This window comes from Podarcis filfolensis (genome assembly GCF_964270895.1).
Source record: "Podarcis filfolensis genome assembly, chromosome: 15".
Lineage (NCBI taxonomy): Eukaryota > Metazoa > Chordata > Lepidosauria > Squamata > Lacertidae > Podarcis > Podarcis filfolensis.
Genome location: NC_139618.1, coordinates 16,236,510 through 16,358,405, shown reverse-complemented (window position 1 = coordinate 16,358,405; position 121,896 = coordinate 16,236,510). Strand labels below are relative to the sequence as shown.

The following is a 121,896-nucleotide window of genomic DNA, read 5'->3' as shown; positions in this document are numbered from 1 at the left end:
AGAATGTGAAGCATGCTTGCAGTGTTTCAGGAAGAAAGGGGTATTTGAGTCGGAAGTTGTATGAGGAAGGGGACTTATTTGTTTTAATAAAGTCAAGCAAATTCCCCCTTTCCCAATGCAGAAGAGGAGAGAGAGAGAGAGAGAGACAGAGAGAGAGAGAGAGAGAGAGAGAGAGAGAGAGAGAGAGAGAGAGAGAGAAGAAATAACATGGCTGGGAAATGACATTCACAGAAAGGGAGCCCGATGTTTGCAGTTAATAATATTTTCAGGTGGAGAATGGTACCTCTGGAGGGTGGGGCAGGGAGAGATTTATAGTGGCTGTGGCTTGTAACACGGCGTTAAGAAATGACACGGTGTGTCTTCTGATGTGGTCGCACAAAACAGAAGAAATACAGCACAAAGATTTCTCTGGGTTAGGTAGAATAGAAGCTAATGGAAGAGTTTTGCTCTAAGTTAAGCCCCATTCCAAGATGGTCCCCTGCCTTCCTTTAAAACTGTGGTCTACTGACTAGTTAGATCTGGAACAGGTCCTAATTTGGCCCAGGAGGCCATTTTCCACGGACCTCATCCAACTGTACTGCACCTGGTGACACTGCCGCCACTGACCTTAGTTTTCTCGTTTTACCATTCTAATGAAATTCTCTGCACTCCACCAAAGTGCATTGCAGAATTTTGGATAACTTTCATTGGGCCCTTATTGGAAGTGCACAAATCTCAGCCTTCTAGAGAGAGCAGGGTATTTAAGCCAGTGCCTGTGATGGTGATAATAATAATAATTGTATTATTTTTACCCCGTCCATCTGACTGGGTTGTCGCAAACACTCTGGGCAGCTTCCAGCATTTACAATAACATAATAAAACATTAAACATTAAAAAACTTTCCTATACAGGGCTGCCTTCAGTAATGGAGCTGGAGTGCAGTAGGCATAAGCTGCAGCTCCACTGTGGAGGCAACAGGCAGGGATGATGGGAGTTGCAGATCAACATCTGGAAGGCTGAAGGCACCCATTGCTGGCACAGAGCAAGGGTGGGCAACCGGGGACAGGGTGTGTTAGAGGGGTCATTTGCTGTCTGTGAGGGAGCTAGGCAGATCTGTCAATTTTGGTGCTCAAATTTTCTCGTTTTTCCAATCTTAAATTCAGTTTTCCACATTTCTGGAGATATTTGCATTTTTTTTAAAAAAATCATTAAAATTCATGAATTGATTTCTCCTCATAAACACATTTTTCTATTATATTTAATTTTATTGCATTATATTAATTTTGATTGATATACATTTTTGCAAACAATTTCCCCTAATATAGTGCCTTTTTGTATGTTCTTTTTACTAATACACACATTTTTATGCATATTTCCCCCTAACAGATGGATTTTTGTATATATTGTTTGCTTAGAGACTTGCATCTTAAAACTTGTACAAGTGCAACTTTTAAAGATGTTTTTCTTTTGGTGTTGGTTTATTGGCTCGAGAAATGCAAATTCAGAAGAGTTTATTTTCATTAAAATGCAAAGCAAATTTGTCCTCCGTCTCCACTCATTACTCAACAGCCTCTTGAAAAAAGGACATAATGTAATTAGGCTGAACCCAGCTAACATGCAACTTATCTGCTGCCTGTGGCCCACAAATGATAGGGCTGGCTAGGAGTGCAAGATGTTGCTGCTTCAGTTGTGTTTTAAGATTCCGGTGACCCTTCGCCAGCTACATTTGGACAGTTGGATGCAGCTCTTCGTCAACTCACATTGGAGACAATCTGTTGGCCATTTAAGTGGCCTCTGGAATGGCTGGCTTGGAAGCAAACAACTCCCACCTGCTTGTGAGTGCAGGGGCAATGTGCTGAAATGTCACCCAGGTTCCCATCTGCTTTTCCACATTGTAATCTGCCCATGATTGATGCGTCGGGAAAGAAAAGAGAAGGTGCAAATGAGACCCAGAAGAACAAAAGCAGAGAAATGGTGAGGGGGAGAAAGAGAAGCAAGCTGGAGAGGGGAGAACACAGGTGTGGCAATAAATTCTGTGTCATAAGCACACATGTGGACATTGCATATGTGCAATGGTTTTCTTTCTGCCCCATTGGCATAATATTTTACAGAAGGGGACAATCTGGCTTATTGGGGGTCAATTGCTCTGCCTGCAATCCAAACGTCTCTCCTGTTGACTTTGACCTTGTGTGATGAGACTCTGCAATACTTAGGCCACCAACAGCCTGATAACCTTACAAATTTCCATTGGTGCAATCTGCCTGAAGGGTAACGTATCTGCAACTTGGGGTTTTGTGCTAGAACAGTCATTTGTATGACCAACCCTCAGGGAGCTATAATTTCTAAAGGAGGGAAAACAGGCCTTGAAATCTTACAATGCCTTAATATCCACATAGTCAATGCCTTAATATCCACAGGCATAAATTGTCTAGCCAGTAGAAAATGAAGGTTTTTCCTCCACCCTCAAAACTTGGAAGCTTTTACTTTTCCTGGGGATATTCTTTAGAAAAGCTTAGCTGCCATCTAGTGGAATATTGATGCAATGCAACAGTGTTCAACGCATGTGTTTTTTTAATGGAGTCTTAATGGCGCTGTGGGTTAAACCACAGAGCCTAGGGGTTGCCGATCAGAAGGTCGGCGGTTCGAATCGCCACGACAGGGTGAGCTCCCGTTGCTTAGTCCCTGCTCCTGCCAACCTAGCAGTTCGAAAGCAAAAAGTTCAAGCAGATAAATAGGTACAGCTCCGGCGGGAATATAAACAGTTTCCGTGCGCTGCTCTGGTTTGTCAGAAGCGGCTTAGTCATGCTGGCCACATGACCCGGAAGCTGTACACTGGCTCCCTCGGCCAATAAAGCGAGATGAGTGCTGCAACCCCAGAGTCGTCCACGACTGGACCTAACGGTCAGGGGTCCCTTTACCTTTAATAAACCAAACTCTAACCATGCACAACTAGGCACCGATCAGAGTGGAGACTGCAAACTTTTCAAACTACAAGTGTAACTGATGTGATGGCTGTGAGTGTTTAATGGTTTTTCCTGGACTCTACCCATTGTAAAAACCTTACAGGTTGGGACCAGACTGCCTGTTTCACCAGCTACATTGACTCCAAGGAGAGAAATCCTGAAATAGTGGTAATGAATGATTTAGAGGACATATACAGCAAAATGCTAATTATGGCAATCTTTCTAATTAAAATTATCCCCAGTTGCTGAAGGTTAGATCCTGGCAAAAACCAATATAGACCTTTACCATACAGCCTGGTGAGCCAAACAGAACTCTCCTACAATTCTCCAAGGTGCAACACACCTTCCAGCTTGTCAATATCCTTCCTAAACTGTGGTGCCCAGAAATGGACACAGTACTCCAGGTGGGGTCTAAGGCAGAATAGCACAGTACTATTACTTCTCTTGTACTGAACACTAGACTTCTGTTGATGCAGCTTCAAATTGATTGAGCTTTTGCTTTTGCTTTTCTTTCTTCTTCTTCTTTTTTTTTTTTTTTTGCTTTTTCTTTTGCTGCTGCTGACTTATGTTACACTTGTGGTCTACTAAGAACCCCAAATACTACTTGTCAAGCCAGATGTCCCCCATCCTATATTGGTGCATCTGGTTCTTCCTTCCTAAGCGTTGAACCTTACCTTTGTCCCTATTGAAATTCATTTTGTTAGTTTGGCCCCAGTTTTCCAACCTGTTAAGGTCATCTTGAATTCTGTGTTCTGCGGCAATAGCTACCCCTCCTCGTTTGGTGTCATCTGCAAATTTGATGAGCATCCCCTCAATACCTTCATCCAAGTCATTTATAAAGACATTGAACAACTATGGACCAAGGACAGAAACCTGTGGCACCCCACTTGCCACTTTTTTTCCAGGATGATGAGGAACTCTTTGGGTTTGGTCAGCCAACTACTGTACATAAAAATCACCTAACAATAACATTCTGCAGCCCACATTTTACCAGCTTCTCTGCAAGAATTTAATGGGGGGCTTTTTCGACATCCTTACTGAAATCAAGAAACAGTACACCCACAGCATTCCCCGGATCCACCAACCTTGTAACTCTATATTTAAAAAGAAGAAGAAGAAGAAGAAGAAGAAGAAGAAGAAGAAGAAGAAGAAGAAGAAGAAAAAGAAGAAGAGGAAGAAGAAGAGGAAGAAGAAAAAGAAATTGGTCTAGTATGACTTGTTTTTGGGAAACCCATGCTGGCTCTTAGTAATCACAGCATCCTTTTCTAGGTGTTCATAAGATCACTGTTTAATGATCTGTTTTAGGACCTTTCCTGGTATCAACATCAAGCTGAATGGTAGGTCCTCCTTTTCCCCTTGATGAAGATGGGGACATCGGCCTGCCTCCAGGGCAGGGACCTCAGCCCCAGGCGGGCTGGTTTTAGACAACTTTGCTGGTCAGATTTTAGGCTATTTCCCTCCCACCTCCCCCCGTCCTGAAGTGTGGGAGATTGTCGAGGAAGAAGGCCCCAAACAAGATGGCGGGCGTGGGCAGTCGGCCAACCCTCATTTAGGATGTCGGCGCCGACTTCGGCATCCAGATAGCGCTACTTCCGCCCTTTCTGCTCCCCGCTTCCGGTCGCAGAGCCTCTCCGAAGATGGCGCCCACGCCTTCAGCGTCAAGATGGCGCTGCTCCGACACGCTCCTGCCCTTCCACTTCCGCCCATTGTCTCTCCGAAGAAGCCCCTCACGACTGGCACCTCATCCAGATGGCGCTGCTTCCGCCCTTACATCTCCCCTATCTGCCTTTCGCCCCGCAGAGGCTCTCCCCAAGTGGCAGCTGCGGACGAGGCGAACTCTAGCTCCTCGGGTACCGTAGAGCATGTGCAGAAGGCGCCACACACACACCGGGAAGCTCACAAGGAGCTCAGAGAAGAAGTAAAAGTCCAGCCATGCCTTGTCTTCACGCACCCCCACCCCCACTTCCCCAGGCTGCTCACATCGTGACTTTTGCAGTTTTTGGAATAAATGTACTTGTATCCAGTTCCTGTCTTGCTCTCTTCTCTGCCCCTCCGTGTTTTAAGAACATAAAAATAGCGCTAGTATATGAAGCCCAAAGCTGCCCATGTAGTCCTGTATCCTGTTCTCATAGTGGCCAACCAGATTCCCCAATGGGAAGCACACAAGCAGGACCTGAGCACAAGAGCGAAACTCTCTCCTCCTGAGGCTTCCCATAAAGAAGCATTGTTGCCTCCAAAATAGTGGCTATTAGCCATCAATAGCCCTCTCCTCTATAAATTTGTCTAATCCTCTTCTAAATCCATCTAGGCCATCATTGCCTCCTGGTGGCGTGAGTGCCATGGTTTTAACTATGCTGCGTGAAGAAGAACTTTGAGGTCCTGGGAAGATAACGGTGGTATATAATCTTTACATATTTACGTAAAGATGTGTATCTACGTAAATATAAATGTAATAAATAATAATCAGCAAAACCAAATAAGAGTATTATGTTGCCTTAAAGTCTTAAGAATCATATTTTACAATAAGTGTTTGCGGATTATAGTCCACTTCATAGAACTATAGAGTTGGAGTAAGTCCAAAAAGTCATCTAGTCTAACCCCCTGCGATGCAGGAATCACTTTGTGGGTGTGTGAAGCGCAGTTATGAGTCACAGTGGGATGGAATTGTCAAGTGAGGTCAGGTGGAAATGAAATGCAAATAATAATAATACAGACAATGAGAATTACCTTATTAACACCACTATTTTAGAAGAATGTTGACAAGATGGAATGTGTGCAGAGGAGGGAGACCAAGATGATCAGGGGTCTGGAAACCAAGCCTTTTGAGGTATGGTTGAGAGAATTGGGTATGTCTACCCTGGCAAAGAGGAGACTCAGAAGAGAGTTGATAGCCATATTCAAATATCCAAAGGGTTGTCACATGGAAGATGGATGTGAGCTGACAAATGATGGACAATTGCCTTTTTTGCAGTGATGGTACTTTCTAAGCAGCAGGAAGTGGTGCTTGCAGGAGATAAGAGGAAGGCTATAGTACCAGCCAAAGGTCTCTCACAATCAAAGAGTCCTGAAATCTACACACACAAAGTCCAAAGTAATTTGAATTTCCCCCCTCCATATGTGGAATTAAATCCAGAGGTGCTCCATCAATTCGCCCTGTCCTGACACTGAATGGTGAACAGGAAGATACTGGCCTAAAGCGGATTCCTAATTTTTCTTTTTCCTTAAGGGCAAATACCTTCCCTTTCACACAATCGTAAAGTTGGAAGTGACCCAAGGGTCATCTAGTCCAACCGCCTGCAATGCAGGGATCACTGCTAAAGAATCCCTGACAGATTATCATCCAGCCTCTTTAAAAACCTCCAACGGAGGAGAGTCCACCCACCACCACTTCGTCAGATGACGAATGTCCTTTCCACCCTGGAGGGCAAAGGAATCCCCACAGAATCTGATCTCTTCAAGAAACTGGGCAGATGCTGTCCCATTCATCTGACTCCTGGAGCACTTTCTTCTGCATATCACCACTGGCAATCTTGACTGCAAACCCCCTGGCAAAATCAAGGAAGGCCTCCAAATTGTTCTAGGGCAAAAAAGAAGGGGGTGCAAGAGAGCATGAACGTGGACCCTTTTGCTTGCAGTCAAAGTTTCTAGTCCCTGCCACTTTGGACAAATGGGGAGCCTGCTCAAGTGTCCTTGTACATCTTTTAAGCACCCCCCAAGGCCTAAATGTCAGGTGCTGCTGTGGACGGTTAACAAGACAAAGCTCTTCCCTTGCGTATCCTGCAGAGATGGCTTGTTCTTCTGAAGACACTTCTTGAGCTTCTCCTGGAAGGAGGTGGTGGTGATGGTGTAGAGGATCGGGTTCAGAGCGCTGTTGATGGGGAGGATGAAGATGACCACCCAAGAGGTCACAGTGCCTGTCCAGAAAGAGGAGTTTGTATTAATATAATCACCCACCTTGCACCCTGTGGTCCCAGGGAGACTCACAACATTACAACACAACATTAAAAACAGCTTACAAACAGAAGGTGGGTCTTAAAATGTGCGCCTCAAATGTCAAAGTCCAGGGTAAAGAGGTGTGTTTTCAGCATCCTCCAAAAGCTGTACAATGAAGGTACCAGGTGCACCTCTGGGAGGAGGGAATTGCACAGCTTAGGGGCTGCCACAAAGAAGACTCTCTCCTGGACTGCCACCTCCTGAGCCTTTAAGGGTGGAGGAGCTAGCAAGAGAGCCTCCTCTGCTGATCTCAGCACCCGAGAGGATCTGTAGGGAAGGATGTGGCCTTTCAGGTATTTGGGGCTTGAGTCGTTTAGGGCTTTGAACACTTAACTGTCCTCCAACTAAACATTAGGAAGACCTTCCAGACAGAGATGTGGAACAGACTCCATTGGAAGGTGATGGACTCTTTCATTGGAAGTTTTTAAGCAGAGGCTGGGTGGCCATCTTTCGGGGATTCTATAGCTGCAGTTCTTGCATTGCAGGTGGCTGGACTAGATGACCCATGGGGTCCCTTCCCACTTACAACTCTATGCTTCTAAGATGAGTAAGGTCAAGGCATCTACCTGGAATGTCCAGGTCCAGCAACGAAAGCAGCTTGAGGAGGAAGATGGGGATCCAGCAAAGAGCATTGGTGAAAACGATGAAGAAGAATCTCTTGGCTAGGGCCACCTCCACAGAGACAGCGCTGCGCTCGCCTGTCCTGGCTGCTGTGGTGTGGATGGAATAGAACATGCTCGCGTAGGCCAGCACAATGATGGCAAAGGCAACCAGGTTCAGACCTGTTGGGCGGAAGGGATAAGAGAAGCCTTAATAGGCTCTGAATTCTGCAGACGCCACTCAGGGCTACTAAAGTTGAAACATGTTTTAAATCTGGGAGCACGTTGACTGACATCTGACTTGTAAAAAAAAAAAACCCTTTGCTTTCATAAAGAAGTAACTGTGAAGAATATATTTACAATATTCTCGTTCTTATTCACTTTGCTCCTTATAGAGAGCTCCTACACAGGTTTTTCCCTATTAACGTTTAGGGATCTTCCTCTGTCTGTTTCACATCAGACAGATCACACCGTCCTCAGCAGTATCCAGAGAAACTTCTCTCAGCAACCATTCTCCCTCACACACGTAGAGAGAGAAGACAGTTAAAAATGAAAGTTACTTAAATAACAGTCACAACAGAATGGAATAGCTCTCTCACGTGACTCACAGCCAGCCAATTACATGCGAGCTAATGCCAAAGGAAATTTAACATAAGTAAACATCCCCATTTCAGGAAATTCAACCATTACCCTTAACAAAACTGGCATCCAACACAGCAGCATAGGCACCCCCACTCCCCTCCAAATCCGTAAAGCTCTCCAGCTGAGTGAGGGGTGCTTACCCAGGAATATCCCTGTGGAATAAACCCGAGCCCCGTGGCGCTCTGTCCCGTCGGACTGGAGCGGAAAGCACACGCCGTTCCTCCCATAATACGTCCCGAAGGACTCCTTGCACAGAAAGGGCACCAGAGTCAGGGAGAAGCCCAGGAGCCAGATGACCGCCAGGGTGGAGAGAGTCCGCTTCTTGCTGGCCCTGTGGTGGCTGAAGGGGAAGACGACGGAGAAGGATTTCTCCAGGGTCATGTAGGTCAGCTGGAACACCGAGACTTCGGAGGAGAGCATGGCCAGGCTGCCCACCAGCTGGCACGCTGTGCTCGCCATCCAGGCTTGGGCGTGCTGGTTGTACTCTCCCGAGAACCTGAGGTCAAAAGCTCCGAGGAAGAAGAGGTAGATGCCCATCAGGCAGTCGGCACCTGCGGGAGAGGCAAAGAGGAGATGGTCGGGTGCCTGTCAAACTACCCCTGCCCTGCTCTTCTTCAGCCTGATCTTAGCTCAAAGAGTTGCAGCCAGCTGGACTAGATGACACTTCCCAACTTGACTTCCCCTCTCCAGCCCTCCCAAGCTTACAGCAGAGAGATTTGATGGCCAAGGCGTGGTTGCTGTTTTCCGTGGTGATGAAGGACCTGGTAAGGATGACGAAGAGGTTCCCCAAGCAGGTGATGAAGGCGACGACCCAGACGAAGACTCGGAGGATGCCGCTGGCCAGGAGGTTCTCAAAGGAGGAGATGCCGTCGGTGTTGGGCTTGCAGCTGCGGACGTGGGGTGCAAAACTGCAATACTGGAACTTCTTGAAGTAGCTGCCGCGGAGGAGGAGATTTAGAGACGAGGGGGTGGGAGGTAGTCTTCTCACCCAATGCAAATATTATTACTGTTGGTGGTGGTGTTACTAATTGCATTTATTAATTGCAGCTAGAAGATTGAATTCACCTGGCCTCAACCATGCAAGAAAGACTTTCGTGAGAATTCCCTTGCAGATCAGCACTTAATGATGAGAAGCTGCGAATCCCTGGGGTACCTTCCAACCACGATTCTGTGAGAAAACTTCCTGGTTTCTGATGAAGTTTGGGGTAACTAACCCCTGCCTCATTCCTCCCTATACAGTGGTACCTCAGGTTAAGTACTTAATTCGTTCCGGAGGTCCGTTCTTAACCTGAAACTGTTCTTAACCTGAAGCACCGCTTTAGCTAATGGGGCCTCCTGCTGCCGCCGCGCTGCCAGAGCATGATTTCTGTTCTCATCCTGAAGCAAAGTTCTTAACCTGAAGCACTATTTCTGGGTTAGCAGAGTCTGTAACCTGAAGCATATGTAACCTGAAGCGTATGTAACCTGAGGTACCACTGTACACATTTCTTTCCTTCTCCTAATGATATGAGGGGATGGAGTAAAGTATCGCATGACTCAAGTTTCTTATATCTCTTGGTGCACAATGGAATAAGACACACACACACCCTCTCCCTAAACCCTAGGGTTAAGTTTGCATGAAAAATAAGTGGCAAAAAAACCCCTCTTGCCTAAGCTCCACCCACTAGGAATGCTTGCTGTTCCCTATGCTGCAGGTGGCATGGCCACCGTGAACTGAAGCTCTTGATAACACCTTGTGTTTCTATGCATATAGGAAGATTGTCATGGAACTTCACAGGGAATTGACATGGAGTCACTGTATGTTTTATTTTTTTAGTTTACTTGTACGTCACTGGGCCCCAAAGTTTACATTTTCACCCCTGTTAGGGACGGTGCCAGCAATAAATAACGAGCAAAATGGGGGTGATGTGGAGGGCTCCCCTACTCTGAAGTGAAGTGAAATTGGGTAAGCCCTGTGGTCTGCCCTGCCCATGCCCCACTCAGAAAATTGCAGCTACTACTAGCTTGTTTTGTAGGGAGCACCTGCCCTGTGTCAGGGGGCTGCCCCATACTGTGTTTTGAAGCTCTGAAAGGGTGACTTACATGTGATGCAGATCGGTGAGCTTCTCAAACATGCGGCTGTGAATGTTGGGGATCTCCAGTCCTTCCAAGCTCCTACAAAATGAACAGCAACAACAAAGGTGAACTGCCTCTTGCAAGGAAGGATTTAAGGAGGTTTGCATCAGCAGGAAAACCAACCAGTCAGGGTTTTGCTGCTTGGGACACTTACAGAGAGCGCAGGAGAGGGACATCGTCAAATTCATCTGGATAGATCTGGTGCAGAGGGTTATTCGAAATATTCCTGCAAGGAGGGGAAAGGCATAGATTGGTGGGTGATGCCTTTGAAAGGAATCTCAGTTATCATCTGCTTAATAAACATGATTTCTAAAAACACAAATTTCAGAAGTTGCATTTGATATTTTGAAAACTTTGACGTTTCGTTTCTGTGCACCTTTAAGTTACTTTTGCTAATGAATTTGAAGGCAGTAACATTAAGCATCTGATGCCTTACAGACAGATGGTTTTGCAAACTGCTTTGAGGTTTTATTACAGCCAATCGAGCTGTGGTTCCTACATTCCAAGGAGTTCAGCTAGATCACCCTTCCAGCTCTACTGTTCTGTGATGCTACTGCCCTGTCCGTCATCAAAACCTTTGTTTTTTTACATTGTTTTCATATAGAAGCATTGCGCTGCAGAGCTGGAAGGGACCTCAAGGGTCATCTAGTCCAACCCATTGCAATGCAGGAATCGCAGCTAAAGGATCCCTGGGAGCAGCTCCCCAACCGCTACTTAAAAATCTTCAAGATACATACAGCTGCTGCAATTCATGCAGACCCTTGAAAGACGATGGCAGGAGATCCTTCAGCCTGTTGGAGGACAAGTCACTGTTGGAAGAGAAGAAAGGAAAGTTTGAGAAGAGCTGATTCAGGGAAAGCCTGTCAGCGTACCACATTTTTTACTGCGGCACCTGATACCAATATATAGGTCAGTATGGTGTAGTGGTTAGAGAGCTGGGCTACGGCTAGGGAGACCCAAGTTCAAATCCCCACTCAGACATGAAGCTCACTGGGTGACCTGGGGCCAGTCATACTGGGGCTTCTTGGTGGTGGCTCCAGGGAAACCAATATTTTATCTCCATGGTAAGCAGCATGCATCTTGGAGGTAAGGTCTGTTGCATTCAGTACTTTATTTCCTGAGAAGTGGAAAGGCCTGGAGGTTCCAGATTTGAAAGGATGGAAACTTTGGTTGCCGTCATTTCGGTTTTGGAAAAAGCAGCTCAGCAGAGGCTGACCATTGCAGGAAGGGCAGATTCCCCACTCAGACATAAATGGTCATTGAGGGCAGCAGGGCTGGAGACAAAGGCCATGTTTACACCATCCATTTAAAGCGCTGCGATACCACTTTAAACAGTTATGGCTTCCCCCCAAAGAATTCTGGGAGCTGTAGTTTGTTAAGGGTGCTGGGAGTTGTAAAGAGTCCCACCCCATTCCCCTTCTAGAGAGGTTTAGCAAACTGATGGATGGATTGCATTTCTATCCCAGCTTTTTCTCTCCAAGGAGCTCAGGGTGGTGGCCTTGGTTGTCCTGCACATCATTTAATCTCCACAAAAACCTTGTGTAGGTCAGGTGAATATCAGCAAAAACCAGCCCACAAAGTCACACCCCATGAGCTTCATGGCCAAGCAGGCATTTGAACCCTGATCTCCCAGGACACTCTAAGCACTACACTGCCCTGCCTCTCTTCCCAGGGAACTCTGGGAACTGTAATTCTGTGATGGGACTAGGGAATCTCCTAACAACTCTCAGCCGGAAGATGTAAGTGGGCAGCAGAGAGAGGGCAATGTAGAAATGTCAAAATAAATGAATCCAGATCAACCTTTTCAGGTTAGGTAATGTGGAGCAGGTGCCAGTGGGAGGCACCAGTTGGATTTTCTCCCTCCAGCGACAAACCATCCTGGCCAGGCAGGCCTGGCCAGTTATCGTGAAGGCTTGCCAGATACACTTACAGTTCCACCAGGCTGTTGAGGTTGGAAAAAGTCCCTGCCTGGATCCACTCAATCTTATTCCTGTTCAGCACTCTGGAAGACAAAGGCAAGCAAAGATGAGGATACGTTCATCATGTGTTATTCTCCCCCCACTTTCTTTTTTTAAAAAAGTTTATATTATCCATCCATCCATCCATTCTCATTTATACAGTGGTACCTTGGGTTACATACGCTTCAGGTTACATACGCTTCAGGTTACAGACTCCGCTAACCCAGAAATAGTACCTTGGGTTAAGAACTTTGGTTCAGGATGAGAACAGAAATCGTGCTCTGGTGGCGCGGCAGCAGCGGGAGGCCCCATTAGCTAAAGTGGTGCTTCAGGTTAAGAAGAGTTTCAGGTTAAGAACGGACCTCCGGAACGAATTAAGTACTTAACCCGAGGTACCACTGTATACCACCTTTCCTTCAAGTCACTCAAAGTGTTGTTCTCTCCTTCTCCTCAGTTAACCCCCACAACAACCCTGTGAGGTAGGCTAAGGTGAGATGCAGTGGCCAAGTAGAGTTGTCCTAGCCCAACACTCTAACCACTACACCACACTGCCTCTCTCAGTCTCGCCACCCTCACAAGGACAACTGGCACACATGGTTCTTGGCCTCCTCATTTAATCCCCACAACAGCCACGTGAGGCAAAGAGTGATCTTGTGCTCAGGTCCTGCTTGTGGGGTATCCCCATTGGGTCATTTAGCTGGCCTCTGTGAGAGAAAAGGATGCTGGGCTAGATGGACCATTGACCTGATCCGTCAGGGCTCTTCTGGTGCTTGCATGGAACCTCCAGACCCAGAGGCAGTCTATCTGGATTCTTAGAATGTTAGGAGCATTTGGCCACCTTGAGAACAGGATGTTGTGTAAGTGGGGCCACTTGCCTGACCCAGCAGAGCTCTTCGAATGTGTGGCTCAGAGGTGCCTCTCACAGGGAGGAAAGCCTCTCTCTTACATCCTGGCTCCTTTGGGATTTAGCCTTCAGCAGTGAAGACAATGAGGAGATGGAGGGGGCAAGAGCTCCATCATTCCCTGGTTCACACAGAAGGTCTTCGTCTGCTTCATCTCCCCTATAAAACTGTCACTGGGGCAGGGTCAATGGCAGGGGGTGTTTATGCCTCCCATCTTCCCTGTGTTTATCTTTCTGTGATGTTGACATGAGAAGGTCTTGGGGATCACATTCCTGGGCAAAGCCACAGATGATGGAGACGTCACGCTGATGGGAAGGCTGATGGCACAGAGACTCTGGGTTCCATGAACCCAGTTATACCTTGGGGAGCTCTTGTTGAAACCCTCACCTGAGGCGGGGGGGTGGGGAGAACGGTGCTTTGTAAGAGATCTGGAGCAAGCTTGTTTTCTGCTGTTCCAGAGAGGAGGCGCCGAGCCAATGGATTCAAATGACAAGAAAGGAGAGTCTGACTAAGCCTTAGGAAGGACTCTCTGACAGTAAGAGCTGCTTGACAGTGGGACAGATTCCCTCTGAAGGTGGTGGACTCTCCTTCCTTGGAGGGTTTTTAAACAGAGGTTGAATGGCCACCCATCAGAGATTCTTCAGCCACAATTCCCACATTGCAAGGGGTTGGGCTAGATGACCCTCGGGGTGCCTTCCAACTCTACAGTTCTATGATTCTGTTAATCCAGTGGTTCTCAAAGGATGTGGTGCACCATACTGGTGTGGCAGGAGAGGATGGTAAGTGTGGCAGGAAGATTCAAGGACAATAAATATTATATTTTGGGAATGATTCATGTTCTTATGTAGCTGCATTGTTTTATACTTCCTGGATAATAATAATAATAATAATAATAATAATAATAATAATAATATATTATTTATACCCCGCCCATCTGGCTGAGCCTCCCCAGCCACTCTGGGCGGCTTCCATAGAAACCAAAAATACAGTAAAATATCACACGTTAAAAACTTCCCTGAACAAGGCTGCCTTAAGATGTCTTCTGAATGTCAGGTAGTTGTTTATCGCTTTGACATCTGCTGGAAGGGCATTCCACAGGGCGGGCACCACTACTGAGAAGGCTCTCTGCCTGGTTCCCTGTAGCTTTGCTTCTCGCAATGAGGGAACCGCCAGAAGGCCCTCGGTGCTGGACCTCAGCGTCCGGGCAGAATGATGGGGGTGGAGACGCTGCTTCAGGTATACTGGACCGAGGCCGTTTAGGGCTTTAAAGGTCAGCACCAACACTTTGAATTGTGCTCGGAAACGTACTGGGAGCCAATGTAGGTCTTTCAAGACCGGTGTTATATGGTCTCGGCGGCCGCCCCCAGTCACCAGTCTAGCTGCCGCATTCTGGATTAGTTGTAGTTTCCGAGTCACCTTCAAAGGTAGCCCCACGTAGAGTGCATTGCAGTAGTCCAAGCGGGAGATAACCAGAGCATGCACCACTCTGGTGAGACAGTCCGCAGGCAGATAGGGTCTCAGCCTACGTACCAGATGGAGCTGGTAAACAGCTGCCCTGGACACAGATTTGACCTGTGCCTCCATGGACAGCTGTGAGTCCAAAATGACTCCCAGGCTGCGCACCTGGTCCTTCAGGGGTACAGTTACCCCATTCACGATCATATTATATGTGTTCTATTTTTGTTTTCCAATGTATTTCTTGTCAATAAAGAAAATATTGGTGGGGCATGAGTAATTTTTTATTCTGAAAGTGTGGCCCATGAAACAAAAAGTTTGAGAACCACTGTATTAATCTGTCAGTTTGGGTTCTACACTCTGCAGCTGCAGAAAACAGGCTTGCTCCATCTTCCATGCGATGTTTGAAGGTGGCTCTCATGTCACCTCTCCATCAACTCTTCTCCAAGCTAAACATTTACAATTCTATCAACCATTCCTCATAAGGCTTGGTTCCCACACCCTTGATCCCCTCAATCGCCCTCCTCATCTTGCTGATATCCCACACAAAAGTGGACAGAGCTCAGATTCAGAGCCAGAAGGCCTAATCCTGTCCCTGCCTACATGGATTTCACGTTCTCTGCACGGAACAAAAAGAGACTGGTTCAAGTGTGGCCAACGACTTGCTAAGGCTGGCTGACCCTCCTTGAATATCCATAGAAGCAAGTCAAGAGCTGCGTCCCTTTTGACTCTTGAGAGCTGGACATGTGGAACTGGACATTCCAAGGCTGCCTTTGACATGTGTACAGGGATGATATACACAATGCAAGGCAAGTGGATTGAATCCTCTCCAAGGGAGGCAACAAAACTGTCACACTTCAGAAAAGTGGAATGTGGGTCAGCCCTGCACGTTCTGCAGAAGAAACTCATGGCTTCGTCATGGATGAGGAAAAACGAGCTGAGCTTGAATCCTGGCAAGATGGAGATCCTGTGGATGAGCTGTTCCCGTGTCTGAGAGACTGCTAAGTTGCCTGTCCAGTCTGAATTCAGTGGCACTCCCCCTGAAAGAGCAGGCTCGCAGTTTGGGGGTGCTTCTGTATCCAACTCTGTCACGGGAGGCTCAGGTAGCAAACCCTCCAAGTGTCCATATTTTCCAGGGACAGTCCCAGATTTACAGAAGCCGTCCCGGTTTCTGATTTGATCCCATGTTATGTACTCAGCTGAATAGGATCCAAATTGTAGCAGTCTGATTGGTCCTAGAACAATTCAGAATGCATCAGTCTGATAGGTCCTAGAACAATAGGATCCAGAATGCAGCAGTCTGATTGGTCCGCAGGAGCCACCCAATCCAACTCCAGGTGGAAGTGAATCCGCAACCTGATTGGCCTACAGGAGAATCCCATAATGAGCCAGTCACATGGGGCCCATTGTGTAAATAATGTATATAAAGCAGACATTCTGGGGGAACTTCCATTCCTCACTACTATGAGCTGAATAAAGAGCATGAAATCTACACTCGACTCCAAGTATATTTCATCCCAGAATGTCCTGCTTTTCTTTAGGATGCCTCTATTCTCATCAAAGAAATACTGGAGGGTATGACTGAGTTATGTGACCCCCTTCCAGCTCTACCATTCCTTGATTCTATTATTCTAATTGTTTGGGATCCCAACAGATTGCGATTTGTGCAGCTAAGGCTGTGTGCATGAAAAACAAAGAGAAATACAAGGGGAAGGAAGGAAGACTGTTACACTCACAGAACAGTGACTTCATTGCATCCTCGGAAGCTGGAACTTTGCAGAGTGTGAAGCTGGTTCCCCTCGAGATCCCTGGGTGGTGGAGAAAGCAAGCAGTGAATTTTTTTAATCCTGGGAACTGTAGTTTGTTAAGGGCATTAGGAGACCCCTCAGAGAGCTGCAGGTGGTTTATCCATCGCAGAATCGTAGAACTGATCTAGTCCAACCCCCTGCAATGCAGGAAACACATCGATCCCTTTCACCTTCTGGGAATTGTAGCTCCACGAGGGGAAGAGGGATCTCTTAATGACTCTCAGCAACATTAACAAACTACGCTTCCCAGGATTCTTTGAGGGAATCCATGACCGAAGCAGTATCAGAGTGCTTTAAATATATAATGTAGATGGGGCCACCACCAGAAAGCCAGCCTTGCCTTTGTAAAAGGACTTGAACAATCTCAAGGCTTTCTATTTGATGTTGCCTATCCCAGCCCTTCTCTGCACCCAGCCGGGGTGCCAAGGCCTGACCCCTCCATACACAACCAGCCAAACCCTCCACAGTCTTCAAAAAGGAGGCTGAGACAGGTGACCCTCCTCTACGTGGGTGCAGGTAGACAACAGCAGCACGTCCCTCCGCCTGCCGTCTCTCCTTAAACAGAGCCCTGCTGCCCCCTTCTCCAATCCCACCCTCTAGCCAAAGCAGCTCTCCAGAGCAGAGCTGAACGCAGAGGATGGCTGAACCTTGCCCAAGTCAGATGGGCCCCTCCTGCTCTCTCTGTTCCCCAAATTCAAAGGCAGGAGGAACTCACAGCCAGTTCAGCTTCGGCATTTCTGAACAGATTGACGTGTTGGGGAGGCCTCTCAGGAGGTTGTTGTGCAGGTCCCTGGAATGGAAGGACAAAGGGATCAATGGTGATGGACAATGTGCACCCATGAAAATGGAAAGAAGTCCATGCCAGGGATCATAAGGAGAGGAACTGAAAACAGAATTGCCAAGGCTGTAATGCAGTTAGGGTTAGGGTTGGTGATGGGGTGTTCAGCAGCGAAACAGACTCTTTCAGGAGGTGGTGAGCTCTCCTTCATTGGAGGCTTTTAAACCAAGGCAAAATTATTATTATTATTAATAATACCCCGCCCATCTGGCGGGGCTTCCCCAGCCACTCTGGGCGGCTTCCAACGGAATATTAAAATACAGTAATCTATCAAACATTAAAAGCTTCCCTAAACAGGGCTGCCTTCAGATGTCTTCTAAAAGTCTGGTAGTTGTTCTCTTTGACATCTGGTGGGAGGGCATTCCATAGGGCGGGTGCCACAACCGAGAAGGCCCTCTGCCTGGTTCCCTGTAATTTGGCTTCTCGCAGTGAGGGAACCGCCAGAAGGCCCTTGGCGCTGGACCTCAGTGTCCGGGCAGAACGATGGGGGTGGAGACGCTCCTTCAGGTATACTGGACCGAAGCCATTTAGGGCTTTAAAGGTCAGCACCAACACTTTTAATTGTGCTCGGAAACATACTGGGAGCCAGTGTAGGTCCAGATGGCCACCTGTCAGGGATTCATTGTAGGGGGGCTGGAGGAGGAAGTCCAGCCAAAGCCAAGCTTTCAGCACCACAGTTCTATTGCTCTATAGTCCGAGTGTAACTTAATATTCCTCCTGTATTTGCTTGCTGTGAATTAAAGACTGTGAGTGCCCCTGACTGAAAACACATGCAGATTTCATTTAAGCATGACATCATTCCCAGGACAGAATCTGGAGCAGAGGATGTGGAAGCAAGACTCCAGTGCCCCCTTTCCCACCCCATAAACTCCATACTTACAGAAATAGAAGCGATTTCAGCCCCTCAAAAGCAGTTGCGAGGATTTCAGTTATGTTGTTGTTCTCCAGGATTCTAGGGAGGGGCGAAATGGAGATCATGGTATGGTGAGCTTACTGATATAGCTCCATCCAGTATGAGACATTTAATCTCAGGGTCGAGGGTTTGAGCCCCACATGGGGCAAAAGATTCCTGCATGGCGGGGGGTTGGACTAGATGACTCTCGTGGTCCCTTCCAGCTCCACAGTTCTATGATTCTATGTACTTACAGCCATTTGAGACGAAGCAAGTTGTGGAAGATGCGAGGCTTCAGATGAGTAATGTTGTTGGAATTGAGATACCTGGAATGACAAGAGAAGGGTTGGGTTTGTTCTGGATAATACAGTCAAGGTTCAGGCTTCCTAATTCCTATGGGGAATAGACAATGGAGGTCTCTTTCCGGCATTCTGGTTTTACAGGTCTATGCCTGATCTGGGGGTGTGTGTCATTATTTCTACCTAGAAAGCTGGGAAACAACAGCACCTGGTACCTGGAAGGAGCCTGGTGAGAGGAGCAGGTGAGGAAAGGGGCAAGGTCCGCTGAGGTGTGGGGCTGGGCTCCCAGTGGGGTGAGGGGTAAAGAAGCAGAGCTCTGCATCCAACAAGGAAGGGGCTACACGAAGGCAAAGTTCTCTTTGCCCCAGACAAAGCATGTGTAGAGCCTCCTACGCATAGCTGTCAACTTTCAGATTTGAAAATAAAGGATCAGCAGCCTCGAAAATAAGGGATCAGCAGCCTCACCTATCCCGGGGACAGTCTACGGGATATCTAACAATCTGGGATAGCAGCAGGAAGCAGTGGGAAATGGCGCTGGAATAAGGGAATTTCCCGCAAGAAAAGGGAAGGTTGACAGCTATGCTCCTACCTCCAAGCCATCCATAGACAACACAAAGTCATAGAATCATAGAGAATCATCTCTCTCTGTGTGTCCTCCTGCACCTGCTCTTCCCTCCAATCCTGCCTCTGTCTCTTGTCTCCTGGCTGTTACTGGATCCCCCAGATCACTGATTCTGTCTTCCACATCAGTCCCCAATGCCACTTTTTCCAGCCACCACTCCTCAGTATCCAGCCAGTCCCTGACACCCTGTTAACCTATTGGAATGTGTAAAGCTGGGGTAGGCAAGGTGGTCCCCCCCCCCACAGAAGTCTTTCTTTCCTTTTTGCATGACCTGCCTGATCCCATGCAGCAAAACCAAAGCTCATCAACTCACAGCTTCTTGAGCTTCACAAGTCCAGCAAATGCAGAGGCGGATATTGACTGGATCCTGTTATCTTGTAGGAAGCTGTTTGGAAAAAAAATTATACAAAAGTGAGATATCCTCAGGATTAATATTGTATCCATGGTATTCTTGCCCCCTCCCACCAGAACCTAGGAAATCAATCATGGATTCGTAGAATTGTGGCATTGGAAGGCACCCCAAGAATATTGTAGTCCAACCCCCTGTGATGCAATGATCGCAAAGGCCAGCGTTCATTGTCGGATTAGTTGCATTTTACACCTGAGGGTTCCACATTGGCTCAGGAACATTTAATTCCAGGCTGGAGACATTTCATTGTTGTTGTTGTTTTAAAAAAGAACACTATGAAAACAGAGGGTTCTAAAATGCAGATTTTTAAAGGCTGGTATCAAATTTCCTGCATAGGCTGTGCAGCTCATACAATCGTCAGACTGCAGAGTTGGAAGGGTCCCGAGGGTCATCTAGTCCAACCCCCCCTGCAAGTTGCAGAAATGTAGGGATTGGGTATCATACTTACAGTAACTCCAGTTGCTCATAGGCAATGAACTGAAAGTCCAGCAGGGAAACGATCTCATTATTCTTCAGATCTCTAAGAAAAGTAGAACAAAAAGTGACTCCAGCAGCTGCGAAGGCGGTTTCACACATTACACAGCAACAAACCCAGGTTTGCAAATGAATGTATGTGCACCACAGAGGCACGGTCAATCCTGGCCCTCTGTATGAAACAGGTGTCTATAAACACCTGTTGGATGCATTCACACTTTAGGTGCAGACCTAGAGACAGAATAATCGGGAGATTTTGCTGAATGCCCAGAGTCGTCCCTAACAACTGAATGACCCAGAATGGTGGGGGGAAGGAATGAATCTTTGGACAAAAATCAGATGTGACTGCAAAAAAAAAATCAAATTTATATATATTTTTAATTACCTTTTAATAACACTCCCAGTTAAAGATACTGTTGAGATTAGCAAAATGACAGACAGAAACCTCAGGGCAAAATCCTGAGTGCAATGGTTAAATGGCTGCTGGTCAGATTCTTAACTGCTCTTTTGAAAAGATAGGAAGTTGGCCATGATTCCTGCATTATTGCAAGGGGTTGGACTAGATGACTCTTGTGTCCCCTTCCAACTCTACAACTCTGTAATTCTCCTACATCGCAGTATCAACCTTTCTCCCTGCAGTTTAACCCCATTGCTCTCTGCCTGAATTTAAAATCACCACCCCACTTGTGAGCCCACCTGGCAGGAGGCTCTGGCAGGTGCCAGCATCACACCTGTGTACAGAATCATAGAATCTTGGAAGGGACCCCAAGGCTGGTCTAGTGCAACCGTTTGCAATTCAGGAGTGCCATTTCCTCTACCCCACATATTTCCTTTTTTTCTTTTTCCAAGTGAATTTTCAGAGTCAAAGGGAATGTATGGTGCTATTACAGTTTGTTGGAAAAGAATATGTAAGGAAAACAATAAAAATGCCCCACATATTTCCACCTGCCTTGGGGTGCGGAGAGTGGCTTTGGTCTGCATAGCCTTAGCTCCTTGCTGTTGAATGAAGCCACCTCCACACACCCCATGGCGTTCCTCCTCCACCCCTGTGCCAGCTGCCCAAAGACTAGGTTGGCAGGGACATCTCGCCCGCCATTACTCACAGCTCTGTCACGCTGGGTGAGACCTGGGGTACGGCACGCAGGCCCTGATCCTGACAGTTCACGGCGGTCCCCGAACACCCGCATCCGACTGGGTACGGATTTAGGGCTGGAGGGAACAGAGCGGAAGGCCAGCTAAGAGTCCAGAAATGGAATAATGATGATTTTGCACAAGGAACAGGGTGGTGGGGGCGAGGGCAGATTAGGCAGGAAAAGGGATGGCAGGGTGAAGATGGCTATGGATGGAAACAATCGCAGAATCAAAGAATTGCAGGGACTCCCCCAAGGGTCATCTAGCCCAACCCGTGCTGTGGGTGGTATGAATGTGGCCGCACACAAAAATATACTCACTGCAGTTGGCCACTCTCGATCCATCACTTGTCCTGCTGCTGCTGCTGCTGCTGCCGTTGTTGCTGAGAAGTTCATTGAAAATCTTGGGCCACCCAACATCATTCACTGCAAGGAAGGATTCAGATTCTGTTATGGATGGAAGTTCAGGCACCTGAGCTTCATCCTCTCCCTCAGTACTTATCATAGTTAGTTAGTTAGTTAGTTAGTTAGTTAGTTAGTTAGTTAGTTAGTTATAGAGCCCAATTTTCCTCCAGGGAGCTCAAGGTGACCTATGTACTTTCCCTCCCCAATTTAGTCTTACAGCAACATCCCTGTGAGGTAGATTAAGCTGAGAGTCAGTGACTGGCCTCCAGGGTCATCCAGTGAGCTGCATGGCCAAGCAGGGATTTGAACCCTGGTCTCTCCCAGGTCTTCGTCTGGTGCTCTAACCACTACACCACACTGGCTCTCTTTGTCAGGGAGCCTTGGCCCATGTACCAAGACCACCAAGCTCCCTTCTTCCCATACATACACCTGCATTCCCAACTTGAGAAGTGGAAACCAAAGGTTACCCTAAAGTTTCTCCTTAACAGTTGCCACCAACTTTGGACTTCAGGAGACCTGAACTCTGGGGCCACCGAAAACCTGAATCTCACAACTGAGCTTTATCTTCGTAATGCTACAATTCTGTGATTGGGGGTTTATAAGCAGAATCTGTCAGAGATTCTGGACCTGTGATTCCTGCACTGCAGGGGGTTGAATTCGATGACTCGTGAGGATCCCGTCCAACTCTACGATCCTGTGATTCTAGGAATCTCTGAAGGCTCCCTGAGCCACCAAAGGTTAGAATGCTTTCTTTGGCCACCTCTTGAGGGGGGAAAGCCTCACAGAGTCTAAGAAGAAATTACCACAGTTCTCTTCGTCGGCTCCGTCGTCGCAGTTGATCACCCCATTGCAATGGAGAAGTTGAGGTAAGCAAACGGTCATGTTTTCGCATGGGAACATTCCGGAAGAACAGCCGCCATGATCTGGATGAGAGTCAGCCGGAAAAGCCTCTGTCAAAGGGGAATTTGAGACAAAACACCAGAAATATTATATCCCGCTTCTTCATGTTTAGACAGTAATAGTGACATGCTTTCCCTGAGCATATAAAGAGTGCCAGTCTTGCAAGTATAGGGAATGTCCCTAGGGAGGGAGTACCAGGAGTAAGGAAGACTAACTCCTGGGGGAGCAGGCTGGCCCTATTCAAAATGTTGATATCCACTAGCCATGGGGGCTTCACAGTCATTTTGCTTGTTTGTTTACGTTTATTTATGCCTTGATAACCCACCTTTCCTCCAAGGAGCTCCAGGTGCCATACATGGCTCTCCCTCCTCTCATGTTGTATTCACAACAACCCTGACTCCCAACGTTACACTCAGTGAGCTTCATGGCTGAGTGGGGGATTTGAACCCGGATCTTCCACATCCTGGTCCTATACCTTAACCACTACACCACTCTCAAGGGGCTTGTGTTCCGCCCCTCAGAAATGTCAGTTTTGATCAAGGAGGTGTCTTCACAGGCAATTAAAACCGAAGTCTATTCTGTCACAAGGGCTGTGTTGTGTAGTGGTTAGAGTGTCAAATTAGGACCTGGGATTTGCAGGTGGGACTCACCTTCCCCAGTTGGACTGTGCCATGATTCCTACATTGCAGGGCATTGGACTCTACAATTCTTTGAGTCTATGATTCACTGGATTCTTGAGCAGTGATTTCTGCATTGCGGAGGGGCTGGACTAGATGACCCCTGGGCTCCCTTCCAGCTCTACAGTTCTATGATCCTGTGATTCTAACCTAGCTTGCTCAAACGATGACCGACTGCAGTCCATTAGATGCCCCTGGGCAGACAGCAAGAAGCTAAAGGTTTGCTCTACTGGGCCAGAGTCATCCTGAGGATTCGAGACCAGGTCTACGTGCAAGAAAGATCATCACATTGGGACAGGGAGGGGGGAGAGGACCTGAAAAAATTCCCAAAGTTGACATCCCATGAGCTATTGTTCGCTTACAGGCAAGGCATTTTTTCCACATCAGCTCTGAATTATGGCCCACATTTCAACTGTCTTGTTGACTACTCTTCGCCAAAGTTAGAAATAGACGGCAAATATTTGGGAAGGCCTGAAGCTCTGCAAAAAAACCCCGTCCCTTTGAGGCACAACAGCAGCTTACCCAAATTTACTATTGTTTGTATCTGAAATGTTTGTTCTTGGGGAGGATTCGGGGACAGGGGGAGGATCCTAGATCCCAACAAAACCTGCAGGAGTTAAATCAACCTTCTGCAAACTACTTAAAAGTCCTGGGCCTGGAGCAAAAGTTTCCCTGCAGCTTTGATTAATCACTCTCCAAACATGAGAGCTGGTCCAGGAGTTGCTGGGAGTCTGGACCATAAAGAATACCAGAAGTATGAGTCCAGCTGTCAACATCTGAGCACCTTCTAAAGCGGGGGGGGGGGGTGTTTCCAATGCATGGCCCAAGTGTGACCATTTCTGGTGATCGTCAGCAACGTTTGGACTCTGTCGGAAGGTGGTGCACGTTTCATCATTGGAGCTTTTCAAACAGAGGTCGGATGGCCATCTGCCTGGGATTCTTTAGCATGCAATTCCTGCGATGCAGTAGGATGGACTAAAGGACCCTTAGGGATCCCTTTCAACTGTGCAATTCTATGATTTTAAAATGTAACTGCATTTTGCTTCCTGCAGGGCAGGGCAAAATGGGGGATCTTCCTTTTCCACCTACAGAACCTGACCAGACCGGCAGCTGAATTCTACAGCAAGCCCAGTGAGTGGTCCACACTCTTCATGGCATCTGAGGGCAGCCTCCTAGTTTAGCTGGCCACGGGATACATGTTATGTATTCATTGGTCTGTGTTTGCCTGAGCTTGAGTCTGGACTAAGGATTCTGAGCTCCTGTGTTCTGATACGATACGTGTTGTCTAATCACAGAACATTTCAGGATTTGGGCCTCTGCCATTGACCCTTGAACTCTGAGTCATGATTCGCAGTTTGGAAGTTTAGACAGCCAATCATTTTAGGAGTGGGAGTGGACCTCTGGATGCGAACGGGATCTGTTCCAGAGCCCCATTTACATCCTGAAGCGAATGTAAGACGCGACTGCGCATGCGCAGGTCGCGTTTCGTCGCTTCCACACATGCGCGAGATGCCATTTTGAGCGTCTGCGCATGCACAAGCGGCAAAACCCAGAAGTAACGCACTCCGTTACTTCCGGGTCGCCGCGGAGCGCAACCCGAAAATATTTAAGCTGAAGCATATTCATCCCGAGGTATTACTGTACAGTGGTACCTCGGGTTAAGAACTTAATTCGTTCCAGAGGTCCGTTCTTAACCAGAAACTGTTCTTAACCTGAGGTACCACTTTAGCTAATGGGGCCTCCCACTGCCACCGCGCTATGGTGGCACAATTTCTGTTCTCATCCTGAAGCAAAGTTCTTAACCTGAGGTACTATTTCTAGGTTAGCCGAGTCTGTAACCTGAAGCGTCTGTAACCTGAAGTGTATGTAACCCGAGGTACCACTGTATAAGCAGTTGCTTTGCCTCTGTTTCCCAGTTATGTAGTTCCATAAAGGTTCTTGCTGTTATTACTGTGCCTTGCCCCATGGGAACCCACCTATACTTCAGTACACACAGAAGAAATCAGCCAGGGATCTGCCACCACTGACCTCCCACTTCCCCCAGCATCTGCTACCTGAGGCAGGCAGCCCACTTTGCCCAATGCTAGGGCCAGGCCAATTTAACGGGCTAGTGCCATTTGTTTATTAGATTTCCATCCCACCTTTCCTCCATGGAGCTCACGTGAAATTCCTCCTCCCATTTCATTTTCTCCTCACAACAACCCTGTGAGGTAGGTTAGGGTAAGAGAGACTGACTGGCCCAAAGTTGCCCAATGAGCTTCGTGACTGGATGGGGATTTGAACCCTGGACTCTCCTAAGTCCTAGACCAACATTCTGACCACAATACCATACTGGCTGCCCGGTGAAATCTCAGAAGCCAGAGGGTGACTCAACAGGAAAGTTGCCTCTCCATGATTGTATGAGTGTACATCTCAACAGTTTGCACGCACAGGCAAGCGTCGTACACTCATTGAACAAAATATGTGGATGCAGTAGTGGAATATTGTAGAAGACGATCACAGCGTGGAATCGTCATTGCTGTTTCTAGACTCCTAACAACTGTAGGAGCAGAAAATCATTTAATCCATTAGCAGTGGAGCAACGTTCCCCGTAAATGTTGACGCAAGCAGACTTCGCAGGATCCGTGCTGAATGGCTGGTTCACTCAAGCATTTCCGAGCGTTGGACATCACACATAAACAGACTCGCTCATGCAAAGGAGGGACACGACATCCGCAGAGCTGAAGGAAGGGGGGGTCAGCTGCCACGAATACCAAACGGATAAAGAAATGCTCGGGGTTACATTCTTTTGGGGGTGAAGATACTTGAAGGAATGAGTTCTCTCTGGGTTCACACAATGCTTCTGGTTGAGGAGATCCTGGGAGGAAGGGAGAAAGGCAGCGCAAGCCTAGAGGGAGCCGCAGGGCATCACAACTATGACATAGTGAATTGAGCAGAACAGAAGGCAAGAGGGATGCTGAATTTTGGCCTCTCACAGGGCTCTGCTCCTGCTCTGGTCCTGCTTGTAGAGTCCCCTTTGGGGCATCTGTTTGGACACTGGGAGAAGAGGATGCTGAACTAGATGAGCCATTGGCCTAAACCAATGGTTTTCAATCAGTGGGCTGTGGCACCCTGGGGTGCCTTGAATGCTGGCCAGGGGTGCCACAAGCAACACTGGCCTCTGTCGCTCTTTCCTTTCCTCCTTCCTCTGATGCCCTTTCATGTTTTTGCCTTCCAAAGGCTTGTACAGCTGTTTGTTGCAGCAGCCCTGGCTACAGTTCCACAGGCAAATGGTGCCTCTGGGGCTGATTGCCAGGAGCTGAGGAAGCTTTGGAGTAAGCAAGCAAGCAGGCGAGAGAGCCCAGCCAACCAGTCTGCCAGCCCTTGCTGTTGGGAAGGGATGGACAAGTGGGAGGCTGGGCAGATAGGCAGACAGGCAGTGTGCTGGCCTATCTTGTCCTTGTTGTGTGCAAGGTGTACCTGGGAGCTGAGTGCCCAGTGCTGAAGGGGAGTCTTTCCAACAAGCAGGCACAGCAGTGCTCACTGCTGCCTCCCAAGGTAAGGTGCTGGTCTCACGTTCACCTTTGGCCAGTCTCTGTTGGGCTGCTAAGGCTGGGGGCATCTTCTTCCCAGGCCCCTGTGGGGCAATGCAAGGAGGCACCTCACTTTGGGGCTGGGGGTACAGCTCAGAGACCAGGGGTGGCAGAAGCGGCTTCTCAGAAGACTCCCAAGGAGAGGGGAAAGGAGGGTGAGGGAACACTCCACAAGGGAGGGTGTTCAAAAAAGGGTGAGAGGCGGGACTTCCGGTGGAGCGCGATCTGGTCGCAAGCGAGGGATTTTTCGGAGAGAAAGATCCCAGCTATTTCGGGTGAAAAGGGGGTGTTACAGGGCGCAGTAACCCCCCAAAAAGCCTCTGGAGGGTGTCCGAGGCCCCAGGTTCCCGGCAGTGCCCTAGAGCCGCCCGTCCGGCCGTCAGGTAGCCCCCAAAAAGGGTGAAGAGTACGGCGGAACGGGATAGCGGGCTATCGGGAAGCCATTGCTGCACTCGAATAGCGAAGCCCCGTGCTTGCAAGGAACAGCGCTCCGCTCTCAAAACTAAAGGAATTTGGACCTATTTGGACTAAAATTAAAAGATTTGGACCTAAAGGAAGCTCCAGATTATCAAGAATTTTTTTTTTTTTCCGAGTTCGGCTTTCTTTCTGGGATCAGCTTTGACGCAGCGATACAGCAGAGCAGGAAAGCGAAAGTAAGTTGCCTCTAGCGGCTACTGTTTCTGTTTCTCCCATAACTTTTAAAACTTTTCGAAACTCTTTGAAACAAAGTTGAAGTATCTTGCCAGCCTAAAGAAACCTAAGTTATATGTTAAAAGGGAGAACAGAAAGTATTTGGGTTCATTTCGAGATTGTCGATGGAACGGAGGAGTTAAAAGAGAAGCCTTCGGTCTCTGGAATTTTCTTTTTTTTTCTTTTTTCCTTTTTTCCTGTTTTTTTCTGAAGATAAACAGCATTTGATACTATGGATAGAGGGCAATTTGAAAGGGCCACAACCCCAACGTCTGAGATTTAATATATTTGGATTTTCCTTTTGTTTGCGTCTCTTCTATTAAATTGAACAAAAACTTAAATCTAAATGGGACTTATAAACCATATTCTCTAATTGAACTTTGGCCCCTAGTGGCAGAAATTGGTAACTACAACTTGTTTTTTTTTGAGATCTTTCTCGGCCAGTGGAAAATTTTCCGAACTGTTTCTGTATAGAAATCCCTAGTTTATGTGACTTTGATAGTTCCCAGCTCCTTTGTACTCTCTGGACGGAAAATTCCTCTTGGGATGTGGTAGAGTGAAAGAAGCCGACTTGCCAGCAGAGAACTTTGTTTATTTTTATGACTCCAACAATCAATGGAAGAGGAGATGGCTATATTTGGGCTGTGAAGAACATCTCCTTTTGGATTATAAATTTGGTCTCTAAACCAGTTTGGCGACAAGACCCACAACCCTTTCTTTCTATAAACACTATACAACTTGGATTTGTAAGAGGGACAATACATCACTTGGATTATAAATTGGACTACATTTGGATTATAATTGCAAAATTAAAAGGAAAGCCGAATCAAGGATTAGCCCGATTGGGGGCATGAAGATTGGTTTTCATCTGTGACTGAGATGTTGGACTAACTTTGGCTTATAAGTCATGTTTTTCTCTTAAATATTTAATGCATTTATTATATATTTGAATCTAAGTTTTGAAATTTGACTTTATTGTGGGGATTTGGTGAAAAGGGGACTATATTTAAAGATATTGAACTAAAATGACACACCAACAAAAGAAAGGGATGGAGGGGGGAACGCCAACTGATAGGAGAGCATCTAAACAAGAATCTGACTTTAGAGCAGAAATATTGAAAATGTTCGCAGAAATTAAACAGAGTGAAAAGAATTTGGATACTAAACTGGAACAAGTGAATAAGAAAATGGAACAAGTGGATAACAAAATTGGGAAAATGGACAAAAAAATTGATGAGACAGTGAATGAACTGAAGGGGCAAATAAAAGAGGTGTTTAAAAGAACACAATCTGTGGAAGAAGGCCTGAAAAAAACTAAATTGGAGATGAAGGAGGTGAAACGGGAGGAAGAAAGGCTGAAAGTGGAAATAACAGAAATTAACAAATCTCAGGAGGAAATTAAAGATACAATTGCCATGAATGAATTGAGACAGAGGGAGGTTAACCTGAGGCTGAGATCGGTACCGGAAATACAGAATGAAAATATTAAAGAGAAGCTGATAGTAGAAATTGCGAAGTGGCTGGAACTATCAATGGAAGATGTGGCAAAAACAGTACAAAATGCATTCAGAATGAGAGTAAGAACAACAAAGGCAAGGAAATTCCCAGGTGATTGCTTAATTACATTTAAAGATCGGGAGATGAGAAATTTGATACTACAGAGGAACAGAGAGAAAAGACTGTACATCGATGGAAATTACATAATTATTTTTAAAGACATACCGATTAGGCTGTTGAAACGAAGAGATCCATATAAGCCACTGGTACAGATACTTAAGAAAAATAAGATCGATTTTAGATGGGAATTTCCGGAAGGAGTTTCATTCTTTTACAAAACTAAAAAACGCAGGTTGACAAGCCCAGAAGAGATTGGGAAATTTACGAGAAGGTACAAGGAACTACAAGTTGAAGAAGAAGATGTGAAGGGTGCAGGAGTAGGAAGAGGATCAGGACTTAGAGACGAGTTAGAATCAGTGGATGAGGAAGAGGAGCAAGGGAAAAGATCCGAGGAAGAAGAAGAAGACGAAGAAGGAGGTGAGGAAGAGGAAGAGGAAGCAGAAAAGGAAGATAGATTATAAGTAAACAAATAAAACTATTTAATTCGACTGCAAGATGGCGTTAAAATTATGGAATTGGAATATTAATGGGATGAACGATAAAAGAAAACGAAATAAAATTGAACAATTTCTTAAGAAGAAAAATTTGGACATTATATGTTTGCAGGAAACGCACGTGGCAAGAAGACACAGGAAAATTTTGATAAATAAGAGACTAGGGAATGAATTTATATCATCAGATAAAGAGAAAAAAAGAGGTGTGGTTCTATACCTCAAAAACAAAATTGAAGCTAAACAACTCTTCAAAGACGAAGATGGGAGAATTATAGCAGTCCAGATCAAGTGGCAAGGCGAAAATTTAATAATTGTCGGGATCTATGCACCTAATGGAAATAAGACTGATTTTTATAAAATTTTGGAAGAAAAACTATTTGATTATATGGATCAGAAGATCATAATAATGGGTGACATGAATGGCGTGGTTTCTCTACAGATGGATAGATTAAGAGAAGGAAGAAACAAAGAAGGGAAACTGCCAAAGACTTTCTTCTCAATGACTAAGAATTGTAATTTGATTGATATTTGGAGGCTCAGACACCCGCTGGAAAAACAATTCACATACTATTCAGAACCGAATCAGTCAATGTCAAGAATCGATCAAATTTGGGTTTTAAATGAATTGACCCCAAGAATTCAAAAGATTGAAATTCAACCTAAAGTAATTTCAGATCATAACCCAATAGAATTGGAATTAAAAGGATTTGAGGAAAGATCTTTTAGATGGAGAATTAACGACTATTTATTAGACGATGAAAAGATCATGGATAAGGCACGAAAGAAACTAACTGAATATTTTATGGATAATCTTAATAAAGGTACAAAGATTAACATTGTTTGGGATGCAAGCAAAGCAGTGATGCGAGGTTTCTTTATTCAGCAGAACTCATTGAAGAACAAACTTAGGGAAAAAGGGAAAAAAGAAATCTTGAATCAGATTATGGAAAAGGAGCAAAAATTAATTAAAAAACCAAACAGTTTAAAGATTAAACAAGAAATTAAGATTTTACAGACGCAATTTTCAATTATTATAAATAAGGAAATAGAATGGAACATCAAAAGATTGCGACAGAGAAACTTTGAATATGCGAACAAATCAGGCAAATTGCTTGCATGGCAAATTAAAAAGAGAAAAGAACAGAATACAATCAACAAAATTATGGTGAATGGAGAAGAGAAAGTTTCCCCAAAAGAAATTAGGAAAGGATTCTTGGACTTTTATAGACAATTATATAAGGACAAAGAAAGAAATAATGTGAAAAAAATTGAAAGATTTCTAAGAAATAAAAAGGTGCAGAAGATCCCGACAGAACAAAAAGACAAGCTGAATACCCCAATTGAAGTTGATGAGATTAAAGAGGTCGTAAAGGAATTGAAGAGAGGAAAGGCCCCGGGACCAGATGGATTTACATCAGGATACTATAAGGAAATGAGCGAAGTTTTGATGACCCCATTGAAAGAAGTAATGAATAATATTTTAAAAACAAGAGAGATTCCAGAAACATGGAAAGAAGCATTTATAACATTAATTCCCAAACAAGATTCAGACTTAACACAAGTAAAAAATTATAGGCCTATTTCTTTGCTGAACACAGATTATAAAATATTTGCGGGTATTTTAGCAAAGAGAATCAAAAAGATATTAATGAGTATTATCCACAAAGACCAAGCAGGGTTCCTGCCAGGCAGACAACTGAAAGACAATGTAAGAAATATAATTAACACTTTGGAATATCTGCATGCCAGAAACGAGAAGCAAGCGATATTAATGTTTGTGGACGCTGAAAAGGCCTTCGATAATATAATATGGGAATTCATGTTGAAAAATCTTGAATATATGGAGGTAGGAGAAGAGTTCTTTAATGGTATCAAGGCAATATATACAGAGCAGCGAGCTAAATTGATAGTTAATAATGTGGTTTCTGAAGATATAAAAATATCTAAAGGAACAAGACAGGGATGTCCGCTCTCGCCACTGTTATTTATAACGGTTCTGGAGGTCTTCTTAAATGCAATAAGACAAAATAGTCGAATAAAAGGGGTAACAGTAGGTCAGAATGAATATAAAGTGAAAGCTTTTGCCGACGATCTGGTTATAACGATGGAGGAACCATTAGAAAGCGTTGGAGAGGTACTGGAGGAGATTGAACAATTTGGGATGGTGGCCGGGTTTAGATTGAATAAGAAAAAAACTAAAATAATGGCTAAAAATATGGAGCAGGATAAGATAGAAATATTGCAACAACAAACGGAGATAGAAGTAGTGAAGAAAATAAAATACTTGGGAATATGGTTAACAACTAAAAATATTGACCTGTACCAGAATAACTATGTTCAAATATGGAAAGGTATAAAAAAAGACCTGGAGGTGTGGAATAGAATGAAGTTGTCCTTTTGGGGCAGGATCTCTACAATTAAGATGAACGTGCTCCCAAGGCTGTTATTTTTGTTTCAGACAATCCCCATAATTAAGGGGAGTGGAACCTTCAATGATTGGCAAAAAGTGATATCAAGGTTTATCTGGCAGGGCAAGAAGCCAAGAATAAAATATAAATTACTTACAGATGCGAAAGAGAGAGGAGGCTTCGCCCTGCCAGATTTGAAACTATATTATGAGGCAGCATGTATTTGCTGGCTAAAAGATTGGATTAAGCTTGAAAATAAGGAATTATTAGATCTTGAAGGTTTCGACAACAGGTTCGGGTGGCACGCTTATTTATGGAGTGATAAGAAAAAGGTTCACAAAGGCTTTGGAAACCACGTCTTCAGAAATTCGTTAATAGAAGTATGGGACAGGTACAAAAGCCTTTTAGAACCAAGGGTTCCACATTGGTTATCTCCGTTGGAGGCTATGAGTATAAAGAAAGTGAACATGAGAGGCAATTGGGCTACATACGGAGATTTGGTAATGAAGGAAGGAGGAAAATGGAAACTAAAACCATATGAACAAGTTAAGGACTATGTATATGATTGGTTACACTACTTCCAGGTAAATGAAATGTTTAAGAAAGATGCAAAGGAAAAGGGGTATATAGAAAAAGACTCTAGGTTTCATATGGATATAATTAACAGTGATAATAAGATTTTGTCAAAAATGTACAAGATATTGCTGGAATGGTGCACGAAGGACGAAGAAGTTAAATCAGTAATGATACACTGGGCTAGAGATTTCGGATATAATATCCAATTTGATGATTGGGAGAAATTATGGAAAGAAAATTTAAAATTCACTGCATGCATGGGATTGAAGGAAAATGTGATGAAAATGTTCTATAGGTGGTATATCACACCTGTCAAGTTAGCTAAAATGTATAAAATGGACAATAAGTGTTGGAAATGCAAAGAAAGGGAGGGAACATTTTATCACATGTGGTGGGAATGCAAGAAAGTTAAGAACTTCTGGGAAGGGATATATAACGAACTAAAAAAAATGTTAAAATATACTTTTGTCAAGAAACCAGAAGCTTTTCTTTTAGGTATCACAGGAAAAGAGATAAGAAGGAAAGACTGTAAGCTATTCCAGTATGCAGTTACGGCAGCAAGAATCTTACTAGCCCAGAAGTGGAAACAGGAAGAAACGCCGACAATTCAAGAGTGGAGAACGAAACTAATAGACTATGCGGAGCTAGATAAACTGACTGGAAAAATAAGATACTATAAAAATCGAAAGTTCATCGAACACTGGGGGAATTTTGTAGATTATCTGAAAAATCTATGTGATTCACAAACAACGCTAGTGGGGTTTCAAGAAGCACTGTAAAGGTTAAGATGTATTGTTTGGGAAAATATATATTGGTAAAGGTGAAAGTTAAAAGACAATGCAAAAAAGGAAATGCGTTATAGTTAGGAGTATATATGGATGATTACCAGAAAAATCGAAGGAAGTCTCAAAAGTATAATTTGTGAAAATTTGGCTAGAAATATATGATTTTTGCTGTAAACTAATAAAAAGTATATTGAAAAAAAAAAAAAGGGTGAGAGGCTGCCAGCTCTGCAGACAAAGGGTGGCATAACCGGGCTCCTGAGCCCCACAGGGGTGCCACAGAAAAAAACGTAGTGGTCAAGGGAACCGTGGACTCAAAAAGGGTGGAAACCTCTGGCCTTAACCACCAGGCTCTTCTGAGGCTCTTGTGGAACCTCTGGGCCAAAAGGCAGGCTATCTAGATCTCCAAGTTGTTACATACCCTCCAACATTTTGGGAGGGCAAAGTGGGACACCCACCATCACCATCCAACCCTCCCAGTCTCTGCTGTCCTTAGCCCCTCCTCCCACCTCCTGATCTCTGCTTGCCCTCACCCACCTGCTGAATGTTATGATGCCAAAAATATGGGAAATATGTGCAAATATGCATGATGGGGGGGGGGGGAGATGTCCCGAGAGAAATTGAAACTGAGAGTCAATGACCAGTTTGCGTGAAACTGACCAGATGCTGCCATTCCCCTGCCTGATGCCCTCCAAACTCCCATCGTTTCCAGCCAGGGTAGCCATTTGATGATGCAAACTGATCTAGAGTTGTGGTCCAAAGAGGGTTGAGAACCAGTGTGGTGTAGTGGTTCGAGTGTCAGACCAGGACCTGGGCAAGACGGGGGTTCAGATCCCCACTCAGCCATGAAGCTCACTGGGTGACCCTGGGCCAGCAATCACTGCTTCTCAGTCTAACCAACCTCACAGGGTCATTGTGGGGATGAAATGAGGAAGGGGAGGAGAACCAAGCCACCTTGAGGAACCAAGCCTTTCTTGGAGGAAAAGATGGGCTAGAAAATAAATAAATAAATAAATAAATAAATAAATAAATAAATAAATAAATAATTATTCTGCCTTTTGCCAACCCATCAGCGCCAACCCATCGGGGCAACCCAGCGCTTAACATTTCCCCTCCCATGACTGATATGTTGGGTTCTGTGCAAGAGGAGAAAAGGGTGGATTATTTTTTTTTAAAAAAAAAGAAACAGCCACTTACTTGTAACCATCTGGAGGATCACCAGAAACAGCATCATGGTGAACTTGGAAATCATCACTCCAGGAAAGGAGGAATCTTTAGAGGCGCCCCCTCCCCCGTAAAGATGCTTCTGCCTCTTCTACTCTGCTAGGATCCCGCACAAGGTGACAGCTGCCTTCTGTGCAAATGTTTTGTCGCTTGCCAAACAATCCCAATGAGGTCTGTTGAACAGGAACTGCATCCTTGAGTCAAAGAATATCCCCAACCGCCAACCACTCTGGTGCCGTCAACAGCTTCTGCTGGGGAGCCCCAGATCCCCTTTCAAGGCTGTTTCGAAGGCTGACATCCACAAGCGCCTGGCTCCCCTTGTGATGTAATAAAAAGTGGAAAAGGAATAAAATACAGGCAGCTTGATGGTTACTTCTTTCAGCTTCTCCTGCTGCAGGTCATTTTGAAACGGAAAAAATAAATGCCTTTCCTTTGTGTGTGTGTCTAACTTTTTCTCTGTTGAATAGGGAGCCTGCTGGAAGGTTTCTCTTCAGACTGTCCAGATGGGGACTATAAGATATAGAGAAGAGGAGGAGAGTCCACAGTTCTTCCCCACCACCAACCCTGGTGGCTCTCTCTGTAATACTTGACAGAAGGGCCCTCTGCTGGACTAGCCACTGAATGAAAACTTGCTACATAGAATCAAAGACTTGTGCAGTCAGAAGAGACCCCCAAGAGGCATCTAGTCCAACCCCCTGCAATGTGGGAATCACAGCTCAAGAATACCTGACAGGTGGCCAGTCATCCTCTGCTTGAAAACCTCCAAGGAAGGAGAGTCCACCATCTTCAGAGGGAGTCTGAGATGCCCACTTTGGAACAACTCTGGGCTGCTGTTGTTTTCCTAACGAGGCAAAGCAGATCTTACTCTGTCTTTATTCCCAAGTTAAATACGCTCTCCAAGGCAAAGTGTCCTTTTTTCACCCTGTTTGGGTTTTTTTACTGGACCAGTCTTTTCAGCATAACTTTCCCAAAAGTCTAATGAAACCAGCTCCTGGAAGATTTTAAACAGCTTGTATTTTTAAGACATGCTGCTTATTTAAGGTTCCAAAACAGCTTGAAGGGAAATACTGCAGAACATCCAGATCGGCTGTAGTGGTTTAATTTTCAAAGGTGAAGCCAGGCTGTTTGCATGTGGGAGCCCATGAAGATGAGAGAAGGAAGCAGACTAACAGAGATGCATGATTGGCAGTGGGGAGAGATTTGAAAGCCTGGCTCATAAGTTGATCACGGGGACATCAGAAGTAAATTCCTCGAATGGCACTAAGAACATAAGAGCCTTCTGGATCAGGCAAGTGGCCCATCTACTCCAGCATCCTAGAATCCTAGAATTGGAGAACTGGAAGAGACCCTGAGGGTCATCTAATTCCAGCCCCCTACAATGTAGGAATCACAGCTAAGGAATCCCTGATGGATGGCCACCCAACCTCTCTTTGAAAACCTCCAAGAAAAGAGAATCTATCTTCTGGGTTCTCACAGTGGCTGACCAGATGCTCCAAAGGGAAACCCACAATCAGGATCCGAGTGCAGAAGCACTCTCCCCTCCTGTGGTCTCCAGAAACTGGTATTCAGAAGCATCATCAGCTTCTGAAACAACATGAGCAGCTCACATAAAGCGAGGGTTCTTAATAGGACTTCAGCAGCCAGCAAAAGTGACACGTATCATTATCAACCGAAACTCCAGGGAGGAAATTCATGCTCTGTATTCAGAGCTGATCATGTTGCTTCTGGTCCTTAGCAATTCTCAGGCAGCTGGCTATTAGGGGTGCAATAAAAGCTACCCTGACTCAGAGAGGAATTACCATAAAATCTTCTGCAAAGGATGTTCACATGGAGTGACTGAAATTGCATCCGGCAAAGCTTGCTTCCCCAGAGAGCTTATCTCAAGTGGACAGAAAAATCTCACAGGCCTTACTCTAATGCCAGCCAAATAAAAAATAAAAATATCAGTTTTAGCTTGCAGCAGGAAATGCAGCCACCACTCACCATTAAGGGTGGATAGATTGGTAACTGCTTGGAACAAATAGTTATAAGGTATCAATTCACATTAAAGCTCCTATATATCTGAAATTGGACCCCGCTGGATAAGGCCAAAAGAGGCCCATCTAGTCCAGCCTCCTCTTCTCACAGCACTGTGCATAAGAACTGAAACAGGAGAGCAGCTCCAGTCTCTATAGCCACAAACAGAGCTGGTCCCTTTGAAATAAGTGCTCTGATGTTTTCAGCACCTGGCTGTTGGAGGTGCATTTTCTTATTGAGACAGGTGCTACTTCAGAATGGTGGGCACTCTGGGGTTGCAAGCAGAGGGTACAAACAACCCTGCCCCCCCAACCCGAGAAACAGGGAGAGGGATACCAGGGGCCCATTTGAATCACAGAATCAGAGTACTGTAGAGTGGAAGGACCCCAGGGGTCATCTAGTCCAACCCTCTGCAATGCAGGATTCACAACTCATTCCATGGAGTCTTTGAAGACCATAGATCTCTTCCTGAAGGAGAGTCTCCACCCCCATCATTCTGCCCGGACACTGAGGTCCAGCGCCAAGGGCCTTCTGGCGGTTCCCTCATTGCGAGAAGCAAAGCTACAGGGAACCAGGCAGAGGGCCTTCTCGGTAGTGGCACCCGCCCTGTGGAATGCCCTCCCATCAGATGTCAAAGAGATAAACAACTACCTGACATTTAGAAGACATCTGAAGGCAGCCCTGTTCAGGGAAGTTTTTAATGTGTGTCATTTTAATGTATTTTTCATCTTTGTTGGAAGCTGCCCAGAGTGGCTGGGGAAACCCAGCCAGATGGGTGGGGTACAAATAATAAATTGTTGTTGTTGTTGTTCCTGCAGGATGTTTTCTGCCTGCAAGCATCTAACTGGCTTAGTCAAACACTGTTTAAGTGCTTAGCTGCACTTCTGGGACTTGAGGAACAAATCTGAGCTATTTAAAGAGGAGGTGGAGGGTCTTCTCTGCAATAGGACAAGATGCCCCAAACATTTTAACAACTCAGAGGGAATTTGTTAGGCATTTGATAAACAGCGCAAAGTACTTCTTGATTCAGTCATAATAAAACAAAGTGAAAGCTTTATTGCCCTTTACACAATCGGTGTCTGTTGTAAAACTATTTTCTAGAATCCATGTCTGGAAGAGCATCTGTACTCTTGCCGAAGTTAATTTTTTTCCTACTGGCCTTAATAAAAGTGTTGTTCCTTGTGATCCTGGGGCAAATAAAGCAGGAAGCAAGCAGATGTGCAGCCTTCCCTCCAACGTCTGGAACCATTGAACTGTAGAGCTGGAAGGGACCCTCAAGGTCACGCAGTAAGGTTAAAAGGTAAAGGACCCCTGGACGGTTAAGTCCAGTCAAAGGCAACTATGGGGTATGGCGCCGTTTACCTTCCCACCCCAGTGGTACCTATTCATCTACTTGTGCTGGTATGCTTTCAAACTGCTAGGTTGGCAAGAGCTGGGACAGAGCAATGGGAGCTCACCCCGTCACGGGGATTCGAACCACTGACCTTCTTTTATCTGTTTCTCTGCCCCTGCAACTGACTCTAATGTTCACTTTTCATAGAATCCTATAATTGTAGACTGGGCATCTTCCTCCATCTCAAGCCCATCCCCCCCCCATCCCAACTTGCTCCTTTGCAGGAAGAACAGCCAATGACTTACATTACTCAAGGGATGAGATCCCATGTCCTGCTAATGGTTCCTAATTCAAATTATAAGGAGGATTCTTTGTTGAGACAAATGCATTGCACACACACACACACACACACAGGGGAGGGGGGAAATGCTGATTATCTGCTGAGGGTATTTTTCCACAGCACAAAGCATTTTTCTTCTTATTTCTCAGAAGAAACTAAGCTATTCCGCTCCTAAACTGGAGAGAAGCGTTCCACAGAAAACTGAAAATTCTCCCAGGTGAAGTACAGGCACTTGAACCCTTGGTTTTGTCCAGAATCAAACTGCCATTGAGATAAAATTATAGAATAGTAGAGTTGGAAGGGACCCGAAGCGTCATCTAGTCCAACCCTCTGCAATACAGGAATCCCAGCTGATCCTGGGTTCTTACCAGTGGAAGAGTGTTGCAAGCTACAAATCAAACCGAAACATAAACATTCCTGTTAATTTCTAGCCTTTAGTCCATGTCAGGTTTCCAAGCTCCACTTCCTCCCTCCCGCAATTTTTACTGCTGTGCTCGAGACATTAATGCAAGAGGTTCTGATAAACTTGCCAAGGTCACCTACAGCAAATAGCTGGATGCCCTTTATTGCAGCTGGCAGGGAGCAATAAATGGGTCTGAGGGAGTTGGCCTAAATAATCCAGATACTAGCGCTTTGTTGCAAAGAGGTGAAGGGAACCCTTTCATTTATTTTTTTTAAGTACCTAATATCTTACTATATAGAATGTGCTGCTGTGTGTGCCCAGGAACACCCCTGGGGTCCCTTCCAACTCTCCAACCCTGCAAGTCTATTTTCCCCCAGCTAGTGTGTTGTAGTGGTTAGAGTGTCAGACTAGGGACCTTCAAGAGACTAAGGTTTATTTTTATTTTATTTTTAATAAAATAAATTAATTTTTTATTATTAAAATAATTCAACATTAATACATACATGTTATGAATATACAAACATACATACATTTCAAACAATCCTTAAAAATATTCATACATACCCACACTCGATCCCACAAATACTTCATTTTCCCACCACCTCACCCCTCACCCCACCCTTGTGATAAACTTCCAATCTACTCAGTTGCAGTTTCTTTCCACTTCTATTACTTTCTTTCACATACTTTTAAACCAATTTTCTGCTTCTTTTTCTGTTACACATTGTTATCCATCTTATTTAGTATTTCAGTATTTATAACGGAACTTGTTTATTCTAATAGGAGTTCTGATTTTTCAATATAATTTTGCAAGTATCCTTTAAACACCTTCCAGTCCTTGTCTATCTTCTCTTTTGAGATCCTTCCAATTTCTCCCATTGTTTTGGATATATTGTAATACTCCAGTAATTTGGAAAGCCATTCTGTTTTTGTCGGTATAATACCACTTTTCCAATTTTTCGCAATCAGTAACTTTGCGGCTACTGTTGCGTATAAATATAATGTCTTCTTCCTTTAGACTTCCTGGTACTATTCCCAATAGAGAGTCCAGGGTTTATATATCCCCCCAACTGGGCCATGAAGCTCACTAGGTGACCTGTGGGGCCTCTCAGCCTGAGCTACCTCACAGGTTTGTTGTGGGGCTTCAATGAGGGAGAGGACCCCAAGAGTCATCTAGTCCAACCCCCTGCAATGCAGAAATCACAGCTGGGTGTAATACTAGACTTCCTTCAGCCATTAGGTACACCTTTTATGGGTCTGTTTGGTACAAGGGAAGTAGCTTTCAATGTAAATATTTGCTCATCACTCTCCTCTTTGGATAACTGTAGAAACAGAGATCTTATCAGTTGCTTTATGATCGAGAGCCTATGGTAGTGGGCAGGTGGTATCACTTAAGGGAGAACCCCCTGAATCAGCCTTATTATGCCATCCCAGCAGCCATCTGGTACAAAGTTCTCTCTGTCCGTCTCCAGGAAAGGGGTAGAAAATAAAACTCTGCTAGTCTGGTAATCCCCTGTTGCAAATGGAGGAGGCCACCCATGGAATAATGTATTGCTGAGTGGTCATCTGGCAGGGATTATTTATCTGTGATTCCTGCAACGGCTAGATGACTCTTGGGTTCCCTTCCAATTCTACAGTTCTAGGATTCAATCTCCAAGAGTTGGGAAACTCCAGGGGCATACCCTCCAACATTTCTCCAATGAAAATAGGGACATCCTGTTTCATCATCAACATCATCATTTAACTGGGTTTCCCCAGCATTCTGTGCAGCTTCCAACATATATAAGAACATAATAAAACATTAAACAACGTCCCTATAAATTGGCAACCATCACGGTCTCCTGCAGGCATGAGTTCCATTGTTCGGCACCTTGCTGCTCAAATAAGTCCTTTGTTTTATCTATCTGCCAACATTCAACTCCATTGGATGTCTATAAGTTATGAGAGAGGGAGATAAACATTTCTCCGTCTGCTTTCTCCATGCCATGCATAGCTTTATAGGCCTTTATCATATCTCCTCTTACTCAACTATTTGCTAAACTAAAAAGTCCCAGATGCTGCAAACAGGGGTGTTGCCCTTCTCCAGGGGACCCCAAGAGTCATTTAGCCTAACCTCCTGAAATGCAGCAATCACTGCTATGCTATTCTCTCTGAGGTCAGGTGAACAGAACTATACAGAATATACCATACAGTGGTACCTCTGGTTACGTACTTACCGTATTTATCGCTCTATAAGACGCACCAGGCCACAAGACGCACCTAGTTTTTGGAGGAGGAAAACAAGGAAAAAAATATTCTGAATCTCAGAAGCCAGAACAGCAAGAGGGATCGCTGCGCAGTGAAAGCAGCAATCCCTCTTGCTGTTCTGGCTTCTGGGATAGCTGCGCAGCCTGCATTCGCTCCATAAGACGCACACACATTTCCCCTTACTTTTTAGGAGGGAAAAAGTGAGTCTTATAGAGCAAAAAATACGGTAATTCGTTCCGGAGGTCCGTTCTTAACCTGAAACTGTTCTTAGCCTGAGGTACCACTTTAGCTAATGGGGCCTCCCACTGTTGTTGCGCTGCCACCACGGGATTTCTGTTCTCACCCTGAAGCAAAGTTCTTAACCCGAGGTACTATTTCTGGGTTAGTGGAGTCTGTAACCTGAAGCATATGTTAACCCGAAGTACCACTGTATGCAACTGCACCATAAATTTGTATAATGGCATTATATTGCCTTTTTTATCACTTTATTGAGGCTGTGAATTTGCATTTTATACTTTGCATTTTGCCTTATTGTGCACTTCAACTCCTGACACAGGTACAGCGGTGCCTTGATAGTCGAACGACTTGGCTCCCAAACAAATTGGCTCCTGAACGCCACAAACGCAGAAGCGATCCAGTTTGCGAATGTTTTTCGGAAGCTGAACATCTGACACGCCTTCCGCAACTTCTGATTGAGTGCGGGATGCTCCTGCAGCCAATCAGAAGCAGCGCCTTGGTTTTCGAACCATTTTGGGGGTCGAATGGACTCCCGGAAAGGATTAAAATTGAGAACTAAGGTACCACTGTATTCTGCCGTAAGTGGGAAAATGGGCCCACATCTCCCCAATGGCTGCTTGATGAACAGCCATCGTCACATTTCTGGCAGCACCACATAATGTAATAAGAACAAGATTGTGACTTCTAATAATATTAGAAAGGCAAAACTGTATTGTATTGTTTGATCTTCAGGAAGCTGAAGAATTTTCAAGGAGCAAATTCAATTTCATTGCATCATATATACACCTACACTCAGTTATTTCCAAGTCAGGGTTTGTAAATTGGCATATGATCATTTCCAGTTGGAATTATATGATCTGTAAACTGGTATAGGACGACTTATTTTGGATGGTTGAGAAATTTGATTCCATTCAGTTGCAGGCCAACCTCCCTGATTTGCAATTCCCAGAACTGAAAAGCAGCACCCATCCTTTTATTATTATAGTAGTTATTTTTAAATTTATTATTTATTACATTTCTCTAGCGCCCTTCATCAGAGGATCACAGGGCAGCTTACAATATAAACACTCAAAAATACATAACATCCATAAACAAAAACAATAACCCCCCCCAAGAGTTTATTGTGCTTTATTGGGCAAAATTGCATGCAAAAATGTGTATATTAGTGTAGCCTTATGAGGCTTTGCCCTCGGGTGGGAAAAATATTGCGCCTGGGGAAGGGAAGTGGGAGTCAACAGACACTCAAGGAATAGTTTCGGAGAAAAGGCTTTTATTTCTACCATCCATGAACTGGTAGAAGGAGCAAGTGTGATAGTTCACAAAAAGCATGCACGGGTTCACAGTCATGTGCACAGAGTTTATATACCCATTCCAGTTCCCTCCCCCTTTCTCCTCCCTCAGGAGTCCTGCCCCATGAGTTCCTCTGAGCATTAACAGAAAGCTGTCTTGGGACTGTTGCAACAAGAATGAGAATGGGACTATTGGACTCTTCCCAGGAAAGGGGAATGAGAACAGTTCAGCATGTCCAAGAAGTTGCAACTAGAATGAGATACTCAGGCCTGAGTATTCTTGGCAACGACAGAGCCTATTCATTAGCCTTTAAAAGTAACATTTTCTTGTGAGAAAAGGAGAGACAAGCAAAGAAAAGCTGTTTTGGATTTTTAGAAGACAAAAGGAGTTTTCGATAGTTTTGAGGCCTGGGGCGATTATTGAAGCCTGGGGTAATTTCAGACAGGATTTGGGTATCCTGCCCCTACATTAGAAGACATTTGCAGTAGAATACTGATTAATTTTCATTATACTGTATATTTTTTGGAAATGTGGAGAACTGAAATGAAACTTGGAAAGATGAAACTTGAGAGAAACCAAAACAGAGAGATTTGCCCAAATCAGCGGTGCAAGATACAGAAACTGACTCAAATCAGGGTCCATTTATTCCAAAATGAGGTGGAAAATCGTGAAAAGTGCCGCATTAGGATTCAGTGGCTGAAATGCCGAAAGAGGAATGAATCAATGAGTAAGTCAAGCAGATGCACCTAACGAGATGCCCTCCAGATGTTGGTGGGGCTGAACTCCCATATAGGCAGCGGCGCTTAAGGAGGGCGGAGTTACAGCCCGCCCGCAACATCTTGATACGCCCTCTCTGAAATACGGACTAGATGCAGCTCAGAAACGCAACCCGCCCCCCCCCCCACCGCTGCTGCACAATGGTCTCCTCCTCCCTCTTCGCCCGCCTGCCGAATGACGAGCCGAGCGATTTTCGCGGGCTGCCGCGGTGCTTGCTGGGAGCCGTACTCCTCCCTTGGTTTCCCGCCTTGCAAGGAAAGCCGGGGACGGGCTTCCCGCCGCGCACGAAATGGAGTCCTCGGCTCCTCCCAGAAGCCGCCGCCCTCCACCTCCCCCAAGATTCCGAGATGGTACGTTCGAGCCAATCAGCCGCCAGTTCCTTTTTGCCGCCCCCTCCCGCCCGTCTACATGGTACGTCCCGAGCGCTTAAAGGGAGCCGCACGTGGTTTGTTCGTTCTTTCGCTCGCGCCGCTGCTCGTCTTGCGTTTGGTCTACGGAGGGGAGGAAGGAGACGATGAGGCCTTGCAGGCGCCGAGGTTTGTCCGCGGGGCGGGGAGTGAGGCCGAGCCTCGGGGTTCCTTCAGCACTGGGCCTTTTTCTTGGGAGGGGGCCTTCCCTCTCCGCGGGATGATGATGCCGTGATAGGAAGTGCCGTCAGATGCGAGAACTGACGAGAGATTCCCACCGGCTGACCTCGGAGCAGAGCCACGCGGGCCGCCTTTAACCCCCGTCCCAATAGGGGCCCGTGAAGAAGAAGCCGCCCCCCATAACCCCCGCGTGGGGATGGAGGAGGCCGTGGGTGCGTTTGAGTCCCCCCTTGAAAGCACGTGGTGATGAGATCTGGCCTTCCCTAGGGTTGGGCGCTCGTGGAGAGGCTGGATCTGCAGATCCAAACGGAGGATCTGCCCACGCGGTTAGCAGGGGGGACCATATCGGAAATTATTTTGTCTACCCCATTTGAAATAACGCTCACGGGGGGGGGGGCAATGGGTTTCCGAAGTGCAGGGTTGTTGCTTTCTAGCTTACACCATAGGCTCATAGAATAATAATGGGGTTTTTTTTGTTACCCAGCCCATTTGACTGGGTTGCCCAGTCAGTTGACATCACAGCTGGGCTCCTGCAGAACTGGATTCTTCCAACCTCTTCCTTGAGCCACTTACTTTTGAGGCGGAGGGAGCCCTTCACTTAACTGCCTCCCTGACATTCGCTCTCTTGTTGCAGGTTTGTTTCATTTGCCACGTGGGGCCAGACCTGGAGTGGCAGGAGGGAGCATGGATCCTGACCCGCCTGCTTAGAAGCTAGCTGCCCTAAAGGTAAGCCTACAAGTCTCTGATACAGAGTAGTATTCCCTAGGGAAAGCCTCGCAGTGATGAAACAAAACCTCAACTAAGCTGGAATTACCGTCAGACTTTTGCTGTTGAGAAGGTTCTTTCTGAGCAATCCACACCCCAGTGGGGAGGACGTGCAGCTGCTTCTGCTCCCTCCACAAAAAAATAGCTGTGGTTAACAGGGTTGTCCTTTTTCTCTGCAGGGAGCTGAAGCTGTTTCTTCCCAAGAGGAGCATTCCTGTAGCCCTGGCTTCAAAGGTATGATGAGGCATTTTTTATTTCAGAAATGGGAGGGGAGGTCTTTCTGTGTCCTGGCTGGTGAGAGCAAGAACATTAGTTTTGCTGCTTGAGGATAGCCCAGTTCACATCTAAAGCTAGGTTAATGCTTCCTGTGAATGAAAATGTTGCAGCCAGAAGATTGCAAGCCACCTGGGCCAAGCCAGTTTGGATTAAGGTAGCACAGTAGAGCATGAGACTCCTCATCTCAGGGTCATGGGATCGAGCCCCATATTGAATTTTTAGATGGCCCTTGTGATCCCTTCCAACTATGATTTTGTATATCATTGATGTTTAATAATGCCTCTATAATCCACCTGGATCAGGGCTCATTTGTCCAAATGGATTTAGCGCCAGGACTTGGGTTGGAGCAGCTGCAGCCTTCAGTCTGGGAACTAAACTGGCTTGGGGAACATTTTTTCCGTCCGAGAGCCACAATAGGTTGCCGGGATAGTTCTCACCCTCAGTGGCGTAGCGTGGGTTGTCAGCACCCGGGGCAAGGCAAGTAATTTGCGCCCCCTAAACCCGTGGATTTGCGCCCCCTAACCCGTGGATTTGCCCTAACCCCAGATGTTGCGCCCGGTGCGGCCGGCCCCCCCTGCACCCCCCACACTACACCACTGCTCACCCTCGTTTAGTGTTACATGTTGAGCAGTCTGCTAAGTAGCAAATGTTGAAGGGGAAATAAATTGGACCTGCAATCCTCTACTGAAAACCATTTGTACTTTCTTGTTCATAGAGGGTGAGAAGAAGCAACTGTTTGTTTTCTCCTCTGGGTGGCAGCAGGGTCAAGAACAGAGGGCAATGGATTTCCAAGAGCCTGGAAAAGCCAGATGCTTCCCAACCAAGAGGTATGTTTGTTCCCTTGCCTACACTTGGTCTCTGAGGCCTGGCACATTAGCAGGGCAAATACGTAATGACTGCCTTCAAAGCACTGCACTCTGGTTTCGTAGCATCTCCTGAATTGCTGTGACTGGGTGTAATTAAGTGTGGTACCACTTGGCCCTTAGGCAATCTCTGCTGTAGATTCCTTGTGCCTGCTTCACAGTGGAGTGGAGAGGGGTGAAGATCAAATCATAAGGGCCTATGGTAGGGCTGGGCGATACCTGGTTTTGAACATCACAATATATCACAATGTCTGAAATAAGGGTTGAACTATGTAGGAGCATCGACTGGCTTCAGGTTTTCCCCACATCGTGATTTTTGCATAGCATAGACATACGAGAAACTAATATGATATGGACTGGTTAGGGGCAATATGTTGATATATTGCCCAGCCCTAGTCTGTGGTAGGTGGTGCAGTTAACTTAAGCAATGCTGGTCATGGTATTTCTACTGAAATGAGTTTGTCAGAAGGAGTGCCAGTTACTGTATTTACATGTGAATTTTCATGATGTCTTTCAGGTTAGTGGCTGATGACCAAGACCTTCCCCACCACCTCTATCTCTTTGCATATGGCATACCTGGCAGTGTGGCTGTGACTCCCAGAAAACAAGTAGAGGCTCATTCCAATCCAACTTCATCTTTGCAAAGTTTTGGGAACAGGGCAGAAGACAGAAACCTGTTTTGAAATGTCTCTTCTGTCTGTATGTGGCCACAAATATTTATAAGCTGTGAGAGTAAATAAAACTTACTTTTGAATGCACAACTACACTGGTTTTTTGTGTGCGCCTGAGGGAAAACGTGCAAACAGGCTAGTCTGCAGGGGGTGGGTTTCAGTTATCACCCTCTGCTAGCACATACCTGTGTGCGCACAAAATAGGTTTAGACTTGGTGGTTCTCGCTATCCTGTTGGTGATAGACCAACCAGGCCCATCATATCCTATGAGCAAGCAGGAGTGACAACCTGCCCACTGCTTCTCGGGCTCTTTCAGAACTTTAAATGGCTTTTGCCTTTCCTCTGCTGTATAGCACCATGCAACATGGTAGCTGTCAGCTATAACACCCTCACAGGGCTAGTGGGAGTTAAATACCATGTGTAAGGCACCAGGCCCTGTGGTGTAGCCATTGTCTTGGGGCTTGTTTTTTTCAGGGAGTGTTGCCACATGGAGACATTTTGCCCATCAACAAAGAGTGTGGCTACAGGGATTTATTATCCTTTCCTGTGAGTTTAAGTGGGAGGGGGGCAACTTATTTAAACATTGCAGTCCTTTGTGTTGCGCCAAAGCCACTTCTATTGAGCTTATTTGCTCAGGCACCTGTAAGTGTAGCAGCTCACAGGAGAGAAACTTGAAAAATGTGCTTTTGTGTGAATTGATGCCTTGGCAGATACTTTAAAAACACTTAAGATTCCCTGATGGAAGTTCAGTTAGCCAGAGAGATTTAGCACCAGCAATTTGAGTTAATAGTGTGAGAGAGGCTCGTTCTATTTGCCGTAGAAGCCTCATGCACAAGGTATGCATAGTTTTGGCACTCAGCCCCCCCTTTTGTTTTTTTAAACTATGCTTTTTATTAGGTTTTCATTTCATATACCCCTTGTCCACTCTCAAAAGGGGCAGTGTGCTCATTCCCTGTACGGTGAATGGTGGGTAGCTGATTGTTCTGAGACGCTTGGTGAGTCTATCACAGACTTGGCCCTCCCTGAGACTGGCATGGTTAGTAATAATAGTCTTAAGCACTGCAGGCTGTGAGGCAGTAAACACTTTATCTCGCAGGCAGCAGGATGTCGCCTTCATTAATGTGCCTGCCTGCATTTCCCAAGCAGACAGGTGCATGGATGATTGCAAATTGAAGGCTGAAGCTGCACAGGAAGCGAAAATGGAAGGGATAATGTCACATCTCAGGCATGCTTGTGCCATGCAGTTTCCCTTATTGCCTCCCCCAACTGATTCCATCCAAAGGGAGAAGCCCAATAGATGGCTAAATCTTAGCTGCTGGCATGTAAGCAGTACTGTTGGGCGCTCTTTTGAAACAGCCGGGGCTTGTGGTGAGCAACAGCCAGTTGATTTGCTCATTCTGTTCACGTGCCTGGGAGTATCTGGCTCAATCCAGCATGCATAGCATTCAGCCTTTTTGTCACGGCAACACTCATTCTGAAGGTGTCGCAGATAAGCCCAGATGCACAAGGGCAAAATCTCAAACTGGAGCAGAGCTTGGACTGCTGTTTGAACACATGAAGGTGATCAGCACAAAGTCTCGCTCTTGGGCTCTCAAAATCCTGCATTCTCTCCAACCAGCTTCAGGTAGTGGGAGAAGAGCCTTGTGGCCCTGCTGCTGCCTCCTGGGCTCTTAACAGAGGCCATTGGTAATGCAGTTACACCCCCACTCTGCCACAGCACCTCCTGTCTCTCCCCCTCCTCCTGTGCTTGCCACCCTGGCTAGTAGGCAGAGGAAAGGGTACATTCTTTGGTTCAGTGTCTCCTTGCTTCAGCTGCAGCCTTTGCCTCTTAAGAGCACTATTGCAGGATTAGCTCCCAACACACGAGACAGGCTGTCGCTCAAGCTGACAGCTGACAAACCCTTCTATTTAAATAAAATACTTTTATTGTTACGCCTGCTTGACAAAGCATATAAAAACAGTTTCCGCTACATGCAAACTATGACAACATTTGGAGCCACCGATGGGGGTGGGGGGCAGGGTTAGGTTGGTCCCTCTGGAGTGTAAAAGTGGGCACTCCGGTCAACTGAAAATGTGGAGTTGCATTTGTGCCACGGGGAAAACCTCAGCTGAAATAAGCCTGGTCCCGTTCCCACCCCCCGGGTGGGGAAGAGAGGTGTTGGAAGCTGAAATAGGCTTTATGAAGATCCTGGCAGGCTTGTGCAGGGCCTCTGTTTCAAATTGGGTGTTTACCCAAATTAAAGCACTTAATGCATATGGGGTTACTGACTTAATCCTGGGTGGGTGGAGTGGGGAGTGGTGGCTTACCATGTCCACAGGCAGACTGGAAAACGACAAGAGCTAATACGCTCGCATGGAGCTGAAGTTCAGCAAGGCCTTAGCTGGCAAACGGTCCACTAGTGGAGGCCCCAGGGCTGCGTTTTGTAAACTAGTAACTCCCCTCTACGGTCTCCTCCTCTGTCACAGTGATGGGAAATCCAAAAGAACCGAAGACACCACACGGAGAGACTGTTGACACACGACAGCTATTTCACACCACAATTGCGACATGAACATCTGGAAGCATTGGCTTGATTCCCTCTGGTATTGTCACCAGAAGCCACATGTTGGTGACCCCTGAAGCAAAGCAGGCCACACTTAAGCCCCAGCAGCTTTGGAGGGGAGAGTGAAGCAAAGGGAGTTTGGCTTTTCCTGCTTTGCTGGATCAACCGACCTAGAATCTGAGGCTTAGGGCTGCAACTTTTGCACCTGCCTTCATTGCACTGAAACTCAGCATGTTAAATTGTGAGACTCAGCGGCAGGGGAGGGGAGAGGCAAAATCCACTTGTTTCTTGCATTGTTGGTGCTAGTGAACAGTGTCTGTTCCTCTGCTGCATGTGGGAAGGGGGAGAGAAAGGCAATGTCCCAGTTCTTCTGGATCAGGCTGATGATATGCACTCCTAACATTTGAAAAATCAGCATTTCCCTCAGTTCTGTGGGATAACTGGCCCCCCCTGCCTTTGATGCAAGGATGAAAATCCTTTCCTGAAGCTTCTACCACAGAAATACTTGGGAACTTTTTTTAAAAAAGCAATCAATCTGTAACCACTATGAGGAACAGAAAATGAGCAAACTTTAAAGTCCTGGTGAAGAGTTCTGCGTAACTGGGAACCTACACCGGACAAAGACTGGCTCAGTAATGGTGTTGCCTTCTCAGTCTGTCTTTCGTTCTCTGGAACTAAAGAGGCTGCAGCACTAGAGATCTCCCCTCTGTGTTTGTCACAAGATCTTGGGAGTTGAAGGGCTGAGAGCATCACTAATGTGCTGAAGGGTGCAGCCTGCCTCCCTGACACCACTTCTTTCTGTCCACTCGTTTATTATCCTCAAAAGAGGACCCTCCTCGGTATCTGTGGAGTCTGGGGCCAAGATCTTTGCTGCTGATGCTGCTGTCATCGGGGTGGGAAATGGGTGGGTGTCTGCTGAGAGCATTCTGGCCAAGTGAGAGGTGCCTGCACCTCATGTCTGAAGCAGCCCCGGGGGAGACGCCTCCTCGTCCGCCACCTGACTCTCCAGCAGTCTGACCTCAATCGCCTCGCCTGTCTGCAGCTCTCCGGGACTGGCAGTGCCCACGCTGCTGCTGCCGCCACCGCCACTCGCGTCCTCATCCACGGAAGGCAGACCCTCCTGACTCTCCAAGTCACTCACCTGGCCCTCCCCGAACTCCAGGATGGTGGGGAGGTTCCCCTGGGTGGGGCAGCGTTTCTTGAGGCTGACCAGGAAAGGCTGCGGCAGGGAAAAGATGTCGACGTTGTTGCCCAAGTCGATCCACGTCATGCTGGGGAAGTTCCTGGGGTCCTTCAGTGCCTCTGTCAGGTCCCGCAGGATAGCCTTGGTCAGCCTGTTTCCGTTGAGGGAGAGGGTGGACAGGTGGGGCAGGGCGCTGAGGACAGGCAGCAGCTGCAGGAACACCTCGTCCGTCAGGTCCGTGAAGCAGAGCTCCACGTTCTCGATGTACTCCGAGGTCTGCTGGAGGTAGGGGATGACCCGGTCCAGCTCCTTCAGGGTCAGGGGGATGCCCGACAGGTCGACGGTGTTGTCCCGGGGATTCCCCACCAGGATCATTTTCAAGCTGCAAGAGAAGAGGAAAAGGGGCTTCGTGAATTGTCTCTGGCCAGTCCCTAACCCACACTGCTGGAAGGTGGAGGCACCATGGAGAACCTCCCGTTAAGGACACAAAGAGGAGGAAACGGAAAGAAACCAGGCAGACATTTCAGGGCCAGGTGTAAGAGAGGCTCAAGCAGCCATCGGTTTTGATCGTGGCTACGAAATTCCCATGTGTGCTCAGAATTCAGCCTAGGGTTCCCCAAATGGCTAAAGCAGTCCACCTACATTTTTAGGTGAGAAAGCTGTCCTGTAAGGTCAGCAAGTGACAGAGAGGGAGAGAAAACAGGTTCATCTCAGCTTCCATATATGTTTGGACAAAAGGCACAGACAGTGCTATTTTTCTAGGGGGGGGATTAGTTAACCAAATAAAATAGTTAATCCTTGACTAGATGACCCTTGGGATCCCTGTCAACTAGGATTCAATCCTACAGAAACACGTTTTATTTTTTAAGTTGGGGGGGGGAATCCACCCCACAGGACAAAGAACCTGGGAGCCCCTCAACTCTATAATGCTCCTCAAGAGCATGGTAGGCGGCTCAGGCAGTGGCAGCATCTCCCCCTCAAACATAATCTGCCGTCCAGCAAAAGGGCTGCAGAGGTTGTGGTTGCCAGATGCTTTCGAGGTGCAAATCTGCTGCCTACGAAATCCCTTCCTCTGGCTTTTTAAGCACCGCCTTACCCCACCATGCTGCAGAGCCTGACGTTGCAGTGGAGAGTCTCTGCCAAGCTCAGAGTCGGCTGCCAGGGCCAGCTGCTCTTCCTCACCCTGCAGAGCCACCTGTGGGTGGCCACTGAGCACCCGCCTTCCCTGCTTGGGGGAAAGGGCTTGCTGACTCACACGAGGACCCTTCTGAACACAAGAGCAGGCAGGCACAGACCCGCAGGCGGAAGCTGGCCAAAAGCAAGGCATTCATCACACGGCTCGTGGCTGGAGCAGAAGGCAGCCCAGATGCACTGTTGTCGGCAGCCCACGCAGGCGCCTCAAGAAGCTTCCTTCTGGGGCCTCAGATGCAGGGGGGGAGAGCTAAAGTCAGTGGCCTCGGCAAGGATGCAGAGTCACAGCCACAGTGGCGCCTGGAGAGCATCCAGCCACGCTTTGACCACTCAAAAGCAGAAGAAGTCACGTCGCTCCCTGAATCAAGTGAGGGGGGCAGAAGCACAGGCACAGCCAGACTCCACCAGTCGCTGCTGGGCTGACTTCTCCTGCTCCAAATCCAATTGTACGACGCAGCACTGCCGAAAAGCAAGGCAGCGGGCAGCTGTACACCCTGTACACCGTCACCTTGCACCACGGGGCCCTCTGCTCTTGCTCAGAGGCACATGCGTCGCTGGTTTGCTGTTTTTTAATCCGGTGTTTCTCCCATCCAGCCCAGCCCTTCTGCTCCCGACTGAACTACTGTCCGTCTGAGATTCATGGGGGAGGGAATAAAACAGATTATCGGGCATCGTGGTGGCTTTTCTCTCTCTTAATCGAAGACCATCAAATGAAGAGTTGGCCGCACAGAGAACCAGAGAGGGTCTGTGCCAGAGCCAAGCCCTACAAGGGAGGGGTATTCCTGCCTGCTCCTGCTGCAACCCCAGCCAGTCCATGCCCCCCACTCCACCCCAACAGAGGGGCAGCTGCAGCCAGGAGAGGGTTCTCCTGCCGGGTGTGGAGCCCTTCTGGTGAACATGAGAGAAGCATCCGCTTTAAGACGTAAATAATTTGTCCCCTGTGATGCTAAGCAGCAAGGAAGGCAATTCAGATGCTTGCCTGCCTGCTCTGACCTTCCCGCTGGCTGGCCAGGAGTCAGCCTTGCCAGAAAGGGCAGCAGAGAATCTGAAGTGACAAGTGCCGTTTGTGCCGCTAAAGCGAAGGCAGCAGCTGGCTGGGAGCTGCAGCCTGGAGGGACACAGCCAAGGAAGCAGCAGGAGGTGAAGGAGTTTGCCAGGGAGGCTGGGGTGCGGTGGGGGGGGAAGGCCACCCCCTGGTGCTCGGTGGCTGAGAACACAACTTAAGGATGAGGCTCAAGATGTCCGCAGGATCTGGAGCCCCGCTCAAGACCCCAGGAACCGTTCCAGTCCAGCTGCTACCCAGAACGGTTCAAGTTTGGCAAAAAGCAGGGAAGAGGAGGGGGCTCCCTTTGAAGAGTCACCCTGTAAAACATTCGCCCACGTGGGGAGGACGGGCTTATCAAATTTCCATCCTAAAGTTGTTCCCCACCACCGAGAAACAGAGAACGGAGGCAACTCCTGCGAGAGACAAGTGCTGTCTCTGCTTTTTCCAGAGGAGCGATTCCACCCACCTGGGAGCTCGCCTGCCTCCCATCGCAGGCCCGGCCAGCCTGCGTTGCATCGAAACTGCAAATTACTGCATTTAGAGAGAGAGAGAACTGCTCCGTAAACAATCCCGTTGCACATTCCTTCCTTGCAAAATGGAATCCGCTGCCTTGCTGGCTCTACAGGCTGGCTGTAGTTATGTCCGCATGTAAAAAGAAACTGCCAGAAAACAGTGGCAGATGGGACAAGAACCCTCATTTTGGGTGGCGTGGAGACTTGCAGGTGCAGGTGTCGAAGACTTTTCAAGGGCCTGCTGAGCAGAGGGTAGATATCAAGGCGGCAGCTGCTGGGAACAGACCCTTTTCCTCTTGGGCAGTCCTTGTGGTTCGCTACCTGCAGCCTCTGTCTGGGGCATTAAAATGCATGCGTTGCTCTGGGAAGTAAATGCAAGTATTCCCTTTCTGACTTTAGCATGATACACAGACAGAGAGCCTACCAATTTGTTAGAGGCAGCTGAGGGGGAAATGTCTCCTCCTGCCAGAGTCACGCAGCCAGTAAAAAAAGTGTGTTTATTCTGTTGGAAAATGTTTTACTTTTTATCAAATAAAATATTTCTGCTTCCAATTGTTCTGAAACTATATAAAAAGTAGGGTGAGGGAACGTAAAAGCCAGTGAAAAGGAGAAGGAAGGAAGGAAGGAAGGAAGGAAGGAAGGAAGGACTCTAATGGAATGGGAGAATAAGGTAGCTGCAAGGGGCATCAGGAGCCACATGCAAAGGGGTCAAGGGCCACATGTGACCATATAACTAGACGTTAACCAACCATTAACAGCTAAGAGTAATCTATGTAGAGATGCAAGTATTTTCTTCTGAAATTTTAGCCAGAATTATCTAAAAGACAAGGGCAGAGTATTAAATTTTAACAACGCAACAAAAAGCATACATTTTTATTCTCTCTCTTTTACTGCCTTCAATAATAACCCCACAAAATAGTTCTTTCCAAGAGGGTTCATGGCTTAATCACATCATCTGCTGCTACAAAAACCCACTTCAATTCGTAGGATGAAAATCACAAAGGGGAAGCGGAGGGGATCCAGGTCACTGTGTGTCACGATGAAAAAGAGGCTCTCCGTTAAAGAAATAACTCCTAAATAAATTAACATTCTGCCTGAAGACAAGAACACAGGGAGGCAGGAGGCATCTTCTTGCCCCTCCAAGATCAGCAGGGATTTCCCCCTGGAGGGAAACTTCAAAGTGCTTCCAATTTCTCTGACAGCAGGTTGGCAGATGAAGCCAAACAGAAATTAATCTCCAATTAATCTGAACAAAGATTAGAAGGAAGGCTGGTGCCCAGCCAGGATCACTCAGGGTGAGATATTTTTTTTTCTTTTAGCGGGGGTGGGGGGTGGAGTAAGGAAGCCAGGAAAGAACCCCTACCAATCCCTGTCTTACTTTACCCAGCAACAGAGCATCTCCACCCTAGGCACATCCTACAACCTGCAAGCTCACTCTCTCCTCTGGCTCCTGAGCTCACAAGAGGCTTCAGTCCGCATTTTCCCTGTCAGAGGGAGGGGAAGCCACGCCTTTATGAGCAGTGCACAGTAGGTACAAAATAAAATAGGCAATAACAATACACTTAAATGTAATATAGCACCGTGTACTGCAAGCACTACAGCAGGAAGAAAAACCATTACGTGCACCCCCCAAGGCCCTCTGAAATTGTCAAGCACTTCTCGGGGGGCAGGGTGTGGATAGGAAACTTGCTTTATTGTATTTTTACATCATGTTTTAAGGCACCTTGATATCCTGTGTGAGTGGGCAGCATACAAATATTTTTTTTATAAATCAGCAACGTCAGCACAGAGAAGCAACAAACAGCCAAACCCAGCCACATTTTGCACGGAGAGGCTGCTCTAACTTTGCACTGCTCTTTCTGCAAGAGTGGAGATTTACGGGTCTCCAGGTGCTTATGAAGCCAACCCTGGAGGGGGTGGGGGGGAATCCCTCCACACAAGAGAGACAATAACAGCCCTACTGCGCCAGGCCTCCTCCTCCTCCTCCTTTACATGCTCCAGCTTATCTGCATGCCCAGCGAGGCCTCTGCAATGGCAGGAAGGGATTGGCGCAGCAGAGAAAGAGGGGGCTGGAAGAGATAGGAGGAAGCTCCCATGGAGCCAGGCCAGACCCTACAGAAATGGGAACATCCCTAACCAGAGCTGAGCTCATTTGCTTTGCTTTGCAAACTGTGAGCTGTGTGTGTTGTGCTTGCAGAAAAGAGAGAGCAAAGGAGGTCACTCACTTAGGTCAGCCAAATCTGCTCAGTCTCGAGAGACCGTTCTTGCTGGGAACACAGAAGGATTCCTGGTGGCAGCGAAAGGCTCCCTTCTCCTCCCAGCAAGGAAAGACAGGGGCTCAACCGCTATTCATCTTTTAATACAGTGGTACCTCAGGTAAAGTACTTAATTCGTTCTGGAGGTCCATTCTTAACCTGAAACTGTTCTTAACCTGAAGCGCCACTTTAGCTAATGGGGCCTCCTGCTGCTGCCGCGCCAGCGGAGCACGATTTCTGTTCTCATCCTGAAGCAAAGTTCTTAACCTGAGGTACTATTTCTGGGTTAGCGGAGTCTGTAACCTGAAGCGTATGTAACCTGAGGTACCACTGTAATAGTATCATCGTCCTCGTTGGCTCGTAATTACAATTGGAAAGGTGGAGGTTCTCTGTTTTTCTTGGCAGCTTTGCCCACCTGACTCAATTCCACAAAATGTGGAATGCAACATCTCTTTTGTTTTAAAACCCGGGCATTTCTAACTCTACCATTTTGTCTGTTTAACCCTTTGCCCCCCAATATTCCCCCAAATCCTGCCCCTGCCAGCCCTAGCTGCTAATTGGTGGGGTGTTGGGGGAGGAAGAGGCCCACAGTTACTTCTGGGAAAGATGAGAGACTTGGCTAGTCTTAAGAGGCAGAGATGGGAAAGTGGGGGGGGGGAATGGGAAAATGCCAGGAGCTCTGCACCCTCAGTTTCTTCCTATTTTAACAATTTTTTCCAACAGGAAGACTGGAAATGTTGGAAACGGCTGAAAAACAACAGCTCCCTATGAAATATTCTGTTTTCGAAGGATTGACAATTCTTCTAAAGACAAGGTTTTGCTCAGTGACACACTGTAATGTGAAGTTTTCTTTCAGGCCAGACAAAATCTATAGCATTAGAGGTTTTCCTTGAAGTTTCTACCCATTGGGCCTACTTGAGGCAGCTGAAAATGGGTGGTGGTGCAGGGACAGAGCCAGTCCTAAGGGATAGCATAATCAGCTGGCAACTGGCAAAATCACTTTCGGCCTGCTATCTAATCCATCTTTCGAAACTGCTAAATGGTTCACCATAGCAGTTGCCTTGCGGCACAGAGTTCCACAGGCTCAAGAAAACTGCGGGCTGCCAACGTCTGGAGGGCACGAGATGGGGAAAGGCCACCCTAAATGGAGAAGGCTTGTTCTTTTATATTTTCCTGCCACAAAGTACTTTTATCTACCGCCTGTAATGTCTTCTCCCATACCTCGGATTACATACGCTTCAGGCTACAGACGCTTCAGGTTACAGACTCCGCTAACCCAGAAATAGTGCTTCAGGTTAAGAACTTTGCTTCAGGATGAGAACAGAAATCGTGCTCCGGCGGCGCAGCGGCAGCGGGAGGCCCCATTAGCTAAAGTGGTGCTTCAGGTTAAGAACAGTTTCCGGTTAAGAACGGACCTCCGGAATGAATTAAGTTCTTAACCCGAGGTACCACTGTATCTGATAAGAAAAGCCCCACTTCTGCCAAAAGGACTCATTCGTATGCAGATCGCTTGGGGGCAAGAACTTGGCTTATATGGCTTCTGCCCAAATTAAACCCCGTGCTGGCCTGAGAAGGCTCCTCTGGCTTCAGAGCCAGCCCTACCAAGCCACAGACTCAAGAAGCAAAAATGCCACTGCTAGGAATTTATGTGGAAGGCTTCTGCCATCCCTCTCCAAAGCTCCAAGTGGGTTGCAAAGGTAGAGCTCTCCCTGGGGCCTGCTGTCCTCCACGTTCCCCCCTCCCCTGCAAAAAAAAACCCCCTCCCACCCACAATGGCCTTTGCATACACAAACTGGTCCCAGAGAGACAGCGCCGCCTGGGAGGTTTTCTCTGCCCCAGAATAGGCCTTTTGCACTCCAGCTACCGACTTGCATCTCTTGACAGGAAATAATGCAATCAAGTCTGTTAGAAGTCAGGAACACACACACTGAGCAAACTGCTAATTAAAAATGGGGCTGGTAATTAGAAACATCCAACCAAATCCTTTAATTTATGCTTCAGAGAGTTCCTCGGGTCCCTTGTCTTCCCAAAGGGTCCGCACGGCCACATCAAGAGTAACCAGGATTATATCCGACTTAAGTGGACATCAGCGCAGGGGGTGGGCTGCAGGCCATGTCCCCCCCCCCCTCCCCGCCCCCATCATCTCCAAGACAGACCAGGCTTTGCTGGGCATACAAAGAAGTAGTTGCTTATTCAGGCCATGCTTCAAAGCCACTCCAAGCCTCTTTTCTGATTTGGTGGGGGACATAAAGGGTCTGAAGGATGCCCCAACCAGCTGGTTGCAGCCCCCAGTAGAAAACTCCTAGCCTGGAGAGGGCAGGGCAGGCGGCAGCAGGAAGAGAGGCTTCTTCAGTGAGAATGGAGAAGAGAGAAAAGGACCACAGTGTGAGGGTGGCAGCCCACAGAAAGCGCTAGCTGGGCAGCTGAACTGGGCACTCCACCAGCCTCATCTGCTTTCCAAGTACCAGGCCCCGATCCAACAGCCCTCCTGACATTTTGCCATTCAAGCCACGCAGGGGACAGACAGTGCCTCCAAGCAGGGCCTGGCTCACCCCATGTGCTCCAACATCACAGAAAAGGCTAGAAGAAAGAGTTCATTAGTTCACAGAGCCCAGAGTCTTTTCACCAAATGCTGCCACCCACTGAAGGCAAGATTTCCTGTCTTTTTTTTTCTTCCTTGGCTGAACAGACAGACGTTAAATGACTGGGACAGCTCTGCTGGTAGAGCAGGAGACTTTTCATCTCAGGGTTCGAGCCCCACAATGGGCAGAAGATTCCTGCATTGCAGGGGGCGGGACTAGATGTGACCCTTAGGGTCCTTCCAACTCTATGGTCAGGAGGAGACACAAGTCATTTTGCAGTGACCTGGGATGGAGGCTCCTTTGCACTGCTGGTGGCTCCACCTCTGCCCCAAGAACGCCCCTCTGCCAGCCCGCAGTCCCACCTCACTCACCAGGCCTGCGGCTTCCTCTTCACAATGCCCTGGCGTCGCCACTGAGAGTGGGGACTCAGGTGGTAAGTCAGCTGCCTGCAGAGCTTCTCCATGGTTCCCAGAGAGTCGCCTTCCTGCAAGAGGAATTGGGAAGGGGGTCAGTTGCACAGGCACCAGTCAACATATGCTCGCAGTGATTTCATACTCTTTATTGCAGCTGGTAAAACAGTGATTGAATTTCCTCCCAAACCTCAGGCCTTTATATACATTATTTACAAAGTGAGTCCTGTCTGATTGGCTGATTCTGCTTCCCTCCTGGAGCCTGATTGGTCTTCTCCTGCAAGCCAATCAGTTGTTGCATTCTAGGATCCTACCTGCCTATTGTTCTAGGATCCAAGCTTAGTACATAACAAGGAGGAAGAGCAGGCAGAACAGCCTCTATGCCTCCGCCAGCTCCTGGGGTGGGGGGAGGCTTTGAAACTCCCACCCCCATTCAGCTTACCCAGGCCAGCTAGAAAACAAAATATCAGCAGGACATTTCTCCTTACGATGCAACATCACTGGGAGGTTCAGCTAAGCTAGGCCTGGTTGGATGGCTGCCTCTCAAGGATCCTTCAGCTGAGATTCCCATATTGGAGGGGCCTGGGTTGGTTACCCTTGGGGTCCCTTCAAAGCTTATGGTTCCATTACTCAATAAGCTCTTTGCCATCCCATCGACAGCATGAGGCATCCTAAGGCAACTTCAAATAGCGCATCTAATTAAAAAGGGCCCATGCATGCTTTTCCAGCTCAATCCCACCACTCCAAACCTTACTGGAAGACCAACCTCCCCCCCCCCCCAAGCATTTGCTGGCTTAAGCAGGCAGGGCGGTTGATGCCACCAGCTTCACATGGTCCATTTGGCATCTTCGTATGACAACGGCAGAGAAAGCCCCAAAATCAGAACCATGGCAAAGGAGGAAGAGATGGCAGGTGGAGCCCCATCTGACTCCCAGGGCCGTAAAAGTATGTTTATCTGAGTCAACTGAGGGTTCCCTGCTCAGCCTTCACCAAGCCAAACCAAGATGGATGAGCCTCGGTTCCAAAGATGATGCGGACAGGGAGCTCAGCAGATCCACCTGCCTCTGGCTGCAGGAGGCGACCCTCCTGCTGCACTGCAAACACTCGCGTTCCTAGCACAAAGGCAGCCAGAGGGAGGAGGCAAAGTCCAGGGACACACCCTGGTCAGCTTCCCTGAGAGCATCGCTCCCAACAGGACAAAGAAAACACATGGGGTGGAGTTGGGAACAGCCTGCTAAATGAGTAGAGAAGAGCCACGGCTTGGCATTTTGTGCTGGCAAAGGCAGCTCGCTGACCAGCCCAAAGCAAGCAGCCTGCTCTCACCCGTCAAATCTACAGCTTGTTGAGCACCTGTCCTGGTTCTTGTCCCCTTGTCAGCCATGTGGGGCCAAACTCCACTGCTTCACAAGGGCAAATAGAGGAGTGGAGCACGCTTGTCTCCTTCTACAGTCATTGAAAGGAGGGCAGAGAGGAGGCCAATGGGCTCTCAGCACCAACACACATACTTGGAGATTAAAAGGTGGCTTACGACATGAAAACAATAGAAACCTACGACAAAAGTGGTCATAAACAATAAAGGAAACATTTTTTTTAAATTACAAAACCAAACCGAACAATTGCCACATACAGTGGTACCTCTAGTTATGAACTTAACTCGTTCCGGAGGTCCGTTCTTAACCTGAAACTGTTCTTAACTAGAGGCGTGCTTTCGCTAATGGGGCCTCTTGCTGCTGCTGTGCCGCCGGGACACGATTTCTGTTCTCATCCTGGGGCAAAGTTCTCAACTCGAGGTAACTCTTCCAGGTTAGCGGAGTTTGTAACCTGAAGTCTTTGTAACTTGAGGCGTTTGTAACTCAAGGTACCACTGTAAATAGCAACAAAATCTAAAATAAAGATGTGAGAAACCAACGGCACCAATCCCTCCTCTCCCATAAACAACACACATCTCAGCAAGAAACAGAGAGCTGGCATTGGAAATAATCCATAGGTGGTCTTTAACCACTCGCAGACTGGCTTATGCAGCTCCTTCTTCCTTGCCGAGATGCTGGAGTGGTTGCCAAGAAACTGCTACACGTATATACATGTGTGGTGGTCCTGTGCCAAAGTACAGCTCTTCTGGAACTCACTTTTTCAATAAATAGGTAAAATTGTTGACCGTGAGATCGTTGCCTCCCTGCAGATAGCACTCCTAAATCTTTTTGAAACGGGAAATGTCCCTACACACTGCAGAGAGATGGTGTTGCATTTATTATTGGCCACCAGGGCTATTCTTGCCAGGCACTGGAAAGACTTAAATGGGGCTGCCCTCTTAGCATAGTACAACAAAGTGGGTGAAATAGCGCTGTTGGAAAAACTTACTTGCAAATTAAAAGTAGTAAGAGGGCAAAATAAAACTAATGAATTCTCTGCAATATGGCATGCTTTTATTAAGCATGTAAAGGATGGTTTTCACAATTTGAACCTGCATCCAGCATTCAGAAGTCTACGGTTGCTTTAAGAAAATATAGGCCACAACTTTCCCTCTCCCTATATGCTCATGTTACTGTTAAGAAATGTACAAATAAGCTCCTAATTGATACCGATCCCCTCCCCAACCTGACCTTTTCGTTGCTTATTGCATAATTCTGTAATATATATCTTTTAAATTAAGTGCCTTTAATATTTTGCAAACTATATTTATGACTATTTTGAAACACTGCATCTTTCTTTTTCTTTAAACAAAACAAAAAGCCACTTCCCTGTCCCCATCTTGCTCCGAGAGAATTAAGACATAGTGTCAGTCATGCATGAGTATGATCCAGGTCTCTGCCGCTGCCCGCTCCCCCCCCCCCAACTGAGCACCTTCCTCTGTGGGTGCCAGAACTAAAGACAGCTGGTGTGGTCTGGCTGGCTGCCGTTCTTGGGGGCAGAAAAGGCAAACTGCCACCCCTGTTCTGCATCCCCTGCCGCAGAGTTTGCTGGTCTCTGTAATTCGCTCTAGGCTAGGCCACAAGGGCTCCCTATTCTCACAGGTTGCAGAGGGACGAGAGCTCCCTTTGCTGGTTGGGTTGTGTGTTGCGTTTGTGGGACTCTGTGCAGAAGCAAAACTTGGATTCTCAGGGAAGGATTCTCAGGTCAGCAGGCAGGGTTGGGTGGGGGTGGAGCTCCTAGCAAGGACTGGTGACTCAGCCAGGTGCCCTGTGCCCCCCCCACCCCTCCCCACAACAGGAAAGCAACTAATTGCTCCATCCAAGCCAGCCCCCTGCTGAATTACTGCATGAATTCTTTATCAAGCCGCGTGAAATATTCATGGCGACCTATTTTACAAAGCAAGATATGGACCATGGAGGGCAGGTAGCAGCGCACTGTGGATCATTCCTCCTGCTTCGGAGGGGTTGGAGGAAGGAAGGAGAGCTTTGGGAGGCCTTGGCATGGGACGGGCAGGGCATTCCTTGAAGTGGGAATCTAACTGGTCCTATCAGTTAGGCAACCGCCCAGAGGCCATGTCACCATGTGCAAAAACAAGGCCATGTGCAGCAGCCCTGCTCCGTGGGTGGACCCAGGCTGGATGGTGACATTTGGGAAGACTGTGGGTCTTTGTAGACAGGCAAAGAGAGAGAGAGAGAAATATATTTGTGCAACAAAAGCAAAGACAGCGGATTGCTAACTGAAAGCAGGTTTTTGTTCTACCAGGAGAACAAACCTTTTATTCAAAGTCCTCCAGCATAAGGCGAAAGCACCTTTGCTCAGTTGTGTCACTCTGCGCCCTTGTGACTTCACAGCAGTGACGCTCCCAGCCCTTCCCAGAGGCCAAACATGCAGCACCTTCCCAGAGAAGACCAGAATGCCAAAGACTCCTGTCGGGGGAAGTAGCAATCTGCTCCAGACTAATTCCGGGCTTGGCAACCGGCTGCAATCCGACTCGGAGAACCTGCGGGGAGAGACTCCGTGTTCCCTTCCCTGCAACATCCTTTTGGGGACACAGAGGATGCGCTGGCCCAGTTTGTCACCAGCAGACGCCAGACCGCCATCACGTCCCACAGCAAGAGCACCGGCACGAACATCTCGCAGCCAAGGAGGCCGAAGGAGAGACGCTAAGCCAGAGAAGTGCTAACTGACAATGCAGAGCTGAGAGATGATGCAGGGTGGGTGTGGGTGTGGGTGTGTACGTACGCAGACGGGGAGGGTGTATAGCAAGCAGGTTTCTGGATTTGCTGTCCTGGAGACCAAACAGAGGGTCGCAGGAGAAGTACCAGCAGAAGGGGTGGTGTTCTAAGAAGTGCTGGAGCTGCATTGGCCACAGCCCCAGTAAAAACATGAGTGTCATTCTGTGCAACAAAAGAGAAGGAAAGAGCAACTGGAAGAATTTACAATGGCAGTGGGAACCCAGAGACTGAGACTTCCTTTTTCTTGCTCACACATCTCCAGGCTTGCTTTAACCATCATAACAGAGAGGCGCTTTGTTTAGAAAGGAAAAAAAATGGCAAATGAATAACATTCAGAAACGTGGTTGCTCCACCCGCCCCCTCCCCCCCCTCCGGCCACCACTACTGACCAGGTCCATCCCCAAACCCCAGGTGGGGGGAAAGTAGGTGCCACCTAAGATGGCCCCCTCTTTGCACACAAAGCTACACCCACACCCAGCTCCATGAATCCATTCCTTTAAAATAAAATAAAATAAAATGCCCAACTCCAGCAAGCCTCTCTTCTGTAAACCTTGCCCCGGAGACCTCTGAAACCTCACTAACTCAGCCTGCAGGTTAAGGAGCCTTGCTCAGGGCAACTGCACTCACACAGGAGCCCAAATGCTGAAATGGAAAACAGAGTGTTCCTTTTCGCTCCTAGCGACTATCCAAATGCAGCTGGAGTAAACAACGCATCATACGCCATTTTATAAAAAACAAAAATACTGTTAACTTTAAGGAATTCTCTTTGTTGTTTATTCAGTTGTCAACAAGCATGTTTTAATGACGACAGTGAGGGAGGAGCCTGTTTCAAGGAAATGAGGGTTTATTAGCGGTCAAAGCTGCACCATTTGGCTGCAGCCACCAATGTGCCCCTGCTTTCCAAACAACACGCCCTCTGCATGTATGCCTGTTCCCCCTGCAAGTCTTTCTTCCTCTGCTGCCGCCCATCTCCTTGATTAAGTCGTTCATCTCACCCACATTAAGTCTGTTCGACCCACTTGCTGCACCGCAGGGGTTTTTTTGGGTGGGGGAGAAGAAAAATATCCTGAGCCTTCACTCTGCATATCCCAGCCCCCCACTCTCAATTAAAGGGAAGATTCTCATCGCAGTTCCTCACCTGTAGAAAAACAAGATTTGCCTGAGGGGGGAAAGAATCAATACACTTCCTACCTGTTTAGTAACTCACATCCCTCAATTACATTATTAAATGAACTGAACTCAAACGGCAATTACTCTCGCAAAGCATCAATAAAACATTGCAGCACCAGTCGCTCAGAGCTGGCCCATCGCCTCTTTCTGGAGAAGCACCACTTTCCAGGGATGGGATTGCTAGTCTAGGATTCCTGCTTGGATAGGAAGCATTGGCTTGGTTTAAACCCTGAAAACATTGTTGTTGGGGTTTTTTCAAGGATCATCAGCTTATCTGGAAGGCTGTGGGTGCCTGTGTAGAGAGATGTCTTACTGGCAAGGAGCTCACCCTGGAACACACAACCAACCCTGCAAGGTTGGCTCCCAAGGGCAGCGGCTGGTTGACCAAAGATTCACCCACAACCTTCAGAGGCTGGAGTCAGAGGGATCAACCCTTGGAAAACCCAGTCCATCTGCAGCAGCTTTCCCCAACCTGGACCTCCCATCTTCCCCAGCCAGCATGGCCAATGATCAGGGATGGTGGAAGCTGGAGGCCAAGGCTGGGGAAGGCTGACCAATGGTCAGGACCAAGAACTTTTGGGGGGAAACCTGGAAATGGTATTAGCATGGGTTTTGGGTGTGTGTCGGTCCGCGCTGAGTGGCTACAGTAACAAAGGGAGGTGTGGAAGGCTGTGGCTTATGGACAGGCAAGAAATGGAGGCATGTCTCCCCCAGGAGAGGAGCCAAGCCAAGAATGAGCCCAGCCCTGAACAAGCAGGAAGAGCAAAGCCAAGGAGAAGAAAGTCGTAGACTCTTCTGAACTTCCCTCCCCCACATCAGAAGAGCAAAAAAGCATCTCCCCTCCCATCAGATGCAGCTGCAGAGAGTAACCCAGAAATCTCAAGAGACTGCCATCGTCAGCTGAAGACTTGTCTGTGAAAATCTCCCAGGAGAAATCTAATCCCATTATAGGGAGTGATAAGCAAAGGCTGCCTGGAGGGAGAGGAAGGCGAGACAAGGAGGAGGGGGCAGCCGGGAGGCAGGTGCGTCGTCACCTTGAGGAGTGCATGGGGGACACTGGGCCGAGTTCACGGAAATGAATGGACCCCACTTGGTCATGCTCCTTCATTTCAGTAGGGCTAGTCTGAGCATAACTTAGTGCAAAACCACTAATGAAGTTTATCATGGCAGAAAATTGTCGGCTTCTGCCAATCATGTTAACATGCCGCACTCTGCTGCTGAGGAGACTTGGACTTTGAGAGATGGGGAGGGGTGTAGTTGGGTGTCAGTTCCCCAGCCCCAAACAGGCTGCTTAGCTGGCAGCCTCTTCTGCATGTTTCACTCTTTTAAAGGGGAGTGTAATAAAATGTAGGAAGACTGCAAGAGAAGGAGAGGGGCCAGCAATGCCTGACTCTGGACTGGGCATGTAACCCTCCCTCCCACCCCACCCCAGCCAACATGGCCAGACTTTGGAATATCAAAGTCCAGAGCTTATGAACACACCCACAACATGCCTCCTCTTGAGAAGGAGGAAGCAGCAGCTATCGCCCCCCTGCCCCCAGCTTCTCACTCTTCCTTTCAACAGCCCAAAGCAAACCCCACCAAGCACTCACCGGTTTGGGGCAGTGGATGTACCGGGCCAGGCTGATGATCAGATCATGGGTAATTGGATCAACCAGGTTCCTGAAGCTGGCGTAGCGATACAGGACGTCATCCAGCGAAGTTGACTCCATGCCCAGGTCCTGCAAAGGAGCAAAGCCAGTCAGGTGGGAGGGCACCTTGGAGTGCCCGTGCAAACCAGGCAAACTTCAGCAACTGGGCGATGCCAGCAGCCACAGCCCTGCAATCATATCCAGAGCCTACACCCAAACATTCAGGAAGGCTGCACTACAATGCCAATACCCCAATATTTGAGGATTTTAGGGTTGGGACCCAAGAAGCTCCATAAGTCTGGACGGGCACCAGTAAGTAGGTAAGAGGTGCCAGCTGGATCAGGCCAAAGGCCTGTCTTCAGCGGCCACCCAGATGCCCCCAATGAGAAGGCTGCATTCTGCACATGAGTGTAAGACAGGGGTCAGCAACCCTTTTCAGCCATGGGCTGGTCCACTGTCCCTCAGAGCATGTGGTGGCCCAGACTATATTTTTTGGGGGGGGGAAATGAAAGAATTCCTATGCCCCACAAATAACCCAGAGATGCATTTTAAATAAAAGCACACATTCTACTTATGTAAAAACACGCTGATTCCCGGACCGTCCGCGGGCCGAATTGAGAAAGCGATTGGGCCGCATTCGACCCCCGGGCCTTAGGTTGCCTACCCCTGGTGTAAGAGCACCCCTGAAGTGGGAGAAGGAGCAGAGGTCATTTGACTTACTTCCTCACACGCCAACTGTTTGCTGAGGCACCTGATGGGTCGAGTGGACTTGTAGGGCTGTGTGGGTCAAGGAGGGAAGGGTGAGTTTTCCCTCCCACTCATCCACATTGCTCAACCAGCCAGGTGGGTCACATTGATGTCCCCATGGCCCTGGACCAACTTCTGCTCCCTCACTCCTTGGCAGCTCCCCTTGCAAGAGGAGATTTGATCAGGCCCCTCTGAAAGGGAAAGGTCCCTAGGTGGGCAGAACCCCAGGCACAGGCAGCAATGGGGAGCAGCCCCACACAGATTCAGGCCAATTGCTCAACTGCATCTCCACTCTAACTTTTGAAAACAGGGGGAGGAGGGTGGGTGGCTGCTCCTTCCCACAGAAGGGGTCTTGGTGGGTGGGTGGGTGGGAGACAGCAATATGAAACCTCACCAGCGCAATCCAATAGGTTTCTTTCTGCCTGGGATCCCTTATGCTGCTCTGGGGAACCTGCTGCTTCCCCAATTTTCATTCATTTCAAAGTGTGACCTGAGCAGTGGTTGGATGGAACAGGGTGACAGAAACTGAACTCCTGCCAGCCCTGTCAGCTGGAGAAGGAAGGTGAGCCATCAAGTCTGGCAAAGCCACCCATTGACATTTGAAAACCAGGCAGGGTCAAGTGGAGGTTGCTGGGGGAGCAATTGCATCACGTCTCTGCGAGCACTTCTGGATCCTGTAAGGGATGTTCTGAAACACAGAGCCCATAAAATTCTGCCCCTCTCCCATCTTGAAATGAGCATTCAGCGCACGCACGCACAAGCCCCAAATTGCTGCAGCACAGTGATGCTTCCCCTCCCCACCCTATAGTTGAAACCTCCCCAAGTGAGAGCGGCATCCAAGCCAGATGAGCTCATCCCTGGCACAGTCTGTCACTGAGAGTCTGACTTGACTGGGCAAATTGCCTCCCAGCTGAGCACACTGGGCTATCTATCAACCAAGACGGCTGTTAACAAACCTCCCCAGTAAACAGGGGGAAGTAGGGGAGGAAGGAAGGTGGTTTAGGGCCTGTGCCAATGGGCTCCTGTATCTGTTCTGTACACTGAGGAGTGAAACCCCGCTCTGTGCAAGGACTTTCAGCAGCCCCCTTTTTATTGCATTTCCTGCAAGGAATTTTGTGCAAATACCCCCATGGCAAGAGCACCATGCACCTGCACAGCTTCTCTGTGCATAAACTCCACCTCGTGATTTGCAGAAATGCCCACTCTGTGTGCAAGAGGAATTCAGGGAGTTCCTGAGGTGGGGAGAGATAGAGCTTGAAATTCAGAGGGGTCTCTTCCCACTCCTGAGATCATCAACTTGTTAAAGTGCTGGTGGGGGTGATAACATGCCCCCCCTTTTTTTGCTCTTCAGCAAAAGGACTCAACAAGCCATTTCAAATAGCATAAGAGAGAGATGCCAGTTTGCTTGGTGGTTGGGCCCTTTCGTGGGCTAGTCCACAGGTATCATCAGTCTACCACCCCACCACAGAATTTGTCACTGGAATGGGCTTCAGTGGCTGGGCAGCCGGGACCACTTCACCTGAACCACCTTCAGCTGCACGAGGGACCAAGGCCACAGGGGCAGCTTCAAGCAAGTCATTTGCAACCACAACAGAAAGTCACAACAAGAAGAGAGAGAAACGAGGACACTCTTGTTCCAAAGCAGAGATGAAACGTGCAACACACAGAGCATCTTTTGGGCAGAATATGCAAAGAAAGAGAAGGAACTGCCAGACACAGACATCAGTTGAGCAACAGCGACTGACCGTTTCTGTCGAATTTGGCAACAGCAAATAATGTAGCAACAGAGCTGACACACTGCCTTTGTTCCACGAACAGGAAGCAAATCTTTAAGTGACCCGACAACTTGGATAAGGGCTCCAGAAACCCGGGTTTCTCTACAAGTCAATGGACCTTGGGGTGGGGTGGGGGAACAGAATGCAAGGCCTTTCCCATCCCCATCCAAAATAAAAAATGCCCATCAAGAAGGATAGATGACACCAAGTGAGCGCCAAGCCTTGCCAAAGCCATCACCCAGAAGACAGCACTGATGCAGGTAATTCTCTCGAGGCCCAACTGCAAGCCTTTCCAAAATAGTGTCAGCTTCTTCTGAGCTGTCACATCAAGGATCCCCCACCCCCGAGATGAATGCCGACTGTCTGGGCATATGACTCAAGTGGCCGTGAGTCCTTGGTGCCTCTGGGCCTGAACAGAGACAGAGCAAGAGCAGCAGGACTCAAAGATATGGATCCTAGGAGCTCTCCCGCTCATAAGTCCCATAGGACAAGAAAGTCCTACCTTAAGAAACATTGGGCTCACTAAGAAACTGGCCTGGACACTTTCCCCATTATCTCAGACATTATCTCAGACGTTAAAATAACCCTTGCCTGCCTCTCAAGGGATTCACATTTTAAGGGTCTGAGCACCTGACCTCGAAGGGAGGTGATCATGGTGGAACCATGATTAAAGATGGTAGCAGTCGTGGGGTCAGATGACCTTGAGTCGTGACGGGCAGGATTTTAAGGATTCCTGTCCTAGAGACTCTTTAGCTTGTGAAGACATCCTGGGAGCAGCACCCACTATTTTGGGGAGCTAGAGACGAGGAATTTACATTCCCACATCCTTTTAACAGCCCAGCCCTCCCAGTTCTCCACTTCTTCCACCTTTCCCCACACCCAAATGACCACCCGTGGGGCTACCACAACCTGATTACAGGAAGGCTGTTATTTTACTCCATATCGTCCCCATAAACTTTTCCAATTCCCATTAACACACTCAGTATGCAAATACTGTATAGGGCTGCCATACAACTGGGATTTCTCAAACGATACGGGGTTTGCCCATTGAAAATAGCATCCGGGCAGAATTTCTGAAAATTGGTAGAAAATGTCCAGGAAAACCTGGACATATAGCAACCCATGTCGGAAGTGTTGATTTTTTGGCGAATTTCCTTAAAAATAGTTCAAAAACTTCAATTATGTGGCAACCCTAGGAATTATAACAGCTATCAAACTTCCTTCTGTCTCCCCGCCTCCAGCCACCACTGAAACTCTATCCTTTTCTGTCTCTTTTAACTACTTTACTTCCTCTTCCTCCTCCTCATACTGTAGCAAAGTTTGTTTCTCCAAATGGGCAGCTGCTGCTCCCACTAGAAGTGCCATGCTCCCACCGTAAATCCCTTGCCTCCCCAACATTTACCCACTTTAACAGACTCCTAACTCCTATATCCCTTTTCCAAACTCCCGGCTGTTCTCTGGGCCCATCCAGCACAACTGAGGACTCAGGAAGGGGGAGATGGTAGCTGCCAGCTGGTTCCCAGGCCCTGGGTCCTTGCCCTCTGGCTCTTAGGGCAGCCCTTTCCTTGGAAGAGGATCCAGAGCATCTTGAACTCCTTTGGGGCTCCTTATGTGAGGCAGCAGCAACCTTCCAGTCCAGGGCTCCGAGGCAGCTGGAAACACACACTGCCCAAGCCCACTTTTGCTTAAGGCACCCAACTCCCACCTGCCCCATGATGGAAACTGTCCCCAGCAACAGCAGCTGCTGCTACTGCAGCAGCAGCAGCAGCAGCAGCAGCAAATTCTATTAAATGCTGCTACAGGAGGTCTCTCCAGGGGCTGCATGCCTGCTCCTTGTACCCATCCCTAACTGGGACTACTGGATCACAGGGTGCGTAGGTGGGCCCGTCTCTCCCCCCCCCCAAACTAAGCCTCCAAATGACCCACGCATCACAGTCACTCGTTCGTTGTCAGTGCCAACCCAGTTTAGAAATCCCTCCCTTTGGGAGAAGCTGGAGGCTAAAGCAGAAAAAAGCTGCCACAAGAGCAGATTTGGGAGTGAGCTACAGTCACACTCGCAACCGGCACATGGTACAGCCCCCTCCTGGGTCCAGGTGGGGAAGTCAGAAAGAGATCTACAGTGGTACCTTGGGTTAAGAACTTAATTCGTTCCGGAGGTCTGTTCTTAACCTGAAACTGTTCTTAACCTGAGGACCACTTTAGCTAATGGGGCCTCCTGCTGCTGCCGCACGATTTCTGTTCTCATCCTGAAGCAAAGTTCTTAAACCGAGGTACTATTTCTGGGTTAGCGGAGTCTGTAACCTGAAGCGTCTGTAACCTGAGGTACCACTGTACACGGAAAGTGGAAGCCAGTAAGGGAGGGTCAGGGAAAAGAGCTGTCTCCCTCTTTCTCTTAAGAGCAGGGAGGACAAGGTTCGCTGCTTTCAGTGCTCAGATCCTTTTATTTCTCACACCACACCCCCTGAAATCTTCCTCCTCTCTCTGCAGAAACAGCTCCCGGGGTCATTATTCTGTTCCTCCCACAGCCAAGGAGAGCCAAGGAAGAGGCACAGGGAAGCAGATGCAGAGGGGCTCCCGCCCAATGGTTCACACAGACTCATCAGAGAGAAAACAAAGCAGGGGGAGAATCAGCGCTGCCCCTCCCCCAGCATCAGCGGAGAGAAACTGGCTGGGAAGCCGGAGCAGGAAGCAGAAGACTGCCAAGAGGATCCCTCCATCCGGCAGCACAGCGGGTGGGAGGGCAACAGAGGCAGCTGTGCCGCTTCCGGCCAGGGGTGTGTGTGTGTGTGTGTGTGTGTGTGTGTGTGTGTGTGTAGAGGGAGCAAGATGGGACTCTGTGCTGTGGCAGAGGCAGCAGCAAAGTTCTCCTTTCCACTGAGGCTGCTGCTGCCACCAACCTTCCCCCCTCCAACCCACCATCCAGAAAAAGCCACTCTGCATTTGATGGGGAGTTCTCTTCTCACCTGCGGGGGGTGGGCATTTGCCCCTAGAAATACAGTGGCACCTATGCTACAACAGCAGCTAGAATACTTATCGCGAAGTACTGGAAGACGCAAGAGCTACCCACACTGGAAGAATGGCAGATGAGGGTGATAGACTACATGGGCTTGGCAGAAATGACGAGCAGAATCCGAAACCAGGGAAGAGAGGCAGCGCAAGAAGAATGGAAAAAATTTAAGGACTATTTAAAGAAATATTACAAAGTTAATGAAAGTTAGAATGATGTTGGACTGGAAAGTAAATGGTTACTATTAGCAATGGTTAAGACAAGGAGAATAAGGAAGAATAGCCTAAATCTAAATTAAAATAAGGGAAGATTTGCTGAACAATTGATAAGAATTTGGAATACAGAAAGGGGAGGCATGAGGAAGTCGGGGAAGAAAGGTATATGAAATTAGGATATGAAATGATACATGTTTTTTTTGTTCTGTTTTTGTCTTTGTATGTTTATGTTTGTTGTGTTGTGTTTATATGGAAAAAAATAAAAATATTATAAAAAAAAAAATAGAAATACAGTGGCACCTCGGGTTAAGAACTTAATTCGTTCTGGATGTCCGTTCTGAACCTGAAACGGTTCTTAACCTGAGGCATCACTTTAGCTAATGGGGCCTCCCGCTGCCACCACGCAACTTCTGTTCTCATCCTGAAGCAAAGTTCTTAACCTGAGGTAATATTTCTGGGTTAGCGGTAACCTGTAACCTGAAGCGTATGTAACCTGAAGCGTATGTAACCCAAGGTACCACTGTACTGTATTGTCCTGCAGGTTGCTACTGGCCATGCTGCACTTTCCCATCCATCCAAAAGGAAGCCCAAGCGTTGAAGTGTGTGGGGTGTGCCTGTGTGAAATTATAGAAATGAGAATCCCCCCACAAGGGAGGAAGACCAGAACCCTCACACCTGCCCAGGCCAGCTCGCTGGGCTTCCCTCGCTGGATGAGCCCCAGCATGGGGAAAAGCAGTTCTGGAGCTCAGCCATGGCTGGCTGGCGGAAAGCCCAAGGCACCCCCACCATGCCCAGGTAGCACAACTCCCCCTCCTTGAGCAGCTGATAAGCTGCCACACACAGAGCCAAAGGGTTAGCTGCTCCCTGGCCCATCAGCAGCAAGCTTGCCCTGTCTGGGGAGCTCCAGCTGACTCTCTGGGCACAAGCCTTTCCTTCTGCTTCCCATTGCAGGATTTGACCTCCCGTCTCCACCACTGGATGTGCACCAGACCTCCCCGTCCCTGAGCTTTCCATTATCCTCGCCGCTCACACATGGCTGCCCTTGGCTTTCGCTCTTCCCTCATCGCCTCTTCTCTCCCACGCAGCCCCCTGCTCCAAATGCAATTTCGCATCATTTAAGCCAAGATGGATTACGGGCGGGGTGGGGGAGGCAGTCCGCCCAAGTGCAGGCAAAGAGGCAGGCGGGGCCTCTCCTACACTCCCTGCCCTCCCCAAAAGCTTGCTTCTCCAAAAGGGACAAATATATTTGCAAGAGCACAGAAAATGAGGAGCCTGTTCCTGTCCCCCTGCACCTCACACTATGGAGAATGCCAAATGAAACATCTCCTCCTCTTCCTCTAAGTTCAATAAGCCCAGATTCTTAGTGAGCTTGTTTTCATTCCTTGGCAAAGAGGGATAAGCCGGTTTACATACTGGCATGCAGGGTGTGTACAACACACATATCATGTATGCACGAACAAGCGTGTGCACACACACTGCCTAGCTGAGAGCAGGAAAGGTGCATCAAGACCCCATGAAATGCCCTGGAAAGGCAGCTTTTCCACCTGCTCTTAGTTAAGCCTCTCTCCCCAGGTGCCAGCAGAGCTCAGCCAGAACTGGAGATTCCTGCCAGAGCCAGGTATCTAGAATATGCTCCCAGACCTGCTTACAACTCCAGGGCACTATCCCTTCTCCCTGACTAGATGCACAAGGACACACGTACACTCCCCCACACAGAGAGAAAGCTTCCAAGCCCAAAGCGAATGGTGAGGCAAGGCTTTTCAGTCAATTGACTTAGAAGTGGGGGTTGTCACACACAACGCCCAGAAATCAGCAACGATAGAATACAAGCGCAGCAGGTATGGAACAGCTTGGAGTTAATGACAGACTCTCGCACCAAACTCACCTCTCAAGCAGCCACAAGACAGCTCCACGGACAGACCCAGGAAGAGGTGCGCTCTGTCCACTGCCCTGGCAAAAGGCTGGCATGTTAGCCACGGGGAAGGCAATTGTGCAAGGTGGCGGGGGGGGGAGGGACTTGCCTGCTACTGGGAGCTTGGAAAACAGAAAGAAACTTTAAGAGACAGCTTCCCACTCCCCAGCAAATCTCTTTTCTACACAATCCAGGCGGCAGCTGCTGCTGCCTTAAAGCACCCCAAAGACTGGGCTACCCATTTCTGAGGCTGTCCTTGGGAAAAGATTTCCATTGGATCCACCAGCTAAGCCTAAGAGAGCTTAGGCCGTCACACAGAAGGATCAATATATGGACTGTTTGCAGGTGGGGGAAATCGTGCCCTGAATAAGAAAGGAAGAATATAGCAGCCAACAGGCCCAGCACCACCCTTCTGGGAGGCTGGTGGCGGAAGACTCTGCTTGGCAAGGAAGCCACTGGGGTGTCTCCTGCCAAAGGGATTTTCTATGAACTTTAATACTTTTTTATTGGTTGGGGTCTTATTATAGCTCTGCATGTGTTTATGTGGAAAGGTTTAATGAAGGTCAGGATAGAAACCCACAAGAAGAAACCAACAGAGAGAAACAAGGCAGAGTCTGGTCCTCCGAAGGAGCGACCAGGAGGCGGCAGCCCATGCCAGCCATTTCTGAGCTGAGCTCACTTCTGGAAAAGGAAGACTTTGGCGGCGCGGTGACCAGGAAATGTAGATGACCCCTTTGCCTCCCCTCATCCACCCGCTGTCACCTTCTCACCAGAATGGGGCACCCGCACACACACACACACTCCAACTGTCTCCATTCACTTTCTGGCTGAGTTTCCTTCAGAGCTGAGCAGTCTCCATCTGGGTACGTGATGACACCCAGGAAGCAAAGCCGCTTAAGAGCTATTCCCCCTCCTGGAGAAAACGGGGGGGGGGCAGGGGGGATCAGACTCTGCCGTTCCCAGGATTCTTTCAGGGACAAGGAGCCATGCAAGTTAACTAGCATAAAATTAGCATAAACACGCTGCGTTCCCATAAGGCAACTTGCATGATAGCTGCGCACAAAGCTGGAGGCTGTTCCCCTTCCCCCTCCTGGGCGCACGTGCCTTTCTTCCTCTGGCAACGAAACACGCCAAGTCCTCCGCAAGGCTCCCGAGGCCGGCCCAGTCTCCCTCCCTGCCTTTAATTAATTTTCAACAAATGTAACTCAATTACTAGAAAGCCTTTGCGCACCACCGCTGAAATGCGCTGGCTGGCCAGCCTTTGCAACCAAACATGCAGGCAGCTTGCCTCCGACCTCAGCAAACTCAGCCAATAGGGCTGGAGTTCCCTTCCCCAACCCTGCAGCCCAAACACACACTGTCCATCCAGCCTCTCTGGAATCCGCATCTTGCATGCATGGATCACAGACTGTGAAGGTGCAGTGGCCATTGGGAGGGAGAGGGCTCTGTGCCCCTAGCCAGAAAGGACCACATCTCCCACGAGTGGCCAGTTCCACTGCCACAGCCACACACATCTCCTTTTCTTTAAAAGAGTGGGTCAGATGTGGGCCGGGGGGGGGGGTGTTAGATGCTCACCACCATCCAGCCGACAAGCAGCCACAGGAAGACACCTGTTCATCATAAGCCACTGGCACAGCTGTGCTGCCTACCTGCCTCTTTGGTGGGAGAGAGTCTGTTGCTCTTTCTCTGGCTCTAACAGGGCCAGAAAGATGTTCACATGTTCCACAAGCCCATTTCAAGCACCACGGTCATAAGTTCAAAGAGCCCATCTCCTCCATAGTAGTGTCACCCAAGCCCACAGAGGCCCAAACTCTTCACGGTCCTCATGGCAAGGAACATGAGGCTCCCTCCCCGCTTTGGCCACCAGGATGGTCTGCAAAGGTTGCAGGTTCAATCCATGTAAGGGATAGCTGCATATTCTTGCACTGGAGGGGGTTGGACTAGAGGATCCTCAGGGTCCCTTCCAACTCTATGATTCTCTGTGACTCTATGATCTTGCAAGGCTTCGTCCTTGGTCTTTTAAGACTGGAGAAGTCAACTGAAGGAAGGAAGTTTGAGTAGCAGAACTGGCTCAGGCTACAGTTGTGTCAGTCAGGCCACACTTACCGTATTTTTTGCTCTATAAGACTTACTTTTTACCTCCTGAAAAGTAAGGGGAAATGTGAGCGCGTCTTATGGAGCGAATGCAGGCTGCGCAGCTATCTCAGAAGCCAGAACAGCAAGAGGGATTGCTGCTTTCACTGCGCAGCGATTCCTCTTGCTGTTCTGGCTTCTGAGATTCAGAATATTTTTTTTTCTTGTTTTCCTCCTCCAAAAACTAGGTGCGTCTTGTGGCCTGGTGCGTCTTATAGAGCAAAAAATACGGTATGTTCTTGAATTAAGAAGCCTCCTCTGCTGCCTATCAAAACTCTACATCCTGCCCCTATCTCAACGGAAGAGCCAGAAGGGAAGCTCCCAACTTCATTCAGATAATTCCCCCTTGGAGCCCCCATTCCCAGCAAGAGGAATGGGGGCTCCAAGGGGTGGCGAAAGACTCTCCCCTTCAGGATTCAGCATGGCTCTGCTCGGGCTTCAGCTTCTGTGAAATGGCTCCTCAGAGAGGAAGAGAGAAGAGGAGAATCCCACTCAGATCTCTCTGTGGAAAAGAAGATGAAATCTCACGCAGCAGAAACTGGAGCCTGGCTGTGAATCTGAGGCTGCAGCAGCAGCAGCTTCCCTTGGCAGAGCCTGTCAACAAGGGCCTGGTGCGGACTCGCTTGCCATGGCACTTCGCCCACTTTCAGTCTCACACCGGTTTTCACACCACTTGGCAGTTTTGTTTCCTCAAACCAGGAAGGACACGTAAACAAGTCCAATTCAGGAGAGAGTGGGACAGCCATCTCTGTCCACAATTTGCAGAAGTGGAAATCACTAAACAGGAAGTCATTAAACAAGCTCAAGGCCACCCTCCAAGTCAGGTGTCAGGCACAGACGGCCCTGGTGCACAAATTCTCCTTGTTTACAACATGCTTCGTGTTGGGGGGAGGGAGAAAAACGCAGGCCAAATCATTATATTCAGGGACCAAATTTGACAGGTGGGTGGAGTTGCTCGTGTGACAGCACAATGATGTCAGGTGACCTTTTTGTCCGCAGGGGTCTTGCAGAGTGCTTTGCAAAGGGTTTCCATCTGGAAGCTACCTCCAAACACCTTTTCAGCTAAGCCAAGTTTTTACCTGCGTGTCCTACAAGATGTCAGATGTGAGAAATGAGTTGGCTGAAGTGGCCTGGCAGCCATAAATTTCCCCCTTGCTGGAGCAGAGCCTATAGGAGGAGCCTCCCATCCCAGAGCTCATTTAAGGGGGATGGAGGCTTCCAAGGCATAATTCAAGGGAGCACCAAAGCCCTTAACCAGAAGTGCAGGTTAAGGGACAAGAGTCCACAAGCCCAAGAAAGGCTGGTAACTGGGGCCAAGACACAAGCCAATCCCAACCCTCTGTTGTATGACACCTGCCAGGAGCAGCATTGCCCCTTTTGTCCAGATCAGATCATATGCTAAGCGTTAGGATATACTATGCTTAAAAGCATCCGTGGGTCTTGGAAAGGCCCCCAAGGAGAGCCAAGACGTTCCTCCTGGGGTAACCCCCTTCTTCCTCATTCGTGGTCAGGCAACCCCCCCCCCCCAGGAAGGCTCTGCCCTGAGGAGGCTCCAGAGGAATCACCAAACCCATCAGACCAACAATTTCCCTTCCAAGACCAGCGAACCTTCCACGAACCAGGCGAAACTCGCCCGCTTGCCCTCGGCTCTGATCGCGACCCTCCTGGACAGACAAGTGGGGTGGGAGGTGGGGGGAGGTTGGCTTCCATTCCATTAAGGGGCAGGGAGAGGGAGAAGCGGAGCTTCTATGTGCCCCCCAGTTCCGCCTCCCCGGGCACGTGGGGGCTGCGAAGCCGAAGCTTCCCGGAGGAGGGCGCTTCGGTCGCCCGACCCCCATCCCTCTTACCTGGCGCAGGTGCTTGAGCAGGTCGGTGGCCTCCTCCTGCTTGCCTTGCTTGACCATCCCCAGCATGTCCTGGATAAGGCCGATCCGGCGGTGATACGGGGGGAGGCCGCCGCCGCCGCCCCCTCCGCCACCGCCCCCCTTGCCAAACTTTTCTCCGGATCGCACGACGAGGGAGGCCAGGAAGTCGCCGCGCTCCCGGGGCGACGGCAGCATCCTCCGGCGGGCGGCCGAGGCGGCGGCCTGGGGGCTGCCGGGCAGCGGGCAACCCTTGGTCTGCTTGGCGCCCATGCTGGATGGTGCCCAGCCGCCGGCCGGCCGGCCTTCAACGGGACATCGCAGGCTCCGGCCCACGAGGAGCAGGCGCTGCTGTCGAAGCGCGGGGCAGCCGCCGGCCCAGGAAACACCGCGGAGGCGAAGAGGAGGAGGGGGAAGCAGCAGCTACGACGGCAGAGCCTTCTCCGGGCATCTCCTGCGCGCCCAGCAAGTGCCCCCTCCGGCTCCCGCAACCGCCTCCCTTCCCCGCCCTCTGGCAACTTCGGGAAAACTGTTGCACGGCAGACCGAAGAGGGAGGGAGGGAAGGAGGAGCCGCCAGCGACGGAGGAGGAGACCGAGACGTGCCCGCCGAGTGTCCCCGGCGAGCGAGCGAGGCTCTGGCTGCTGCTGTTGCCGCCGCCGCCGCCTCCCTCCGTCTGGAGCTGCTCAGGCGGGGCGGAGCCCGCCTCTCCCCGACCGGCGGCGGCCTTGTGTCTGCCTGAGAGAGAGAGAGAGAGAGAGAGGGGGACCGCCCGGCCTCCTCCTGGCTCCTCCTGCCGACGGCGGGGGGGAAGAGGCACAGCCGCCGCCGCCTCGCCCTGCTCGACCGGGCTGCACGTGACGAGCGCGCATCTGAGGACGTGCAGAGCGCGCGCGCCACGGAGAAGCAGCCCCTCTGGCTCCCCCGCCCGTCCTCTTCACGAACAGTTCAATGGAGGCCTCGCCACGACTGGAGCCGGGTGCTTCAGTGGCAACACACACACACACACACACACACACGCGGGCGTGGAAGACGCCTCCCCATGCAAGACCCAGGCACGCCCCAACTCAGGTGAGGCGGCGCCTCCCGGGGCTCCCCCTTGACACTGGCCCCCGAAGAGCCGCGGGACCGGAGCTGGCCAAGGAGCCCGCCTTCGCGACACCTGGCCAGGGGGAGGGGGCTGCTGTGAGGCCCGGGGTCCCGAGCGCCTCTCCTCTCCTGCCCGGAGCACCTCAGAGACGAGGAGGAGCCACGTCTCCTCTCCCCACATCCCGCGTGTGGCTTCCCGCGCCGGGGTGGTTTGCTTCCCGCGAAGCGTTTGGGACTGAGGAGCGCGGCTCAGCCCCGGATTGCGACCTGGCGACCTCGGGGCGCTGTTAAAACTACAGTTCCCATCCCGCTGTGCTGGCCCGCGCTGATGGGATCTGGAGCCGTCAGCAAAGCTGCACTGCAGAGCCGCCTTCGAAATGCTCAACCCATCCAAGCCTGGAAAGCAGAATTCATCGGGGGCTTTTGCCAGCGGGCAGTGGATCCACTAATGAACAGCTTGCCACGCCCCCCAAACCAGACACCACAAGCCAGCTGGATCGTTCTGTGTGGAAATTCATTCGGTGGCAATTCATTTGCTAAGTTGGTGCAGTGGATGGATTCATACATCGGAGGAACATAGGAAGCTGCCTTTTACTGCCTCAGGCCATTAGGTCTACACTGATTGGCAGCAGGAGTTCTCCACAGGCTGGCGTTTAAGGTATGGCCCCAAATGCTGCTCTTCTGCCACAGAATATACCCAGCTGTAACTCAGCTCTGCATCTCCTTCAACATAACTGTGAAAGAAAGAGGCAAGTGTGGCATTAAGAAGCAAGGGGTTGAGCCTGGAGCAGCAGCCTGTGTGGTGTGGAAGATGCAGCCCTTCTTCAGAAACAGACAAAAACTCTCCCACACTAGTAAAGTTTCCTCCCTGAATACATTTGGGCTTCAGAAAGTCTGGCTCAAGAGCACTTTAAGTAAGTAGGTTCCCTCTATTTTTATTTTTTATTTGCCAGGAAAGATGTTTTGCAAAGCCGCCTTAGCACTATTTTTAGTGAGCATAAAAGCAGGCAACTCCCTGAGGTTCTATTTATTGTAGATTTTGGCCTCTGAATATCAACTTTAAAAATACCAGATGGGTTGTAGGAAGCCCTCTCTGCTTTCTGTCCCTTGGGTATTAAGTCTTTTAGGAGGGGGGGGTATTTATTTTCAGGTGCCTGTTATGTAGCAAGAACTGCAACTGCATCAACTGGCAAGCCAAAGTGTTGTCACAGGAAACATAGGCATGAATATTCCTGCTTGCTCTTGGACCAAACTCACCCATTCCAGTTACCTCAAAGGGGATCCTGTCGCCATCTAGTGACGGCTTCCTGACACATAAATGGTGAGGTCCAAGGTCAATTTCACAGAAGCCAGTTTGGGCTCTCTCCACATTGCCCCAGCATCTGGATTGGCAACTTGGGGTGGTAAAAACAGGGTGAGATGGTGCTACCTCAGGACCAAAATGCTAGGCAGTGGAAGCCCTCAAGGTGGCTTTGTGACTCAACCAGGAACTCCCTTCCAGAATCACCGACCTGGTTCTCTGGGTACCACCCACTGGACTGTTGCCTCTTGGCTGCTGGCAACTGAAAAGCCCATATGGTTTGGATCTCATTGATGATTTTTTCTTATCGTCCATTTGAAGCTCAGATGCTGGTACACAGCTCCAGATCCTGGCCCCATAGAAGGCAGAAGTTCCACATAGGAGAGTTGCCCTGTGATCATTCTAGCTGCCCTTTTCCAACTCTCTACAATATCCTTTTTGAGGTAAGGTGACCACAACTGTATTCAGCACTCCAAACACTATCACACCATAGTTTTGAATACAGTGGTATCTTGGTTTACGAACAGAATGCGTTCTGAGAGTCCGTTTGACTCCCGGAACCATTCAAAAACCAAAGCGCGGCTTCTGATTGGCTGCAGTAGCGTCCTGCAGCCAACCAGAAGCCACGTCGGACATTCAGCTTCCAAAAATCATCCAAAAATTGGAACACTCATTTCCAGGTTTGAGTGTTCTGGAGTCCTGTTTGTTCAGGAGCCAAGGAGTTCGGCTTCCAAGGTACGACTGTAATGGCATTGAGATATTGACAGTTTTTCTTCCCTTTCCATTCCTAATGATGCCTAGTAAGGAATCTGCCTCTTTTTTAAAAAACAAAAACAAAAAACAGTTGCTCCACATGGGGTTGACATCTTCATTGAGCTAGCTGCTACAAACCCAAAGTCTTCTCCTTGGCCAGGTCAGACCCCATGAGAATATATGTGAAATGAGATTTTTGTGCCCCAACATGCATCACTTTAACTTGTTTATACTGAATTGCATTTGCCATTTTACTGCCCATTCCCTGGGTTTAGAGAGGCCCTTTTTGTTTAACGACCCTGAACAATTTGGTATTGTTGGCCACCTTAACTGCTCAACCCTAACTGTAGATAGTTTGCGGTGGCTTTAAAAGAGGACGAGACAAATTCATGGAGGAAAGTCTCACACTGGGTGTAAGGTGCTTCCAGAAACAAAACACTCTCAAGGGAACTGAATGATAGTAATAAACTTTTATTTTGCAAAGCAATATCCACATCTTACAAACACAAAAAATTAACCTAGGAGAGAAATGTCATTAACAAATCAGTTACTGACCACCAAGCCCAAAGGTAAGTCAAATGCCACCTTAACTCTACAACATCTCCTGCAGAGGAAGCTGTAGGTGGGTGGGGGGAGAATAGGGAAATTACAAACCTTCATATCATGCCAGAGAAGCAAATTGGAATGGCAGGTTTCTAACAAGGAAACAAACAGAATCAAAACTGATTCAAGTAATAGTGAAAATGAAAAAGAAAAGAGGCAAGATCAATATGATCCGAACAGCCACTGTCACATTCCACTTGTACCCTCCTGCCTGGAAGTGTCTGACTTCTACATGCCCACCACCAGCCCTTCCTCCTCCTCCTTGCAGATCAGCTCTGAACCACTAACTACAATGGTCTAGAACGGACCATAAAAGCAAAAGTTAAGAGAAACAACATTCTTCTTCTGAAGCCCACCATCTATTTTCCATTTAAAACTTCTGTTTGGTTGGGATTTTAATTTGAAGAGGATGCATTTTTATTTTTTTGAATCCACTACCAGACTCCTTGACCAATCCTAGACCCCGAAGGTCTCTGGAGATCATCCCCATATCTTGGAGACGTGACAAGACACCAAGCAAGCAAATGAACAGACGAAGGAACTCTTCCCAACGAAAACAAAGCCATACATCGCGTCCTTCTGTGCAAACGCTAAAAAGCCATTCTCAAAACTATCGTGGGGGAAGAAACAGGGTTGCTTTGATATGGAAAGATGCCGCGGCTGCCACGTGAGAGGGAAGCTGAAGGGGGGGCCGTTAAGGCAACCAGAGCAGGGGGAGGGTGCGATGTCCTAGAACTCTCTACATTCTTAAAGAGTGAAACTGGAAGTGCAAACTAGGAATCCACTCCAACGAGTGAGTCCGGAGTTGTACCCGCCTGGACAACATCCCTTCGCAGCACAAACTGGCCCTCAGCATCTCTCCCCGCAGACAAAAGGCATGGCAAACACCAGGCCTGGACCCAGGGGGCAGCTTGCCCCAATGCTGGCTGCCACTTCCTTTCACCATCAGGGACCCCCCCCCCAAACAAACCCCAGCAGAAGTTCCCAGTCTGAAGAGCAAGAGCTGACCTACACATGAAGATAATGAAACTGCATCATTCCAGACAAGGCACTCAGATACCTTCCCACATTAAGAAGATAAAAAATACCTGCACCTAAAAAAGCAAGCATGTCAAGAGAGGCAGCCAGCCTTGAATCTTGCCTCAAAATTCTAGTTTTCTACAGACTGGAAGGTGGTGACACAGGTTCAGCAAACTAATCTTTCTCTCATACACCCTGACCATACTGTCTGGAATGGTGCAATCCCAGGAATTCTGTAGCATGTCACTTATCTGCATTAAAGGGGGTGCACTGCAGCAGCAGCAGAAGCCTGATTTGAGGTCCAGCATGGCAACAATGGAGATTCTGCCTGTGTTGGCTTAAAAAATTAGCAACACTTAAACAAACAAACCCAGAGTGCAAAGTGGAAGATGCTTCTCTTGCTTTCCTTAAACTAAAATTACAAGTACGCCATCTTTCCTAACTACAGCCAGTATTAAAATATGAATATGCCAGGTGGGGGGTTTTTTGTCTTGTTTTTAAAGAAATCTAGAAATGTTGGTATCTTTCTGCAAGCAGGGAAGAATTGGGAAGAAAGAGGAACAAACACATTGACTCAGTGGCTTTAGAGCTGCAGTACAGTAGCAGAGAGGTGTGCCCTGCCTCAAACACACTGGACAGACCATGGGGGAAAATAAGGTGCTTTTTCTGAGACACTTGCAAAAGGCATCCGGACTGTCCCACTGCAGCAAGACAGACACACACAGAAATGTCTCTGGCTCCTTCACAAAACAGCCTGCCACGAACAGGCAAAGAGGCTCCCCACAGCCCAGGGCTGTATCGGCTTAACTTATTCCAAGTAGACTCCGCCTCCTATAAATAACCGTTACAGGCACTTAAAACGTCTTTGGTTGGAATAACCCAACGTCAGAAGATAATTAATTCATAACGAACCAGGGTCTAGTTCTGGGTTCGGCAGGCGATGGTTGCAGCAGACACTGTCACTTTTGGAGAAAGGAGGCAGGGGGTCACGCTTCTGAGAAAGCAACCTGGAGGAGGAGAAGTCAAGAAAGAAAGGGGGGGTTGAGCTACCCATCGTGGAAGCTGGTACAGTGTCAGGGCAGAACTAGGAAGTGGGGCCTGGGTGGGAATTAGAAACTGCACACAAGTGCATTGAGCTCTTCACTGAGCTCCACCCAGGAAAGTGAGCAGGATGGTGCAGCAGGGGCTGGTCACACTTTGCTCCTGCCTCTACAAACCTGCTTGGTTTCTGTACTGGCTGTGGAGGAAAAGAAGCCCCTTTCTTTCCTTCCTTCCCTGAGTGTGGGGGCTGGGCGAAGTCATAGCAATCCAGCCCACTGCGTTTCGGTGCTGGACATGCAGGGTGCAAAGGCCAGCAAAGACAGCAAGCGGGCTGATAGTCGAGAGACAAGTCCTCCTCTGCTGGGCTTTCACACAGGATTTGCAGGAGTTAAAAATCCTCTTCCTGAAGGCTACACATCAGTACCAAGTGGGCAGAAAGAGAGGAGCGCTCTTGGCTTCCACTCTGCCAGCCCACAGCCTGCTTTGTACTCTGAAGGCAAAGGAGGGATGGAGCACTCTGCCTATCCTCCTCCACCAGAACCTTCTATGAAGGAGGAGGTGGAGGTGGCTGGTAGAACATTATGTACACTAATACTCTTGGGGCTAATTTACCAGGCTGGCATGAGTAACGTGGAGTGGCTGGGGCAGACGGAGCAGCCTGGCAGGCCAGGAGTCTACCCAGCTCAGTGCTGTCTCTTAAGCAGATGGGCTCTCCAGGGTTTCAGGCAAGGTTCTGTCTCGCAGCCCATGTCACAAAGGAGACCGTCTCGGAGACTCCCTCCCCCTGTCTGAGCCATTGACCAGAAGAGCAGCCGCACATGCCTGCCTGACTCTGGGGCAGCTGCACACAAGCCGCCCAGTCAATTGAGGCAACAAGATCCCATTACATGGGCACTCAAGGGCTCCTTGCCCACCTACCTTTTCAGGACAGAACTCTGAGTTGCTTTGCCGCAGTTTGCTGGGTCTGCCTTTGATGACTGCATAGCAGAACATAGTGATGACCATCACAAAGAGGAAGTAGCTAGTGTGCATTAAATGCAGGTTGATGAGGGAGCGGTCGTCCTGCACAAAGGGAAGAAGAGGGGGAGGGCTGAGATTTTTCTGAGGCTGCAGGAACTCTACATGCAGTTTCCACCAAGGATGGGGGCAGGGAGGGAAGCATCCCCGAGACTGTGTTTTGTACACAGTGGATCCCACCCCAGCTCCCCGCCACATGTACAGTTGCAGAATCTGAGCACATTGATCCATTCACTGTAACCGCATCACTTACATCCGGGACAATAACCGTCAGTTTGGGATTCAACGCGTGGTAGACTTTGCCAACAGCTCCTTTGTAACACCAGAAAGGGTTGTAGTCTTGGGCATATTTGGTGTTTGAATCCCTCGCAGTGGTGAAGATCTTGTACCAGAAGGTTGCGTTGATGTATGTCTCTGGCACACAGTGCGGCGGCTGGCTGAGGAGCGAAGAGACAAGGGTGAGCTGGGTTGGTCAAAGCACAGCACAAAGCTGGCTTGAGACGCAACTCTGCCACACTAAGGTAGCTAAGCATTCCACACCCCTCTAACACCTTGATGGATTGATTCCCCATGCTGCCCGTTCTCAAGCCCCTCTCTTTGAGCTCCTGCCCCACTTTGTAAACTGGCTCTGCCTCCACCCCACCCCACCTCCGGCACCAGCAACCCATTTACCATGCAAGGGTGTGGGGCAGCCCTTCCATGCAGCTGCGCGCGCCCAAAGGCACTCAATCAACCATGGGCAAATTGAAGAGAAAAATATTCCGTGGGTTGTTTAGCAAGATTGCTCCCCTCAGCTCAAGTCCCACTCATTCATTTTTGGGAAGGGGGCCCAATCTGTATGTGGATAAACTACAGCCTCTGCTTGCTGCTTCTCGAAATATATGTATCAAAAAGCCAATTAAAAGTTTTTAAAATATGAAGAAGCATATGAATAACCCTCAAGGAAAGCCACCTCTTGAACTGTCTCAGGGTCTCAGAGGCAAACCCGAAGGAATTAAGCAGCAGCTTACACTGTGACAGGGAAGACCCCAGCGGCAGCCGTGACGGTCATGCAGGTTGTGAAGACAGCCTGGTCACAGTGGCCGTGCAAGACGCAGTCATCCGAATTCCAGGCAGCCGGCAGCGTGAAGGTGATGTTGATCTCCTCATGTGCTTCTCTGCCTTTGGGGGGAGGGGGGATGAGAAAAGAAAAACATTGAATTAGGTTCAAAGTAGAAGCAGGTTATGCTCAATAAGCAATAATCAAGGGGAAAGCTGCAGCTGCAAAGAACTGCAAAGAAGCTTTGCTCCGGCCAGCTCAGGGTTCATTTGAAGCAGAGCGCAATACTCAAGAGCAGACCCACTGAAATTAGTGGGCCCAAATTAGTCATGTCTAAGCTGAAGTACACATAACTGAAATAACTGCAAATACTTCCCCCTTCCCTCCCAGCTTAATTCTCCAACATTTCCCTGTGTCTGTTTTTGGAATGCATGCCCCACCCCCCACCCTGGGCACTCCCTTGTAAAGTGCCACAGACACACATGGTGCTGTATTAGCAGAGGGGCATGTGGACTATGTTTCTGCTCCTTTGGCAATCTCCCACAGGGCTCAGCATGAATCCAGCTGTGAGTCCTGTTATATGTTGTACCTGAGAGTCCAATTTGGTGTCCGAAAATGGTGGAGCTCAAGTGCGTGACATTCCGTGAGAAGCCCCCAAAGGGCTTAAGGGGGTCCAGTGTCAGGGTGATGGCAACCGAGGTGTTGATTGGACCAGAATCCTCGAGCGTCTGTGGCGACGGTGTGGAAGGACGGGCCTGACTGCTGGTCATGGCACTTTCTGGGGTCGTGGTGTCATTTATGAGGTGCTTTAGCGTTTCATTCTCCGAAATGCAGAAGTCGAGGTCGTTGAACCGCAGAAGGAAAGTATTCCAGTCCTTAAAGACAAACGGGTCTTGAGTGCCCCTCTGGCTCTCACCCTCACCACATCAGCGCCAAACACTCTTTGTTAAGACCAGCTCCAGGGAGCCAAACCCAACACAAAACTAACCTCTGAATGTGATCAAGTCAGTTAAATCACAGTGAAATCCTGCATTTCTGATTCAGCTGGTTAGGGAATCAAAAGGGGGCTCAAATTTCACAAGTATCCTATCATCTTTTATGAGGCAGAATGTCCCAGAAGAAAACAGAAGAGATCTAACCTCCCTCCCACAATTCTACAGCAGACAGACATGCAATGAAACAACAACTGTCACGTTTGTGGGCCTTCCCCATTCTTATCATTTCAAACCTGAATGGTCAATGCCCATTTGTGGTCCCAGGAGGGTGGCTGCAGAACGGAAGCACCTGAATTGTCTTATCAAAATGAAATCTGCCTTAAGCCTTTGGACCCCTCACTCCCCTGACCCAGGCAGCCCAGAGTCTTTGGGCAGAGACAAGCCATCTTTTGGCTCCATCCCCCCAGAAACCAAGCTCCTGTCTCATAAGGCAGTAAATTCATTCCTGTCCATGTGGTGGTATTTCTCTCCGGCCCAAAGGGCCAAACCTCCGGAGCACATCCACCCTTGGGGTGTGAAAATTCAGACAATGCTTTGTGATCTACCTCTGTCATTTCAGGCGACTTGATCTCCTTGATTTTGAAGAAATAGCCCAGAGTCAGGAAGGCGATGGCCATGGCACTGACACTGATCATGAACACCACCAGGGGTGGGCGGCTGCTGATGTAGACCTTGAGGTTCTCCAGAGGGTTTATGTTGAACATTATTCTGGTCAGGCCTACCTGGAAAACAGGGAAACCGCAAACTGGAGAGAGGGCACCACACTCACTGCCAGGAACCCCAAAGGCCTGATTACTCTGAATGGCCCAGAACTCGTCCCGCGGATTAATCCAATGATAACAAAGCACACAATTGCAAATGCTTCAGGATAAACGGAGAAGCAGTGAGACTCTGCCAGAGCAAAGGCTTTTTGTCAGTACCTTGTCTGCAAGGGACGCAAACAGAAGGAGAAGTAGCACCCCGTGACCCCCTCGCATTCACCCCATTTCATTTATGCAGATAGAGGGATAGGTTATTCTTCCCCAACATGAAGCTGCAATTATTCTGGAAGGTCCTTAGGGAGAAGAATTCCAAGAGGCTTCTGCCTGTTCTTTTTGATCACACCCCCTGCACACACACACACACAGCCTCAAGAAAGGCGCTGGATGGCTTGCTAGTTCCCCAAGCCATCACGAAATTCAAATTCAGGGGCTCTAGTTTCAAGAGCAAAAGTCCCATTTCAAGAACACAGGATGGGCAACCTGTTTTGTTTTATTTCCACCTCTGCTGAGAAACACTGGATTGTATTATTTTGTGGCATCCGGATACCACCATGTCTTCACCTCGAACCCACCACCCCCAGGCCCAAGCACTGGCTGGCTCATGCACTTCCTAGGCAAGTGAGGCCTTGGGCCTCCCTGCTTCCGCATTGCCTGAGTCAGGTGCTTTTGTTCTCCAGGTGGCCCTGCGAGCTCAGCCCCCTCACCTCTGCCTCATGCCCTTCTCTTGCACTTGGGTGTGGCCAGAGAGAGACCCTCAGCAGCCTCCCAGGGTCTTGTTACCAGGTCAGCAGTTCATGGTGACTGATGAGAAGGCCTAGGAGAGACGTCAAGGAGCCCCTTGTTTGCAAGAGTGGGAATCAAAACAAGCAGAACCAGAAGAAAGCCATCTTATTAACTGTCATTATTTGCTTCACAAATGCCAGGTCTCCTAAAACTTGGATTTGAATTCTGTTTCCTCATAAACAAATCTTTCCCCTGTATCAAGACTGACATTCAGGAAGTTTGTTTTAAAAAAACCAACAAAAAACCAAAAGCAGACAGCAGAAAGAAGTTGTCCCTCCATGCCGTCAGGGCTGGGACTCTGGTGCAGGAGCTGCAGTTACCTATACTTCATCAAAATTAAAGGTAATTTCAGGGAAGTTTTCCATAGCTAATGAATAGCCATATGGTCCAAGGTGACAGCTCCCTACCCCAGCAAGCTATTTGCAGCTCAAGCCTAAATTAAAAAGGGGGGAGCCCCCCAAGTGAACCAGCAACCCAACCAGAGAGAGAAATGGTGTTTATGTTCAGTAGACCATTCAAAGGCAGGAGGCAAACACCACTTTGAAAAATCTTTGTGCTCTCAGAGCAACACGTAACCTCACCAATGATATATGCATGTAAATGAGCAACACACATTTGTGAGTTTGTGGTGAGAAGTCCACTTCTCTTCCTCTGCTGCTTTTCCTCTTCACACACACACTGGATAGTCCCTGGTTAAAATGCAGAGCCACTTGCCCAGGTGTACCAATTTAACCTGCAGGGAACACTTTGTGTCCTTCGGTTGAAAAATGAGAGAAAAACACCACCACCCCACACTGTCAAACATTACCCAAAGGTAAACAGCACAGGATGAAGATCCAAGCCTTGTAGAACAGGAAAGATCAGTTCAAGAGCCCGGCTGTCTCTGAAGCACGGAAGCAAACTTGGCGGGATCAGCTGCCACTTGGAATACATCCAGGTGTTTAAGGTGATGCCCAGACAGACGTTTCCTCCATCAGTGGGGGATTCTTAACTTGTTTTATAAAAAAATTATCCAACTTTCCTGCAAAAGTTGAAGGTGGCTCACAAAGGAGGAATAGTCGTACCTCAGAAGTCCAATGGAATCCGTTCCAGAAGTCCGTTCAACTTCCAAAACGTTCGAAAACCAAATTGCGGCTTCTCATTGGCTGCGGAAGCCCCGTCGGACGTTCAGGTTCCAAAAGAATGTTTGCAAACCGGAACAATCAGTTCTGGGTTTGCGGTGTTTGGGAGCCAAAACGTCCGAGTTCCAGGGCATTCAACAACCAAGGTATGACTGTACATAAATGCAATTAAAAATCCCTAAAGGTAGCAGCTGACAAAGACATTAAGAGCAGCAGATGAAGAGCTACTAAAGGCCAGGTGGCGTTCTGGGAAAGGGATGTATTTGCACAGTGGCCGAAAACCATCACGGGGGAAGGTGGACCTCCCTGGGCAGGTGGGAGCACCAGAGCTCAACCATGGCTGCCACAGGCCCTTTTCCTTTTTAAAAAAATATGCTTTATTGTTCATACTTGCATCTGTACATCAAATACATATCTTCCCTATTTTACGTAAGTCAGTTTTGTTAAAACGAAAATCCAAAGAAAGAATATAAGTCCTCCTACAATATATTTAGTACATAAGTTTGACTTCCCATCCTTTCCCAATTTTTCCACGCTAATAAACCTATTGCCTCATGAAATAATAATTTTCATACATATATAAATCTGTTTTCTCCCTTTGAACCTATATTACTTGCAGAGATTACTCACAGGCCCTTTTCCTGGCAAAACAGGAGCAGGCCAGTGTTGATCATCTCAATACTTGGAGAGTTCTCTGTCAGCCTCCTCAGAACTCTGTCCTCCTGGGCCTGACTCTGGCAACAGATTCAGCTGACCTAGCATTTGCTTCCCAAGCAGGAAGGCTGAGGTCTGGGCAAGCAGGTTGCAGAGAAACTGTGCAAGAGGAGCACTTACCTTGCCCTTATTAGGCTTCCTGCTCTCTCCCTTCAATTGCTTACCACCTGTGTCTTATGTCAGAAGCACTTCAACAAGTCCACCTGAGGACCACCAGCCTTCCTCGAGGGAATACGCTGTGAATGCCAGAGAGGTTCTGCCACTGTTCCCGAGCTCCCAGACATTCTGTCAGTCACAGGCACCGTGCATGGCGTCCCTGCAGGGCACCGGACTCAGCTGCAAGTTGCCAATTCCTTCCCCCTCCCTGCTTTTGAGATTGGCAACAGGCATTGCACAGGAGCAGTCTCTGCTCCCGCTGCTGACCCAAATCCCAACAGCAACTGTGGGAAGCAAGGAAAGCAGTGCAAAAAGGGTTGTGGGGCGGTGGGCGTCCTCTCACAATACCTGCAACTGCTTCACCTACCCTGCTTTCCTTGGGCAAAAAGCAAGCATGACGGCAGAAGAAGGGAGACAGAAGCCCCCCCCCCCCCAAGTTCCGTCCACCTGGGACAGGAATAGCCACCTGCGGACGGAGCCTCTCTGCTACTGCTGGTCCCCCAGGTGCGGTTGCCTTCCAGACCCAAGAGCAAGGATAAGAAGGATGGGGGCTGGAGACCAGCAGCATCCGGAGGGGCGCCGTCCGCCGGCCACAGGTGCTCCCCTCACCTGGGATGGAGATGCTCCTGCTTCTAGCCTTTAGTGAAGGAGCAGAAGCCGAAGCCTGCCCTGCCCTAGCCCCTCCCCTTCCGCGCGAAGGCACACGGAGCAAAGGCAGAGAGGCTCCAGGGCGGCGGCGGCGGCGGCCGGACCCAAAGGGCTGCTCCTCCCCTCCTGTTGCCGGAAGTTTCCCTCCTCCTGACCAGACGCTACCGTCAAGCAGGGAGGGAGGGGGGAGGCCCAAATCCGAGGAGGGGGAAGGGGCATGGAGGGGAGATCATGGGCGCCCCCCGTAGGTGTGCTGGCTGGGGGGGGGGGAGGACACTCCCTTATCCCTCCTTTTAGGCCCCCCCCCCGGTTCCTCGCCCGCCTGAGGGCAGCGGCAGCGTCCCCCTTCCTCGGGACCTGGGGGGGGCTTATCCCCCGCCCCGCCCAAGGAGACGCACTAGCCGCGGTGGGGGGGCACTCTGCACATGCGCAGGGGCCCGCCCAGAGCTTACCGGCGGCAGGCTCAGCGCCGGGGCTGCAGCATCTTCCTCTTCCTCCTCCCTCCGGCTGCTTCCCGGCCGCGGCCGCCGCGCGAAGACCCTCCTCGGCTGCCCCGCCCGGGAGGAGAAGCAGCGCGACGGCGGCGCAGCGGGGACAGACTTCCTCCGCCGCCCGCGAACGGGAAGATCCGGGTGACGTCAGCGCAGCGTCGGCCAAGCCCCGCCCTTCCCGAGTGCAAACGGAGTTCCGAAGCGCCTGCTAAGAATGCGGGGAGGGCCGGAGGGAAGCAGAGAAGGGAAAGGAGCCGGCTGGGGCTCTGGGCAAGGGGGGACCCGGCTGCGCTCTGCAAAGATTGAGCCGGGGGAGGGGGGGGCAGTCGCAGAAAAGACCTCTTCCACAGCAAGGGCGGCTCTTGCCTCGTGGCTCCACCTGGTCAGACTCAGGTCAGGTAACCCGTCACTGGCTTAGAAGTGCGTTGCACTTAAAAGACAAGATGCGCCCAAGAACTCGCGGGGGGGGGGAGGTGGTGATGGATGAGCTCCCTCGGTTTCTTTCTCTGCCTCGCCCCCCTCCCCCCAGCTCCGGGAGGGATGGGGCCCCCCTCCCCGGTCATCTCACTTCAACTCCCATCATCAGTGAGCATACATGACCCATGATCAGCCACGATGGGGCTTGCACTCGAGGGTCTGCAGGTTCCTCACGCCTGGAATATTTCTATGCACTACTTCCAACTGAGAGGTGCTGGCTCAAGCCCTCCTGCACACACTACACCCATCCTTCCCTCGGAAGCAGCATCTTCCTCACCACTGGGCTACTCATGTGCAACTCGGACCACAGCACAACGGGAAAAGGCAGCCCCCAACAGCCTACTGCTAAATCAAGCCTTTGCAGCCTTCCCCCCCCCCCCCCGCCACAGCTCCCCGAAGTCAAGGTGGCCTCCAGAGGTCCCTGATGCTGGAACTCTGCCATAGTAGGGCCCAGGGGATGCTTGAGAAGTTGATGGGCTCCATATGAGGGAAAGGCAGCCTAGAAATGTAATCATTGCATAAAAATTTCCCACTGGTTCCTCCCTCCTCAGCCCCAATCCACAGCAGGTTTCTTTCCCCTCCATAACACCAGAGCTAATGGACATCCAAAGAAGGTGAAAGTTGAAAGCCTCCAGACAGATAAAAGGACATTTTCACACAGCACACAGTAAAATTATGGAACTCCCTCCCACAGGATGTAGTAGTGGGCACTAATCTAAATGGCTTTAAAAGAAGATTGTATAAATTCATGGAGCATGTCCACTAGATGACTATGCTCTGCCTCCACTCTTCTTGAATACCAATTGCTGGAAACCACAGGAGGGAGGCCTCTTGTGCTCAGGTCCCACTAGTGCAGGGGTCAGCAAACTTTTTCAGCAGGGGTCAGTCCACTGTCCCTCAGACCTTGTGGGGGGCCGGTCTATTTTTTGGGGGAGGGGGGGAATGAATTCCTATGCCCCACAAATAACCCAGAGATGCATTTTAAATAAAAGCACACATTCTACTCATGTAAAAACACACAGATTCCCGGACTGTCCACTGGCTGGATTTAGAAAGTGATTGGGGCCTGAGTTTGCCTACCCATGCACTAGTGTGTTTCCCATTAAGGGCATCTGGTTGGCCACTGTGAGAACAGGAGGCTAGACTAGATGGACCGCTGGCCTGATCCGGCAGGCTCTTTTGATGTTCCTGTGTTTGTATGAAAGAAGCCCTGCTGGCTGGAAGGGGATTCTCTTCTGAGTGAAGACACCAACAATTGCAGCCCTGCCAGGCTGAAGACCACCAGCAAGCAAGAACTCCAGATGCCACACAGCTGCTCTGCCAGCAACATTCCAAAGTAGGAATACAAGGAATGTATACATTAGATGCTTCCCTCCAAAGGAATGAAGCCCACTTCTATCTGAAAACCGCCAAGCAACTACTGCCTGTGGTCTGTTCATCTAGCCTCACAGCTTGCTCCATCTTGAAGGCTGGGAAAGAGCACCCAATGAAATTTGCACCTGAAACATGCAAGTGAAACAGCAAATCCGAGCTACAAGCTTCACTCCTGCCACCAACATCCAACCTGTGCAAAGAAGCAGCATTCTAGTATTTCTGCTCCCTTGAAAAGGTTGAGCTATTTGTTCCAAGGCCTGCCACAACTTCCTGCTGCCCAGTCAACTCTTGTGCCTATGAAGCCATCCACTTGTTCACTCTGCTTGAGCTGCCACAGAGTTCTTCTGCAGAATACATGGCAGTCAGAACTAAGGCTCCAGGCTCCACAGACAGTGAAAATGCTGAGATCTGCCAAGTCCAGGGTAGGAACTTTACTTGCAACATGAATCTTTGATAAAGTATTAATTGTATTGATAGGTAGCTACATATCAGGCTTTAGAGGGGGGACACACACACTTGAACAGTCTTTTACAATGATAAAACACTGCATTTACTTACTTTTGTCAGGTATGATCTTGAGAAGCCATATTTAAACACATGAGGTTCAGTTAAATTTTTTAAAAAGGAAGCTTTAGAGACCAAATGCTGTTAAGTTTATCCTCCCTGCTTCCTAGGCTCCAGGCTGCTCTTCTCTGAAATAAAAGCTCACAGCTCATGATCCCTCAATTTCCCAAAGCCCAAAACGTTTGTCTATGGATAAAAGTGGGAAGGGGGAGGGCTCCCACTTTGCCAAGGGGAAGAGGCAGAAAACCCAAAGATGGAAGACTCATGGAAAACTTCAGGAGGGCAAGGCAGTAACTTTTTCTGCTACAGGCAAAAAATATTCTGGGTGCTTCACAACTTCCTGCAGAACAAAGGGGAAGGGTGTTGGAGGGAGAGCCACACAGAGAAGAGCTTCCCAAGGAAGAAGGAAGAAACAACAACCTTTGGCATTGGGAGACATCTGTGGCAAGGGAGAATGAATCAACCAAAGACATTCATGTCATGAGAACAGAAATTGTGACAGAATGTAGGCACTCTTCCTATGCTGGGGGCAGTGATCCACCAGAAACCGGCCCTTGCAGCTGCTCCCACCAGTCCCACTCTGGCTTCAGGCCTGAGTACCACACCCAGCCAGCCTTGGTCACCCTGTGATTTGTTTTAGCAGAGAGATGCAGGGGACAGAGTGCTATCCCCTGCTTAAACCCTCTTAGGCTTTCAATATGATTGATCTTAGTATCTTCTTTGAGCAGCTCTGGGAGCTGGCATTTATTGCTGTGGTTCCACTCCTACTTGCAGGGCCACTACCAGAGACCAGCACTGGCAGACAGATACTCAGCCGCCTGGCAGCCTTATTGTGTAGCCTGCAAGGTTCTAGATTTTGTCCCACATGCTGCTGGGGTGTGTAGTACGGTTTTGTGGTGCAGCATCATCAATATGCAGATGACACCTTACTTGCTCCTCTCTGTTCCATCAGAATCAGGAGAGGCTGTGCAGGTGCTGGACTAGTTGACAGCCTACAAACAGAAGCTCTGTCCCTCTCTCCACCTGTGGCGACATGGCTATCCCTTATTTTGCATGCATTCAAGCAGCAATTTAAAACTTATTTGTTCCTGCAGGCCTCTAGTAGGTAACGTAATTGATGTAATTGTCGACTGTACTTTATTGCCAATTGTGATTTTGCTTTGTTTTTAGATGTTGGTTTTGTGGATTGTTGCAAGCTGCCCTGGGCTCTTGTGGAAGGAAGGGCAGGGCAATAAGTGCAATAAATACTTCTAAGGCTACTACTACTATTACTAAGAACAATGATAATTTCAAAAGGGCCTGCACAGGAGAGGCTCTCATCAGGCACACTATGGGGCGGAGCTTCCATTCAATCCTATGCACACACACAACCATATTCTTCATATATATATATAATTTGAACTGCACATATGAAACCACCATGGTAGCTTTCACACTGTAGCCAACAGCAAAAAATAAAAATCACAAATATATATATATATAAAAGTTAGTATTTCCAATGCTGGATTCCTTTGAACGTTACAGATGGAAATAATTTTAAAGTTACTTTCAAAGACAAAGAAAAAGCACCTTTCGGGATTTCGTGTACCCTTTTCAGAGGCTTCCAACTGTTCAATCTTCATTTTAAGTAGGAAAGGATCCTGGAAACAGAAAGCCAGTTCTGGTGGGTTCTATCCAGCATTGCTGGCGTGGACTGTTGCTGCCTTCACTTGGGATTTGCAGCCAATATCATTCCGGAGGAGGAAGAGCAGGCAGCAGCGGCCGCTGGAGCTGGCCCTCAGAGCCTGCCCCAGCTGGCTGGCAGGCAACCCGGAGAAGGACCAAGGAGGTCATCAAGGAAAGTCCCAAATCCTTTGAGGGAACTGCTGGAACCATTTCCCCCTCTTAAAAGAAACCAGTACGTGGAAAGCCTAAAAGAACATACAAGTCTCCTACAAAACCCCCAACTGCTTTCTAGGGGAACAAACACACAGACATTCACTCACGCACTCTCAGCCAAGGTCACCTCTCTCTGCCCCGCAGGGCCACCTTGCACCGCAGGGATCGGACATTCAGCAGGGCAAGAGGCTCCTGGGTCACGCCGGGCCCGGCTCCCACTTTGGGGTCGAGGGCAACAGTCACCTGGGAGCGGCAGCAGCAGCGCCCCAAAGGCCGTCACGATTCTGTGTCTGAGCCTGAGCTGCTCTCCCGGCTGATTTCGATCTGCAGTGAGGGCAAGTTGTCAAGGCGGCTCTTCTTCTGGCGAGACTGCTCCTTCTCTTTGATGAGGGCCCCCCAGGCCCGCTGGAGCTCAGAGTCCTCTTCTTCGGGAGAGGCCGACGACTTCTCTGCTTTCTCGGGGACCTTCTCCTGCACCTTTGCTGCGGATCCTAAACGGGTCCATAAGTTTGCTAATAATATACAGAAAGAGAAAGAGATTGGAAGAAGAATTGTTAGCAGCAAGGAAAAGGGGCACTCCCAGATAAGCACCAACTCCTGAGTGACACATTACCCAAACTGGGGTTTTAATGGGCCCTGACATTCTCTGCACACCGAGGGTGAAGGCGAGGCTCAAAGTGTGGTTCCACTTTACCAAAGCATCCCCCTCATTCATAAGAACTTCAGAACAGCCCAGCTGGATCAGGCCAAAGGAGGCCCATTGAGTCCAGCATCTTGTCCTCACACCAACCAACCACATGCTGCTTCTGAGAAGCCTGCAAGCTGCCTTGCTTCCCCAGCATTTAGACAAAGGCATCAGTGATTCAGCCTTTCTTTCTCATTTTTGGTATTCTGCTGAGAGCTGTGAGGCCAGAGGTGTAAGAAGAGCCTGCTGAATCAGGCCAATGGCCCATCTGGTCCACATTCCTGTTCTCACAGTGGCTCATTCCACTCTGCAACTGGAACCAAATAAAAATAAAAACCCAAAAACATTGTTGCTGTTTCCTTGACTAGGCAAGCACATCTCTCTCTTGAGGGTAATGATGAATATGGGAGGGCAGGTGGACATTAACAGCTGGTTTGGCGGGGGGGGGGGGAGAGACAACAAAGAGCCAAATGTTGGCATATGAAATATTTTTGACTGAATCTCGTCAATAGCTCCACCTGGGACCTGTGTTTCCTTGACTGTAGTTCCACCAAGCCACTCTTTTCAGGGCTGGTGCAGATGCAAACAATTCTTGATACAAAGCAAAACATTTTCAAATGGCTCTTTCTGAAGCCAGACTAATTCAATACATTGCATTGTTTGAGTATATTACACCAATCCTGGCCCAACTGCACTGGCTGCCAATTAGTTTCCAGGCGCAATTCAAGGTGCTAAAACACCTCAGGACTGCGATACCTCAAGGACCGCCTCTCTCCATATGAACCTACCCAGACTCTGCAGTCATAATCTGAGGCCCTTCTTCACATGCCGCCTCCAGGAGAGATCCAGAGGGTGGCAACACAAGAATGGGGCTTTTCAGCAGTGGCTCCCCATTTGTGATCTCTCCAGGGAGGTTCGGTTGGCACCTTCATTATACACCAAGCCTTTGGCTGATTAATATTCTTTGGCCTTTTAAATGTGTTGTGGGAGGGGGAATTATTGGTTTGTTTTTGTTCTTATTATGTATTTTCTGTTTTTATATTGTAATTTTATTTTTTGAACTGCCCTGAGATCTACAGATAAAGGGCAGTACACAAATTTAATAATAATAGTTTCATCTACATCTTACTCATCTTCCAAGAAGTACAAAGCGGAATTCCTTGCAACAAGGAGTGAAAGTTAGGCCAAGAGACAGATTCACCCAGTCAGCACCACCATGCTGAAATCCCTGCTCAATCTGCTTTTGCCACACCATCATTTCTGCCCAATGGTTGAGCCTCAGCGTACTTGGCGATTCTGTGGTCCTCTCTGGGCCACCATTGTTTCTATAGGCAAGGTCGGTTGACATTATGTAGCACCTTCTCCCCCAGGGACTGACCTGACTTCTTCTCTCTGGTATCAGAGTAGAGGCCTTTCCCGTCCTGCTTGGGGATGCCCAGTCGACTGTGCACATCGGAGAGAGGCTCACGGTGGGACGTGGAGGGGCTTCCAGGTGGGGTGTGGGCTTCTGGGGAGTGCGGCCTCTTGCCAAGCCTCTGCCGAACATCTGGAAACAATGGAAGGAACAGTCACCCACTGGACTTAATTCTGCTTGCTATTATCCCCACATTCCTCCACCTGCTGCAAAGCACCCGTACCAAGCTGTGTGTAAGGCAAGAAGCCTTTGATCCAGAAGTCAGACGGAAGGGTGACAGAAGGGTGGGAGAGGATAAAGGTGGAGCAGAGGAGAAAGACAATCCTGAGAAGGCAGGGGGAAAGCTGGCCCAGGATGAGATCACGAAGCATCCCCTTCTGAAATGGATTCTGAGAGGTAGCAATGAGCCTCGTTGGCTTTCCAGCTCCAGGGTGGCATGTAGGAGCATGGTAGGTGCTGAAGCTGAGGACCTTCCCAGCAGGCAACTTTTAAAGATCAAAAGGGCCAATCAGAAGGCAAAACAGCAATCTGCGGCTTCACCAGATGTTTGCTTCAAAGCAAGGGAAAATGGGAGAAGGAAACTGGAGGGTTGGGGGATCTCAGAGCTGACTTTGCTGAACATACAAAAGACATGAATCTCCTTCCTCTTTGGGCAAATAATTTTCTTATTTATGTACAATGCACTGTACTGTGTATATTCATAGTGCTTCCAGGGCATTGTATATCAATAATACAAAAACGCTAACAAAAACTAGCTGGAGCAGCCCCCGGACAGAGAGGACCCCCGTACCTGATCTCACGGAGTTCAGTGGCTGGCGTGGGCTGGGGTTTCCCTGCCGCTTTTCCTCCAAGAGGAGCCGCACATCAGCCACTTTCTCTGAAGTCCCTTTGCTTCCAATTCGGTTCTTGATGTTGCTGGCTGCAACACTATCTGCTCTCATCGAGTTCCTGTGATGTTTAAGGAAAAAAGAAAAACAATCCCTAATTAGCCCAAGGCTGTCCAAAAGGCCTTTCTGCATGGGGGAGGGGTTTTTGTGGTGCAGGTGTGCCTGTTGGCGGTGGGGTCAATATTGCACCCTGGAAAGAAAAGGCTGAGGCACGTTGCTTTTGTTTCTCCTCTTTTTCCCTCAGTGTGCTCCCAAAAAGTGGTGGAGAGGCTAGCAGATCAGGCCTTATACCAAAATAAAGATGCAAATTCCCCCTGCGTAGCTGGAAGACCATCTCACACTCTGCCCCACTGAGCCAATGGGGATGTGCCTCCCAGGGAAACTAAAGGCCTTGAATGCAGAAGGCCCAGGTAGCCCTGGCCATCCGTGAAAGGGCAGAGCTCACACACTGGCACTCTGGCCACCACCTCCCCCTCCTGGCCCTAATGGGATGGCTCAGGCCACTGCTGCTTCACTAGGATGCCTTTCTGAGAATCAGAGGCCTAGTGGTCATACCTGATGCTCTTCAGCTGAGACTCCACCTCGTCGGCATACATGGTCATCTTCATGCTCTTCTTGGGGGAGGGAGTGGAGATCATCTTCAGCTCCAGGTCATAGTCCATTTCATCCGAGTCAGACTCGCTGGCTGCGCTGGACCGCCGGGAGGCACTCCGCTCCCGCGACTGCTTGAAAGCCTGCAGTTCATCCCTGTACTCCACAACCACCCGATCGTCTTCATCCATGTCCTGATCATCATCTTCCTCCTCCTCTTCCTCCTCAATAGGTTCCTCAGGAACATTTACTAAACCTGCAGGGCAAGAAAGTCATTTTAAGAGACCGCATCAGAACTGCAGAGTTGGGAGGGAGCGACCTCAAAGTAATCCAGCCCAACCGTCTTGGGAAGGAAACCCTTCACCACAGAAATACCCTTGAAGGGAGATGACCTCTCCTGGTCTCTGCTGGAAAACTTCTAAAAAAGGATAACTCGCCACCTTCCCAAGTATCCCAGAAATGGCTGGAAAGTCCATAGTGGGGCAGAACCTGCCCTACCAAGGTGTAGCAAGGGGGACATGGGGAAATAAAGTAGGCAAAAGCCAAGGGCAAAATAAATGAATCCATTAGCATCCCAACACAAGCCTTGCTGCTCTGCAATCACCATCATTAATTGTACAGTGGTACCTCGGGTTACAGACGCTTCAGATTACAGACTCCGCTAACCCATAAATATTACCTCGGGTTAAGAACTTTGCTTCAGGATGAGAACAGAAATTGTGCTCTGGCGGCGCGGCGGCAGCGGGAGGCCCTATTAGCTAAAGTGGTGCTTCAGGTTAAGAACGGACATCCGGAACAAATTAAGTACGTAACCAGAGGTACCACTGTACTCAATAGCAGACATAATATGAAATGGATTTTAACAGTTTTTAAAAGAAGCCCTATAAATGGGCTAGCTGCTAATTCTAGTACAAGATCACAACTTCCAGAATATTGTTGGAAAGTTCTTACGTTGGTTTTTAAATTAACTGTATAAGAATAAAATGGTTTTTCCTTGTATTATTGTCAATCTTGTATGGATTTTTTTTAATTAAAAAAATCATTTCTGGTTTTCATAAGGAGTAATTTTTGTGCCTTCAAATGGTAGTCAGCCAGAATTAGCCTGACTCAGCTTACTAGAACTATTTTTGTTCTCACAAGACTCTTCTGTACTTCCTTGAAATATTCATCCCTCACCCTGCCTGCTTTTCAGAGTGTTTCATTACCAGGTGTCTCTCTCTTTAGAGGCTGTTGGGTTAGTATACAGTATTCTAATGCCACATTTCAGAGCCAAAGCTGCACGACACATGCAGGCTTTCTACGTGACCTAAAACAGGGAACAGCAACAATGAAAAATCCAGCCCAACATCTTTTAATGACCAGGCATTGGGCAGCAAGAGGCTCTTTTCCCCTTGGCTGTGCTCAGACACCGGCTGCCTTTGCAGCTTAACAACTGATGCCTGAGTTTGCATCTTTCTTCCTGCCTCCATTTTTTCCTTTCAGGCCATATCTCTTAGACTGTAAGTTTGAAAGCAGGAACAGTCATGTATTTTACTGATTTGTAAGCCACTCTGGGAACAAACTAACCATGTTTTGAATAAGCAAAGCAAATTAAAACAAAAAGGCCTTTGCCCCACATGTCCTTGGGGTTCCCAGAGCAAATTTCATGACCCCTCAAGCAGCCACACACCTTCAAGCAACCAGAGGTGTTGGCTTGAAGCCTCTGAAGGCAAGCAAGGTCGCTCTCTTCCCCAGAATGCCAATTCCACAAGGCCCCTCTGCAAGCCAATAGCTTCTTCTGCCAAAGGGTTTTGCCTGCATGCAGAATCCAGCCGCTGCCTTTGTTTGGGAAGAGGAACCCTAAAGGAAGGCTTTGCTGTTCTCTGCTTTTGCAAGGCCCACAAACCACATGGGGACACATTACACCTGTAGCTCTCAGGTACCTGAGTGGCGATGTTTGTAAGGAGGCGTGAGGCCAACATCATCCCCAATGAGAGTCCTTTTCTTAATCACGTCGCGGTGGAGCCTGCGTGAATGGTATCTCCGCTTCCTGGAAAGCCACAGAGAGAGGACACAGCTGTCACATACACCACCACCAAGAACAGAAGGAAATACCTGTCTGTCCCCTTCCCCAGCAGGGTGGGTCACAGAGCTATAGGCTGCCTCCCTTCCTCACTCACCAGGAGTTGCTCAATATGCCTTTCATGCCTCCATAATTGGGATTCCCATATTTCATGTAATACTGGCTCCTCCTGGCAGCCCCAAGCTCCTTTTTGTCATCTGCAGGAGCAAAGCACAAGCTCAGGGACTACCGTCGGATACTTGCTTTAAAAGTGCCCATCCTATCAAGAACCCTCAATCGAAAACAATTCAAAAAACAGGATGCAATTTTAATCAGCACGGCAGCAGCACAGGCAAGACACACACACCCCAACAACTGAAAAGGCCAAGGGAAGACTCAATTGCCATTCCACCCACCCACCCTCAGAAAATGTGTTTTCATAGAGCATCTAAGACCAAGCCAGGAGGGAGTGGGAGAGTCCTGCTGGAGGAGGAACTGCCCGTCCTGTTTATTTTTACACTAGAACAAACCATCCCTGCAGGAGAAGCACTTTACCTCTGGTAGCAAACCTCATGAAGAGCTTGTTGCCTTTGGCCAGTTTACTGGCTGGACGCAAGTCATTCCGCAAGAGGGAGTCTTCCTCCGCCTGGGAGAGAGTGTCCAGCTGTGGAAAGAACACCTGTCAGGCTCAATCTCTCTGCAGGGGCGGAAACTACTGCAAAGGCCTGATTGTTTAAAAGGGTCAGCAATTTCAGCTTCGCCTGAAGACACAATGTGGGTGCAGAGAAGCCCAGAGGTCCTGTACCCCAGGGTTCAGAGAACAATCCCAGTAAGGGGTGGGAGAGGGCTTCTTGGAAGCATATGGATGCCCTCTGAGGGGAGGAAGCAGGAGGTTTAACCAGATAGGCCACTTTGGTGTGCTCCAGCAAGACTCTGCTTGCCTTCTCATGACATTCCATGGGAGCAGGGAGGAGAAAGAAAGAAGAGTTCTTATATGGATAAATAGCCAAGTATTTGATGGCTGAAAGATGCTCTTCCTGACAGCCTTAACATTATCAGTTTTTTATTACAGCTTGAAAAACAAGGAAAACATGATACAGAATACCCTGCGGGTATGGGGTGGTATACAAATGCAATAAATAACAACATCAAGTACCAAGCACTTTTTAAACATAAAAACTAAGAGAGAGAAAAGAAGGGAGGAAGCAAAATACTTCTGATTCTTTGTCTATCAGCTATATAAACTTATGCAAAATACTTGCTCTTCTACTTTCCATAAACCATCCTTTTTTCAGTCCTCAAACCCAGATAGCAGTAGAAAATATTCCTAGGCAAATGGGGAAATGAGTAAGTCTGCATCAGAAAATGTTCAGATGCCCAAGTGAAACATGCCTAGTTTAGCACGTTTATTCTACTTTTATTCTTTATTCTTTTGAAACTGCCAGGTTCACCTAACGTTTATCTGAAGCTAGCACTCATTCACTGTTACTAGTGAATTTTCCACGGAACTATAAAGCAGTGAAAACTTCCTACCCCAGCCTCCTGCACTGACCTCGGTCTCATTTGGATGGTCATCTTCCACCTCGCCCTCCTCCGTCTCGTCATCAGAGCTCTCTTCCTGTTTCTCTGAAATGAAGTGCACACAAAAATGAATGTCAAAAGGTGGTGTGTGCCATTGGATGATGTACTGCTTCACCACCTCCAACTGCCACAACTCCACAGAAACCACCCCACGAAGTGGGATCCCTCCACAGGAAGGAGGGGAGAGGAGCAGGCAGCTTGTGCAACAACACACCAGCACCCCGAGCCACATGGTTTTGAGAAGCAGAAGTCCATCTACAAGAGGGAACCCAACTGAGCACGTTCTCAAGGCAGAGCTTTGCTTTCTCACTGAACAGCGAGGGATAGTGATATTCGAAAGGGCACACAGCTGAAGGGCAGGGAACCTGCTCTGCATGCATATGGCCCCAGGCAGCAGCAGTGGGGCTGGGAAAGGCATTGAGCCCTGAAGGAACAGAGGATGCTGCCCTATGAGACCGAGACAGGCCTCTGGTCTCTCCAGCTCAGTGCTGCCTACACTGACTGGTAATGCTCTCCAGGGCTTCGGGCGGAGGGGTGTAACCAATGTCAGTCTCGCTGAAATTTAAGGGCATAAGTGAAGTTACTTCCATTAATTTGAATGGCTTTGCTCTGAGCAGCACTAACAGTTGCCATCCTGGAGTTTTTCAGTGATACCAGGGATCTGCATACCAAGAGGTTGCTCTGCCAGTGAGCTCAGGCCCTTTCTGTAAAACATTCAACGTTGTCTCAGTGATGTAACTCAGTGCCAAGCAAGCAGTTTCATCAGCACATCCAACCTGGGCTGCAGGTTATTCATGACCATCGGTAGCCACCTTGAGGGTCCCATGTGCCAGGATGAAAATAAGACCACAAACATCAATTTTTAATATATGACCGTGCAAAGCTGCCAGATTCTGCTGGCAGCTATGGCAGCTCTCAGAGGTCCTTCCCAGCCCTGCCATCCAAAAGCCTTTTCTCCCTGGGGACAGAGACAAAGCACACTGAACTTTGACCCCAGGCTTTTGCCACCCTGCTTGTAGCCTGCCTTTTCTTGAAGGAGCTCCAGGAAGCAGTGACTTTACAATGGGATTTCTCTTTTCCAAGGCTGAGAAACAGTGAGGCCTTGAAACAGTACTTCACATAGCCGAAGGCAATACTCCAACCAGCGTGCCACCCTGGTTGGTCCCAAGGGTGGCACTCCAGACATGCACTGAGCAGCTCTGAGTGCAGGTGCCCAGGTGAGCCATGCCTCAAAGGCCAGAGCTCAGGGGCTCCCTCCCCAGGGAACAAGGAAAGGTCAGCTTCCAGAAGCATCTACCTTTCTTGCTTGCCTCCACCACCGCCACCTTCTTGCTGTTTTCTTGGGGTTTCATCTTCTCCTCCTCAGGCATAGAGCTCATGTTGATGAGCGCTCGGGTGGCTGTTACCTCGTCAAGCCAGACAACGTTGCCTTCAAGCAAAGGAGAGCCAGTCGGTGGCACAGCCAGACAAAATGGCAGTGCTGCAATGTCCCAATGCACAAGGCAAGCATGAAGCTTTGTTACGGTTTGTCTTGTGCATGAGGTGAACAATCCTGCACTGTTAGCATCTAAACATAGAATGGGGAGCGGGGGGACATGACAGACAGACAGACAGACAGACAGACCTGGGCCCAATTCATCCCACATCAGCCAAGAGAGCCGAGGGATTACACACCCTCAGCAACTTACATGAAGTGTCATCCAGCCACTCGATGTGAGCAGGAGGATACTCCTTGAAATAGGCAAAGATGTCCTGGGTGCTCATTTCATCAACACCACAAACGTAGATGGTGTCCAGCCGGACTTTCGGGATGGCTGCAAAGAAACCCATTATCTCCTTTAGCTGCCAGCAACAGGAGGGAGAAACACACAATGCGGAAAGGGAAAGGAAGAGCACGAGAGGCCTCGCTAGGAGGCAATGATGAAAAAGTCATTGCAATTTACAGAGAGGCAAAGAACTGCAAGAGAGGAAGATGGTGGGGAGAATAACAACCCACTTCATGAGACATTTTTTAGGGGCAGGGTTTGAGAAAAACTATTAGACTATTTTATTTTAGAATGAGTCAGTTATGTTTTAAAGAGAGGGTTTAAAACTATTTGCATTGTAGCAGCACTTTCTCCGGTTTATTGATAGAGCTGACTCTTCTTTCCAATTTTTAAAAATCATTTAGTTTACTACAATGCTGATGTTTTCTGTATTCAGTATCATTTCTCTCGCACTCTCCCTATATATTCTCAACAGGTAAAAGCCAAGCTCTGTTGGGCTCAATCTCCAACATGGGGGCATATTTATGTAGAAAAAAATTATAAACCACTTAATAATAACAAGTCTAAGCAGTGTACATACATTAATTCTCAATAATAAAATAGGCATACATAACTAGATTATGCCTGGACGTTTTCCACCAACAGCCTTTTCTCCCAAGTAAATAGATTTTATTGCTTTATAAAACAAGAAAACTCACGAGGAGGAAAAGCCCCTCCTTCACAAAGGCCAGCTCTGGAATCCCAATACAGAAAGGAGACTGAAGCTCCAGAAGAACAAGATTTCTCGTTGCTTAAGCCACTAAGCCACACACAGCTCCAAATACCTTTCTTCACCATGTCTCGGTCCAACGCCACGTTTCTTTGTGCGAGATTCACCTCTGCACGGAAATGAAAACGCTTTGCTCTTTGCTCCTTCTTCTCAATGGCTTCCTACAAAAAGCAAAGTCATCAAAAGGAGAAAGAGCCAGCTAGTCAGGCATCATAGGCAAACCAGGAGTCATAGAGCAGCTGGCTCCTGACACAGGAGGAACAAAGAAAGTTCATCACAAAACCCTACAGCTAAATCCCTCGTCTGACGAAGCATTGCCTCATTACCTGACACAGAACAGCAACAAAACTTATGGTCTGGTACTTCAGGAATGACAGGCCTGTTCCCTTACAACAAGCCTCCGTGCAGTTTGGACATTTCTGCCTCTCCCAAACTGGGTGACGAAATCCAAAGCAAGTATGGTGGGTGAAGTAAAACCTAGAGCCAAGTTAGCATTGCAGCAAAAAGTGCCCAAAGGAGTGGCTTAAAACAGGGATGCAAACATCTGAGGGAGAATGCTGGAGGCTGGCTTTTGAGGTAGTTACAACAGTTTGGTGACACAAACTCTCTTTGGGTTTGATGGCTGGAACCTTCCTCTCAGAAGACAGGCGTCAACTGGCATAAAAGGCTGTTTGGAAGCAAGCCCTAGCTCTACTGCTAGTACCAGCAGACCCCCAACAAAAAAGGGAACAGTTTCCTTTCTAAAGTAAAACTCCTCTTATAAAACAGGGCAGTAGAGGGGCTTTGAAGCCTCAATGCCATGACACTCGGATACTTCGTGTAGCTGTGACACAGCCATCCACAGCTGCCGAGAACTGCTTTTGAGCTATGTATGGAGGACTCCCCTGCTGAGAGCCTGCCTCTCCCCACCAGGCCTAGGGCAGGGCCTGGCTGGCCTCATAAGGACTGCTGCTGCGGCTGCTGTCCAACAAGGACTGGGGTATTTTGGGGAAAGTTTTGTTGGGAGTTTTTGCTGTTGTTACTGATATTAACTGATATTAACTTTTTGTATATTTTTATGCGGAAATTGTTCAGTTTGGTTATGTAGATTTTAATGTGTTATTTTTATGACTATTTTGCTATGTTTGTAATTACGTAAATCTTTTCATATTGTAAGTCGCCTCACAGTTTTAACTGTGAAAAGGCGGCATACAAATAAAATGATGATGATGGATTCCCAGCAGCTGCCACAAGCCTCCTATGCTTCCAGAGTTGGCATTCTCAGCCATTCAAAATAATACCTACATAGGCTACCAAACTACAGAAAGAGCCATTTGGCTCAATCCCCGTAACAAACCCAGCCTCCTCAATAAAGTGTTACAGCACAGAAATACCTTGTGCAACAGCCAAAGATAGCTTGTGTCGCAAACATAAAGGTGCCTATTATCAACTGAATGCGTAAAAAACTAGCAACATAACAAATGATATATCAGCTGTAGAAAAATAGACGAACTGAGTCTGAAACCCGCCATTTGCTATAGCAGGCATGTCCAACCTGTCAATCGCAATCTACCATTCGACCGCAGGACGTCCCTTGTTGATTCTGGCCGATTGTGTGATACTGAAAGCTCCCTTCCCCCCCCAAAAAAAATAGCTCAACAACTTTGGTGCAGCCTCCCCCAAAAAAGCTTGACACCTTTGGTCAATCCAATGGGAAAATCACTGCCAGTATTTTTACTGGGAGTAGACTGCAGTCTCTTGGGAGTTGGACATGCCTGTGCTATAGTTTCAGGTTTAGTGTAAAACTTCCAAGCACGCATGGAATACCTTTGAAGTGACATCAATCCCAGTGATGAAGCTCCCGGCTTTGTTTTCGTATCTTCTGCTGGTGTCCTGAAATGAAAACAAAATCATAAGTAAAGCAGATAAGCAAGCTACAATTCTACATTGGGCCATATATAGAAGGTGCTGCTTTTGAGGCCTCAGAATGCCAAATGACACCAGACGAGAAACGGTTTACTGATAAACGGGGGGGGGGGGGAGCCCACCACTGCTGCCCACCTTCCGTCGAGAGCTCCAAACCAGGTGACCTTCTTCGTAGGGCCAATTCACAAGGCTGCTTCCACCTGCTGCAGCTTTTCCCTCGGCCAGGGCAAAGGGCAAGTGCAGCCAGCCGGCTCCCTCTGCCAAGCGACAGTAGCCCACTTAAAAACAAAAGCGGGGCCTTCTTGAAAGCTGACCCCGCCACCCCCGTGTTACGTGGGGCTTGAGAGTGCCACGGGCGACCCTTTGTCTTTCGAGCTCTCGCCGACCCGCCAGAGCCCGGCCCTGAGTGAGGGGACGGGTCGGAGGCCCCAACCATCGCCATGCGGGGATGGGGGGCACGAGGCCCCTCTACCCGTGGTGAAAATGCACTCTGCCCATGCCCAAGGGAACTCTCTTCTCTCCCGACTTTGCAGGCCCGAGGCCTTCCCGCTCCAGCCCCCTGTCTCCGTTACCGGCAGCAGCTCCCTCAGCGAGCGCCGCACCGGCACCTCCAGCTCCTCCTCTTCCCCGTCGTCGTCGTCCTCCTCGTCTTCGTCGTCGTCTTCTTCTCCTCCGGCGGGGGCGGCGTCGGGCGGAGGAGGCGCGGCGTCTGGGCCCGGCGGGGACGGCCTGGCCTGCACCACCAGCAGCTCGCCCTCCTCCACCTCCATGGGCTCCGGCTCAGCCGCCTTCACGGAGATGCGGAGGCCCCGCACCGCCGCCATCGCCTCACGAAAAAGCCGCCGCCGCCGCCGCCGCCGCCGAGGGAGGGAGGGACCGGAAGCAGGAAGGGCCCACAGAGGGAAAGGGTGTCCGGATGTCCGGAGAGAGCGTCGCCGGAAAACGGCAGGGGGCGCCGGTGCAGAAGAGAGAAGAGGCACAGAACGGGCCAAGGACGAACGCCGTCTCGTCATCGCCCCCTTCAGGCGCGTCTCGGAACAAAACGTACCAACAGCAGGGTTTAGGCAGGGCTAAGCTGGCGGACTCTGACCGGCAGCCTCTTCGGGGCGGGCAGGGAGCACGTTCTTCTCACTGCAGCTGCCGCCGCCTTCGTCATCTCGGATCTGCTTGTCCCCTCCCTCCATAAATCGGTCCAATCCCTCTCTGAGCCCATCCAGGTTGGCAGCCACCACTGCCTCTTCTTGTGGCAGAGAGTTCCACAGTTTAATTCTGCGCTGCTGCGTAAAGAAGGTCCTTTCTCTCTTTTGCTTGTGAATCGCCTTCCCTTCAGCTTCAAGTCCATTTGAACTCGGGCTAGGAGAGGTTTTCTCCCAATCCACTTTTCCTGCATGATGCATCATCTCTTACTATTCTATCAATTGGGACCCAATTCATGGGGCCGAGGTACCTTTGGCCCCCCAGTAAAATATTTGAGGGCGCTGGCCCCCCCAAAGTTGATGGGCATTGCCATTCAGATGGTGTGCATGCACCACATCTTGTGACTGATTATGTGGGGCAGGGCTTAGCTGGGCCTCCCAATATTTTATTCAAGTTGGCACCCCTGAATTAGAGCAAATAATAAAGATGATAATGGGCAACCTTGTTTTGTCCTGCAGCTAAATTGACATTTTTTGTGAATCCATATTATGCTAATTGTAGGAGATGTACTATCATGCATATTTTCTAATATTCTGAAAAATTTAGGGCCAAATGCATTCTTTTCATCACTCTGATTAAATACTTTGGTTCCATGCAGTCAAATGCTTTAAATTTACCTAGTGATAAACAGGCTAGTGGTGAGGTAGTCTATTTACTGTGGTATATTTAATAATTGCCTAACTGAGTCTGTGATTTTACACACCAATACAAACCCAGCTTGATCCAGATGAATCATTCCATCAATTTTTATGGGACTTTGGTGGGTGATCGTTCACTATTTTCTTGTTTCACGTAGTCAGCCAATAAACGGTTGCCAGGTACTTTAAAAAGAAAAAGTTCTGGCATGCCTTGATCGGTCCAGACTTGATTAGTCAATGCATTCTTTTTTCTTAAAAGGCCAAACATCTCCACATTTTTATCATGCTTTAGCCTATCCTGCCCTTTCCTGTGAGCTCAAGGAAGGAAAGAAAGAGCAGCGAAGAATCCAAACAAACCCATCTGGTGCAGAAAAAGCGGCCAAGTCAACAGATACTCCGTCCTACTTGATCCTGGCCCTGGAATGCAAGCCCAAAGTGGGAGCTCTTTGCCCCAGGCCCCCTAAAATTGAGGGGCAACAACTTAAGGTTCTCAGAAAGCTCCCTGGCTTAGGAAACTGAGACAGCCTTTCTTATATACAGATGGACATCTGCCTGTCTGTCTGATGCAGCCTGGCTGAGCCCTGCAGAAAGCAGATGCAATCCCACCAGCAAACCTGGTGCAAGGCCTGATCCTGCAGCTTGCCTGTCACCTTTGAATGTGAAATGCCTCCTTGCCTCAGAGACACATTTTTTATTTTTAAAAGTGAAACCAGGGCCAGCTAGGCTGGTTTTCTTCCTACTACTGAACCTCCAGCCTGGCAAGGCAGTCCCAGCTGACAAGTGCAGATGGAAGCCCCCTCCGGCAGTCTGGCCTGCTGAGGAGGAACTGTTTCGTTCCCATATTTTACAGACTGATTTACAGTTGGGCTATGGCTGTAAATCCGTCCTCTCCTGGACAGCCAAGATTCCAGAAGGGCTGCAGCCATCCTGGCAATAAAACAAGCCAAGTCCGGACACATCTTGGGAGAAGAGCCACCTGGGGTGGGGCTGGGGCTGGAAATCCTGTGAGGAAACTGCCAGATAGCGGAAGTTGGGATTGGAGCAGGAGAGGGAGGGCAAGGGAGGCTTTAGGGGGGCCCCCCAGTTTGGCTCCTGAGGGAGACAGGCAGCCAACGGAGCTGGGCGGTGGTGAGGAGAAGTTGGCAGGGCTAGAGGGGACGGGGGTTAGGATAGAGGCAGTATGGTGTAATGGTTAGAGTGCTGGACTAGGACCTGGGAGAGCAAGGTTCGAATCCCCACTCAGCCCTGAAGCTCACTGGATGGCCTTGGGCCAATCACTCACTCTTCGCCTAAGCTCCCTCACAGGGTGGTTGTGGGAAAGAAATGAGGAGGAGGAGAACCAGGCACATCACCTTGAGATCCTGGGAATATAAAAGTGGTATATAAATGTAAAAAATAAATAAATAGGATGTGGGAGCCAGGGAGAGCAGGGGGTCCTGGCTTGTGGTTTTCCTCAGTCTTGAGTGACCCAAATGTTTTAGGCCAGGTGAATTTGACCTGTGCTTAATTCATTTCTAAACTGGGCAACTTTAGAAGAGAAGGAAAAGGAGCATTTCAGTGTTTCCCTCCTCCTCCTGGCTGCCTTCCTTGACCTCCCAACCCCCAGGCCTAAATCGTAGCCTTGCCAAAGGAGCGACCCTAAGCAAGGAGCCTCTTTCACACCCAGATCTCCCCCTGACAATGTTGGCTGGCTTTCCACACCTGCTTGCCTTGGCAGTTCCAAGTCACATTGAGAAAGAGAGAAGGGGCCACGCCAGGAACAGCTGCCCTTTCCCACTGGTGGGCTGGATTAGGGGGACATAATAGGCCTCTCCTCCAGAGCAGGGCAAGGGAAGCCAAATGGAGGCTAAGGGCCAGCCCCCCAGGACCAGGGCAAGGAGCAAGGACACCTCCTTTGCAGGAGCTGGTTACGAACCCCTTCTGGAAGCAGGGTTTGTCCCTAGAGTCCCCAAGCAAGGCTCACCCCTGGCACTTGGGAAATCAATGTCAGAGAAGTCTGCCCCTGAGCATGTGCAGAATGCCTTTCACTCATCACAGATCCCCGTCAAATATGAAGGAATAATAACAAAACCATTTCTCCTCGGCAAGGTTGCCAACTCCCCGCACAGCCCCTGTGTTTTTAAAACCTCCTGGGCTTAGAAAATGTGAGCCAACATAGAATCATAGAGCTGAAAGAGACCCTGAGGATCATCTAATCCAACCGGCTGCAATATGCTGTTGTCCCATAAGGGAATCGAACCTGCAACCTTGGCATAACCAGCACCAAGCTCTAACCAACTGAGCTGTTGGTTGGATGCCTCTTGTTTGTTTTTTTTATGTAATATTTTTATTTTCCATTTAAACACAATACAACGAACATAAACATACAAAAAAAAAAAACAGAAAACAAAACAAAAAACATGTATCATTTCATATCCTAATTTCATATCCCATCTTCCCCGACTTCCTCATGCTTCCCCTTTCTGTATTCCAAATTCTTATTGATTGTTCAGCAAATCTTCCCTTATTTTAATTTAAATTTAGACTATTCTTCCTTATTCTCCTTGTCTTAACCATTACTAATAGTAACCATTTACTTTCCAGTCCAACATCATTCTAACTTTCATTAACTTTGTAATATTTCTTTAAATAGTCCTTGAATTTTTTCCATTCTTCTTGCGCTGCTTCTCTTCCCTGGTTTCGGATTCTGCTCGTCATTTCTGCCAAGCCCATATAGTCTATCACCTTCATCTGCCATTCTTCCAGTGTGGGTAGTTCTTGCGTCTTCCAGTACTTCGCAATGAGTATTCTAGCTGCTGTTGTAGCATACATAAAGAAAGTTATATCCGTCTTTAACACCCCTTGGCCGACAATACCCAAGAGAAAGGCCTCTGGTTTCTTGGTGAAAGTATATTTAAATACCTTTTTAAGTTCATTATAGATCATTTCCCAGAATGCCTTAATCTTCGGGCAAGTCCACCAAAGATGAAAAAATGTACCTTCAGTTTCTTTACATTTCCAACATTTGTTGTCAGGCACATGGTAAATCTTTGCAAGCTTGACTGGGGTTATGTACCACCTATATATCATTTTCATAATGTTTTCTCTTAAGGCATTACATGCCGTAAATTTTATCCCGGTGGTCCACAACTTTTCCCAATCAGCAAACAAGATATTATGACCAATGTCCTGAGCCCATTTAATCATGACCGATTTAACCGTTTCATCTTGTGTATTCCATTTCAGTAGCAGATTGTACATTTTGGACAAATTCTTAGTACTGGGTTCTAACAGTTCTGTCTCCAATTTTGATTTTTCCACCTGGAAGCCAATTTTACTGTCCAGTTTAAACGCTTCATTTATTTGATGGTAGTGGAACCAGTCTCTCACCTTCCCTTTTAATTTCTCAAAACTCTGCAATCTCAATTTGTCCCCTTCCTTTTCCAAAATTTCCCAGTATCTTGGCCACTTGGACTCCATGTTTAACTTTTTAACTGCCTTAGCTTCCATTGGCGACAGCCACCTTGGAGTCTTATTTTCCAGCAAGTCTTTATATCTGTCCCAGACATTTAGTAGTGCTTTTCTGACAATATGATTTTTAAAACTTTTATGTGCTTTAACCTTGTCATACCACAAATATGCATGCCACCCAAAAATGTTATTAAAACCTTCCAAATCCAAAATGTCTGTGTTTTCAAGAAGTAGCCATTCTTTCAGCCAGCAGAAAGCTGCCGCTTCATAGTAAAGTTTAAAGTCTGGCAGGGCAAACCCCCCTCTTTCCTTTGAATCCGTTAGTATCTTAAATTTAATTCTGGGCTTTTTGCCCTGCCAGACAAATTTAGATATGTCTTTTTGCCACCTCTTGAAACAATCCATTTTATCAATTATTTGCAATGCTTGGAACAAAAACAACATTCTTGGCAATACAATCATCTTTATAGCTGCAATACGGCCTAACAAGGAAAGCTTTAAGTTGGACCAAATCTCCAAATCTTTTTTCACTTCTCTCCAAGTTTTTTCATAATTATCTTTAAACAAATTCACATTTTTAGCTGTCATATTTATACCCAAATATTTCACTTTTTTAACCACAGTTAACCCTGTCTCATTCTGGAACCTTTCCTTTTCTATCTGTGTCAAATTTTTCTCCAAAACCTTTGTCTTAGACTTATTCAGTTTAAATCCTGCCATTTGACCAAACTCTTGAATTATTTCCAAAACTCTTTTCGTGCTAGCTTCTGGCTCTTGCAATGTAAGTACTAAGTCATCTGCAAATGCTCTCAGTTTATATTGTTTAGCTCCGACCTGAATCCCTTTAACCAACTGGTCCCTCCTAATCATATTAAGCAAAACCTCCAGGACCGATATAAAAAGTAATGGGGAGATAGGGCACCCCTGACATGTCCCTTTTTCAATCTTGAACTCTTCTGTAACCACATTATTTACAATTAGTTTGGCTTTCTGTTCAGAATATATTGCACCTATACCATTCTCAAACCCTTGGCCTACCCCCATCCCCCGGAGGTTCTTCAACATAAAACTCCAAGAAATGTTGTCAAAGGCTTTCTCGGCATCCACAAATATCAAAACAGCTTTAGTGTTTATGTTCACTTCCAGCTTTTCCAAAATGTCAATTATATTCCTTACATTGTTCGACAAATGCCTTTTTGGGAGAAAGCCCGCTTGGTCCCCATGAATCTCCTCCATCAAAACTCTTTTCAGTCTTTTTGCTAAAATATGCCTCTTGTTTGACTGCAGGAGGCAGGGGCACTTGAGAGCAGCAGCCTGCCATTCTACACATCGACAGGCAAATGGCTCTGGGAGTAGGCAGGGGACAGCAAACTTTTTCAGCAGGGGGCTGGTCCACTGTCCCTCAGACCTTGTGGGGGGCCAGACCATATTTTGGGGGAAAAAATGAACGAATTCCTATTCCCCACAAATAACCCAGAGATGCATTTTAAATAAAAGGACACATTCTACTCATGTAAAAACACGTTGATTCCTGGACCATCTGCAGGCCAGATTTAGAAGGCGATTGGGCCGGATCTGGCCCCTGGGCCTTAGTTTGCCTACTCATGTAGTAGAGCTAGTGAAGGCAAGGAGCGCTTGGGGGAAGGAGCAGAGCAAACTTAGCAGGCGGTTGGAGGGGGGGGAGTAAAGGGACCCTCCAGGGTGGTGCAGCCAAGCATTTGTTATCATCCCCCAGGAATGTGTGGGGAGGATTGGCCAGAACTCCTGGAGAAGTGTGGCTGTCAGCGTGAAACCGGTTCTCCAGTGTTGGCCTGGCAACTCAAGAGCCCCCAAGAGTGTCCTTTAAGGGGAGCTGCAGGGGATAAGAATCATACAATTGTAGAGTTAGAAGGCACCACAAGGGTCATCTAGTCCAACCCCCTGCAATGCAATGATGATATTATTATTATTATTATTATTATTATTATTATTATTATTATTATTATTTGTCCAACATGGGGCTCAAACCCACGACCCTGAGATTAAGAGTCTCGTGCTCTACCAACTGAGCTGTTGGGGCTCTGGAACACCCAGGGGGTTGCCATATAGAATCCAGGGAGGAGGAGGACAAAGAAGAGCACACAAGCAGGATTTAGGCAGAAGAGCTCTTTCCCTTCCTGTGGTGCTCAGCAGCTTGTATTCAGAAGTATTATCACCTCTGGCTATGGAGGCAGAGCCTAGCCATTGTGGCTAGTAGCCGTCAATACGCTTCTCCTCCATGAGTTTGTCTGGGCTTCTGAAGCCACCCAAGCTGGTGGCCATCGCTGTCTCTTGTGGGGGGAGTTCCACAGGTTAACTCACTGCTGCGTGAATCTTCCAACAGTAGGGGAATTGCTTCAGCATCCTGGTGCAATCCCACACTGCAGGGAGGACAGTGTGCAAGTGGATAGGGCAGCAATGAAAGGGGGGGCAGTCTCTTGGGTTTTTCCCACCAGACAGCCGCCTGCCTCCCCTTGCTCTGCGGAGTGACACTCCCATGCCAATGTAGCTCCACCACGGGTCTTGCAAGTAAAATGCTCTGCAGTGGTTCTCAACCCATGGGTCCCCAGATGTTCTTGGACTACAACTCCCATCGTCCCTGAGCTCTGGTCTTGCTAGCTAGGGGTGATGGGAGTTGTAGTCCAACAACATCTGGGGACCCACAGGTTGAGAACCACTGCTCCAGAGGATCCCATGTGTGGCCTGCCTGCCTGCCTGGGGTTTTCCATGCAGCCAAGAGATTCCTTCCACCTTCCAGTACTGTGAGCAAGTTGGCCGCTGTGCAGACATTTGATCCTGTCCTTACGGCTGCAGCTGCCGGATTCCTGTGCCTGGAGGAGAATTGAGGAGGAGGAGATAGAATAATAGATTCTTAGAGTTGGAAGGGACCCAAGGGTCATCCAGCTCAACCCCCGGCAATGCAGGAATCTCAGACAAAAGTTTATGAAATAATACATGGCATGGAGAAAGTCGATAGAGAAAAGTTCTCCTCCTTCTCACCTAACACTAGAACTGGTGGACATAAAATGAAGCTGAATGTTGGAAGATTCGGGGTGGATAAAAGGAAGGACTTCTTCATGCAGAAATGAGTTAAACTGTGGAACTCCCTCCCACAGGAGGCAGTGATGGCCACCAACTTGGATGGCTTTAAAGCAGGCATAGGCAAACTCCAGCCCTCCAGATGTTTGGGACTACAATTCCCATCATCCTTAGCTAACAGGACCAGTGGTCAGGGATGATGGGAATTGTAGTCCTAAACATCTGGAGGGCTGGAGTTTGCCTATGCCTGCTTTAAAGGAAGATTGGGCAAATTCAGGGAGTCGGAGAGGACTATCAGTGGCTGCTAGCCAGGGTGGAAATGGTCCTGCCTCCACAGTTGGAGGGACCAAATCCTGTGAACACAAGTTGCAGGAAAACACAGGAGGGGAGAGTTGGTCTTACACTCAAATCCAGCTTTCAGGTTTCCCCCAGCCAGCCACTGTGAGAGCAGCATACTGGACTAGATGGACCATTGGCCTGATCCTGCAGGCTCTTCTTCTTGCATTGTTAGGGAGGGAAGCTTCTGGGAAAAGCGGAAAGCAAAAGAAGAGAAATCCCCCCCCCCCATCTGGGCTGCTCAGGAGGGGAAACAACCGCACTTGAATTCCACCTCTGCAAACACCCAGAGTGTGACTCCAAAAGGCTCATTTGGCTGTCTGCTTAATTTGGTTAAAGCGCATTAAAAGTGTGTGGCGGTTTCTGGCACATGGGAGGTGTGCAAATGTCCCCAGCTCAGTCACGCCTGCCCTCCTCCTCCTCCTCCCAAGAGGGGAGACAGTCCAGGGGGCTGGCCTAGTCCTGTGTGCAAAAGAGTGCTTGTGGTCTGTCTCTCCTCCGCAATTAAACCAAGGGTGGAAATTGAGGCTTCTTCGTAGTTTAGCACTCGTGGTTTTCTGGAGGAAACAAACCTCCAGCCCGGGACCATGTGCAAAACTCCAAGCCAGACTCTGGTTTCATTCGTGTGTGTGTGTTTTAACATACCATTTTCAACAGTAATTAAACATACTTTTACATCTTATTCAATTTTTTTGACTTCCATCAGTCCTGTCTGAAAATTTTCCATCTCTTAGTATGCATTTCTTATTTTCCCTATTACATTTCAAACTCATAACCAATATCTCTATCTTTTTCTACTGTGTAACACTTCGTATATTTCTCCTTACAAAACTTCTTGTAGTCCTACTAGCGTAATTTGTTGATTACAGTTGCTCTTCAATAATTCATATACTTCTTCCAATCTTCTGTAAATCTCTGATCCCGCAGGTTTCGAATCCTTCCTGTCATTTTGTCCACTTCTGCATAGTCCATTAATTTCATCTGCCATTCTTCTTTCGTCGGAATTTCTTCTTGCTTCCATTTCTGGGCTAACAATACTCTTGCCACTGTTGTTGCATATAAGAACAGTTTGACATCTTGTCTATTAATGTCTTGGCCTATAATACCAAGTAAAAGTGCTTCTGGTGTTTTTAATAATGTATATTTCAACATCTTTTTCATCTCATTATATATCATTTCCCATAAGTTCTTTACTTTCTTACATTCTCACCACAAGCCAGACTCTGGTTTATTTTCTCTGGGAAGACATAGGAACATGAGTTAGGTTTTTGCTGTATCTAACTCAGTATTGCCTGCACTGACTGACAGCAGTGGCTGTCCAGGGCTTCAGGCAGGGGACATTCCCAGCCCTGCCCCGAGATGCTGCCAGTGGGGACTGAACCTGGCGCCTTCCGCATGCAGGGCATATGCTCTAACCACTGAGCTACAACCGATTAAGAGTGGGGGCAAGCACAGTTAAGCCCCATACACCATTGTTTATTTTTAACTATGGTTTAACACTACATGCAAACCTGGCTCTTATATGAACGTTTAGAAGTGGTGTTTGCTCATTCATGGGTATCCAGCACTATTCATGCTCCCTTCCTACCAAGGAGCGTGCAATCTAAAATTTCACACAGGGGAGATATTGGGGGGCACAGGAAAAAGCGCTTAGTCGTTTCAGTCCCACATAGTGATGCTCAGGACGGCAGAAGGACCGGGAAGCAGAAAACATGGTTCTGGACAGGGAACGTTTAGGAAGTGAGGGATGCAACTCCACCCAGAGACATCTGGGGTGAGAGTCTAGCAGGTATAAGGAGCAGAGAGGGAGAAAAGGGGGTCTTGCGCTGCGGACTTAAGGAGCCCCAGAGCTTTGCCCATCTGATTCTGGGCCCAGAGGGGGCAGGGCAAGGAGCTTCCCTATGCACAGAACCCGCCCTCCGCTCAACCCCCCTTCTTCTGAGGTCCTCCTTCCCCTGCCCTCCTTGACCCATCTGGCCAGCAGGAATAGCAACTTGCTTTTTTTAAAGAACAGCTCTGAATCCCCTCCGTCCCCCTGCCCCGCGTGTTCACACTCTCACATATTTGCTGTCAGGGAAAGTGGGAGGTGGCGTTTGTGTGTGTTTGCATGCATGCATGTATCCTGCAGTCGCTGGTGGGGCAAAAGGAAGGCTCAGGTGCCTCTGGAGGATAGGGGGAGATGCTTATCTCAAATGCCCAGAGGTGGGTCTCTGGTGCCACCTCCATGACACATCAGGCCAGGCATGGCTTTCCACCTGGACCTTTGCTCCTGCTGCTCATCCTCCTGGGCTCCCTGCCTTAGAATAACCCTTCCTGGGTCCACCCATCACAGCTGGGTTATTTTGGGGGCAACTGAGCTGTCCCAAGAGAAGGGAAAGTAGGACATAGACGCTGCTCTCAGCTTTTCATCTCCATGCTCCTGCTGAACATGAGGCAGCCCCACTTGTGTGTTCTGGGCGACTGGGGTGTTTACTACTTTGGGATTTTGTGGAAGGAAGCCCTTATGTGCGGAAAGGTAGAGAGATACGTTTAGGAAACAAGATGTGGTCTAGTAGCCATCATTAGCCCTCTCCATGACAGACCCTCCAAGTGTCCCTCTTTTCCAGCGATAGTCTTGGATTTACAGCAGCCACCTCAGTTTCTGATTTAATCCCAGAATATCCCACTTTTCTTTAGGACGTACCTATTTTCATCGGAGAAATGTTGGAGGGTATGCGGCCTGGAAAGTTATGCAACCCCTGAGCCAAGGAGATAAGTAACTGTACAGTGCAAGCTTTAGAAGACATCTGAAGGCAGGCAGGCCTGTACAGGGAAGTTTTTTAAAAAAAAAAAAGTTTTATTATGTGTTTATATATGCTGGAAGCCGCCCAAGAGGCTGGGGCAACCCAGTCAGATGGGCAGGGTATAAATAATAAAATTGTTGTTGTTGTTGTTGTTGAATAGGACGTCCCTATTTTCATCAGAGAAATGTTGGAGGCTATGCAAATTTGTCTGATGGTTGTTTTAAGCCATCCAAGTTGGTGGTCATCACAGCCTTGGTTAGGGCATGGACGTAGTAAGGATTTGGGGGGGGGGCAGAACCTAAGACCAGTCCCAGAACCAGCTGCATGCCTCCCCCCGCCCCCGCCCCCTCCATCTTCCCATCTTGCCTCTCTCTGCCAGGGTATATCATGTTGCCTTGCCCTGCACACAGCTAGAGCTTTGCTCTGGAAAGAATGGGAGCCAGCCCAGGAATGAAAGAGATGGGCTGCTCAGATAACGCTGGGCGGCTGCCGCTGCTCCTCCTGAGGGAGGTGGGGAGCTGTCCAGCCGGGCCCAGCCCTGGCCGGGAGTCAACACACACAGGGAGAAAACAAAGTTTGCAGCCATAGCAGCAGCAAATGGGTGCTGAGATGGGATTCTGCCTCCCGGCTCTCCAGGGCTCCGGTTTCCGCAGACCGAGGGAAGAGGCCTCCTTTGGGATCCTCAGCGGGGCGGGAGGCAAGGAAGGGAGCCAGTGGCTGTCGGCAGGGTCCAGGCACAGAGCATAGCCAGCTACCTAGTTGGCCGAAGAGCTGGATTCATGGTGGAGTGTTGGCATGAAGAATGGAAGGGTCATCTCAATCCCTTTCCTTCACCAGAAGACGTGGAGCCCAAGGGGAGTTCTCTGGGTCTTCTGAGGCAACTGTGGGTTTCCCCCCGCTGAGAACATCTTGAATGGCTTTGAGAGAGGGTTAGACCAATTCATGGAGGAGGGCTATGGATGTCTGCTGGCCACAATGGCTGCACTCTGCCCCCAGGGCTGAAGGCAGCAATGCTTCTGAATACCAGCTGCTGGAAACTTGCAGGAAGGGAGAGTGTTGCTGTTGCGCTCAAATCCTGATTGAGGGTTTCCCAAAATGGGCATCTGGTTGGCCATTGTGGCAACAGGATGCTGGACTGTACGGGCCACTGGCCTGATCCAGCAGAGCTCTTAGGGAAGCAGGCAAGCCTCTCTCCACATGCCCCCAGCTCCCCCCTACCTTCCAAAGGAAACAGGGCTTTCCTTGGGGGGTCAGAAATGGTGGTTGTGGCCTGTTCAGAAACAGCCCACCGATGAGGAAGGGTGAGTAGAATCATTGAATAAAGAATTGCAGAGTTGGAAGGCACACCAACCTCCTGCAATGCAGAAATCTCAACTAGATCATACATGACAGATGCCCTCCAACCTCTGCTTAGAAACCTCCAAGGAAGGAGAGTCCACCACCTCTCATGGGAGTCTGTTCTGCCATCAAACAGCCCTTACTGTCAGAAAGTTATTCCTGATGTTTAGTAGTAATCCCCTTTCTTGTAGCTTGAAGCCATTGATTCAGGTTGGGCCCTCCGGAGCACGAGAAAACAAACCCAATTCCTTCAACCATTCCTCATCAGGCTTGATTTCCAGACCCTTGATCATCTTGGTTGCCCTCCTCTGCACATGTTTCAGCTTGTCAACATCCTTCTTAAGTTGGGGTGCCCAGAGCGGGACACAGGACTCCAAGTGTGGTCTGACCAAGGCAAAATAGAGTGGTAGTATTACTTCCCTTGATCTAGACTTCTGTTGATGCAGCCTAGAATTGCATTGCCTTTTTTTGCTGCTGCATCACACTGCTGACTCCACTTTGAGGTTGCTTTGCTTTACAATCAAGCGGTGTATACGTTTTGTGAAACAAATAAGTAATAAATAATTGCACAACCTGAATTTGTGATATGTTATCGAGGCCCAAGGAAACTGAGCAACATTCTGAAAGTGCCCTGCGATGGGTCCAGGTGCCACCTGTGAAATTACCTTGGGGAGGAAATCCAAAAATGGGGTAGGGTGGGTTGATTGGGTGGGCAAATGAGATAATAATGTTGCACACCACCCAATCTCTGAGCAGTGAGAGATTCCAGAGCTTCCAGGTACTTACCTGGGGTTTGGTTTCCATGGAATGAGGGACAGAGACTGTGGTGTCTTTATGATATATGGTTTATTTACACATATCAACACAACTTGAGCCTAAGATGGAGGGGCTCACAGCATAAACACCCCAAAAGGTATTGCTTCTCCCATAGCCACGGCCTTGGTTTCCATCAGAAATAAACCACAGCTCTGTTTCTCCTGCTTCTACTTCTCAGTCCCTGCACCCCACAACTCCAGCTCTGGCTTTTGTTTTCCAATACTACTAGCCAGGTGAGGCTGGTATACCTTTTGTTCTCTGGCACAGAGCAACTTCCTCTGTGGTACTGAGGAAGATTCTTAGGGCCATTAACTCACCAAGAAACTTGCCTGACTAGTTCAACAATGGAATCCGCCATTTAACACTTGATGGATCTAGGACTTCAGAAATTAGAAGGCATCATGCAGACTTACCCCCTAAATCTCACAACAATCATTATTAACGCCTCAGTGCACAAAACCATAGAATTATTGAGTTGCAAACCCTCCAAGTTTCCCTGTTTTCCAGGAACAGCCTCGGATTTACAGAAGCTATCCTGGTTTCTGATTTGATCCCGGAATGTCCTGCTTTTCCTTAGGACGTCCCTATTTTCATTGGAGAAATGTTGGAGGGTATGGAGTTATCCAATCCCTGAGCCATCTGAAGGCAGCCCTGTCTAGGAAAGTTTTTAAAAAAATGTTTAATGTTTTATTCTATATTTATATATGTTGGAAGCTGCCTAGAGTGGCTGGGGCAACCCAGTCAGATGGCCAGGGCATAAACAGTAAAATTATGATGATGACAGTAAAATTATGATTTTTCATCGAAGAAATGTTGGATGGTATGGAATTGTAGAGTTGGAAGGGACCTCAGAGGTCATCCAGCCCAACCCCGTGCAATGCACAGTGCTGAATGGTGGTGCTGTTCTAGAAAGAACAATTTATTATTATATCTCTTTCTTTTTTAAAGCCAGTCAGCCATCCTTTCTAGCTCTTGGGCCTCTGTGTCTTCTGCTGCTGCTCTCCTGCACTTATTATTATTATTATTATTATTATTATTATTATTATTATTTTAATTTAATTTATATACAGCCCTATACCCGGAGGTCTCAGGGTGGTTCACAGAATAAAATCAAAATATAAACCCACAAAATACATAATCAAAATAAAAGCAACAACCCAATAACCCCTGCCACACACCCTTGTTTTCCCCGGAGGCTTCCTCACTTGCACAACACCAATGGTGCCTCTTCTTCCCCTGCCTTTGGGGTCTCAGCCAACACCAAGCAGAGATGACTCAAAAACAAGTTGCCTCTTGGCTGTTTTCACCAACCGAAGACCCCTGGAGGCGAGCCAGCCTGGACTGTGTGTTATATCTCGCTCAGCTGATTTCCAGTAAGCTCCCCAGATTAGCCCTAATGACTTCAACATCCAGCCCTCTCTACAGAAGAGGAGGAGGTGCTGGAGGAGGAAGAGGAGGAGGGGTGGTCTGCAGTGGGGTCTCGGGCTGAGCTCCCCACCCCCAGAGGAGCCCTTCTCCCACACCCAGTGGGTGGGCCCTGGGTGTTTGCAGCAGGGAGAATTCTAAGTCCTTGGTCAGGGAGCATGCATGGCAGCTTTTTCCACTTCAGTTCAACTCTGGAATGGAAGAACAGGAATTGCCCAGGAAGGCAGAGAGGTCGGCAAGGCAGGCAAACAGACAGACAGACAGAGAGCCAGCCTCAGCCAGCTCTCCCACCTGCCCTAGTCACCTTATTGAACGGAGGCCCAATTCAGTGCTGACACCCCCCCCAAAAGGCCAAGCACCCTCCGCGGTTCAGATTCCTATGAAGAGGGTGGCAACGGGGCACTCTGCCAAGCGGGGACTGGGCTGGCCCCAGTTCCCTGGCACTGGCTGGCATTTCAGTTCCCCATAGTAGGCAAACCGCTGGCCTCTGCTGTGAGAGGAGAGGGAGAGCTAGAGGCCACTCAGCCGGGCACAGCATCCTTTCAAGGGCTGGTGGAGTTTTGTGGGGAGAGGAAGGAGAGGGAGAGACACAGCAGGGAGGGAGAAATGGCATGCTGGGGGGGCTCCTGCTGTGCGCCTTGGGCCCAAAATGCAGGGGGTTGGACTAGATTAAAGGTAAAGGTAAAGGGACCCCTGACCGTTAGGTCCAGTCACGGACAACTCTGGGTTGTGGCGCTCATCTCGTTCTATAGGCCGAGGGAGCCGCCGTTTGTCCGCAGACAGCTTCCAGGTCATGTGGCCAGCATGACTAAGCCACTTCTGGTGAAACTAGAGCAGTGCACGGAAAT

At 48.4% G+C, this 121,896-nt stretch overlaps 4 protein-coding genes and 2 long non-coding RNA genes across 13 annotated transcripts; 2 read left to right on the top strand and 4 right to left on the bottom strand.

Annotated features, from left to right (window-relative positions):
- Window positions 1-5,319: 5,319 nt before the first annotated feature.
- Window positions 5,320-35,086, bottom strand: LOC310750435 (relaxin receptor 1-like). Its single transcript, XM_083588586.1, has 18 exons — window positions 34,397-35,086; window positions 22,287-22,433; window positions 21,400-21,504; window positions 21,052-21,157; window positions 19,923-19,994; window positions 19,379-19,450; window positions 18,399-18,470; window positions 18,133-18,204; window positions 17,130-17,204; window positions 16,343-16,414; window positions 12,222-12,293; window positions 11,029-11,100; window positions 10,446-10,517; window positions 10,259-10,330; window positions 8,882-9,111; window positions 8,317-8,727; window positions 7,502-7,717; window positions 5,320-6,856 (listed from the first exon to the last, which is right to left on the bottom strand). Exons 1-18 carry the CDS (start codon window positions 34,449-34,451, stop codon window positions 6,669-6,671), a joined length of 2,181 nt encoding a protein of 726 aa, XP_083444712.1. The 5' UTR covers window positions 34,452-35,086; the 3' UTR covers window positions 5,320-6,668.
- Window positions 35,087-43,473: 8,387 nt separating this feature from the next.
- LOC310749939 lies at window positions 43,474-46,318 on the top strand. Its single transcript, XR_014541877.1, has 5 exons — window positions 43,474-43,602; window positions 44,288-44,379; window positions 44,598-44,652; window positions 45,410-45,521; window positions 46,075-46,318. It is a non-coding gene; the product is annotated as an uncharacterized lncRNA (long non-coding RNA).
- A 1,812-nt stretch (window positions 46,319-48,130) lies between these two features.
- LRRC75A (leucine rich repeat containing 75A) lies at window positions 48,131-77,293 on the bottom strand. Its single transcript, XM_083588933.1, has 4 exons — window positions 76,532-77,293; window positions 64,857-64,985; window positions 57,911-58,023; window positions 48,131-50,336 (listed from the first exon to the last, which is right to left on the bottom strand). The coding sequence occupies exons 1-4, from the start codon at window positions 76,817-76,819 to the stop codon at window positions 49,724-49,726; spliced, it is 1,143 nt and encodes a 380-aa protein (XP_083445059.1). The 5' UTR covers window positions 76,820-77,293; the 3' UTR covers window positions 48,131-49,723.
- Window positions 77,294-77,537: 244 nt separating this feature from the next.
- LOC310750773 lies at window positions 77,538-81,665 on the top strand. The gene is made up of 2 exons (XR_014542259.1): window positions 77,538-78,548; window positions 79,256-81,665. It is a non-coding gene; the product is annotated as an uncharacterized lncRNA (long non-coding RNA).
- TMEM248 (transmembrane protein 248) lies at window positions 80,143-90,292 on the bottom strand. 8 transcript variants are annotated; one of them, XM_083589027.1, is made up of 8 exons: window positions 90,038-90,225; window positions 86,868-86,977; window positions 85,948-86,124; window positions 84,997-85,282; window positions 84,379-84,529; window positions 83,622-83,805; window positions 83,270-83,413; window positions 80,143-82,317 (listed from the first exon to the last, which is right to left on the bottom strand). In XM_083589027.1, the coding sequence occupies exons 3-8, from the start codon at window positions 86,104-86,106 to the stop codon at window positions 82,297-82,299; spliced, it is 945 nt and encodes a 314-aa protein (XP_083445153.1). In that variant the 5' UTR covers window positions 86,107-86,124; window positions 86,868-86,977; window positions 90,038-90,225; the 3' UTR covers window positions 80,143-82,296. The 8 variants fall into 8 exon arrangements, with proteins under 8 accessions (XP_083445153.1, XP_083445157.1, XP_083445156.1 ...); XM_083589031.1 differs by having other exon boundaries at window positions 85,948-86,120; window positions 90,038-90,205; XM_083589030.1 differs by lacking the exon at window positions 90,038-90,225 and adding an exon at window positions 89,547-89,691.
- A 3,671-nt stretch (window positions 90,293-93,963) lies between these two features.
- NCBP3 (nuclear cap binding subunit 3) lies at window positions 93,964-106,947 on the bottom strand. Its single transcript, XM_083588599.1, has 13 exons — window positions 106,581-106,947; window positions 105,910-105,975; window positions 104,159-104,264; window positions 103,257-103,382; window positions 102,866-102,997; window positions 101,540-101,613; window positions 100,543-100,651; window positions 100,106-100,205; window positions 99,869-99,975; window positions 97,911-98,202; window positions 97,259-97,416; window positions 96,433-96,600; window positions 93,964-94,881 (listed from the first exon to the last, which is right to left on the bottom strand). The coding sequence occupies exons 1-13, from the start codon at window positions 106,830-106,832 to the stop codon at window positions 94,646-94,648; spliced, it is 1,926 nt and encodes a 641-aa protein (XP_083444725.1). The 5' UTR covers window positions 106,833-106,947; the 3' UTR covers window positions 93,964-94,645.
- Window positions 106,948-121,896: the final 14,949 nt, after the last annotated feature.

What these genes read in the sequence shown, in the direction of transcription:
- NCBP3 (XM_083588599.1), bottom strand. Translation starts at nt 106,832, where the DNA reads ATGGCGGCGGTGCGGGGCCTCCGCATCTCCGTGAAGGCGGCTGAGCCG. An exon ending in GTGGCTGGATGACACTTCAT is followed by an intron (nt 102,998 to 103,256) that starts GTAAGTTGCTGA and finishes CTTTGCTTGAAG; the next exon opens with GCAACGTTGTCTGGCTTGAC. An exon ending in GGCATATTGAGCAACTCCTG is followed by an intron (nt 99,976 to 100,105) that starts GTGAGTGAGGAA and finishes GTGGCTTTCCAG; the next exon opens with GAAGCGGAGATACCATTCAC.
- LRRC75A (XM_083588933.1), bottom strand. Translation starts at nt 76,819, where the DNA reads ATGGGCGCCAAGCAGACCAAGGGTTGCCCGCTGCCCGGCAGCCCCCAG. An exon ending in ACATCCACTGCCCCAAACCG is followed by an intron (nt 58,024 to 64,856) that starts GTGAGTGCTTGG and finishes TTCCTCTTGCAG; the next exon opens with GAAGGCGACTCTCTGGGAAC. An exon ending in AAGAGGAAGCCGCAGGCCTG is followed by an intron (nt 50,337 to 57,910) that starts GTGAGTGAGGTG and finishes CTTCTCTTGCAG; the next exon opens with CTTGAAAATGATCCTGGTGG.
- TMEM248 (XM_083589026.1), bottom strand. Translation starts at nt 86,106, where the DNA reads ATGTTCAACATAAACCCTCTGGAGAACCTCAAGGTCTACATCAGCAGC. An exon ending in AGTCGCCTGAAATGACAGAG is followed by an intron (nt 85,283 to 85,947) that starts GTAGATCACAAA and finishes TTTGTCTTTAAG; the next exon opens with GACTGGAATACTTTCCTTCT. An exon ending in ACACCAAATTGGACTCTCAG is followed by an intron (nt 84,530 to 84,996) that starts GTACAACATATA and finishes CTCCCCCCAAAG; the next exon opens with GCAGAGAAGCACATGAGGAG.
- LOC310750435 (XM_083588586.1), bottom strand. Translation starts at nt 34,451, where the DNA reads ATGATTTCCAAGTTCACCATGATGCTGTTTCTGGTGATCCTCCAGATG. An exon ending in ATGCCGAAGCTGAACTGGCT is followed by an intron (nt 16,415 to 17,129) that starts GTGAGTTCCTCC and finishes TCCACCACCCAG; the next exon opens with GGATCTCGAGGGGAACCAGC. An exon ending in CTCACCGATCTGCATCACAT is followed by an intron (nt 9,112 to 10,258) that starts GTAAGTCACCCT and finishes CCTCCGCGGCAG; the next exon opens with CTACTTCAAGAAGTTCCAGT.